At 42.9% G+C, this 144,179-nt stretch overlaps 2 protein-coding genes and 1 non-coding gene across 6 annotated transcripts in view; all 3 read right to left on the bottom strand.

Annotated features, from left to right (window-relative positions):
* Positions 1 to 24,842: 24,842 nt before the first annotated feature.
* Cep192 (centrosomal protein 192) lies at positions 24,843 to 119,387 on the bottom strand. Its single transcript, XM_047526411.1, has 46 exons — positions 119,298 to 119,387; positions 118,634 to 118,804; positions 115,794 to 115,961; positions 114,152 to 114,277; positions 107,754 to 107,923; positions 104,557 to 104,612; positions 103,658 to 103,778; positions 101,724 to 101,872; positions 100,521 to 100,665; positions 99,816 to 99,943; positions 93,941 to 94,286; positions 93,234 to 93,377; positions 89,467 to 89,531; positions 88,374 to 88,583; positions 85,690 to 85,816; positions 84,641 to 84,771; positions 76,079 to 76,898; positions 75,875 to 75,998; positions 70,258 to 70,426; positions 67,637 to 68,519; positions 66,668 to 66,816; positions 64,173 to 64,403; positions 62,801 to 62,926; positions 62,500 to 62,643; positions 62,351 to 62,414; positions 61,824 to 61,963; positions 61,644 to 61,736; positions 61,034 to 61,152; positions 59,974 to 60,150; positions 56,954 to 57,044; positions 56,633 to 56,809; positions 52,407 to 52,667; positions 52,048 to 52,163; positions 50,450 to 50,559; positions 47,831 to 47,981; positions 43,926 to 44,104; positions 43,212 to 43,335; positions 41,568 to 41,673; positions 40,944 to 41,151; positions 38,940 to 39,019; positions 38,108 to 38,203; positions 33,430 to 33,549; positions 32,899 to 33,020; positions 31,602 to 31,728; positions 31,096 to 31,154; positions 24,843 to 25,291 (listed from the first exon to the last, which is right to left on the bottom strand). Exons 2-46 carry the CDS (start codon positions 118,741 to 118,743, stop codon positions 25,153 to 25,155), a joined length of 7,701 nt encoding a protein of 2,566 aa, XP_047382367.1. The 5' UTR covers positions 118,744 to 118,804; positions 119,298 to 119,387; the 3' UTR covers positions 24,843 to 25,152.
* Positions 119,388 to 122,435: 3,048 nt separating this feature from the next.
* Seh1l (SEH1 like nucleoporin) overlaps positions 122,436 to 144,179 on the bottom strand; it is a 26,846-nt gene continuing 5,102 nt past the window's right edge. The window contains exons 2-10 of one of the 4 annotated variants that reach the window (XM_047526683.1): positions 143,842 to 143,892; positions 139,015 to 139,161; positions 134,538 to 134,749; positions 132,354 to 132,452; positions 128,480 to 128,620; positions 127,255 to 127,412; positions 125,888 to 126,038; positions 124,895 to 124,936; positions 122,436 to 123,095 (exon numbers count right to left, since the gene is read on the bottom strand). In XM_047526683.1, coding sequence (XP_047382639.1) covers positions 122,894 to 123,095; positions 124,895 to 124,936; positions 125,888 to 126,038; positions 127,255 to 127,412; positions 128,480 to 128,620; positions 132,354 to 132,452; positions 134,538 to 134,749; positions 139,015 to 139,161; positions 143,842 to 143,892 — 1,203 coding nt within the window. In that variant the 3' untranslated portion in view covers positions 122,436 to 122,893. Of the gene's footprint in view, positions 123,096 to 123,155; positions 124,715 to 124,894; positions 125,060 to 125,887; positions 126,039 to 127,254; positions 127,413 to 128,479; positions 128,621 to 132,353; positions 132,453 to 134,537; positions 134,750 to 139,014; positions 139,162 to 143,841; positions 143,893 to 144,179 lie in introns of those variants that run through there. The other 3 variants (XM_047526684.1, XM_047526685.1, XM_047526686.1) reach the window with 3 other exon arrangements.
* Positions 132,643 to 132,745, bottom strand: LOC124965886 (U6 spliceosomal RNA). Its single transcript, XR_007105269.1, has one exon. It is a non-coding gene; the product is annotated as a U6 spliceosomal RNA (small nuclear RNA).

Raw genomic sequence — 144,179 nt, 5'->3', positions numbered from 1 at the left:
CTGAAAGCTGCATTCCCCCGCTCTGCCACGGAGCACGGGACCTCCTCCTACCGACAGTGACCGCCCCCTCTCTCAGCCTTCCACTCTCCCTGTCCCTGGCGACCACTGTCCTTACTCTCAATTGGGACGTGAGTTTGTTTTATCTTAGCTAGCCTAGATAATCTGATCTTTCTAAACTTCTGTTGATTTTTTTTTTTAGCAAATAAGCTCATATTACTTTGACGTAAAGTTTTAAATTTCAAACAATGTAAACATCATGTTCAACTAAGTTGAAAAATTCTAACAAATTTTGTTAGACCCACAGTAATCATGCTCTGTGGTGTGTTATCTGACAAGATTTCCAAAGTCCTTAGTGAACTTTAAGATCGTGGGATTTAAAACGAGTCAACGAATGGATGATCCTTGAACAGGTATTGCTGCTTCTGTGTTCTACAGAGGGGCCACCCCCTTCGGCCTTGGTGACAAGTGTGTTCATTCTGACGCACAATATTTACACTCTTCACAAGCTACAGAGGGGGCTGCGTGTGCTCCAGGGGTCCTCGCCAATGTGTCCCTGAATGCCTCTGGTGGGTCCTGCTCAGGGGCAGAGAGGCGCCTGTTCTGAGACCTGCACCAGCTGGGCCACACCTGTCACTGACCCCACCAGTCAGCCACCCTTGACCTTTCCACTATCACCCATGACCTATGACCCCTGTGGGCCTGACATGCAGTGGCTTGCCTGACCCTTCTCCCTCCTGTCTTTCACAAGCATTGAACCTAAAGGTCATTGGCACCCAGCCCCCACCTCCTGATTCTGTCGGGGAGGTGGACGCTGTCGGCTTCGATTGACATTACGATCAACCCTGGGATTAAGACAAAGTGCCAGGTGCAGAGGCACAGTTCTGTAATCCCTGCAACGAGGGAGGCTAAGCCAGGAGGTTCACAAGTTTCAGGTCGGCCTGGGCAATGTAGTGAGACCCAGTCTCAAAATAAAAAATTAAAAGCCTAGGGAATAAAACACGGAATGGAACCACCATTCGACCCAGCTATCCCACTCCTTGGAATATATCCAAAGGACTTAAAATCAGCATACTACAGTGACACAGCAGCTCAGTTCACAATGGCTAAGCTGTGGAACCAACCTAGACGCCCTTCAACAGATGAGTGGATAAAGAAAATGTGGCACATACACATAATGGAATATTATTCAGCCATAAAGAAGAATGAAATGATGGCATTGGCTGGTAAATGGATGGAACTGGAAACTATCATCCTAAATAAAATAAGCCAATCCCAAAAAACCAAAGGCCAAATGTTCTCTGACATAAGGATACTAACACACAGTAAGGTGGAGAGAGAACAGAAATTCACTGGATTAGAAAAAAGGGTAATGAAGGGAAGGGAGGCGGGTGGGGATAGGAAGGCAGGAGAATGAATCCACGTCACTTTCCTGTGTCCGTACATGAACACACGACCAGCGTAACTCCACACCACGTTCAACCACAAGAATGGGAAGTTATACTCCATGTATATATAGTGTGTCAAAATGCACTCTCCTGTCATGTGTAACTAAAAAGAACAAATAAAAACTTTTTTTTAAAAAAGGGCTTGGGATTTGGCTTGGTGGTTAAGCGCCCCTGGGCTCAATCCCCCAGTACAACGACAACAACAACAACAAAAGACTATACTAGGAGCAAAGAAATGTATCAGCATACGGTGGCACATATACAGTGGCAGACATGACAGCATATTCAGTGGGAGGTGCCCTTATCAGGGAAAAGAGAATGATTTTTCCTAAAGAAAAGTGTTGGTTTTCTCTCGAATGAAAGAGTGTAAGAAAGACAAGGTGAATGAAAATAGGAAGTAGTGAATGGTTTAAATAAACTTTATTTTTCTTTGCTCCAAATATCTGCAAATAATGAATCTGCAAATAAAGAAGCAATAAAATGTGTTAAAATTTTGGCAAAATTTGTTCGGCCTTATTGGGTTTGTGCATAAGAAAAAAACTCAAGTGTATGAATCCTTCACTGCCAAATATTACACTAATGCAACACTAGAATTAGGTCCTGTCTTTGTTAAAAGGGCAAAGTGGTCCTGGGGTACGTAGTCTGCTATTCAAAAAGTGATGCATCACCATGCATGGATCACCAAAAACACTGGGCAAAAAATCTGAGTGTCAGATTTGTAATTTCAAAGTCACAGAAAACTGAACAACATGTGTGTGTGTGTGTGTTGTGTATGTGTTGTGCGTGTGTGTTGTGTGTGTGTTGTATGTGTGTGTTGTGTGTGATGTGTGTTGTGTTTGTGTGTGTGTGTTGTGTGTGTGTGTTGTATGTATGTTGTGTGTGTTGTGTATGTGTGTGTGTGTTTTGTGTGTGTATGTGTTGTGTGTGTTGTGTGTTGTGTTTGTGTGTGTGTGTTGTGTGTGTGTGTGTGTTGTGTGTGTTGTGTGTGTTGTGTATGTATTTGTTGTGTGTATGTTGTGTTGTGTGTTGTGTATGTGTGTGTGTGTTTTGTGTGTATGTGTTGTGTGTGATGTGTGTTGTGTTTGTGTGTGTGTATTGTGTGTGTGTGTTTTGTGTGTGTGTGTGTGTTGTGTGTTTTGCGTATGTGTGTGTGTTTTGTGTGTGTATGTGTTGTGTGTGTTGTGTGTTGTGTTTGTGTGTGGTGTGTGTATGTGTGTGTGTGTGTGTATTGTGTGTGTGCATGTGTTTTGTGTGTGTGTGTGTGTGTGTGAGATGTACTTGGCTCGAGAGTTCAGGAACCGGGTTCCTAAATGACAGAAGAGCAGAGGCAGGGATGGTTTGCGCCCAGAAGACTGCGGGTCTGGGGGCCAGCAGATTCCCAGCTGGGGAGAGAGACGCTCAGGTCTGTCAAGGGGTCAGGCCGCTCAGGTGCCAGGGGGACGTGAGGTGCCGTGGACAGGCAAGCCGCGGCTGCGGCCTCTGGGCCTGGGATGGCCCTGGCCATCGTCAGCAGCATCCTGGAGGAAGTAAAGGACACGCTGGCATCTCCGTGTCTGTCCTCACTGCCTGGACCCGGGGGCCTGCCCAGGGTGATGGCTGTCACCTGGCTTCCCCAGGTGGGCTTCTCAGGGCGGGAACTCTGGGACGCGGGTCCTGCCGAGCCGGCTGCACAAACCAGGAGCGAACGTGCATCCTGAACAGGGGGACGCCTCTGGGCCTCCTGGAAAGGATGCCTCCCAGCAGGGCGGCCCAGGGAGGCTCAGAGCGCTCCGGGCGCAGGTTTCAAGCTGACGCTGTTCAGACGCTGCCCGACGGAACCCGGGCACCGAGTCAGGATCCAGTGCTCTGCAGTCCAGGAGGTGAAAAGCTGGATGCAGGAGCCTGTGAGAGGGAGTCAGGAGGCCGGGTGGAGGTCGAGGCCGCCTCGCGACGGAACGGCAGCCCCTTGCCAGCCTGTGGGAGGAGGCTTGTCTCCTTCTCCCTTGCAGCGGTTTCCAAGATGAGACATTCTTCAGTGTCTTGTTCTTTTTTTTTTTTTTTTAGATTTTTTTAGCTGTCAATGGATTTTTTATTTTATTCATTTATACGTGATGCTGAATATTGAACCCAGGGCCTTACACGTGCCAGGCAAGCGCTGTACCACGGAGCCACAGCTCCAGCCCAGTATCTCATTCTTTTTTAAAAAGTTTTTTACTTGTAGATGCACACAGTACCTTTTATTTATTTGTTTATCTATTTTTATGTGGCACTGAGGATCAAACCCAGGGCCTTGCACATGCTAAGCAAGCGTCCACCACTGAGCCCCAGTCCCAGCCCAGTATCTTACTCTTAATTATCCCTCAGGATTCATAAACAAATATTAAGTTCCTTTGCTTCCATTGGCATTATTTGCACAGATCAATAAGAGCCTGACCTCCTTTTCATAGGTTTTAATTGGACGCATTGATCATGCGCCCAGATCGCCTGGCCTGTCAGTGAGTTAAGCTGGAGAAGACTCTTCCTTGATCAGCGCTCGGGGCCCGTCCTGGAGCAGCTCAGGCTGAGCTTGGGAGTGGCACTCGGGGCCTCTGCACTGAGGGCCAGCAGCCCACGGCCCACGTGGAGGACCGCTGGGGACACTGGGGATATTCTGCCTTAGCAGAGAAGGCGAGGGCAGGGTGACAACGCCTCCAAGGTCCAGGGCGGGAAGGCCTCTTTCCAGTGGGGCCAGCAACCCTGGCTTCGTTCCTGGCGTCTCCAAAGCCATCCCGAGGACACATCTGCAGACAGCTTCGCGGAGGAGCTCAGCCCCGGCCCAGGAGCCGCCCGTCTCCAGAGCTGCCCAGATCTATTCTGGGGGCACTTTCCCAGCGTGGTGCCTTCTAGCCAGCAGGCAGCTTGGGCTTGTGCCTTCCTGGGCACCACAGGCCGACTGGCACGCCGATCCAGGGCCCCAGCTTCACTGCCGGAGGATGGGGCAAGGGACAGTATCTCCCAACAAATGGGATTCGCATAAACGTGAAATCCGAGCCTCCTCCCGACACGCTGACCACGTTCTCGTAGCTGGCTAGAGTGGAAGTGGGGCTGCCCAAGGACAAGATGTCCAGCTCCAGTGGCTCAGAGTCCAGTCGTCGCTGTCACCTGCTGCTAATGAGCGCTGGCACCGTGATCTTCCTGGGAGGTAACTGTGCACAGAGACTTGGAGGGAGACCATGGGAGGAGGGGGCGCCCAGAGGCCTGCAGGAGACAGGAAGGCTCCCCCTCAATGCCCGACGTGCAGACGGAGCAGGTCCTGTTTTGATTATGCAAATCAAATTATTGCTTTAACCACACCACAAGCAATGCTTCCTTCTTCATGGCTTCATGACCTGCTCATTAGCCCTCCTGCTTTTTTTCTCTGAAAGGACTTCAGTCCTTTCGCCACTGAAATAACCAGCACTGGATTATCCTTCCCAAATTAAAATCGCTTCTTGCTCAAAAACACTCCCCCGTTGACAGTACTAAACTTGACACTTTAGAAGGGCTAAAGCAGTGAATTCTACGTGTGTACTTACCCCCGACACCCCCCACACAGAGCCCTCCTCGCAGCGTGGATGTTGTTCACTGTATCCCCAGGACACTGATGTCTGTCCTCAATTGCTGCCCTGACAAGTCAACACGGCGACCTCAGCAACATGGTGGAATGGGAAGCCCCAATGTCATTCCCCAACGCAGACAATGACTTAACCGTGATGGATGGTCAAAGAAACCTTATGGAAAGTCCAGAAACCACTTGAGAAGTTGTGGTAACCCAGGCAAGCTCAGAGCCCAGGACACCCACATTGGAACAGGTAAGAGAAGCCATTTCCTTCTGACCCCACAAAGTCGCTCCCCAAAACAGCATGAAGGGGAGCAATCACCCCATTCACAGCTTCTCTCTCAAGGGGGAGGCAGGTGTCCAGCAATCTGACTTTCCAGGGGCTGCTCGAAGACCAGCTTGTGTCTTGCTTGGTTGGGGCACGAAGCACCTGTCAGACAGCTGCTCCTTGATGTATAGAGGAGACATTCTGGAAAGCCCATCTCAGCTGAAGATACCACGATTAAAAATGCATTCGATGCCCCTGACCTACTACACATCACAACTTGGCAACACAGCGCACTGTGGAGTACTGGTTGTAGCATGCTGGGTGCTTCTATGGTGACACGGCTTGCTGCCACTGGCTGGCATCACCAGAGAGAATCAGACGGCATATCACTAGACCAGGAAAGGACCAAACTTCAAACTTTAAAAGTATGGTCTTTACTGGGTATCATTTTCACACCACCATGAGGTTGAAAAACTTTAAGTAGAACCACTGTAAATTGAGATGGTCTTCACTGTGGATGCCTCAGGGCCAGAGAACAAAAGAAACCCAGTGGCTTGCAGCACTGTCAGAGGATCTGCAGTAACACATGCAGACACAAGGGGGAGCAAGAGATTGCAGCGCCTGAGAGAAACCAGCAAGTCCCTGGGACAGGAAAATGACATGCACAAAGCCAGGGGAGATTTAAGAGCCCCTCCCCCGCCCCATTTCTGGTCAGCATGATTAGTGAAGGTCGTCCCTTATGAAGCTTGTCTCTAAGGACTGCGAGAGGTGGCTGGTTTTTCAAAGGATAAATCAAAGCAAAAACAAAAAGACATGATGAAACAGGAAAGCACAGTGGAATCACAGGAACAAAGAAACCTCCAGAAACAGAGAGCTATTAAATATCTGCAAATAGTTTAAAACATTTGCCTTAAAGAAGCTCAACATGCTAGAACACAGGGAAACAACTAAAGGAAATCAGGACACCGTTGCATGAACGACATGAGATTACAACAGAGAGAGATCACAACAGAAGAGACTAAATTCTAGAGCTGATGAATACAATAACTAAATTTAAAAATTTTCCAGAAGGATTCAATAGGAGAATGATCAAGTAAAAGAAAGAATTAGAAAACTCAAATACAGGTTATTTTAAATTAAGGAAAAAGAATGAAGAAAAGTAAAGAAATCCTAAAAGAATTTTAGAAAACTATCAAGCAGACAAATATATGCATTATGGAAGTCCCAGAGAGAGAGAGAGAGAGAGAGAGAGAGAGAGAAAGGCAGAGATTAATTGAAAAAACAATGGTTGAAAACTTCTCAAATCTGGAGAGAAAACAGATATCCAAGTTCAAGAAGTACAAAGAATTTCAACTAGAATGAACTCAGAGGCCTACCTCAAGACACGTTAAAATCAAACTCAAGAATCAAAGATAAAGAAAGCAGCTTGAAAGCATGAAGAGAAAGTAACTTGTTGTATACAAGGAATGTCATGAGACTATTCAAAAAATTTTCAGCAGAAACATTAAAGACTAGAAGGGAGTAGGATGATATATTCTAAGAAGTGGAAGGAAAAGATAAACTCTGCCAACCAAAAATACTAATATTCAGTAAAAATGTCTTTGGATAATGAAGGTGAAAGAAAGACCTTAACAGATAAACAGAAGCTGAGGGAGTTAATCATCCCTCAACCTGACTTACAAAATCGCTAAAGGGAGTCCTTCAAGTTGAAATGAAAGGATGCTAGAAAGCAACACAAAAGCACAAAAATATAAAGCTCTCTGCTAACAGTAAATGTGGAGACAGGTAGAGATTCTTGTAACACTGTCATGATGGTACGCACATTGCTTTTAATTCTGGCACAGAACTTAAAAAATGAAAGTGCAAAAATAACTGATAAAACTGTATTAACGGATACAAAACATAGAAAGATGTCGTTTGTGATGCTGATAGCATAAAGGGGAGAGATTTGAAGCAGAAGAGTTTTTGTATGTGATTGAAATTAAGCTGGTACCAGTTTAAAACAGATCACTATGATGACATGATCCTTATGGTATGATGTAATCCCTGGGGTGACCACGAAGAAAACACTTAGAGAAAATGCAAGAAGAAAATGAGAAAGGAATAATATATGTTAATATATTAAAAAAAATCAACAAAACACAAATGAAGGCAGGAAGGAGGGAAAGGAGGACAAAATAACTACAAGACACACAGAAAACACAGTGGCAGCAGCAAGTCCGTCTCTGTCAATGTTACTTGGAAAAAAATTTTAACCGAAAGGTGAAATGGATCAAAAACCAAGATTCAGTAATATGCTGTCTGAAAGACACTCTAGAGATAAAGATCCAGGGGCTGAAAGTAAAAGGATGGAAAGAAATCTTGTGCAAAGCAACCAAAGGAGGTCAGGGATGGCTGACTTCAGGCAAAATAGACATAAGTCAAACTCCGATGTGAGAGAGAGGGGAGGACTCTGCAGAGCCCCGGGAGGAGCAGGTCACCAGGCAGCCTGACCTTGACAGGTGTCCGTGCCTCCAACATCACAGCACCCACGGGGAGGAAGCCACACGGCAGAACGGAAGGGAGAAGCAGTCACAATGTCAGCAGCCGATTTCAGCATCCGACTTCCAAAACTAGAGGAAGCAGACGGAACGTCAGTCTGTCACAGGCCACGACCAAAGCCACCTTCAGCCGGACAGCACTGTGGACAACTGGACCTAAGGAGCACCACCAATCACAGGAAGATAGATATTTTTCTCAAGAGCACACAGAACGGTCTCCAGGAGAGATCACATGTGAGGCTGCAAAAAAAGCTTTACATGTTTAAGAAAACTGAAGTCATACCACATATCTTCTCCAAGCATGATGAAAAGTAACCAGAAACGAAGAGCAGAAGGAAAATTGGAAAATTCACCAGTGTGTGGAAACTAGGCAACACTCTCCTCAGCTGCCCGTGTACCAGAGTAGAACTCACAAGGGAAATTACAAAGACTCCAGAAAAATAAAAACCCATGGTGTGTAACAAAAGCAGTACCAAGAGGAAAGCTTATAAGGCTAAACACTTACGTTAAGAAGAAAGGTCTCCATCAGCAACCTAACCGTACACTTCAAGGGGCTGGAAAAAAAAAACCAAACTAAACCAAACTCAGCAGAAGGAAGAAATTGTTAAAGGTTAGAGCGGAAATGAATGAAAGATTCAAGTAACAAAACTCAGAAAGGAAAGAGAAGATGTTTTAGTCATCCTTTTTGTTGCTGTGGCTAAAAGACCCCACCAGAACAACTGTAGAGGAGGAAACGTTTATTTAAGGGCTCACAGTTTTAGAGGCGTCAGTCCATATACAGCTGCCTCTATTCCTTGGGGCTCCAGGTGAGGCTGAACATCATGGCGCAGTGTGTGGCAGAGGGAAGCAGCTCACACCATGATCAGAGAGCAGAGAGACTCCACTGCCCAGATACAAAGCCACACCCCCAATAAACCACCTCCTCCAGGCACACCTCACCTGCCTCCAGTTACCACTCTGTTAATCCCTCAATTTTTTTTTTTTTTTTTTTTTTTTTTGGTGCTGGGGATCGAACCCAGGGCCTTGTGCTTACAAGGCAAGCACTCTACCAACTGAGCTATCTCCCCAGCCCCCACTCTGTTAATCCCATCAGGGATCAATTTGCTGATTAGGTTAAGGCTATGACCCAATCATTTCTTCTCCAAACCTTCTTGCACTGTCTCACGTAAGCTTTTGGGGGACACCACATCTAAACCATAATAAGACATTACAATCAATGCCACAGGAATGAAAAAGATCATGTGAGAATACAATGAGCAATTATATATAAAAAACTGGATAATGTAGAAGAAATAGACAAATTCCTAGAAACATACAACCAACTATGACTGAATCATAAATCAGTAAATAAATAAACAGATAATTAAAAATGGAACAGATCTACAACTAGAAAGGAGATTGAATCAGAAATCAGAAGCCTCCCAACAAAGAAAAACTCAGGACCAGATGGCTTCACGAAGCAAATTCTACAAAACATTTAAATAATAATTAACACCAAATCTTTTTGAACTCTTTGAAAAAATTGAAGAGGAAAGAACACTTCCAATGCCATTTTATGTGGTCAGTATTATTCTAATACCAAAATCAAATAGATACTACAAGAAAAAGAAAACTACACATCAATATTCTGATAAACGTGGATGCAAAAATATCAACCATGTATTAGCAAACTAAATTCAACAACATAGTAAAAAGATTATAAACCATGAACAAATGGGATTTATTCTCAGAATGCAATAATGTAGGGGCTGGGGAGATAGCTCAGCTGGTAGAGTGCTTGCCTTGCAAGCACAAGGCCCTGAGTTCGATCCCCAGTACCGCAAAAAAAAAAAAATTTAAAAAAGTTGACAAGAATGCAATAATGTTTCAATATATAATGCAAGACACCAAATTAACAGAGTGAATGACAGACAACATGATCATCTCATTGATGCAGGAACAAAACACAATAAAATTCCGTATCTTTTCATGATAAAACAATCCCAAAAAACTAGGAGCAGAAAGAAATTCACTCAAAATAGTAAAGTTCGTAGATGAAAAGTCCACAGTGAACATCATATTCAATGATAAACAAGGTTTCCTTTAAGATTGGGAGCACGGGGAGAGGGGCTGGGGCTCAGTGGTAGAGCGCTTGCCTAGCATCTGTGAGGCACTGGGTTCGATTCTCAGCACCGCATATAAATAAATAAAATAAAGGTCCATCAACAACTAAAAAAAAAATTAAAAAAAAAAAAAGATTGGGAGCAAGGCAATGACGATTTCTCTTGCCACTTCAATTCAACATAGTACTCAGAGTGATAGAGCAATTAGATAAGAAAAATAAATAAAAGGTGCCAAAATTGGAAAGAAAAAAAGGAACTCTTCATAGAAGATATAATAATATATGTAAAAACCCCTGAAGACCACCCCAACACACACCTGTTAGAACTAATTGCTGAATTTGGCAAATTTCCAGGACACAAAATCGGCATACAAAAATCACTTACATTTCTGTACACTAACAACAAACAATTCAAAAATCAAAAGAAAACAATTATATTTACAATAACAGCAGAAAGAATAAAGTATTTACAAATAAATTTAACCAAGGAGATAAAAACCCACTGGAAATTACAAGGCATTGCTGGAATAAACAAGAAACAGATAAACAAAAAGACATTCCTAATAATTGTAATCCTTCAATTCCAAGGTTCTTTTCCAAGTTTGATTGGCTATTCTATTGCTTTTACCATTGACTTCCATCCCCAGCCCTGTCTATCTGTCAATCTATTTTATTTGCTGGTAACTGGGGATTTAACCCAGGGGTGTTTTACCACGGAGCTACATACCCAGACCTTTTTATTTTTTTGAGACAGGGTTTTACTTAGTTGCTTAGACTGATTTGAACTTGTAATTCTCACTAAGTTGTTAAGGCTGGCTTTGAACTTGCAATCCTCCTGCGTCAGCCTCCCCAGTGGCTGGGATGACAGGCATGTGCCACTGCCCCTGACTGAAGCCCTGTATTTTAAGGGTGAACAGGCTTCTGGGGTTGGAGGAATTTCAAATGGTAAACAAAGAAATGCCAGCAGGAAATGAGCCCAAACCCCAGTCCAACATCCCACCCTTACTTTGGCCCTCACAGCTGCAGGTCCATGGAATCACTGGGGCTGGTCAGTCACTCTGCACAAACCCAGAGCTGGAATTTGGAGGCAGTTGGAGCCAGGCGTACACCAAACTCCCCGCACTGTGTCCCTGGTGGCTCCTCGGCTCAGGGGGCCTCTTTCCTGGGGTGGAATCAATAAGCTCCATCATTCCAGATCTTATTTATATCATTTAAATTATCGTCGTAGAATTTTAAAAACATAAAAGTCCAGTGCCAAATAATTATTACGGAAGTCCCCAGGATGCCCCTGACTGCTGGCCTGGCACCTGTTACAGGCCCTGCCCTCGCTCTACTCAAGAAGAGGAAACGCACGCTCCGTTCGGGTAGGCGACTTGGCTTCTTCATTCCATGGCGCAGCTTAGGCGTGTGTCACAGGCAGGCCCGTCGAGCCCCTGCTCTCGCCCGTGGGCCTTGGGTCTGGTGCACGAACCCGCCACCTGGCCACCTACAGCCCTGGGCGCCGCGCAGCCCCTTCTGTGGACGCCGGGGCGCCGAGGGCAGTAGTGCTCCTGGGGCCGCCGACGGCCGGGATGGACGGCGGGAGCCTCGGTTCCAGACACAGGGCCCGCCGTGGGCTGCGACGCCACCCACGGCTCTACCTGCCGAGGCTCATGGACCGGAGCAGGGAACCCTTAGGCCAGAGGGGTCAGCGGAGGGCGGAGAGCGGTGCGGAGCGAGGGGCCCCGTGGCTTGGCTCAGTCGGGGTCCAGACGGGTCTGCACACTCCCTCCGGTTGCGTCCTCCGTCCTCGGGACCTGGACTCACTCTGCCGTTGGCCTTTCCGCCCGCAGCACCTGCGTGCCCAGCATCTGTCCGCGCCGCCTCCCGGGGCTCCTGAGATGAGGTCCTGCCACCGCGCGCACCTGTCCTCAAAGACTGGACACCACATCTGTGGCGGGCGGCCAGACGGAGGGCGAACCAGGGGCACACGGCCGGCAGAGCGCGCAGCCGGCAGGGGCCTCCGGGGCCGGGTTTCCTCGGCCGCCTCGGGCTGCTCGTGAGCAAAGCCCAGAGAGCACAGCGCTGTGCAGGCGCGATCCCGGCCAGGGCTGCTCAGCAGGGCTCCAGCGGTGGGAGGACACCCGGCCATGGCCGCCCTTTCTAGAACCCCCGCGCGTACCAGCTCATGCCGTCTGGGCGCACCTGGGAGCTCAGCGCAGTGATAGACCCTATTTTTAGATGAGGACACTGAGGCACAGGGTGTCGGGTACCAAGGTGCGTGGGACAGGCACTGGACCCAGGCAGCCACCTCCGTCCTCATGATGCCCCTGTCCTGCAGACCCGGCTCAGTGGCTCAGGTGGGTTAGTGCCTGGACTAGCTCCCTGGGGAAACTAGGGAGAAAAGGGGGCTGGGGAGCAGGGAAAGGAAGGAGAGGCAGGGGAGGGGAGAGGCTGTGGTGAGTGCAGGGGATGAGCCAGGTGTGGGAGTCCCAGGGCCAGGCACCTGGAGCCCACATGAAGGACCAGCTCCTCCATCGCCCCTCCGTGGTGTCCGTCTGTCAGGAATGTGCTCCATGCTGAGCCTCCACCTCGGACTCCCCACCACCCCGCTGAAAGTTAGTGGTGGGTGAGCTCTGAACACAGAGCTGCAGGTCCTTGAAAAGCCCCACGACTCCAGCTGTGGCCGTGGCCAGACTTTCACCCTGGTGACCCCTGGACCCGCATGGCCTCTGCAGATCGAATGTCCTGCTTTTAGGTCAAAACATGATGTAAACAAGAGTGATATCTTCTTGTCCCCTCTTTCTCAATTCAAGGTGTGTCAGGCACAGTGGCGTATGCCAGTAATCCCAGAGGCTCGGGAGGCTGAGGCAGGAGGTCACGAACTCAAAGCTGGCCTCGGCAAAATCGAGGCCCTAAGTAACTCAGTGAGACTCTGTTTCTATATAAAAAACAAAATAGGGCTGGGGATGTGACTCAGTGGTTGAGTGCCCCTGAGTTCAATCCCTGGTACCCCCACCTCCACCAAAATTTCAAAGTGTACCTGGGGGCAGAAGGGAGGGTGTGCCTGTCAGTTTCCAAGTCTGGAAGTGGAGACCACTCATCATTCATAGAACCCACACAGACCACGAAGCCCCCTCCCCGCCACCTGCCCTTCCACCTCATGGGGAACCTCTATTCCCTCCTCTCGCCCCTCATGGGAATCACGACCCCTGACCACTCCAGCTGCCCGCTCCAGGACCTCCCTTCCTCTGGCCTGTCTTCCCTCCCTGCCCCTGACTCTGAAGCCACTCGGAGCCTGGGGGAGGCCGGACCTCCCACACGTGCTGGGCCTCCTGTGGCAGAACCCCTGCAGCGGGCCGGCACCCACTCTGCTCTCTTCTCTGTGCCGGGCAGTTTGCAGAAGCAGGTGGGCAGTGGGGTGCTGATCTGGAGGCAAGAGCCCAACAGCCCAGGTCAGGGCACTGCTGTGGGCTCCGCTGCAGAGCTTCTGCAGGCACCGAGGCAGAAGGACACACAGGGACATACTTAGTCATTTGTGATGAGACTCAAGACACTTGGTGGCAAGGTCGGGGCATCCTCAACTGCAGTGAGGCATCCTGGGAGACGGGACAGCCTCCGGCCCGGCGGCTCCTCGGGGCATTTTCCACCCCCAAGAGTGGAAAGCAAGTGGGATCGCTTTAATGGGCTCAGAAGAGGGCACTTTAGCTAGAAAAGCCGCCCCTCTGATTTGAGCACTGCTAGAAGACTCTAAATGGGACCCCTGTCGTTTTTTGTCTGTAAAACCTGCAGTGCATAAAAGCTTGAGAAACTCACAGGGGTTCTGCAGCCGGTTCACAGGCTCAGCCAGTCTGTGTGTGGTTTTGACGCTCGCCTGGTTCTAGTCCCTGGAACTTTAGAGATGCCAGCTCCAAAGTAAAAAAAGGAAGAAAGAAACTTTGAGGGACTGATAAAGGACTGTGATGAAAATGTGAGAAACTGAATTTGTCAGCTGTCAATGTGTCCAAAGGCTCAATTTAGGATGTTCAGAGAGGAAAAAAAAGAACACAAAAACAAGAAAGCAGCGTCTGGTGAATGGTCCTCGGCCTGGGAGTCTGGTCAGGTTTTCTCCTTCGCCACAGTGAGCAGCTCCACACAGGAAGGGCCCCGTGGCCTCAGCAGGAGTCACCTGCAGCCAGGCGCACCCCTGCCAGCCCGATGTCACAGCTGAAAAGGCGACAAGTGCATCATCTCTTAGTGAGACCCAGGAAGTTCGGGCACCTCACCTAGTGCTGGAAAGTGGGCTAATGGCTTCCCCGGGACCGACTGCAGCCTGCTTTTGTGTTGTTCTCCTTCTTCCCTCTCATTTCCCGGACTCTGGAGTGGGAACAATTCCTTTGCAGGGGCGAGGGGTGCTCACACTGCAAGCTGCACCTGTCCCCTCCCAGGAAGCTCAGGCATGCCTGAACAGGGCCTGGGGTGCCTGTGCGGTCACCCACGGTGACTCAGGTGGCACCCTGGCCCCCAGGCCTCCCTGGGCTCTGTGGTCAGCTCCTTCTGATGCATGGACGGGGCCGGAATGTCTCAAAGTGGCCAATGCAAGTGGCTCCACTGGAAACGGTCATCTGGTATTCACGACACAAAGTGAGCATTTGAATATTTATTGTGAGCATGCGGCATTTTTCTGAGAACATACAAAGATCTCTTGCCACAATTATCTTGTTCCAGCTTTAAAATATGAGCTGTCACTTCTTTCATGGGTCTGTGAGAAAGGAGAGTCTGTCTTTCTTCTAACGCTCTTTTCCCTCGATCGCAATTACCACCGCATTCATGGCTCTTTGTGGCCACCTAATCGCACCGATTGTGCCGGTGACATGGCCACAAAGCGGCATGACTGACACACCTGACAGCTCTGGCTGGTGACAGGGCGGCCACAATGCGGGTCGGCTTTTGTGGGATGAGCCCCACTGCCCGCCAGCCTCACAGGGAGACAGGACAGGAAGGTGTGAGCAGGAGGGCACAGGCGTGCCCAGGGCGCAAGGAGCAAGGACACCTGGCACACCCGCCTCCCCTCCCTGCTGCCCATCACTGAGCCCACTGCTGTGTGCAGCAGGGAGGTGCAGAACGGGTCCCAGGCCTGACTGCCAGCCCCCCAAGGGGCACGGCCAGGTGTGCGACCCCACGACCCCGTCCAGCACCCTGCACACACCACAGGCTGGTGCACGCGCGTGCAGGCAAGCCACAGGCAGGCACACTGTGTGCAGACATGCTATACACAGACACTCCTGTGCAGGCACACTGTGTGCAGACACAGACATGCAGGCACATGTGGGGCAGACACCCCTGTGTGGACACACTGTGTGCAGACACACTGTGTGCAGACATGCTATATGCAGACTCCCCTGTGTGGACACACTGTGTGCAGACACAGACATGCAGGCACATGTGGAGCAGACAACCCTGTGTGGACACACTGTGTGCAGGCACCCTGTGTGCAGACATGCTATATGCAGACACCCCTGTGCAGGCACACTGTGTGCAGACACAGACGTGGAGGCACATGTGGGGCGGACACCTCTGTGTGGACACACTGTGTGCAGACACAGACGTACAGGCACATGTGGGGCGGACACCCCTGTGTGGACACACTGTGTGCAGGCACACAGGTGCACTGAGGCCTCAGAGTCCCAGTGCTGCCAATCGGACTGCAACCCGCCCCTATGCGTCAGAGGTAGCCCTGGGGTTAGGCGCATGTGGCTTCCTCCGCCTCGGTGCTCTGGCTGCTGATATTCTCTTGACTTTTCTTTTCAGGCCACAGGAAGAAAAATATTGATCATCCAAAAGCCAGTGTGAGAAGGGCTGGGGATATAGCTCAGTTGGTAGAGTGCTTGCCTTGCAAGCACAAGGCCCTGGGTTCGATCCCCAGCACCACAAAAAAAAAAAAAAAAAAAAAAAAACCACACACACACAGCAAAAGCCAGTGTGACAGAAGTGTGTCGGTGGCCGTTCCTGCCAACCCTTCCCTCCCCGAGGTGACCTGCTTGCAGCCACCTGCCCGGGTCTCGGCCCTCTTGACCGGCTTTAGGAGGCAGCAGGGCTTAGGCTCAGGGAGGAGTCCGGCCCGGTGCCCTCCCCTTCGGCACCAGGAAGACGATGGCTTTCTGAATGGTCTGGAGATTTAAATCTCTAGACACTTCTAGAAGCTCTTAGGTCACTTTAAGATTGATACTAAAATCGAACGAGGGGGGAAACCAAACTTCTGTGCAACCGAGCAACGCCTCGGAGGCCAGGATGGCGCGGGCCCGTCAGCCGCCCCGCAGGGCAGGCGCTGGAGCAGGGTGCTCTCGGGTGGCCCTGAAGGCCACCAGGCCCTGAGCGTGCTCAGCCCTCCTGGCAGTGCCACGGAAGAATCCCAGGTGAGCAAAGCCAGAGTCCCAGCCAGAAGCCACCTGGCCAAGTCTGCGGACGGAGAAGTCACCTGCTGCACTGGAGGGAGACGTCATCTGGAGCTCAGCAGGGACACCTGAGACCGTCTAGGCATCCCAAACTCCGGGAAAAATCAACCCAGAACTTTACCCGGGGGTGTGACTTCAAAAGCCCTCTGAGAAACCACCAGCAGCAGGCAGTCGGGCCCAAACGCCTTGGTTAACCCCAGCGATGTTCTTGGTGCCTACTGAGTAGCCGCGGTGACGCTCAGATCTTAAAACCTCAGTGAAGCGATCGTATTCATGTTCACCTTTAAAGATCATCATTAGAGAGAGTGACTCCTGACCGTGGCCGTCCTCCTGCCCTGCAGGTCTGCCTGGAGGCCCCCAAGGACCAGCAACTGCCCTGATGGTGGCTCCTCAGGTCCACTGGCCACTGTCCCACAGTCTGCCTTTGTCCTGTGACTGCCTCCGCGTGTGGCCGACAGCCCTGTCCCACGTGGGGCTGTGTGATACCGGCCAGCGGCCTGTGGGTGGAAGTGATGCCGCTGATTCCAGGCCAAAGCCCCACGGGTCAGGGCCTGAGTCTCTTCTTCCTCCTGCATCCACAGGGGGTCCAGGACCTAAACGCCTTCTGCCCAAGAGCGAGGAACACAGGAGCCCCGGGGCCCGCCTGCAGCCCACAACCAGGCAGCCAAGCACAAGCCTGTTGTTAAATGTCCCCCCGAAGTTCATCTGCCAGACTCGGCTGCCAGTCTGTGGCCCTGTGGGAAGCAGGACCCAGCGGGAGGAAGGTCAGTGGGGCTGGCCTTAGAGGTGCGCTGAGCCCTGAGCCTTTCGCTGCTTCCCTGCCCCTGTGAACAGGGGCCTCCTACGCCATGTGCTCCCACGTAGCGCCACCTCAGGATCTCAATCTGGCCAAGTGACTGTGGACGGACACTTTTGAAGCCACAGCAAAATACACCTTTCCTCTTTGTAAGTTGACGTTCTCATTTATTTTGTTCCAGCTGACACACTTGCTGAGATTGAGGTTGCTTGGAAGTTATTGTGCATTTTTTCGTGTGTGTGGTGCTGGGGATTGAACCCAGGGCCTTGTGCATGCCAGGCAGGCGCTCCGCACGATACCAGCTGAGCTCTATCCCCAGCCTAATGCGCATGTTTTTAAATCAAAGTAGTTATCTGCATTTCCTTCCTATTAGTTGTCTGCCCATGTGTTCTGCCTATTTCTCTGATGGAAGCTGGGTTTTTCTTATTAGTAGCTAAAGTCCTTTTACTTTACTGTTACGAATATCCTTCCCAGTTTGTCATCTGTTTTTGGACTACGGTTGTTTTTCTTTAACCAGAAAGATTTTCACTTCCATGACTGAGTTTATCAGTCTTTCTTCCGTGACTTCATTTCTCTTTCCAGTTGGAAAGCAGTGAAGGAAATTGCGTTCCCCAGCAACTCCTGAGCTTCACTGTTGGGGGCGATTCATCGGGAAGACACTTTGGGACAACCTGCCTCTCTCCCACTGAAATGCCACGTTTCCCGCGTTCTGGATCCGTGAGCCTTGCTGGATTCCACTTGCTTTGTGGATCTTTTCACAAGCCAGCCTCACCCAGGCCACTGGAATCACTGTGGTCCTGATGGGAAGTGGCCGGCGAGCCCCCGCCCCGCTCCAGCAGTGCCCACGGATGGGGAGAAGACGCCGGCGCTGAGGTGCAGCCTGCCGTCTCCGTCGCCTCTGGTGCTTCCTCTCCTGACTCAAACTCAGCCACCAGCAGGAGTGGAGAGGTGGGACTCCTGAGGCCTGATCTCTCCCAGAGGCCCAGCTGGAGCTGGGGCCAGGCAGGGAGGCGCTGCCCACCTCCCCTGGGAGGGAGTGCAAGTCCTCCCGCCTCAACACCCTCGCCAGCGGGGGCAGCTGAAGCCTGCGGCTGCAGGGGCTGGAGAAGGGCCTGGCCCTACCCGTCAGCCCCGCCTGGCGTTCCCTCCCGGCACGGCCCCTTCCGCTTCAGAACCACTCTTCTCCCTGGATCCGCTCCATGTGGGTGTTTTCATTGAAGAGGCATCACCTGCAGAGCTGGGTGCGGGGAGACTGGCCGCTTCCGCTTCTAGCAGAGGGCAGGATAGGCCTTCCTGTCACTCTCGAGATCCCACGCCGACGCCTGGCTGCTGGGAAAGCGGAGTGTGGGGCCTGAGTCCTCTGTGACCAAAGCACTAGTGACCCCGAGGCCAGTCCTCGAAACTTCTGGCACAGCTACAGCAAGGCCTGAAGAACCCAAGTGCGGACGCAGGAGAAATGTAGGCTCTTTCCTCCAGAACAGAGGCCAGCTTGATGGGAGGGGCCCCAGCAAGCTGCAGGTGGACGGGGCGGGCCGCGTTTCCGCTCCTGACAGCACTGCGAGGTCAGAGCACAGGGCCGGGCAGCTCAGGGCAGAGCCCCTGCTTGCTATGCGGCCTGATGGCTCAGCAGCTGACTCAGCTGAGCAAGATGCCTCACCCAGGAGGCACCTCGCCCTTCCTCTGGGCTCGCCCTGCGACCCCCACGGGTTTCCAAGTTTCTTTATGGAAATTTCCCACATTTCTTTGTGAGCTTGTTCCTGGGTCTGTCACATTGTCTTCCATTATGCTTTCTGACTGTCCGTTATTATTTTCTTATCTGAGGGAAAACTTGATTTTTTTTTATTGTAAACAAATGGGATACATGTTGTTTCTCTGTACATGGAGTCAAGGCGTACCATTTGTGTAATCATACGTTTACATAGGGCAATGATGTTTGATTCATTCTGTTATTTTTTCCCTTCCCCCCACCCCCTCTTTTCCCTCTACACAGTCCTTCCTTCCTCCATTCTTACCACCCTCCTTAACCCTAACCCTAAACCTAACCCTAACCCTAACGCTAACCCCGAAACTTGATTTTTGAAGGTCAGTTGGTGCCTGGTCACATTACTGGGTACGACGTCTTACAGTTTACAGTATCCAGAGGAAATTCTCTTGGAGTTGCCTATCAACAACCAAACCACGCCTAGACAAAGATACCAGCAGCTGCCTTTCAGCTCTTGTGCACCTGTCTCTTCCCGTGTACCCTGGGGCCAGGCAGCAGCACCAGGTGCACCAGCGAACAGCACCTGGTCTGCCCTGGGTGTCGATGCTCCCAGCGTCTCTGCGTGGGCACTGTTGACTTTGGCTGGAGACCTAAATGGCACTAGGCTAAGTACTTGTCCATCTACTCTTGACATTCCCCTGTCCACTGACGAAGACCCAGGAACTGTCCCACATGCTGCGGGGCTCAGCGGGGAACGGCAACCTGGTCCCTGCCCTGGCTTAAGTGCTTCTGGCTTAAGGAGCAAGGCAGACACTCAGCAGAAAATCATTCAACAGTGGCCCGCGTGGGTGCATCGTCTTCCCAAAGGACCTGCCCTGCTGGGGGAAAGTGTGCCAGTGAGAGAAGGAGGGCCAAGGGGCCCCTAGGCACGGAGAGGGACAGGAAGGAGGCCGAGGGAGTGGGGAAGCGAGGCTTGGAGAGAGGCAGGAGGAGAAGCCAGCTCCCGTGGGGCAGACAGGCCTCTCTGGACGTCTTAATAAAGACACTTCCAAAGAAGCTGCTCGGGAATCAACTCCAAGTCTGAAAACACCAGGGTCACACTGAGACGGAGGCAGCCTCTGCACGGCCGTGACGTGGCCATCTGGCCCAGGTGCCCTCCCCTCTGGACGCGGCTGGAGGACGCCTGTGGTGCTTCACGCCCTGCCTCAAGCTCAGGGTCGGCCTGACTCTCCTGGACAGTAAGCAGTGCCCGCATCACCCCACGCTGATTCCACAGAAGGGTCACTTGTGGGTCAGCTGAAACGGAAGGAATCTGGCTGAACCAAGTGGGGATCGGGGAGTCCCGCCCCATCTGAAAGCACACCAAGAAGCCGGCTGTCTCCTCTGGCTGTGCGTCCGCCTGCTCGGGGACCAAAACCCACAATCACCTACACGTGCTTACACGTCCCTCCAGGGTTGGGCACTGCATGCAGAAGAATCAAAAGTTCTAAAATTCAAAGTTTCAGTTGTAGTTTGCCTACTTAGCGCCTCCTCCGCCTCAGGGCCTGAAGGCTTGACAACCCCACCAAAACTCAGGGTGAAATTTAATCCCCACTGTGACACACTAAGAAGTGGGACCAGGTGGGACCTTTGAGGGGTGAGTCGGTCCTGAGGGCTCTGCTCCCAGGAGTGGATACATCCAATCATGGACCGATGGTTATCCAGAGCAGGTCTCTAACAAAAGTCAATTTGACTCTCTCTTGCCATGCAATGACCTACCCTTGGGTCTCCCAGAGTTTCCACAAGCAGGAAGGCCACCAGATGTGGCTTGTGACCTTGGTCTTCTCAGCTTCCAAAACTGTAAAAAATAAACCCCTTTCCTTCCTAAGTTACCTAGTCTCAGGTATTCTGTTATAGAAAGGGAAGCACTTAGCGCCACCATATTCAAGGCCCAGGGCTACACAGCCTTTGACGTGTAGAGTGGAAACAGGATTCCTTGAGCGAGCAGCCTGCTAGCGGGCTGTCCACACAGCTCAAGGGCCGGAAGACAGGTGACAGGTTTCAGTCCTGCCATCTCCCTCAGAGTTCAGCAACCTCTGACAATGCTTACAACCCTTTAAACCAGGACGTACTTAAAAACACACAGGAATTCGTCTCAGTAGGCCTAGCTTTTTACCTAGGCATCAAATTAAAAATGTAGACGATGGGAGTATGGGTGTGTCCATTTTTATTGAGGGTTAAAAGAGGATTTGGGTTTTGTTTGTGCTGGGGATTGAATCCAGGGCCGTGGGCACACGAAGCACATGCTCTACTGCTAAGCTACAGTTACAGCCCCCAGACGTCAGGGGTCGCTGGATCTCCTTTCTATGCCACTGTTACCAAGGCGGCCAGCTCTGAGTTTGTTAAATCTGCAGAGTGGGGCATTTTTAAACAAGCTCCACTGTGTTGGTTGTCTAATGCTGCACAGCAAATTACCATCGGCTTCACGGCTTAAAACAACAAGCAGTTAGTATTTCACTTCTGCAAATGGGGATCCGGACGTGGCTTAGCTGAGTCCTCTGCTCTGGGTTTCTCACAAGCCTGCAAATCATGGTGTCGCCTGGGACTGGGTCTCACCTGAAGGACCGACGAGGGAGGTTTGAGGACACGCTGGTGGGCAAGATTCACTTCCTTCTGGACCCCTCGGCTGAGGGCCTCAGTTGGCAGCTGGCTGCTGGTCAGGGGCTCCCCTCAGTCCTGTGCCACATGGCTTTCCCAGGATGGCAACCTGCTTGGTGACAGTCTGCCACACGGCAGTCGGAATCCTCTGTGATCTAAACAGGAAAGTGCCATTTCCATCGATGCTGAGGCATTCTCCTGGTAAGAAACAGGTTAAGAGAGGGGCTGTGGGAGGGCGCGGACACTTCGCGGAGGGGACCCAGCGCCATCTGTGAAGCTGCCTGCCACATCCACCATGCCCTTTAATGATACGCACACAGCAACTAGTTTTAGAATATCAGAGTGCTAAACGTTTTAAAGTTACTTGCTCACTCTTCTACCCAGACTAGGGTAAGACAGGAAATGTTATATGGACAAAACAAGCAAATTAACTGATCCATCTTTAAGAAAAATAAATTTAATACTTGAACTGTTTAGTTCACTATTTTAATGTGTTGCTGGCCTCTTAATAATGACAGAGGAAGCTGTGATAAAAACAATTTCTCCAAACACGGTCCTGTGGCATGTGGATTTAGGAAAAGGTTTGGGGACAAGGAGTGCCATGTTTGTAAGAAAGAATGACCACATGGTCAACTGGCCAGAAACAGGACCTAGGGTTGGGGAATTCATAAAGGGACATCTGAAATTCAATAAGTCAACTAGAAAACCTAAAAAGGTACAGTTCATAAAATTTAGAGATTTAAACTATCGGACAGCAGAGGAGTTTGCTGCTAGTTTGTGAACCAACACAAAGCCCGTACGTCCTATCCAATCTGGGCAGCCAAAATGTGCAGTGACCAAGAAACTGCATCTTTTTGAGAACTGGCATGTTAGTTTTCATTAAAAGGAAAAGATACTTTTCTAGGATATGATTAACTAGAAAGACAATCTCATCTGGGAAGAGGTTGGGCAAACAGCTTTGGACTTCAGAACAAAGTTTTCATCCAACCTCTATAAAATAATCTACCATTTGAAGCATCAAGTTTAAAAATCAATACTGAGTAGAAAAGGGAGTACAGCCTCTTAAGGAACAGAGCAAAGCCAAGTTCACGGTCCCGAGAAACTGCCCGTTTTAATTTTACGCAGAGCCACGCCCCAAAGAGCATAAGTGCTGCGTATCATAGAAAGTCATCCAGTTTAGCTGAAGACTGAAAACAGACGCGCCCTTACTCCCTCTCATTTCTGGACAAATTAAACCAGCTAATGGTGCACATGCATCCCCACCAAGCTAACTGAAGTTGCAGGTCCTGCCTGCAGGGCATCCCACCTGGAGGTCCTTGGAGACACCTGCCTACAGGGTGTCCCACCTGGAGGACCAGGGAGACACCTGCCTACAGGGTGTCCCTCCTGGAGGACCTTGGAGACACCTGCCTACAGGGTGTCCCACCTGGAGGACCTTGGAGACACCTGCCTACAGGGTGTCCCACCTGGAGGACCTTGAAGACATGCAAGTCCTGCCTGCATGGCATCCCACCTGGTGGACCAGGGAGACATGCAGGTCCTGCCTGCAGGGCATCCCATCTGGAGGACCTTGGAGACACTTGCCTGCAGGGCGTCCCACCTGGAGGATCTTGGAGACACTTGCCTGCAGGGCATCCCACCTGGAGGATCTTGGAGACACCTGCCTACAGGGTGTCCCACCTGGAGGACCTTGAAGACATGCAAGTCCTACCTGCATGGCATCCCACCTGGTGGACCAGGGAGACACGCAGGACCTGCCTGCAGGGCCTCCCACCTGGTGGACGAGCCTCCCTAGTGTGGACTCGAGCTCAACTGGCAAGACACGTTCACCAGCAATCTTAAGGCTGTTTCATGATCACAGAGAATCAAGACTTTTAAAGTGGCTCCTCGATGATGCTTTTTCTTTAATTATGTTGGGAGTAGTCTACTATGTGCAACTGGACACCCAAGTCAGGAAAACCAAGGCCTGAACCCCAGTTCAAACTCTTTCAGCTGTGATTTTTAGTGAATGACATCACCTCTCCAAGCTTAGTTTTTTTCATTTTTAAAGTATGTTTCAACCTCACAGGCCAGACCAGGTTCACCTCTTACCCCTATAAATCCATCTGTCCAAGAGGCTGCTGCCATATTTGGAGGTTGCAGCAGGAAGGGCTCTGTCCCAGCCTCCCTGCCATAAAAGGCCCAAGCCTATCCAGAGAGCTAAGTATGAGTGGCCGAGGGTACTCCTGGCACATGGCACGTACTCAGTGATCCATCGCGTCTTACTATCAGGAAGTGTGTCTGGGGGACACTTTTAAGAAGCCAGGTAAGAAACACTTGGCGACTTGGGGGAGGGTGGAGGCCCTCCTAAGAAGAGGAAGCTCGCTGGGAATGGGGAGAAGCAGCAGCTGGGCACCTGCATCAGGATGGTGAACAGAGAACCTTCTAGAATGCGGGAGGCACAGTGAATGTGGCTGCATGCCAGCAGCCAGCCACAAGAGCCATGCTGTGCAGAGAGCCAGGTCTTCTTCTCCCGGGGCTCACACCCTACAAGAGGCAGACAATTAACTAGTAAACAAGCCAGCAGGAAAGGCTTCAGGCAGAGACCAGGGTCTGTGCACAGATGGAGCTGAGCCACGTGGCGGGGAAGGAAGATACCACCTTGCAGACGGTGGTCAGGGGAAGCCTCAGGGGTGAGCAGCAGTCAGGCAAAGCTCCAGAGAAAAGCTTGGCTCTGCTGGGAAAGCAGAAGGCTGGCACAGCAGGGACGGTGGGCAGGGCCTCCGGGGCGGGGGCCTGCTGGCCACAAGAACCTCATGTGCACTGGGCTCTGGCTTGGTGAAGATGCACCTCTGCCTGCTACGGAGAGTGTTCTAGGGCCACGCGGAGTTGGAGACGAGGCTGCTCAGACTGCTGTGGCGAACGTGCAGAGGGGCTCCAGGGGCCTTGCTCAGGGGGCCGACGTGAGGGACAGGGCACGACACTGGCCAGGGCTTGGATGGAGACCCCAGACAAGGCGAGATGTGCATTCGAGGCAGGGCCTCTCGGATCTGAGAGGCCTCCAGGATGATAAGGTGGCAGGCGGGTGGAGTGGAGATCCATCCAGGTGGGGAGGGCACACCACTGCCTCCAGGTGGAGAGGACACCACATTGCCCCTGCGGCCAGGCCGCCACACCTTCCTGCCCCTGCTCTGCAGAAAAGCGCCTTCTCTGAAGGCAGTCTGTGCTTTCTGCCCTGGGCACTGAGCCAGAAGGCAGCAGGCACCACGATGAGACTTCTCAGGGAAGGGAAAGTCCAACAGGAGAAAGTCACACAGCAGACTACCAGTTTGGAAATCATTAGCAGAATAACACAATACTCTCATTTCTATTTGACATAACACAGAAAGACAGGCTCAGTGGAAAATTAAGTTTATTTCTGGATATGCCACATTAAAATATATAACGTATTTATTAGGAATATCATCATTAATGCAAAAATAAAACTCTATTCTCCCTGAAAAAGTTAATACAATATTGTTGGCTAGATACATGATATTTTAGTCAGCTTTTCAGGATGAGCTTCTCAAAACAAAACAAAACAAAACAAAATCTACAGTTGTACACATCCAATTTATGATACAAAATATATACAATAGCATAACTGTAGTGTAGAAAAAAGGAAGTTGTGAAAATATAACATAAGTAATTTACTTTACAAAAAAATGTGTTCTAGTTAATCTTTTTCAAAGGCTTCACCAATGAGTCGAACAGCAACACTCTTGCCTTCGTCTGTCTGAATAACGAGCAAAGCTTGGAATTTGCCGGCTGCCTTCGGCTTGAAGTGCACAGGGATGTGGATGTAATGCCGGGCTCTGCAGAGGAAGGAAATGGCAGCAGTGAGGACAGAGACCAGCCGTCTGCGAGGCACGAGCTGGCACCTGCTGGGTGAGAATCACGTCTCTCTCAGCAGAAATCTGTTTACTTCTTTGATTTACTACTTGATAAGAAACTGGCACAAAGAGAGAAGAGTCTAAAATTGGTGTAGCTGGGCTACTGAGTGCTTGGCTAGTACGACAGGCCCCTGGGTTCAATCCTTGCATCCGCGAAGATGATAAGATAAAAATCTACACTCCTGGCTATTCCGTAGAAGGAGGGAAACAAGAGGTCTGACCTGTTACACACTGTCCACTGAGCAAGGGTGACGAGAACCCAAGGCCCAGCAAGCTGTCCTCGACGCCGGGAGCCTGCCGCATGGGCAGAACAGCGTGTCCGCTCCGGGCACGCCCAGCACCGGGCAGTCCTGCTCTAAACCCACACCAGACTGAGTCAGAACCCTCGAAGCTGACTTTGTGTAGTCAACGAGCGCCGCCTTTAAAAGGGGTATTGGGGGGAGGTTTACATGCAGAAAACTGCCCCCAAAATACGCCTTCCTGGCTGTGATGAACGGGCTGCCGTGCGTCAGGCACAGCCTGAGTGACACCACCACCTGTATCTTAAGTGGCTCCAAGAGCTGTCAGACTGCTCCTCACAGAACGCCACCTCACCCCTCAGTGTCCTCTCAGATCACGCCTCTTCAAGGGTGGTGACCAGTGACACATGCTCATTTGATGTCCTTCCTGACAAAGCCCAGTGTTGTGCTGGCTTCTCAACTGGGCACATGCTGGGCTAGAGATTTAGAGGACTGTCTGCGTTCCACAGCGCTTCTGGGTGACCATCTTCACCATCCACAGCAGTCGCAGTCAACCCTGTCCCTGGGACCCGACCCAGACGCTCCAGCTCCTGCTGTAACACAGTAGTTTCCACCTGTGATCTGAGAGCATCCACCACTGAGTCATCTCCAGACACAACGTAAATCACACACACAGTCCTCACGCCGTTTTGTTCAGGGGACATGAGGACAGAGGCCTGTACGTGATCAGCAGCACTTCTCTGCACACTCTGAATTTACGGTGTGGAGCATGGACACAGAGACCGACTGTGTACGTGTATCCACATGCACACACAGCAGACACGTGTGTGTATCTCTGTGACTACCTGTGTGTTTTCACTTATTTATTTGTGGCGCTGGGGATTGACCCCAAGGCCTGTGCAAGTAAAGCAAGCGCTGTCCCCTGCTGCAGCCCCAATCCCTGTATTTTTACTTAAAGTCTGGGTTATTTTCTCCCAACGCATTATACTTCACCATATCAAAGCACATGTGCTTTTTTAAAAATGAAATCTAGTCCACAGCATTAACTACGACTCTCTCTTTCACGTTAGCATGTTTTTAACACTCAGAATTTGCCAACTTAAGAGGCTCTGTCACTTATGATTCTAATGAAGTATGCCAAAATAAATCTCTGAAAGAGACCATGATTAATAAATTCTAATACAGGACATAGTAGCATTCTATGTTCAACTAAGAAAATTCTCTAAAAGTGCACTGTGAGGGCTGAGGTTGTGGCACAGAGGTAGAGCACTCACCTAGCATGTGTGAGGCACTGGGTTCGACTCTCAGTACCACATAAAAATAAATAAATAAAAATAAAGGTTCGTCCACAACCAAAAAGTATATATATATATAAAAAAAAAAAATACGTCTTTAAAAAATGCACTGCGATAAAATTTGTCACCTGCTTTAGGTACTTGATACCTAAACTACAAGTACTTGAATTAACCAGAAAGCACTTCAGAAAGAACCATGAGTTTAACATCTCTCGACAACACCACTAGCGGGATGGCCGTAGTTAAGACATACTTTGTACCATTATTAACTGTTTCATCCGCCTCGTCACATGTGTGAAACAAGGAACGTCTGCAGGCTCACGGGGGCCAGTCAGCCCTCTTGCTAGCTCATGACCAACGGGACAGCAAAGGCACATGGAGACCAGGCACGAAGGGCGCCACACACACCACCCCCACCATTAGCCCGGCCCTGCTCCACGGAAAGCCTGGCAGAACCTAAGGATTCTAGCAACCCAAAGCTTTCTCTTTTTTTCTCCCTAATTTAAAAAGAACACTTCTTGTAGGAAAAAGTTAGCATGTCAGTCCACTCAAGGTACCATCATTATCAAAGAAACTGAAAAAAGTACGAGTGATTTGCTCCGGTGCCATCGTAGGGACCACACCGCTCACGGATGGCTTCTGCAGCAGCAGTCCTTCCCTCTGAAGTGTCACAGTGGGGCCTGCCGGCTCAGCCCAGCAGTGCTCCAGGTGGGGATGTGGGCAGCTGAGGTGGGACCATGTGCTCCACACCTCAGCAGGGATCTGAGGGGTTGAGTGACAGATTAAGAGGAGGAGGATCTGGGGATTCAATGGAAGCATGAAGATACAGAGATGACCAGTTAAGCCACCCCCAAAAGAATCCTTATCCAACAATATGTCACCAGTGTTTCTACCATTACCTTATTCACACTGTCACTTTATGGAGGCAAAATATCCCCCACGCATCCCCTCTGCACTGGGCACGACTTCTGGACCTTCCGGGGGACTCGCCTGCCTCTACAAGCTGCAGTCAGCGGTCGGCCCAAGGGGCACACCACCTGCTCCCATGAGTGTTGGAACTGGCACAACAAGCCGAGCAGGCCCCAGGGCCACGCAAGGGCGTCCTCTGCACCCACAGACGGCAGGCCACCTATGTTTGGGAGTGTGCACTTGGGGTTGTCACTGAGCAGAACAAGGATTGTTGCACTTGCCAAAGTGAGCTGACTGTCGCTTTTAACCACATCACTTTCATGAGTACCTCTGTCCAAAGTGTCTGGTATTTGGGACGAACACAAAAGCACTCGATTCCATAGTAAGAATGGGTCCCACTACTTCAGTTTTGTGATCACTCTCAAGTGGGGTCAGCGCAGCAGTCGGCTCCTCCCCTCTCCACCCTGCTCCACAGTCTGGTGTGTCGGAGAGAAGTGCTCCTGCCCTGGAGTTCACGCCGCCAGGTCACAGACCACAGAGGTGCTCACACTGCGAGCAGGCTATGCTTGCCTGGGTGGACCCCGCAACACTGCGACCTATCCCCCTGGTACCTGACAACAGTGCCTGCTGACGAATGCTTTGGGAAACCCCTGATCTGAATGACCCGAGTGCCTGGCCACTAATGAAGTACAATACTGCCTGTCTGAAGACAAATTTAAATGTGTCCGAAGTGTATACACAAAACGTATATTGTGATGCTATTTTGGAAGCTAGCCCATCACTTCCTGTCATGTCTGTAACGGAGCAATCAGAATCTACGTGAAAAGCAGAAAACTACCATGATATCCAGGTAGCTTCACACAGAAGAAAGGAGCCTGCTTAACAATTTAGAAGAAAAATCAGATGGCCAGTGTGAAAATAATTTGGTACTTTGTCAGAATTATATTTCAATTTAGATACTATGTTCTATAAACATGAAGCCTCAAATGACAGCCAGCTGCAATTGCAGTATGTGCTCTTGAGTGAATGTGTGTTTAAGAATTTCAACAAACTCTTATGTTGAAATCCTTAGGTCTCAGATCAGTGCCCATGGGCAGCCCCAGGGAGAGACAGCCACTGTGAACCAGGAAGAGGGCCTCATCAGACACCAAACCTGCTGCTGCTTTGACCCTGGCCTTCTGTTCTGATGATCCATTAGTGATGGTACTGTTACAGCAGAGCAGGCTGCCACAGAAGCATCCCCACCCAGACCCAGCTTCTAGCCCTCTGCCTGCCTGGTCCAGCTCCCACCCTCCACTGCAACTCTACTGCAATGGTCCAAGATCAGCTCTTCTGCAGAGGCCAAGGAAGTAGCTGATTTGGCTTACAGATTTTATCTGAAATGCATTTTAAAAACATCTGTAGGGGCTGGGGCTGGCGCTCAGTGGTAGAGCAGTTGCCTAGCATGTGTGAGGCACAGGGTTATATCCTCAGCACCACATTTAAAAAAAAAAATGAATAAATAAAATAAAGGTATTGTGAAAAAAAATCTGTGGAAAAAAATTAAACAAAAGATATATGGCATTTAAGGAGAATTTGAAACCACAATGTGTTCACTGACAGACGTTGCAAAGTGTCCTTTTAATTCCTAGTAGGTTCTGACCTCCTCATCCTCTAACCTTGAAGTAGAAAGCAGTGACACAAAGCTGAACAATTTAACCAGCTATTTAAACATGGATTCTTTACCAAAACTGTAGATGAGGTGTATGTAAATACTGTTTTTGAAAAAGTTGATACTAAACTTGAGAACTTTTTTAAAAAATGAAACTTTTAAATGGAACTATTTAAAAATGGAACTTTAAAAAATGGAACTATTTACCCACCCAACCCCCCAGACACTCCTCTCTCAACTCCATGCTGTCAGGAGAAGTGGCATCTCCACTTTGCAAATAGAAGAAATTGAGGCTGAGAGAGATGAAGTCCATAATAATTTTCTACATGCACTGGCTGCCGAGTTTGCCAAACTGAAATCCAGAGTTTGTGACTTGATGTCGGTCTCCTGGGAAGGAAAGGAAGTGTTGGCCCATCAGCAGAGAAACATGTCTGACAGTACAAATCGTGGAAAGGGTGGAGGGGGAGAGTGAACGGAAGGGAAAAGGCGCCGCGAGCAGCCCCACCCACGCCATGGTCCAGGACCATTAAGAATGAGCTGGTCTTAATAAGTCGAAGGCAGTCCTGGAGGGTCTGCGGAGTGGTCCGTGTTTCACAGAACAGGCCATGTTTCTGGCTTAGTCCCCTAACTCTAAAATGAGAGAGCTCCTTCAGTACTGAGCCCAGCGGAACCCTACTGTCAAATTCTAGAAAACAGTGATAATTGCTTGAGATTTCAACTTAAATGTACATTAAACGGAAAAAGAATTAGCAAGCATGATAAGGAAAAAAAGCTGTGTGGGAAGAGATGCGGGAAGCTAATCAGTGAACAGCAGCAGCCTCAGCCGACCTCCTCTCCACCAGGGCCGCGCACTGTGTCCACACAAACTTCCCAGACTTTCGCCGGAGCCATCCAGAAGCAGCAGTCATTTCTCCCGTGGACACCTCCTATCCCAGAGCTCTGCCACTTTCTGGATCCTGCCTCTCATCTGCAACCACACAGGTTCAGGGTATGCAGTGGTTTTCTTCCCCCAGAGTTGATAAAAACACTCTAGGCTCTAGGATGGTGGACATTTTCCAACTGTTATCCAGCCTTGCTGCTGGTGGTTCGTAAAACTTGTCCTAGACCTGGTCCTTTTTCTGGTTAACAACTGTAATAGCTCAATAAACCCATTTATTTCAGAGGTCAGGGCAGGAGAGACAAGAAATAAGGCCCTGGTTTAAGAATAATAAAGGGTATTTGAAGAATGATGAATGAAAAATATATAATAAAAGCTTTCCCAATTAATCAGGGAGGGTTTTGTTCCAATTAGTGAAAATTTAAGTCTTTGCTCCTCAGTATACCAACAGTGAACATAACACTTGAAGCATGGATTCTACAAGTTAAGCATGAGATAATTAAGCTAATGATGAAGTAGGAAAATCCTCAGCAAGAGGAACTGCATGCTGCCCCCACTGCCAGGCCGCCACTGCCCCGTGCCGACCGCCGGACATGCCCTGCAGGCGCCTTCTCTTCTGCTACTCCTGCAGATCTGTGGTCACCACTCCTGGCCACTGGTACTGACAAGAGGGGCGAGGACAGGAGGCTCGCGCCACCCCTCCCAGGACACCAGCCCGGTACCACGGAGAGCACTAGGATTTCTGACACACTCACCTCAGAGAGTACTTGGAATGTTTGATGTAGAAAGGTTCTTGGGGACTCAAAAACTTCAGCTGGAATTCAACAGGAAACACTTCATGAAGTCGTGCAAATTAGGTATCTTAGCATCTATCAAACATACTCTGTATTGCTTTAACTGAAGATGTATTGTACAGAGTGAAGATTTAAAAAGTCAAAAACTAGGGCTGGGGTTGTGGCTCAGTGGCAGAGCACTTGCCTAGCATGTGAGAGGCAGTGGGCTTGATTCTCAGCACTGCATAGAAATAAAATAAAGGTCCACTGACAATTAAAATTTTTTTTAAATTAGTCAAAAATTAAAATATGAAAACAAAATTTTGATTTTCAATGAATTTCTTTCCAAATATGGTATTAGGGCATTTAAAAAATTAACTAATTACAACTTAAATATACTCTCTAGAATACTTTTAATCATCAGGAAGATGTTTATCAAACAGCTGAATCCATCTTTCCCCAAACCCACTGTAATACTTCCAACTTACGGTGTGTGTAATGAAAGAATTATTTCGCAGATTGACTTTCAGTGTCCTTGATTCTCCAACTCTGGTTGGCAGAAACATGTACACATCTTCTGGGGCGTACACTCCACGGTGATTCAGGTCCACCAGCCTGTTTTGGGGACAGGGTTGAAAGGTAACTATGTAAAACCTACAGTAACAAACTCTTTTACCTATTAAACTGTGTGGGGCTGCCTTGCGTTTCCTCTGACAACCTACTTTAGCCCCCTGTCCACGGTTTGCAATCAAATGTGCTGTGGCCCCTCCTCAGAAGGAGCCCACTGAGGTGGGGCCGGGCAATCCCACCGATGCCCTGTCCCCAGCCCCACCATGCAGCAAGCACTCAGGAAGGAGGTGGCGGAGGACGGAGGGTGCCAGCAGGACTGCTCCAGGTGGAGGCTCCTAACTTCTCCACAGTGCCTGACGGTCCTACTAGAGGGTAAATGACCAAGTTCATAGTAAATTCAGCACGTAATTCACATATATTTTTCTTCCAAGCGTATTTTTCCAAAACTAAATTAAGACTAATTATTAATTAGATCAATAGAAAATTTTCATGAGGTAGGACTGTTAAATATATCATTAAAGCTGTGTAAATTTTCAAGTTTTTAAGAATCTGCTTTTGTATGCCACTTGTGTGGAAGTAAATGGCAGTCACTGTGGGAAAACCTGGCAGTTTATTTTAGACTTAAATACCCACTGAGCAGTGACCCAGCAATTCTGAGTAAGATCACATTATGTTTACACCAAATAAAAACATACATCCACAAAAATGAACGTGTAATAATGTTCATACGCCGTAACTCACATAGGTCCAAATTATGAGACCCCCAAGTGTCAGCAGGAAAATGAATAAATTGTGCTATGTTCATCTAAAGGAATATTAAATAATTTTTAAAAACTACAGGTATATTTGATAGGAGGAATGTATCTCAGAAAACTTCCTGTCGAAAAGACACAGAGTGTACATGAATGTGATGTTCAAACAAAACTAATCCACGAGGACAGCAACTGCAGCAGAACAAACCTTGACTGTCAAAGGACACACTGAGAACTTTCTGGGGTGCGGCTGGGCTGAGGGCGTAGTATGAGGGGCCTGGGTTCAACCCCTAGGACCCAAAAACAAAAACGACAAAGAACTTTCTGGGGTGAGAGGAATACCCCACATCTCGACTGGCGTGGTTGTGGCCCACGTGAACACACGGGGAACTCGCCGAGCATCTTACTGACTCCAGCTGTCCCCTAACAACCTAAGGGAAACGCTCAGCGACCACCAACACACCCAGGCAGGGGAGCAGAGGTCCTGGAGGTGGCGCGTCTCCGAGGAGTGAGTGCGCTGTCCACCTTGATGAGGGCATTCGTGGAAGGGCGTGCGTTTTCAGGCTTGTTTTCATCTCTGACACTCTGTGTGGAAAAATCACAAGGTAGAGGAGGAGAAATGAACACTAGAAAATACAGACATTTACCTACAGCAATTCTACCATTTCCTTTAAAATTTTTTAAAAGACATGACTTTTAAATCCTCTGAACTACTAGCCCTATTACCTATTTTGTCTAGTCTCTCTCTCCCTTTTTTGCATATGCACACACGCACAGTGTCATACAATGAAGTCAAACATCAGTTTCATGCACTGTATGAACAAGAGAGCCAAACCCTGACCTCAAATGTACCAATTAATAAAGACAGACGAGAAAATTAAGAATTAGTGAAACTGAAATGATATCAGGAAAATATTTGCATCTTTAGGAGTTTTTCACATCAGTTCACTTTGATATACACGAACAATTTGCTTAAATCCAGAGTAATACTCACCTGTCCAGAGAACTGGACTCTCAGCGTGTGCTTCCTGTGAGGTTCTTTAACAGGGTGACATTCAACATCCCAAAACTGCGCATAATCCCCTCTATCTCTGGGCAAAAATGTGATGGAGACCTACAAGACACCCAAAGGAGACGTTCAGACCCTGCAAATCACACACGTGCAGTCACATTAGCAACCCAAAAAAAATTTTTTTTACTTTATGTATTTTTATTTAATACATGTAAATTTTATATTATTATTATTATATTTATTTAGCTTTTAATTTTTTACAGACTGCATTTTGATTCATTGTACACAAATGGGGTACATCATTTCGTTTCTATGGTTGTACATAATGTGGATTCATACTATTCGTGTAATCATACATGTACCTAGGGTAATGATGTCTGTCTCATTCCACCATTTTTCATACCCCCTCCCTCTCATTTCCTTCTACATATTCTAAAGTTCCCCCATTATTCTCTCATTCTGCACCCCCGACCCCCATTACATATCATTCTCCACTTATCAGGTTAAACATTCAGCCTTTAGTTTTTTGGGCTTGGCTTATTTCACTTAGCATGACAGTCTTTAATTCCATCCATTTATTTGCAAATGCCATAATATTATTCTTCTTTATGGCTGAACAGTATACCATTGTGTATATATACCAGAGTTTCTTTATTCATTCATCTATTGAAAGGCATCTAGGTTGGTTCCACAATCTAGCTGTTGTGAACTGGGCTGCTATAAACACTAAAGTGGCTGTGTTACTGTAGTTTGCTGCTTTTAGGTCCTTTGGGTATAAACTGAGGAGTGGGATAACTGGGTCAAAAGGTGGGTCCATTCCAAGTTTTCTGAGGATTCTCCATACTGCTTTCCAGAGCGGCTGCACCAATTTGCAACTCCACCAGCAATGTAAAAGTGTGCCTTTTCCCCCACATCCACGCAAACATCTATTATTGTTTGTGTTCTTGATAATAACCATTCTAATTGGAGTAAGATGAAATCTTAGAGTTGTTTTAATTTGCATTTCTCTAATTACTAGGGATGTTGAACACTTTTTCATATATTTATTAATTGCCTGTGTGTCTTCTGTAAAGTGTCTGTCCAGTTCCTTGGCCCATTTATTGATTAGGTTCTTTGTATTTTTGTTGTAAAGTTTTGTAAGTTCTTTATAAATTTTGGAGGTAAGTGCTCTATCTGAAGTGCATATGGAAAAGATTTTCTCCCACTCTGTAGGCTCTCTCTTCACATTCTTGATTGTATCCTTTCCTGAGAAAAGTTTTTTAGTTTGAGTCCATCCCATTTATTGATTCTTGCTTTGATTTCTTGTGCTTTGGGAGTCTTATTGAGGAAGTCTGATCCTAAGCAAACATGATGAAGATTTGGGTCTACTTTGTCTTCTATTAGGTGCAGGGTCTCTGGTCTAATTCCTATGTCTTTGATCCATTCTGAGTTGAGTTTTGTGCAGGGTGAGAGAAAGAAGTTTAATTTCATTTTACTGCATATGGATTTCCAGTTTTGCCAGCACCATTTGTTGAAGAGGCTATCTCTTCTCCATTGTATGTTTTTGGCTCCTCTGTCTAGTATGAGGTGATTATATTTATGTGGTTTTCTCTCTGTGTCTTCTATTCTGTACCACTGGTCTGCCTATTTTGGTGCCAATACCATGCTGTTTTGTTACTACTGCTCTGTAGTATAGTTTAATGTCTGGTATTGTGATAACTCCTATTTCACTTTTTCTATTCAGGATTGTTTTGGCTATTTGAGGTGCATTTCTATTCATAAGTGATGAATCCTATGAAAGAGAAATTCAGAAAACCACTCCATTCAGAGTAGCCTCAAAAAAAATAAAATACTTGGGAATTAATCTAACAAAAGAGGTAAAAGACCTCCACAATGAAAAGTACAGAACATTAAAGGAAGAAATTGAAGAAAACCTTAGACGATGGAAAGATCTCCCATGTTCTTGGATAGGCAGAATTAACATTGTCAAAATGGCCATACTACCAGAGGCACTATACAGATTCAATGCATTTTCAATTAAAATCTCAATGACATTCCTCATAGAAATAGAGAAAGCAATCATGAACTTCATCTAGAAGAACAACAGACCTCGAAAAGTCAAAAATTTGATATGAAAAAAACTACTGGGCTCAGTATCTATACCAGATTCAAAATATACTTTTGTTTAAGGCTTTATATAACACATTCCTCAAAATTCATAGCACACATTTTTGGAGGAAAAAGTTTTCTAAGTACTAGAGTGGTCAAGCACAAGACCCCGGAGTGAGGAAAGTTCATCAGAGAACAATCTGGCTTTTGACCAACATGCTTGTGGCCCCCTCTGCCGGCCAGTGCACAAGGATGAAGTTGCAGAGACGGGGCAGGAGGCTACCAAAAGGAGCAAGGCAAGAGCTGGGACTCGGTGACCACGGCTACTCTTAGAACTAACTTCCGAGCACCAGCAGGGCCAGCTGTCCTGCTAACACAGCTCAAGGGAACGCACACAAACCTGCCCGTGTACAACCTGTGAAAAGCTCAATCACACACACACACACACACAAACACACACACACACACACACACACAGTACTGGGGACTGAACCCAAGAGTCCTATACCACTGAGCTATAATCCCACATTCCCAGTCCTTTTTGTGAGACAGTGTTTTAATAATTGCTGAGGCTGGCCTTGAACTTTCAAACCTCCTGTCTCTGCCTCCCAAATCACAGGGATTACAGGTGTGTGCTACCACACCCAGCAAGAAAGCTGTAATATTTTGAAGTAGTTTTTTTATAACATTTACCAGTGTTAAGAGCCTCAGTTTATCAAAGATTTCAGTGTTGATAATACTGAGCACCAGTTAGATTAACGATGAGTCAGAATCTGTGTTTGGACTTACAAAATGTGAAACATTTAAGTGACCTCATTTCTATCCCTGCAGAACACAAGAAACCACCCAACAACTGGAGGTGAAAGCTTCCAGCAGCTGGGAGGAAAGGCAAGCCTGGTCAGGTGACTGCAGCCCAACGAGCGGCTGACCTTTAAAGAGGGCCTAAACTAAGGAAGCAGCCAAGGGTGGAAACAACCCCTGGGGACTCCTGACCACAGTCACACCCATTCAGCACCAAATACAAAGCAAGACAAAGAGGAAAGAAAAAACTAGTCGTAGTGTGCGTAATATGAGGCAACACTGAGAACGCTGATGCTTGTCATCTCATTTAGTCCTCATATCACATGACCAATGTTTCAAAAAATTACTATGCCTGCTACTTTAAGAACTGGCTCGTACTACCTTTTTTCCCCTGCTGGGTCACTATTACATACATCAGTGATTGTGCTGATATACTTTCCTAAATGGACTCTGAATAATGTGCTTTGCTAATCGTAATACAAATTAAGTAACGAGGCTTAGAAGCCATCTGACAAATTTACTATCTGCAAAGTGATAATTAGTTCAGTTCAGGGCGCACATGCCAAACACAATAAAAATCAAAGCCCTCACAGAGTGTGTGTTGCTGTTCTATATTTTATGAAAGGATAAACTCTTGGGACACAATCTAGCTCACACCTTTTCTGAGGCGCAATTCACATACCATATTATTTACATAGCAATCAATCAATCAATACATATGTGCGCGCGTGTGTGTTATGTCTTGCCACCTTAAAAACCACCTTTGGCTGGGCTGCCAAGTTCTTAGAGATGGCCAGGGCTGGGGCAGGGGGCATCCCTTAGATGTGCAAACTCACCCACACAGAGCCCATTCCAGGAAGCAAGGTTTCTGTTGATCAGCTGGCACTTTGCCAAAATTACTCAAACTAGCCAATCCTAAACTGTTCACCTGTCCTGCCTTGTTTTCCCATGGGAATCTCAAGAGCAGTTGTGGTATAAGCTTCCCCTGGTCCCCATCTTCTGCCATCTGACCACCCTGCTGACCCCCCCCCCATTCCAGCAGGGTATGGGGTGGTCTGAGACTGGTGAATACAATAAACCTTTATCTTCTTGTGCCGCCCCTGTGACCCCTTTAGTGGCACCTGACTGAAAAATCACAGGAAAAAAAAAAAAGAACACCCTATGGGTTACCCATCCCAAACGTAGCCAGTGGTCTTCACTTCATTTACACAACTGTGCAGCCTCGACCATAACCTAGTCTTAGGATATGTCCGACAATCCAAAAGGCAGTCCTGCACCCTGAGCAGTCGCTCCCCAAGCTCGCGTGGCTTGAATGAGTTTCAGCCCTTAGAAAGAAGAAGTGCACTGCTGAGGCCCAGGGGCTATCAAGCACCAAAAGGGCGGCATCTGAAGGGCTCCGTCACCCCTGAAGATACACTGGGGACTCTGCCACAGAGCTCCTCTGAGCAGCAGCAGGTGTCCCTGGCTCTGACTGGTGGACACAACTGTCATGAAGGCTAGTGATGTGTGCTGGAGGCACTGCAGCTGAGGCTTGCCCTGAGCATGGTGCGCGTTCAGCCGCCAGCTTCCTCTTAGCGAGACTTCCTGCCACAGCAGTGGGAGGTGCTGACTGCGGCGAGGAGGCCTCTTTCCCTGCTTCCCTGCAGCCAGGCGAGCTCTGAGGCCAGCACTGGCACACGGAAAGAAACGTATGTGGTGGCTAGATCAAACGAGGCAGCCTGGCCCGTTAAGATTCGTTCTTGCCAACTAGCTTCGAGCACTTCCAACTCACCTTTTGGATTCCACTGCTTTTTAGTACACCAGAAATAGGAGAGCACAGGAAGGCTGCATAGGTAGCTCTAAAAACATCTCCACTTTCATCGACTCCCTGCGAAGGAGTAATTGAAACAATCAAAAACTGCAAGAATGACTGGATCACTCCCAGAGACGCGATCACCTTTACGGTTATCAAGGACACGCCACGCCCAGGCTGCAGCGGATGAGGAGGGTGCCAAGCATTCCCAGAAGAGGGAGCGCTCTTTGGCTGGGTGCAGCATGGCCACCGGGCTGGCTGTACCACCACATGGAAGGCCAGGAGTGGCAAGCTTTAGGACCTGCTTGGCCAGAGACCCCTCGAAATGTTGTTTACAGAGTCAAATGACCGTGTTCCTCAAAGGCCAGACCTGCTGGGCGTGTACTTTAAAGTCCCACACAATTCCAGTTCACCATTCCTCCACAGTAGGTTTGGTGACTGTCTTTTGCACACATTTTATTTAGTTTATGTCTCAAAACTGAAATTTTCACAAAAAATACACATCAGAGAAGCTGCAGTATGGTAGATAACACGGAGGACAAGCCCACTCACTCCAGGCAGTGCCCACAGGCAGGTGCCCGGCCCAGCTCCTGCTCCACAGCCACGCTCAGCAGGTGAGGAAGCCAGTGTGCATGCACAATCACATAGAGCATGTATTTTCACCAGCCCGTCAAAAACTACTGGGAAAACCAAGTAAATGAACTGGTGGGACAAACAACCCTAATGTCAGCCTCGGCTCGTACTCAGCGTTTCCAACAGCCCACGTGAAACTGCAGCAGTACGACGAACACTCGAGACAGCTGTGACTGACCTTGACGTACGGTGGAGCGAAAGACGACAAGTGCCACCTGGCGTCCACAGGGCCGTGGTTCTCCAGCTCCAGGCAGTTCTCTAGAAGGGACACAGGGCCAGTGAGGAGTAGCCCAAGTGCAGGCCCACAGGAGCTGTGGGTGTTCTAGAAAGTCAGGTGTCTGGGTATCCTACTGAACTTAGTCTAAGGCCGAGACAAAGACGCTGAAGGGCCGCGGCCAGGGAACATGAGATGACAATGAAACAGGAAGACAGCGAGCCACGCCTGACCCGGCAGACTGCGAGAGGAGCAGCCTGCCTTGCTCGGATGCGGGGTGCTCAGGCACAGGGCCACGCAGGTGCTGGCAGGTGCTGAGTGCGTTCTCCTGAGCACGAGCGGTCACCAGGGTCAGGGAGAACACAGAGGGTGGCACACGTTGGGTCAGTGTCCAAGCGTGTCAAGCTTCGGAAGTTGGGACTAAAGTTCACAAAGAAATCAGACAGGGTGCAAGCGAAGCTGGAAAACCAGAAGCATCAGCATTAAAGAGACCTTGAGAGGTGTTCCAAGGAGGAAGGTGAGGCTGCAGCCCGCAGGAACCCTGGGCTGGGCGAAATGAGCTCTACTGTGACCTCAACAGGAGCAGGAGCAGTTTCAGGGCAGTTTCAGGACATGGTGGTGACAGCAGGAGGGATGTGGGAAGGGCAGCTACAGGGAAGGGCAGCAGCCCAGGGGTACACCTCTTAGCCCCTGGGCTGGTGGGAATGGAAGAACTCGCAGCTGGGAAGGAAGAAGGGCTGGGGAAAGTCCTGGAGCAGGCCGGAAGAGATGGGCTGGAGTCCCAGCAGAGCTGTGCCCAGGAGAGAGAGAAAGCCTTCCATTCCACTTCACAGCTTCTCTATTCCCGTGTGAGGCAAGCCAAGAGCTGGAAAGTGAGGGAAGGAGCAGAAGAGACAGGGCTACTGGGAGGTGAGGGGGCACTTAGGAGGCTGCAGGGGCAGCTGGGATCTGTGATCATGGACCCATCGGTGATGGCCATGCAGTTTCTGTCCAGCAATGTTCATGCTGGGGACAAGGAAGAGACAGGTGGGTTCAACCTGGGTCAGAAAGCAGAAGGAGAGGGGCGCAAGGCAGCTCAGGAAGGATGAGATAGTGACCATGACAGACTCAGGAGCCTAAGACAGGAGGGATCTGAGCAGAGTGGTAGGGAGTGCCGAGGTCATAGGGCCTCAGCTGGAGGCCCCAGCAAGGTCGGAGGACTGCTGCGATCCCAGAGCAAGCAGCCGGAGAGGGGGAGTAACCCAAGGTGAGCAACGGGTGAAGGGCAAGGTTAGGAGAGGCCCAAGGAGGAAGGAAACTGAGGCGGAAGGACAGACAAAATCACTGAGAGGCAAGGAGCCAGGGGCCCAGTGAGAGGTGGCCTGAGCCAGTAGAGACGGGGAGAGGCAGGGTAAAGAAGCCATGACGAGGACGTCTGAGGAGTGTGAGCGAGACACCGCACCCGCTCGGCGATGAGCACTGCCCGCAGGGGAGGTGACGGTTCCACGGCTGTTTCACACGTGCGGGGCTGAGCAGTCTAGCTGGCTCTCTAGTGTGTGAGCCTGGTCACGCCTGCTTCCCCCCACCTACTTGCTCACTATTTCTGGTGAGTGACTGGGTCACAGTTGGAGAGGAATGGTTCTCATCATCCACTAAAATCCAAGACTCTTGGAATACACAGAGTGACTGGACACCTAGACCACAAATTTTAAGGTCACATTTCCAAATCCAGCCCATCACTAGAATGACTGTCAGTGACCACTAGATTTTCTCCTGAAGCTGGGGAGAAATCTACACTTGTTGCTGCATTAGGGTCAACTCAGAAGACAGCATTAGGGGCTGGGGGCGTGGCTCAGTGGGAGAGTGGCCGCCTCCATGTGTGAGGCCCAGGGTTCAATGCCCAGCATCGCAAAAACAAACTAGTTCACTAAAAAGTAAGGAAGAATTAAGCACAAGCCTCAATGCACAGTAGATATCTGACCCACATACCTGAGGTTTTACCAGGTTCTGTTGTGGGAAAAGTGACAGTCTTGCTTCTTATCTCAACTTTCGTGGAAGGTGGCTTTGTCACTGGCTTCACCAAATGACTAACGGAAGGCTCAGGCGCGGGCATCAGAACGCCAGACAGACCAGAGGCCAAGTGAGGCAGAAGTTCTCTTTGAGTCAAATCTTCTCGAATTTGAACTTTCACAGTTTTCTGGAATGAGCCAGATAAAAGGATAAAAAGACAATAAAACTAACATAAAAGAGACAATCCAATTTTATATTTATGGTAGAAAAAAAGAAATGCCAAATGAATGAAACACTGAATTAGAAATTAAAGTTTATTCAGATCTCAAAGTAAATCTTTGAGTGTATCTCCTTCCCCCAACTCCCTTTTTCTTTAAGCAAAATTTTATAAATTAGTGATGGCTTCCAGGTCCCACTCTCCACCCCGAGAGAATTGCTCAGATCACTAAGGGCCAATGCTGTACTACATGCTCTAGCTAAATATACCTCGCTTGGCTGGAAGAACCAGTATCTTCCCATGACTTCTGAAATGTAAGGGCTAATACGGATTATGGAACTGCAGTTACAAAATAAATGTTGTTCAGAAAAACATTTTACAAGTACCTTCCGTCCATGGTCACAGTGTACGTAGATCAAACCACTCCATGGGAACATTGACTGCTTTGTGGATAAGGAGGAATTAGGACTCACAAGAATTTGTAGTTTACTCCTTTAAAAAATAATTTCATAATAAAAACAATGAATATCCCGTACTTGCAGAGCAGTACTGACAGTACTGATAAACTGTTCTAGAAATGACCAACTACTTCCTACATCTGGGAGAGAGCAAAGAATGATGCCAGCTCCCCACATTCCCGAGCACCACCCAATGGCTGACAGGTGACTTACACACCCACCAGCCCATGCAAAATACAGGTGGAAACCACCCTGCCACAGAAACACCATCTCAAAAGCAATTAGATCTAGAACAAAAGGACCCACTTAAGAAAAGCTCTGGGCCTCTTGATAAGAGGGAGTGACAGTCTCGGGATGAAGAGAACTAACAGCTGGGGAGGAGACTGGAAGAAAAGGCGTGAGGAGGTGAAGGAGAGAAGTGGAGAGAGATCAGTTTCTTCATCTCCCCGTCACTGATCCTTCCTTTGCACAAAGTTCTCTTTAAAACCCACTAGTGCCAAAAAGGAGTTTAAACATAGATCATGTGATCAGATTTGTGACTAAACGAAAGCACTAGTTACACATGCCAAAAATGGTAGGGTGGGATTATTTTCCACTGCAATTAGTTACAGACGGGGCTATGGAGAAGGCAAATCATGAGGAATGCGTTCCGCCATCTACCTTTCCACCACTGGCTGGAAAGGGCCTGCTGCACACAGCACACAGTGAGAAGCCCCTGGTGCATGCTGAGGTGACACTCAGGCCCCAGCAATGTGTCTCTGGAGTGTTCCTGTCCCTACCTTTGTTCAGTCTCAGTCAAGTAAACTCTAAAACGCACACTCATCACTTGGGCAAAAGTAAATAAACTTCAAGTTGTTGTTTTGCAACACGGCTTATCTCCAGTATGAAGCAACTTCCAGATGGGAGAGCTCAGTGCTGGCCCAGGTAAAGTCCCCGAGAAGCCTCAGAGCTGTGGTTTTACCTCCTGTCGACAACTAGCTTCACACAGAGGGCAGCTGTGCATGAACTGCCAGCCCCCAAAGGCTTCTCAGGAAATTCTATGTAGACAGTGATAAGCTAGGTTATGGCTTAGTTATCCTACGAAGCAGGAAGCTCTGAGGAAAAAAAGTCCTTCCTAAAAAAGAGAAGACTATACAATCCAAACCGAGGAGATGGAAGGCAGAACCATCTTGTTTTAAGACCCCACCATCCCTAGGCCCCAGGCCCTACTGGGGCGGATTCTGGGGCGGAGCGCTGCTGCATCAGGGAACACTCTTCAGACTTCCATTCCGGGGACACTGTTCCACCTGAAAACCGCCCCCTCTGCCACTTCAGGCCACGAGTCCTGAGGTGTGTGATCTCACTCCACCAGCAGCACGGGTCTTGAACTCACTGATGCCCCCAGGACCCCTACGCCCTGGAGGCAGAACAGTGCCAAGTGCCACTGAACACAGACATACGCTACTTGTTTCTGCAGCCCTCATGCAGTAGGCACTGAGACACACCCCAGTCCCTGAACAAATGTAAGTAACCTATTATCTGACCCTTGAAAGGTCACCATGATAGCACTTGGAGAGCATAAGGACTACTTACTCAGGGGCAATAAAGCCATGCTGTGGTGTGACTGTCAGGCAATGGGCTGGCCAGTACAGCTCAAATTTCAGTAATCTGATGGAATTATTTACAATCTGGAAACATCCTGTTTTTGCCATGTCATCTGTTATCAAGAGATAAATGTTACTTATATGTGACCTACTACACTAGATAAATGTTACACTTTGCAACAATGAAAAGACATATTAATAATAAAAATGATTCCTAAATAAATACAATATAATGGTTTATTTTGCTCTTCTCAACTGTTCACTTGAATTTCAAAATCCTGCTAAAATAAATCTACCTGATAAATCTTGAAAACTATAAAGACAGTGGCAATACTGAACAATGTCAGGAGAAAATGGAGATCTGCAAACTGTTCCCAGCTGGTGTTAGCTCTGGCACGGGTATGTTCCCAGTTTGCTCCTACTGTACCAATGACATCGGTGTCGCAGTGAGAAGCGGAGGGCCCAGGGGGCTCCTGGGGCGCAATGTGACTCTGCTGAGCAACATCACTCTGAGGCCGCCTCAGGGTGAGGACCACGCTCCCGCCAAGTCTGAGCCAGGTCTCCCTGGCAGGAGCTGGCCCTGAACAGGCCATCAGTCCACAGCACACGAAGCCATGTGCACATCCCAGTCAAACCACGCGTACTTGAATGCAGCTCTCAACTCCCAAATCTGCTTCTGACATGTTGTCACCTGAATACTCACAAGAAGAAGGTGCTATCAGAACCAAGTGTTCTGGCTGGACAGTCCATGTCTCTTCAGAGGCCGAGTTATCTTGAGGTGGGTGGCCAGTTTGTGAGAGAAAAGGAGAACCTTGAGGACCTTTAACTGGTAAAACATCCAAAGAGACATTGCCACTGTGTTTTCCAGAAGTCCCCAATTCACTAGAAACATTTTTTAAAATTAAAAAGACAGAAGAAAAATGATAAAAAGTCAGATTGTTTTATATAGCTTATATTAATTCTTCATAAATCTAAAAACATTAAGACAAATCTAAAAGGGCGTTTTATGTCATGTATTTTTCAGTGAAAAAAAATCCACTGTATTTTATACACTTAAAAGTAGAGAACAGGTTTGGGGTGCAGCTCAGAGAGCTTGCCCAGCAGGTCTGCATCCAGCATCGCAAAAGGAAAAAAAAAAAAAAAAATCACAAAAGAAAGAAAGAAAAAAAAAAAGCACAAAAAGTCAAGTATGGTGTAAGTGAAGTAGTGATTAAACAGTCATTAGAAAATTAAGTGATTTCCAATGTTTTCCTTGCTGACTTCTGCATCTGAAGTCCCTTAGAAGATCTACTAGAAAATGACTCAACATTAGGAATTGAAGGAAAACCAAACTCTTGCTGTCTTGGTAACTGCACAGTGGTAAGTGGGTCACAAGGGACAGACAGATCCAGGACAGGAGGGGGCAAACGGCCGGGGAAGGAGCACCCACCTGTACCTGGCGAGGGCAGCGTCTGAGGCAGTGGGCTCATGGCGGCCGTATCCGTGTGCTCTTTCCTCCGCATTTTCTAAACTTACACTAACAAGATTTATCAAGTTGTTGGTTCAGGTCGCTCAGAATCATATTAGAGTGCTTACCCTGTGCTCTTGGGTTCTACAGCATTTCTTTTCTTATTGGTACTGGAGACTGAGACAGCGGTGCTTAACCACTGAGCCAGCCTCTGACGCTGCTGGGATTATAGGTATGTGCCACTGCACCTAGCGGTTCTACAGTCTCTCTCTCTCTCTCTCTCTCTCTCTCTCTCTCACACACACACACACACACACACACACACACACACACACACAGAGGCAGGAGTCTTCTGGGCAAAATGCTAGAGGAAGAAATGCTAATACAATTTAGGAAGACTTTATAGTAGGTGTTTTCTAATAAACCTTAGATTATAAATAAATTTAGTTCAAGTGAATTTTGTAATTGTCAAAGCACATGCCATAAATGAACTTTATGCAGGGTCCAAATTCTCCCACCATGCAGCACAGCCTTGTTTACTTCAAGTTGACACTCAGCAAAGAAAAGAATCCCGTCTCTACCTCTTAAGTAGGCCCTCTCCCCCTACTTTTCAAATCAGACTTCTAGCTGGGCACAGTGGCTCTAGCCTACAGTCCCAGCAACTCTGGAGGCTGAGGACAGGAAAATGGCAAGTTTAAGGCCAGCCTGGACAACTCAGGGAGACCCTGTCTCAAAACAAAGAACAAAACCCAAAAATGTGGCATGTAGCTCAGTGGTAGAGCACCCCTGGGTTCAATCCCCAGTATGACAAAAAAACAAAACAAAGAGAACAGACCTCCACAGCCCCAGAAAACAATGCAGCACTGGCCAAAAGGCAGAAGCAATATTTAAACAATAACAATATTTAAAATTCTTGGCCTTTTTGCTTACTTACAATCAGTTCCTCACAAAATAAGTGATTTTCAAGGTAATTTTTAACATATGTAACTATTATCTTTAATTCTTCCTTTGAATGTCTCTGAACACAGGGAAGAGCAGGCTGGTGGCACAGGGAGAGGAGGGTGGCAGGGTGGACAGCGCTGGCCCGCAGGCACCTCAGACAGGACTCGCTGGCACGCTGGGTTCAGGAAGAGGAGATAACAGTTGGGATTGAGGGAAGAGGTAGGTATGCTGAGGATGACAGGGACAGGACCCCTGGGTGCTAGAGGAAAAGGGCACGATGAGGAAGGAGCACTGTGGCCTGAGGGCAGAATGGGGGGAAGGGTAAAACACGGCTTGAACACACTTACACGCAGAACAGGGGAGCTGCATGTGGCCCTGCACGTTAACTCACAGGAGCTCTGCCCACGGTGGCAGAGAACCAGCAGTCGCACCACGACCGGGAGCCTAGCCACCCCACCGCCCTGATTCCCGGTACCATTCTCTGCTGAAGGGAGCTACAACCTCTAAGAGAACTGGCACCCTAGGCCTGGGCAGGGGAGTGGGAGGCACGTCTAGAACATGGGCGGGCCAGTAAGAGAGAGCTCCAAGAAAGACACGAGGCCCCGGACATGCTCAGGGCAGAATTCACACGGAATGCCCGAGTCCATCCTCATGTAAGTGAGTAACGACGTGAGAGCTCCTCAGAGTGCAAAGCCAGCTCATAAATGCATCACAACGGAATTTTAAATATCACCATTTGGTGACTGTGACAGTACCAGTGTGACTCAGGCAACGACTACTGATGGATGTGAAAAATTCAAGCAACGAGAAGCTGAGTATCTCTTGAGTACTGGTGCAGGAGAAGATTCGTAGACGCTATTTCCAATCAAGTGGAACTAGCTCGAGTGACAGGAGAGACCAGCACTGTGCACCACCTGAGAAAACGCACTGAACAAACAGCAGCAGCACTCCACGAGACCTGATCTGTGAACTGAAAGAGGAGCATTTACAAACTGGCCTGGCTGCTACCAAAACATCGAAGTCATTAGTAGGAAAAGGGATGATGATTAGCAGTTAGCCAGGAGCCTGTTTTCTCCTTTTACCAGGGAACACTCAAGAGAAATGAAAGGTGACTTGGACAACTCCGGAAATCCTGCCAGTGACAGGTCTCCCAGCTCGGCTATGGAAGGCTCTGAACAGGATGGACTTGACCATCCAGAACTGGTGTGATAAGGAAACCTGAAATCTATGTGTTCATGGACACAGTCCTTTGAAGAACAATCACGTTACATAACTGTCAAAGTATAAAATAGAACATTCATGCTCCAAACAGCTGCCCTCTTGTGTCATCCAAAGACCACAGGCCCAACTTGGAGAGCTGACGCTGATCCTGAACCAGAGCACAGGATTGAACTGGGGCTGTAAAAAGTGTCCAGAAAGTGCCATCCGAGCCCAGACCTCTCCAGGCCTCCCCTGCAGGTCCCCTGAATCCACGGATCCAACCTGCTGATCCGTCAGCTCACTTGGGAAGGGAAAGGAAGGACGGACAACTCTCTATACTGAGAGACAGTACAGAGGTACCCAGCTCAGATTCAACTCTGAACCAAAGAGGATGAAAAAAGAGGAAGTTTTTGCTTTGTGGTTTGATTTAAATATAGAGAACATTATCCTGACAACTGTAAAATATGTATGGGATCTGTAAATGAAATTACTGTCTTAACTGTTCTGATTCTGCCATGGTTACCATGGTTCTGTAGAGAGTGGTTTGAGCAACTTTAGGGCTTACTGGTCGGCATGCCTATAGCTCCCTCTTAATTGATCCAGGAAAAAGACCTATTAAAATCCAGAATGAAAGGAGTAGGTATGGTGGTGCACAACTGAGATCCCAGTAACTTGGGAGGCTGAGGCCCTAAGCAACTTAGTGAGATCCTGACTCAAAATAAAAAACGAAAAGGGCTGGGGATGTGCTTCAGTGCCCCTGGGTCCAATCCCCAGTCCCTGGGGTGGGAGGGGCAAGATAAGGTCACAGTAAAATGTCAACAAGGGAAAGTGGGGGCAGGCCTCATAGGAGCTCCCTCTACTACTTTTACTTTCCTGTAAGCCTGAAATGACTGCAACTTACACTAAAAGATAAAGGTGAAATAAACATTTTGAGAGAGTATGGGAGAAAAACATCAGTTCTACCATGAACCGAATAACCCTGAAATCTGGTCAGAGCTCTCTTTGTCCATTTGTATTACCTTTTAGATCCCAAGTTCGCTTTAGAAGGCGGCTGAAGAAACTCACAGCTAGAAACGGAATCTCTGAGTTCTCCGATTATTGAGAGGATGATTTTACGCATGTTCCCATAAAAGAGTTGAATATCATTAGGCCACTGTGGAAGATCATACACTGAGAAAGAAATGAGTGTTGGAAATATATGAATCGCCACATAATCACCACACAGAATAAGCAAGAAAATAAATACTAGCCACAGAATATCATTTTCTAAGGTTGGGGGAGGTGACATTCGGACTATTAATTCAACTGACTGGCATGAAATTACAGGCAGTGCAGCATCAGTGGCTGACAGCGCTGGCTCTGAGCCGAATCATAACCACCCTTGCTTCTCATTAGCTCTGTGACTTTGGCAGGTTACTTAGCCTCTCTGAGTTTTAATTTCCTCTATTACAATCTGGAGTAACAATCTCTCTCAGGTGGTACTGTGATCCTTAAAACAAAAATGTTTTTGAACAGGACAACAACGTTTATATAAAGCTTACTGTGGGCCAGGCATTATTCTAGTCCCTTTATATTAACTAAAGTTTCAGAACAACTCTTTGAGGTATTATATCCTCTTCAAAAATGAGGAATCTGAAGTACAAAGGGTTAAGAATGCACAATATATAAATGAAGGTCACACAGACATTCGATACGCAAGTCCAGAAACACTACTAGTATAACTAAATATTTCCAGATTAATAAAATAGTACTCAAGACAAACATCTCCAGATTAGGTCTGCTGAATTTTTATATACATTAAATTTTATATAATATACTCATTTTATGCATAAATAAGATAATTTTTATGAATCATATATTTAAAAGGGAAATGTAAAAAGTGACTATAAATTTAAATATATATTAGTCAAGACATCAGATTATAAGTATCTAAATCAATTGTGAGAATACTTGCTACAAATCAGTTAGCAAAAGTGAGACCACTGTAAATACTTGCATAGTCATACGTGCATCAAGTGTCATCAGAAAGTACCACTGCGGCATCCTCACAGGCAATCTAAGGTACCTGCCAACAGGAAAATGGGGGCCACTGCCTCTGTCCATGTGGACAATACACACACCTGCCAGGAATTCTATGCTGAGTGCGGATGACCCTGCTCTCCCCACCTGGCTGGGCTGCTGGACCACCTGAAGGCACTCCTCTCCAAGTGCAGAACAGGCAGCTGTCCACCTGGCGGCCCCTCCCGCTGTCAAGGCCTCCTCTCCTCAAGTCTACCTCGGTCGCCTCGTTCTCAATGGAAGGCCCCTCCTGGTGTTCTCCCGAATTCTTAAACATACTCCAGCACACTTCAGTCATGTGGTAAGGACTGTGTCCTGTGGACCACATGCTGAAAGGCAAGTGTCCATTCAGCTGGGGAGTGGATGCCCACTTTGGAACCACTCCAACCCTCTACCTGCCGTGTCACTAAGAGTTGATGCTCCATCTCCACAGCACAGTCCTGGTTAGCTCTTATTTGGATCCTTGCAATGAGAAGAGTCGAGGGCAGAACTGGCAGAGATGGTCCTACCTTCAGGTGCCCTGCTCCCTTGGCACACTGAGCACATGTCCACTATAAGTCTTTCTGTCACTTTCATCAGATCTATGCCTGCCTTCCCATGGAACAGATGACCTAGATTCCTAATTTATGGAAAAAAATCAGACTATTCTACATCACTTGTATAAAGGCATAAATGTCCTTTTCTTTTGCTATCTTGTATTTCAGAAACAAGATATATTCCATCATTAAAAAAAACAGGAAATAAAATAGGGGGAAAGCTACCACCTGAAATCCTACCACAACATAATCACTTAATATTCTGTTTGCAGAGCAAACTCCTGCAATTTTACTTGCGTAAATATTTACACGATTTTTTGTCAAAATGAGATCTTATCACACAAAATTTTAAAACTATGCTTTTCTTAATAGATGAAGAGTTTTCTCTCATTTATACATTTATACCACTATTTTAATGACTTCAGAATATTCTGCATAATTAAACCTAAATGCCTAGTCTTACTTCTCACTATTACAAATAATACTAAGTTGAAAATACATACATATATTTTTACAACATTTGCATGTCTGAGTACATTTTTTTTGTATGAGAGTAGACATTATTCAATATTTTAACTGTTTTACTCAAATAGGGCCAACCACCTAGGTGAGAGTCACTTCACACCCTCTATAAATCTTCAGTAGGTATAGGAGCCCAGAAATCTCAGTGACTGTAGGTTCATGATCATTAAGCCTGAAGTAGCAGTTAACCTGAGCTTAACAAGGACTCTGCCTTCGGTTTCCAAGCCCGCCCCAGAACAAGTGTGGTAAGGAATGACTGACGTCCAGAACACTTACAGGACAAAGCTCTTCCACCTGACCCTCAGAACAGCTCTGCACGGATAGAAGCTAGACACTATCTTCCCACTCGACAGAGGGGACTGAGTCTCAGTGATGCCATTTGCTCCAAGTCACGCAGCAGAGCTGCGGCTCACATGCAGCCTGACACCACATCCACACTGACCTCTTCCTTCCTCTGCCACATCATGATGCAGATGACACCACAAAGTGACCAAAAGACTGAAGACGCGTTGAGACTCTTACCTTCATCAACTAGCAGCTCATCTTGAAACACTTCAGTGAAATTCAGGTTGCGCAGCACACTTTGTTCTGGAAGGATCTGCTCCACAATCCCTGGGTTATCCAACAGGGCTCTGCCAGGGAAGAGTTTTATTCAAAAGTGATTTGATATCTAAAATAATCTTTGCTAGATTTTCATTAATGCATTTGGCAAGTCCTACTAACAGCACATCGCATTAGTTATAGATCTCAATTTTAAGTCCTAATGTAAGTACTTTTAAAAGAAAAATCTGTTTTGGAAGCTACCTTGAAAGTACATGTTGGAATAAAATCATTAACTTCTATTAAATATTAACACCAAAACAAGAACTCTCTAAGGTAAGAGTAAAAAGAACAGTAAAATTAGATTCTTTTCAGGTTTTACATTTTTCATTATTTGTGATAATGAAATCTGTCTCAAAAACAGAACATGGATGGGAAAAAGAACATGGTAAAAACCAATAAGACATTAGAGGAAAATACTTAAATTACCATATAACTATGTCTATCTGGGTTCTCCCAGAGAACCTTTGAAGTGAAAACTGAAATTAAATTAGTAAATTACTCTATAAGACTCTCAGATGTTCATAACTCAAGAAAATCTCACTGCTGTAAATTTTTGGCTGTCTGAAATAATACACTGATTTCTATATCCCACAGGACAGAAAGAAAAAAACGAGAAAACTTGGTAATCTGGCTTCTCTATAAGTCAGTTTCTATTTCTACAATAATTAATAAACAGAGCCAGGTTCAAAGGTGAGCTCTTCACACTGGCCTGTTCCAACACCTTATAGCTAGTAATCACTTAACTCCCTGTTTTTAAACATCCCAATAAGCCTGAACAAATTAAAAATGAAACCGCTTCCCAAATTCTGTTTTGAGAAGAAAACAAAGCAGAGTACAAGGGGTAGAAGGAAAGCCTGTGTATTCACCGCATGCCATGCTGGGTAAGAGATGGACATCATGAGTTCCACTATTCCAGAGTTAGGTCCTCCAGTCTAAGAAACTGGATTTTACAATAAGAGATTCCAGAATTTAACACACAAGGATGTAACTTACGTTTAAATCACACCTAGGACTAGATCAATATCCTAAACCCGTCAGTAGTTCAGCATTTTAAACCATGTTTAAATTAGATAAATGTTACAGAAATACATGCTTTAAGCAGCTTGAAGTTAAAACCTCTTACACACTTCTAAAACATGACAATTCTTTCAACTAATTCACAGCATTCCCAGACATATTCCAAATTAGTGTGTTCTGCAATATAATCTCAGTGGTTCTTAAAACCTCTCCTGACACTGATCTACTGTCCCTTGCCATACCCTCAAGGAGTGCTCGAGTTCTGTGGGATGAAGGACAGGAGGCAGGAGGCCCGCAAACAGAGGAAGTGTGTTTCCCACCAGTATTTCTAACTCTCAATATGGCAACTCCTCAGCCATAAATTTTACCCAAATTTTCCTTTACCTACCAGTTCACTAATGAACAGTGAAGTATGTTAAAAATTCCAAATCCCATATCATTTACACCCTTCATTATTTCCACTGACAAATTTCCAACATTGTCTAAAATAAGCAATCTACCTTCGATACTGCTGTCTGGAAATTTCATCTCCACCAAAGAAGTATACAGTTGATAGTTCTGTTGCAGTTTTACAATCGTTTTGTCTGTCTGATGGATTATATATTATAGTAACATCCTAAGGTCAAGAAAAAATCAGGGGTGAATATTAAATAGTATTTTTCTTCATTTCACTCTGATAAACAGTCTTAGAAGCTTAAATGCTCAACAGACACAAGTGCACATGTGTGGCACTTTTAAGAAGACTGGACAAGCACTCCTACATCACTTCCAAATACTGTTTTAGCTTTTGACCATAAAATACATCATTATTAATTTACAAATGAGTTGAATTTTTTAGGGCAGAGACTTTTGTACTTACTTCCTGTGTTCTTTCCTTGAGCACAAATTTATCTGGAAAAATCCTCAATACTTTAGGATCCAGCAAAATTTTTTTCTGAGAATCCTTAAAACCTATTGCTTTGACAAAAGCTGCTCGAGATCCGGTGTTGCGGACAGAAACCACCATTTTACTTTCTTTGCCAGGTATTAAGTCATTCACTGTTACCATGTAGCTATCAGATAATTTTTTAACACCCTCCAAAATAAGATTACTTGTTCCTCCATATCCAGACAAAGGTATCTAAAAGAATATACACATATAAAATTATTTTATGTAAGAAAGCAGATTTAATTAGAGGCAGAAGATGATACGGAATGATTTAACATCATTTAACTTTTTAGTATCTTGTATCCTTGGCTAGAAGTTATCCATTTCCAATCCAGCATTACATAAAGCCCTTATCTATCTTATATTTTGTACTATTTTTAAGTTGTATATGAACACAATACTTTTATTTTTTTTATGTGGCGCTGAGGATCAAACCCAGAGCCTCATACATGCCAGACAAGCACTCTACCACTGAGCCCAACCCCTGAAGACTTTATCTTAAAGGAAAAATAAATCAAAGAGCTGCAAAATTACACACCCTTTAGTATGCTAAAAATAATTATTTTGCTATTATAAAAGCCAAGCTTAGATGACAGAGGAATGATCAAAAGATTTGAGTAGACATGCTTGCTTACTAAGTTTTTAGGGTTAAACATACTGATATTTCTAATTTACTTTGAAATACATAATGATTAGACAAGGGGTAAGAGAATATAAGAAAATATAACTTTAGAATCTAAGTGGCAGGGTATGTGGGTATTAGTGCATAATTCTTTCAACTTCTCAGTAATTCTGCAAATTTTCATAATATAATGTTTTCTGGGAAAAAGTTATTATCACATAATCCTCTTATCATGTGCTCTAGCCAACGCTGAAGAGAAGCATGCAGAAGGGACTGGGGCAAGAACTCAAAAACTCTCAAAGAAAATATTTCCCCTGCTAGAAAAAACAAGCCTCACAAGCACACGTGAGAGAGTTATCGTTCATCCCTATTAAAATAGTTTCCAAAGAATCCTCTGTAAACACGAAACATCACTTATTTTCACTTGTGTTATGTACCTAATCAAAATAACATTATGAAAGTTAAATTTAAGCTCCTCATATTTGCTTGCCTTTTATTTCAAATTAATAGCATTTCAAGGGCTTCAGATCAGAAGCTCCTACAAACCCCAACTTATTCAAAACAACTTTTGGTAGTTTCAATAGTCGAAAATGTTTCTTTTTTTCCCACAAAATTTTATGAAGAAATATTCTGTATGGAACTGAACAGAAGATGAAAACAGGGGAAAAGCAGTTTTAGAAGAACTCAGTAGAAGTACTCTCCCTGTACAAGTGTCTCTCGGTGTACACGGGGGTGGTTCCAGGACAGCCCCTCTCTGGTATATACCAAAATCCACGGACACTCCAAGTCCCTTATGTAAAATGGTGAGCAGTCTGCACATAACCCTCCCGCCTCCTCCCACATACTTAAATCATCTCCAGATGCCGTATCTAACATGATGCAAATGCTAAGTAAGCAGCTGTCACACGGTATCTTTAGGGAAAGATGACAAGGAGAGGGTCTGTATGTTTTCACTACAGACAAGCCTTTTGTCCAAAGATTTTCAAGCGGTGGATGGGCAACTCTGGACACCAAACCTGTGGAAAGCAGGGCTCAATGGATTTTCAAAGCCTAACAAGTTAAAAATTACAACCGAGTAGAAAGGTCAAAGAAAACAACGAATAAACAAATCTGACTAATGGCAACAAATCCAGAGATTAACTGCTTTAGAGGTGGGCCTCTTAACCTCAGTACTACTGAAATTGTGGGCTGGATAATTCACTGGGGTGGGAATGCCCTGGGCATTAGAGGAGTTTGGCAGTATCCCTCGCCTCTACACAGCAGAGGCCGGGAACACCCTTGTCCCAACTTGGTTATTACAAACAAAACTGTATGCAGACATTACCGAAAGTCCCCACAGGTAACACAGCCTCTGGTTGAAAACCACTGATCTAGAGGACGACAAAACAGCTATTGTTAGCACCCTAGAGCCTGCACCAGAGGTCAGGACGGCCCCGTGGGCAGACGGCCTGAAGCAGCGGGCAGACGCAGAGCCGGACCGTGTTTCTCTAAGGGTGGGTTTCCTATGTGTGGGAGGGAAAGGGCACCATTATCTCAAAAGGCTGTTTTGAAAATAAAATGTAAGGATCTATGTAGTTATGAAGGGCAGGGCCTGACATACACTCAACGTGTAGTACATGATACATCTTTATTGTTTTGTTGTTTTCAAAACCTACATCAGGGGCTGGGGCTGAATGGTAGAGCGCTTGCCTATGCGTGAGGCCCTGGGTTTGATCCTCGGCACCACATGAAAATAAAATAAGGGTATCATGTTCACCTACAACTAAAACCTAAACCTAAGTATTTAAAAAAAAAAAAACACAGATCGCCTCATTCATTCCTCAGAACCAAGCTGGGAGATTGGGACAGAAGTGAGAAGTAGCAGCATGTCAGAGAGAGTGAAGGGAATGACCCACGGCGAGTCTAAGTGACAGACAGGGCTCCCTGGACTTCCTAGTCCCTGCATTGAAGTGCTCTCCCACCACTCGACCAGGGGTCAAGAAGAGTACACCCTGTTAATGGTCTCAGTGCTCTTGTCAAATAAAGCCCACAGGTGAGCCCCACTCAGCCCGCCTCTACAGAAAAGACGAGGTAGTCATCGACTTAGGTAGGAATCCCACTAGGATCCTGGTTTATTTTAAGAGTATGTCAAACCAAACATGGGCTCAGTGACTGTCAAATCAAATAGTTCTACCCTAAGTCACCAGTTATTAGTTCTCCAGAGAATCTCCCTCACTAATAACCTCAAATGTTGGCTAGTAAACCTGAAACTATTCAAAATATAATTAGGAGAGCCTCAAAACACAGCCCATTGGTCCTCTCCACAAACCAAATTTTATCTTTACAGGAAACGAGATTATTATAGAGCTATGCACCTGCGTACATAAGTGTTTTGTCACTATGTCCTGAGCTCACACTTAAGGACGCCAGTTTCTAAAATGACCTCTTACATCCTTAAATAATTCTGCCCACCATGGGGCCAATCAAATGGCTCCATAGAGAGGAGGTCAACTCCAATGTCAAAAAGAGCTGCCCTGGCCAATCCTCTCCTTCACCCCATTCCCTCTACGCTGAGCCCTGGCCGGCTCCAGGCACCGTGCAGGCGAAGGTGTGTGCTTTCACGCAGCTGACTATTCTGCTATTCAGTTCTTTCCTTAATGATTTACTCCTTTCATCTCTAGTTGTTCTGAATATATTTATGTAAATAGCCACAAATTCTTTTTAAAAATTATTTTGGGAATAAACGAAATACAAAAACTTGTCTTTGTATCTCTAGTGTTTACAAAAGAGTCTAGCAAATTCTATCAATAGATGTTTGCTATGGTCTGAAGGTCAGTGTCCCCCCAAATTTGGATGTTGAAACTTAATCTCCAAACGATCCTGCTAAGAGGTGGGGTCCTCTTAGAAGTGCCTGCATTAAGTCATGAGGCCGCTGTCCTTGTAAATAGGAACAGTACCCTTACAAAAGAGAATGAAGGAGGGCTGGAGACATAGCTCAGTGGTAGAGAACTTGCCTAGTATACACCAAGCCCTGGGTTCCACCCCTAGTACCTCAAGAAAAATAAAGAAATAAAACAAAAGGGGGTGAAAAGAGTGCCCTTGCCCCTTTTGCCATGTGAGGACAACAGCATGAAGGCCCCGTCTCTGAAGCAGAGAGCAACCCCTCTGCAGACAATCAATCTGCGGGCACCGAAATTTCTAATATTCATAAATTACCTGTTCTATAGCATTTGGTTATGCAGATCAAATAGACAAGCATTTTTGCCTAGTTGAAAAAATAAAATTTACTTGGAAAGTCAGTATCTTAAACAGCACTACCTGGATTTACCCAAAATTGTGTTCCTAAAAAGATAGACTCATTTCAAAATTCTCAAACTGAAATGATACATAAAAACATTAGAAAACAAAATACGAATACTGCATTGGTTGCTTTTGTAACTTGACAATTCTTCCTAATTTGCTTGTCAAAGGTAGATTATATAACTTGCCAACATTAAACCAATAGTTACACCTTGTGAAAAACTGCGTATGAGGAAAAAAGCAATGAAGTTCTTACCATGAACTTAATGCCTGGTTGTGATCGATTTCCAAGCTGTTTGATTTCCAGTTTAGCCAACATACAAGATAACCGAGTAGGTGCAAATAATACAGAGATTACAATGTCTTCTTTTGGTTGAATTCTGATCTCACAGTTACTGGTCAATCGCTCTTCTAAGCCAAAAGTGTTCTGAAGCTATGATTTAAAAATAATCACTACATAAAACACACAATTAACACAAATGTGTTTAAAAAAAAAAAAAAAACCCGCCTGCATATGTGAGTGTCCTGGATAGAGACAAAACATGGGGCAGAACAAGAGGCCATGCACTCTACACACCTGAAAACAGTCCTGGTCCTGTCCTTTGATAAGCAGCCGCAGGTGCTGGTCCGTAGATGTACAGTTACTTCTCAAAGCCAGCTTCTGAAGCCTGGAAACAATTATAAGTTTCAAATGCTCAAAAAACCAGAATGAATAAACACACCATGGAAAAATGCAGACTTGAAACAGGATTCTAAAAATTTGATATTAAATACTACCTTTGGATCATTTTATGCTTGGAAAATACAACTGTAATTTATTAAGTATCATTCCTCTCTGCAATGGAAGCAAAATCCATAATTTAATAACACTGTCCCAGCATTATCATTGATCAATCTGTGCTCCGCACTCTGCTGGTTCTGATCCTGCAGCTCTGCAACCTTTCTCCCAGCAGGGCAGGCGCAGGTGCCCAGCAGCCATGTGATCTGCCAGCCCACTAGCACCGCCTCAGCTGCCTCCTAGGACATTTCATGGTGGGGGAGAACAGGAAGTTTCCTTTCTAAGCAGACCATAGACCTCTTCATCCTGAACTCTGTCGTAAGTCCTCACAGAGGGTAGTGTGTACTGTTTGTGATGGGACCTATTTTTCCATGCGAGACACAAACATGAGGGTGAGGAGGATCACAGAACCCATTTTCCCTAGGTGCAGCACTAAAGGCTTTAGGCACATCAGCTCAATGTCACCTAATGCCCTGGGATGCTGCTTTCAGAAGCCCGACTTTCACCATCACTTTGAGGACCACCGAGTGACCACAGGCAGTGCAGTCTCACAGGACTGGCACACTCCTCCAGGCAGAGCAAAGTCATCTGACCAACTCTTGTGATTGAGGGACACTCCCTACATGCAGCTGCCTGCCCCTGTGGGAGACTTGCTCATGACCTGTCAGATGACAAGAACTCCAAGGACTCTCCACAGGAAGTGGAACCATGAAGTGAAAAGAGACTGAAGGACTTTCACTCAGAAGAAGCCGAGCAGAAAAGACAGCAGTGAGGACAAAAGCAGTGCCAGGTGCTGTCCTGTCTAACCCAAGTGTCTTTACTTAAATGACTCGGCACCACTGACCCTACTTTGGGCTAGCTGAACGCGAGACTTCAGGATGGCGCAGCCTCTGAGGAGTGGCCAGATTTGAAGACCAGTCATCCTTACCATAGTAATCCTCCACTACAACTTTTCTCACAGTGCAGAGACTCTTTCCAGGATCAGTGCAAGGAGGATTATGGCTCTATTCAACCTTCTTCTGCTTTTGACTTCACAGGCAAGATCAGCTATGAGAAAAGCTGTGTATCAAAATGGACACTAAATAAAGCTTTTTAGAGCCACACCTTAATTAGAAAGTACAGTTGTTAGGTAGCTTCCCTTGTCTTGACGTCTGTGCTGTACAGTTAAACCATTTAATTCTTTCCACATAAGCACAGAATTTACTTAAGGACCTCAAACAACTATGTGTACATGTAGTCAGCAGACCACAAATGAATGCTGGGGAAGCCAGGCAAAGTTTCGTCATACAGGCACTGTTCACGCTCAACTGCAGAGCTGGAGGAGCTTTCTAGACAGGCACATGGCCATGTTCAGCCTTACCCTCAATGTAAACTCCAATCCTGACCATCTTAACTGGCTGCAAAAGCCAGGACACACATGATCAACAGCAAAAGAACTGCTGGAGAGGGATCATTACCTCACACCAAATGCCACACAGTATTCTCCAAAAACCTGGCTGAGAGAAATGTTCACAGCAAGGTGCTTAAAAGAAAACAGGCTGCCCATTCTTGAAATGACCTGAATCATCTCAAGTTGCAATTACATGGATCTGGTAAGGCCCAGGTAAGTGCTTCGCTGTGCCATGCCTGGGCACCCCATTACCGGACCACAGAGAAGCAACTAAACAGGAGAGGGGTACCAGGAAATGGTACCTGAATCTGCTGCTTACCTTGGAGATTCACTGCACTGCACAGATCTGTCTTTTAGAGGACCCTGGGGAGATAGAGCTCGTGAACCTGGGGCAGGAAGGGCCATACTTCCCTGTGCTTCACTTGTGCACACTGTAACTGACGGTGCAGGGCAGGACTATCAGTGCAGGCCAGAGCCCACCCGGAGGGGGCACGCGGGGCCTAGGCAGGCCTTGGGCACTCCCTGCTGTGGGGCCACGCCTCTGACCTCCCATAGAAGTCACTCGCTGGTTATACCTCACTCTGTCTTTTTGGAAGCTGCTTTTGTAACATGACAGACTACTAAGCCATGGATGCACTCTGCAAGTGAAGAGGTTCAAATATACCCTTTTAGCACTCACAGAACAAGTTTTTAAAAAGTAATTTCTTTAAACCAGAGAAGAAGTTCAGTCAGGAGTTCCTTATCTCTCAGATACCATGGAAATGTATGTGTAAAATCTTTAAGGAAAAAACATGAAAGTACAAAATATGGAAGAGTAAACAGGTTAGTAATTACTAGGTTGTTAGGAGCATTTGTTTACTGATTTGAGGCTTATAAAAGAAGAGTTGATTAAATTATTAAGTTTATAAAGGGGAAACTATTAATATATTAAATATTACAAATTAATCTTAATTATTATATGCACCAATTCTAATTATATTAATTTATGTATTTCTGGTTATTAAAGAGAGATACCATTCATGTTAAACCATGACAGTATGCATCTGCTCCATTAGAAACCCCCTGCACTCTTTAACACTGTACCAAGTATTCAACACTGAGACTAACAAGTTGACAACATATCTCATTCCTTTTTCCTCCTTTATTTCCACAGAAGGAACCCAAAAGCTCTTAATTGCTTACATTTGGTAATCAGCAGAGAATTCGCTGAAGAGCCTAAGAAAACTCAAACCTACTTCTTTGAGATGCATTTTAAAAAGAGGGAAATTTTTCAATGCAAACATGAAAATGCAGGGTAGGAAGATTAACTGAATGTAAAATAGCGTTATCTCAACTCTAGAAACAATAACACAGTCATAATTACCCCAGGAGGGAAGGACATTAGGTAATCAGCAAACCTCAGCACCCGGGCGGCTATGGGCACACTTACTGTGTTCTGCCAAGAGGGACACCTCCCCAAGCCAGAAACTGCCTGTTGGACAAAATCAATGGAACGTCTGGGCTGCAAGGTCCTGGTGGCAGAGGTTTACTTCCTGAAGAAACAACCTCACCCTTTAACACAACTTCATACTGAGGTCCAAATGGCTGCACAAATATTTTCAAGATCCTAACAAAGAGAAAAATCTAAGTCAAATGTCCTGTATTCATTCTTTTTGGCAACTGTTTCCTAAGCATTTACTTTGTCCAAGAGACAGAGCTGGGTGCCAGGGATACAATGATATTCCTACCACTAGAGCTTACAGTCCAGGGAAGAATACAGACAAAGCAAGGGGACAATCAGGATAACCTCCACATGAGAAGTCAGTGTTAACAGGATACAACTTATGAGGAATTCGGGAGCCAGGGAAGTTTCCAGAAGGGGCTGGCCCAGGGGAGTTTAGGGCAAGTGTTCCTGCACAAGTATTCACACTGGTGCAGCCAGAGTCCTCTCTTTTTCTCCAGGGTCCCAATAGCAGACTGCAACCCAGCAGGGGATAAGCAATGAGTGTCTCAGAGGTGGTATGTGTCAAGCTAGGTTTACAGACTCAAGTTCAAATACAATCAACAATGGTATTCTGACTGTAAGTTGATATTTGCTTATGATTTGGGTCTCCAAAAGCTATAGACCTGGAAAAGGGATTGGAAATAGTACTAAGTAACAAGTGACAAGGTCAACTAAAGGTTTCCTAAGAGAAGGAGAAAAAAAAAAAAATCAATGAGAAACATCGAAATTAATAAACATAAAAATTGACGTTTTCTTATTTACTTTTCTCAGAATATACATGAAAATAGTAATTTCTTAATTTCTATTCAGTTGGCTTAAAACAAGATTTCTAGCAACAAAAAAGAAAACCTGAGGCTTAAAAAAAAGAGGTAAAGCAGAACTATATCATGTATCAGGAGAAGTAAATGAACACTTTTGCATCCAGGTTCCAGGTGGAGCACACCTCAGGGAGGGGCTGTTGTGGGAGATGAGTAAGGACTTAACACTGTCAATAGGTCCGCCTTACCTCTCCTCACAGACTGTGGGATCTTTTGGCATAAATGAAACTGTGACTTCATGTTCTTCTCCAGGCTTAAGGGATAAACTCTCTGGATCCACTGAAAAGTGGCCTCCTGGTCCTGGGACCTGAACAATCACAGCCACGGCTCAGTGCTGACCCACCACGTGCAGCCCGCCCCCAGTCCCACTCGTTCCATGCGCCTCCTCACTGCGACGGGTCACTCGTCCCTCCTCCTTTGTCCCTCACTGTCCCCACTTACTCCTCCTCCTGCAGAGCATGTTTTGTTCTCCTTCCATCCCCATAACAAGCCTGTCTTCCGGCTGCGCCAGCTCCCGGTCATGCTACCTCTCACTCACTCCCGGGTCTCAACCAACATCCACCCATGGGCTCTCTTCTCATTCTACTTGCCACAGGGCGACAGATTTCTTCAGGCGCTAGTCAGAACCCGGTTCTGAAGTTCAGAACGTCAGGCCTCAACACGAGCGCACCGTGGCACAACGCCAGCTCTCAGCACGCGCGGCCATTCTCTAGTTCACCCTCGCGTGCTCTGCCAGGTTAGGAAGCAGAAGTGAGATTCTCACGGTTGGAGGACAGACTGAATGAAAGAAACTCTTACCTTGATATTTAAGAAAACTTCAATATTGCCAGCATTTTTCAAAGGCAGGTACTGCTTCGTTGAGGAATTCACAGCAGCCAGCAAGTGCACAGTCTAAAGGATGGAACAAAACACGCTTACAACATGTTCCTGAGCAGTGAATCGGCCGCACACAGGACAGGACAGCAGGAGCTGAGGTACCTGCAGGTCCCGAGGAGCGTGGATCCGAGCCACTCCAGCTCTCGCCTGCAGACCCACACTGCTAAGAACCGGTGTAGGGTTTGGGCTGTCAAGCTCTATATCCACTCTGGCAGAGAACTCTTCTGCAGGGTCTAGGATTGCTACAAAGTTCATTCTTTTAGTTCAGGAACCAGAGTTATTTCATCCTAATGCCCTCAGTAGCCCAACATAATGCCCGTAGGGGACACAAGAAGATTTAGGCCAGGAGTTTTTTAAAGAATTAAAGGAGAAAGAGAGAGAGAGAGAGAGAGAGAGAGAGAGAGAGAGAGAGAGAGAGAGAGAGAAACCACCCCCACAGGTTTCTGTGGCACTTGGTTGGGTTACCCATACCTACACAGGTTTGACCTAAAATATCATGCCATCTGCCCATTTTCTAAATGTAAAATTCTTAAAAAGTCAATATATTCACATTTCATGAGAGAAAATAAGCTTGAAATTTACAGTCTATTTAGATGTAAAGTAACTCCAACAAAGTACAAATGTGATACCTGAAGAAGCAATTTCTTTCTTTGGACTATGAAAAAGAACCCAAATTATCAGAAATTCTGGATCCTACAAAATGAAAACAAAAAATTTTTTGTAATCAGAATAAAGTCTTAATGAGAGAAGAGCCAGTTCTTCAACCTGCCTAGCCTACCTGTCCCTCCAGACTGGCAGGCATCACGTGGCTGACCACAGAGGGGGCTGCCAGCTGAGCAATCACATCAGTATACAGAGCAGCTTTCAGAGAAGCGTGGGCAGGTTCCTTGGAAAAGGAGAAGCAGCGCCAGACTAAGGCGTTCTGTTCAGAAAAAGAAGAACCAAGTTCAGTAAAGCCACAGTGTTAACTTGGGCAACAGAATACTTGACTTTCACAAGAAAAATTAGTCAAGAATATTAGTAGTCTACAATTCCTAAACAATGTACACTGTAATGTTTCTTACTCTGCCGGTACTTACAGCATTGATAATCAGTCTGACGGGTACAATGGCATGTGTCCTGTTTATCAGTTTTAGTGGGAGGGACTTCCAGCCTCCATAAATCAAGTCACCAAAATCAAGAACACCTTTCTTTTCTGTTTCTACCTAAGTTTGAGAAAAAGGACTGATTTATAAAAAGCCCACATGAATAAATAGCATAGCTTATGTACATATCGCTGTTTCTTCTGCCCACAGTTAAGAGTCAACATTAAAAGTAAATTTAGACAAGGTTATCCTAAGTTATTGTATAATTGTTTATTTTCAACAAAACTAAATGTTATATTCTTTTTAGGTCCCCGTGTTCATGAGATAGTTAACACACTTTCTGTAAAAGTCTTGAACTATGCCTTAGGTTCCCTGCTCAAATCCTGCTGGTTCCTCAGGGCCCACTGCCATCCTCTAAAAAAGGTCTGGTTGACGCCAGATGATCTGTACTCCAATGGTTCCCAAATCTGTTTGTCTACTAGACTCAAAGTTCAGACACAGACATCAGTATTTTTGAAGTTCATCGGGTGATCCCAATGCGCAGCCCAGTTTAGGAGCAACGCCTAATGCTACCTAATATAACTGCTTTTAGCCAGGTCGTGGGTATGGTTTTGCTGAACAAAACGATAAATCACCTTTAGTGGGAGCTCAGTAACACCTGTGGGTTAAGTAAACATGTTAGGTTCTATTAAACTTTTAGGAATCAGCTCACTTTTAATGAGCATGAAGCTCTGCTTTCCTGTTCCGTGCCCTCCCCCATTCCTTCATCTGGTGCCGTTAGTTCTAATCTCACTAGCACTTAAGAGGAGGTACTTCTCGTAAAGTACCTCCACTGTAGCTCAGGCTGTGCTGCGTAATCACCCTGACTTGGCAGGTCTCAGGGAGACTCGGGGATTGGAGTGCACCTGAAAGCCCCTAGTGTCTCCAACACGCAGCTAGGGCAGGGAGCCACTGTCTTCAACAGGCATGTAATCCAGTGAGCACTGCGCATCCAACTTGGCTAGACTGATTTGCTTTCACTTTCAGAAAAATGGATGACTGTAGAAGAGAAAGGCTTGCAACTAGCAAGGAATCTTCAGGCACAGAGAAAGGAGAACCTGGTGCTCTCCCAAGTATATGTCTAATAGACAATGGAATCAGAGGGAACAATGGGTTTAAAACTCTGCTTTACAAAATCTTAGTAAATGCATTTATGTTTCTGTAATAAACAAAAATAATTTCAAATTCTGAAATACAAGATAATAAGAACTAAGGTTTAACTTTAAATTCACCTGTGGCACACTGGCCCATGTTCATTTTTCCCAAATGTGCTATCTAGGGTTAAACAGCCTTTATTAGAACACCAGGAATGACAAGACTCGTTTACCTCAATGACAGGGCTCTCAGCAATGGCAGTGAGAATAACTCTGCTTGCCAAAGCTTCTGCTTGCACTATCGTCTCAGAATCTGCCGAAAATGGCCAAGAAGCAACACTAAATATGCATCGGAAAATTCCAGGATTGGATGGTATGAAAAGTACTTTTATCTCTTCTGTGGCATGAGGTCTTATGATGACTTTATTCTTGAAAACTAAACAAGGATATGTTGAAAGATCCACCTTTAAAAAAGAGTCACATGATTTGTTAAGAAATGATTTGGGTGTTGAAAACCAAGGAGAATATCCAAGTTTAAGATTCCTTTTTACAGTTACTTGAGCTACCAAATCTAGACACTTATTACCTCTTCAAAAATATCCACATCTAACAACTTATTATCTGTCAAGTGTAATCAGTCAACATGCTCCCCGCTCGCCAGTTGGAACTGCCGTTGCTGAAAGAAACAATCAATAATTTGAAGAGAGCCTACAGAATGGGAAAAAATCTTTACCACATGCACCTCAGCACTGATTTCCAGGATATATAAAGAACTAAAAAAAAAAACCAAAAAAACCCACAAATAACCCAATCAATAAATGGGCTAAGGAACTGAAGAGGCATGTGGCAATCAACCAATACATGAAAAAATGTCCAAAATCTCTAGCAATTAGAGAAATGCAAATCAAAACAGCTCTAAGATTTTATCTCATTCCAGTCAGAATGGCAATTATCAAAAATACAAGCAATAATAAGTATTCATGAGGATGTGGGGGAAAAGGTACACTCATACATTGTTGGTGGGACTGCAGATTGATGCAACCACTTTGGAAAGCAGTATGGAGATTCCTAAGAAAACTTGGAATGGAACCACCATTTGACCCAGCTATCCGTCTCCTTGGCATATATCCAAAGAACTTAAACTCAGCATACTACAGTGACACAGCCACATCAATATTTACAGCAGCTCAATTCACAATAGCAAAACTATGGAACCAACCTAGATGCCCTTCAACAGATGAATGGATAAACTGTGAAATACACAATGAAATACACAAAGTATGATACACAAAATGAAATATTACTCAGCCTTAAAGAAGAATGAAATTATGGCATTTGCAGATAAATGGATGGAACTGGAGATTATCATGCTAAGTGAAATAAGCCAGTCCCAAAGAACCAAAGGTAAAATGTTTTCTCTGATAAGCAGATACTGATCCATAGTGGGAGGTAGGTAGAGAAGAATGAAGGAACTTTGGATTGTACAGGAAGGGAGTGAGGGGAGGGGTGGGGTGGAGTGGGGAAGGGTGGGGTGGGTGGGGATGGGAAGGATGGTAGATTGAGACAGACATTATTACCCTATATACATGTATGAAAAATTTTTTTTAAAAATATCACTATCAAAAAAAGATGAGAAAATAAATAAAAGTAAAAAGAAAAAAAAAAAGAGGAAAAAAATGAATTGCCCTTGCTGCATCAAGAATGGGTCCCCCTAGTCTATTTTAAAGCAAATGCATTCACCTATACTCTCATTCTTCTTAAGAAGGGCACTACGAGTGGAAGCACTCAGCCCTGTTAAGCTCTCTTGGATGTGACTTCTGCATCTGCATGATGTGGTGGGCAGGGAGTGAGGCTCATCTCTCAGGACCTCAACAAGACACCAGTCACCAATTCCTCCGCACTGCAAATGGGGATCTTCCTCCCACTCCCACATCCACTGACAAGACTATGCAGACTCCAGGTGTCCCTAATCCAAGCTCACCTTCCACCCTCAGTCCTTTCCTCTAAGCACCTGCTTTTCATGACCCAAGGATCTGAAAGCAGGAGGAAAGGAAGTGGCAGGGTAGAGACAGTCTCACTTTAGCAGGAGGAAAAAGGGAGAAGCAAGCTCATCTCTGCCAACAATGGCTTGCAAGGAGCACGGCAGCCAGGACATATCAGAAGGCAGCTGTGGACACTATTCTCCCTTCCTGTCACTCTGCTCAAAGGAGTCTACACCTGGAATTAAAGCAGCTACAACTGACATGTGGGAGACCCGGGTCACACAAGTTAATGTTAACTTGTCAAAACTATTTCCAGGTATTTCAAAAAATCAGGTAAGAAAATGATCAGATCAACTAGTCAAAAAGACTACTCTTACTCAACGAAGACATAACCCCAAGAGTGACTTCTTTCTTTCTTTCCTTTTTTTTGGATATATAATAGTAACTTATGTCCAATCCCATTTCACAAAACCAACAAGACCAGAAACTCAAAGCATTCAGTGATTTAACAGCACTAAAAGCAGACTGACATACTTTTACAAAATAATGGTGAAACATAACGATTAATAATAGCCAGTGGAAATACAAAACACATCTGTCACTTCTTCCACCTGCAAGTAGTACAACAAAAGGGCACAGGAGGAGGAGCCCATCCCAGTGCCTGTGTGCGCGGCCAGCAGATCCAGAGGGCGCCAGGGGCTTCCCCACATGCAGCTGCGAAGCCATATCTGATGCAGAAAGCTCACCTTCTCACCATTAAGGCTGATGCTGAGAACCCCGACGCTGACTTGGAGCCAGCGGCCAGTTGGATTGAGCACGCTGAGGTGGGTCTGCGAGGCGAGGCCGACACAGCAAGCATGGGGGAACTTCAATTCCTCAGGCACTCTGACAGTCTCTGCGTGAGAACACATCAACACCAGCCTCAGATCTAGCACCTGACTAAAAGCACTACAGGTCAAATGGAACTTATGATGTAAGACTCTGCTTTATCCAAGAGTCACAGCATAATGTCCCGGATGTGCAGGAGTCCTGGACAGTGCACAAGCCTCAGTGGAGGCCTGCTCACAAATTTCATTCCTCTTCCAGCCCAGGCGGAGAAAAAGATATATATAGTTTATCAGACTCACAATGTATAGCCAATTAACTATCTCATGTCATTATCAGTTGGTGATCTGTCCTTTTTCTCTCCCAAATTATAAGCCACTGCCTGAACTAGAAAGAAACCACGGAGGCTCTGATCTTCAGAGGTGCCATCCTTCCCCCATCTTTTCCATCCTCATGCAAATAGCCCGGAGGGCAGGGAAGACAGCACTGCAGTGGATGTGTACAGTGACCACTCCTGCTGAGCAGACCCCCATCGGGGAGAGACAGATCCTCATGGCTGAGAGCAGGAGTGCTGCCCACCACCACATCACCCCTCTGAACTCCTAAGGCATGTCAAGGACTCCTGGAGTGGTCACTTCCTGGTTGAAAGAACAAAAATCCACGCACAGAGCAGAATGATGAGGAAGTCAGGACTTCCCACCTGCTAAGTTTAGTGTCCTCAGCCAACTTCAGGGACCCTGCACAGAAACGGTGTCTCCAAACAGAAACCTCGCAAGAAAGTAAGGTCAACCAGATCTCCCTGAAACCTGGTTTGACAATCCCATTTGAAAAAATTCAGCCTTTAAATAGTAAAAGCAAGAGTAGAGAAAGAGAGACAAGAAGCAGCTTACCAAACCCTGACATGGTTCCTGAGTCCCAGGACTGCACAGTACAAGATGGCACTGAGCTGGGCAAGTTCTGGTGGAAGGCATTAGAGCACGGGTGAAAGAGCGAAGTGGGGCCCATCAGGCCAGGGGTGAGATCAGGCCCCAGATAGATCCCCATGGCCATGGAGCTCTGAACACGCTCTCCTGCGTCAGCAGGGTAAGGACAGCATCCCGAGAACCTGCAGGCGGAGGTGCTGCCGGCGTGGCACTGAGGCAAGGTGACATTTCCTGTTGAAGAGAGGGCACCCACATACTGCTGGGTCAAGGGAGCTGTGCTGAGAGAGTGTGCCGTCCAGAGTGTGGGGTGCACAGCAGGCACATTCTGCCCCTCAGCACCAGAGCTGTGAGCCGTGACTCGGCAGACAGGGCCACGCAGGCTTCCAGAGGTGATCCCATTAGGAATCTGGCCACCGAACTCACTGCTGGTGCTTGATGTGTCTTTAGAAATTACTCTCTGACCTCCTTCCATGGGCTTCGGGCACAGCACAGTGGGCTGTGGTGAGGCCGACCGAGCCTGACGGCTCAGACCTGGCTTGCTCAGGAGAGCCAGACTGACTGCATCCAGCTCACTGGGGTTTGATGTCAAATGCACCTCCTTGGTTTCTGATGGCTCTCCAGTTTTGAAGGAAGGATCTTGACTTGATTCTCCATCCTCAAGTCTGCTACTCAGAGAAGAACTTTCAGTCACACTTTTCAAATCAGCCTTGTTCTGAGTAAGAGATGATAAAGCTCCTTTTCCTCTATTCTGAAATGGAACCTTTTCTTGCAGATTTTCCATAGCACGTTCCTCTGATGAAGCTGGGCTTGCCTGAATAATCGTGGCGCTCAACTCACTGGTGATATCACTCTTGAGTGTGACAAAAAAAAGTTTTGAAATTACCCACAGATAAACTGAATATAACAAATTCAAACCGCACTATTATAATCTCAAGCAAAATCATAAAGGGATCTAGATGGCATCATCCCTGTGAAAAGGAGCTGGTTTACACAAAGAAAGTAGCCCGGCAGCTGTGAAAAGCAGGCTTGCATAAAATTATAATCACTGTTATAAAAAGAAGTATAATATGAGGGAAATAAATAGGTGGCATACACCAGTTACACCTGAAAAATTAACACAAAGGACCAGAGTCAAGTGATTTTGTTTTTAACTAAGGGACTTATTTATGTAAACTTTGTAATAAAAATCTAAATAGATGAGTAACCAAGGAGTGGGGAGCAAGCTGTCAAGTGAGGGGACACGAGGTTGCCCCCCACACCCATGCTACACTCTCTTGAAGATGTGAAGACACTGATTTTTGTGCCTAAGCTTGTGTGGTTCTACTTTCGTAAGTATGAAGAACAGCCCAGTTAACGCTTCTATACTCATTTCTTTGTGATGCATGACCTGAGGGTGACATGCCCACCTCTGCAAGATGGACCAGCTGGACTTTACACACAAGATCATATTTAATCCTCACTGGCTGTTACTCATACTCGGTATGGAAATCTCTCCTGGACCAAAGCTTTAAAAACAAAGATACTGATAAAGACAAGATGATTTGTTGGTTAGTAACAATAAAAAAAGTAGGTATTTGGGGGTCAAATACTAGGAGACAAGCACTGCCCTCACACAGTATTCCTTCTCATGAGTGAAGAAACATGTTGGGAGACTTAGTCTCGTCTGAGAAAGCACAGAGGACAAGTTATCTGCTGCCATCACTCAGTTCTTAACCACTATGCTGAGAACACACACCACCTGAAAGAGCATCCTACGAAATGGATGTAATACTCCACACAACACTGAACCCTCTATGTAATGGATCGGTGGAAGAGGTCTACACTGCAGGCCCACAAGAGTCACATTCAGCTCCTTCAGAAACTGACTTCTGTCACACTGACAACACACACACACTACAATGCCACCTCAAGACAGGCTCAACCTGTCTCCTGCCTGAACGACTACAAGAGCCTCACACCAAACCCGATCCTAATCTTGTTCTGCCTGACCCTCCACCACACAGCTGCTGGAATGAGCTTTTAAAACAGGCCATGCTAGCGTCAGTCAGAAGCCTTCGCACCAAGTCACACAGCCGAGATTCTCCAGTCTTGGTCCCGCCTTCTTCCGCCCTTCTCCCCTTCCCAGTCTGAGATTCGCTGCAGCTGCTCCGTGCCCTTGGAAGACCTCTGCTGCAGTGCACAGCTCACAACGCCACGTCTCCCTCCATCTGTTCCTTGGTGTCCCCTGCTAACTCCAAGGAGCTCTGAAAAATCAGGCTCCAATAAACTCCCTCTCAAAAACCTGCTGGACCCCCCACCCTGCGGTGAGCCGCAGCCCAGAGCCCGTGGGCGCCATGGTGCTCTCCACCCCAGTGCACACTGACAGAGCTTCGGGGGCAGGCTCTGCAGTGTCTGCACCTCTAGTGCCCACCCAGCACGCACAGCTGTTCCCTCGCCTGCACACACACACACACACACACACACACACACACACACTGATTCACTCTGAAGGTCAATCAGCTGCACAAAGCTCAGAGGCCTGCACCTCAGTCTGAGTCGAAGAGCAAGCGCATATGGCCTTCCTAAAGCAGCAGTGCCAGCACACCCACCTTGCAGTCCTCTCGGCCACTGTCGGCAGTCGTGGGAGGACAGGTGCTCTGTTCAGAGACGTAAGTCAGCCTGCTCATATCAGTATGGGAACACACCAACCGAGACAGCTCGCTCTCAGAAGGGGACTTCTGGTGACAAGCTGTGGAGTCAAGAGACTCCAAAGCACACCTGAAAAAGAAATGAGTACCAAGATGGAACCATCCACCCCTTTGCTGCAGCCTGCCTATAAACTTGGAAGTAATTCAACCACAGGTTCAATATTTACATTTAATTATCTAAAACTGTAAATTATTAAAAACAAACAAAATTGTAAATTATATATTCCTACTGAATGACCTATCTGATAAGTTACTGTAAAATAAAAATGTGGCATTTTCAGTACTAAACATCACATGCAGACAAAACAATATTAGCTATTTATTAAATAAAAATGTTTTATTTACCTGATATAAAACAATTAACAAAAGCACTAAAAATTCCTGCCCTCAAAGAGCAAAGCACACATCTATAATCCAGCAATTTGAGAGGCTCGGGCAGGAGGACTGCCAAGTTCAAAGCCAGCCTCATCTACTTAGCAAGGTCTTGAGCAACTTAGCAAAACTTGTCCCAAAATTTTAAAAAAGGGCTGGAATTGAGGCTCAGTGGTTATGTGCTCCTTTATGTATGTATATATGTACATTTGTATGAAAGGAAGGAAGGAGGGGAGGAGGGGAGAGGGGAGAGGGAGAGAGAAGAGGGGGAGAGGAAGAGAGAGGGGAAGGAGAAGAGAAGGGAAGGGAAGGAGGGAGGACCAACCAGAGGAGGGTTGGAAGCATAGCTCAGTCAGTCGAAGTGCCCAAGGCTAAGCCTGTGTGAGGCCCTGGTTCTGATTCCCAGCAGCAAAAGCCAAAAGGAAACACAGGAAATACTATAGGATTTTGTCAGAAAGGAGTTCAGAGAGCCTGGCATGGTGGTACATGCCTATCATCCCAGTGAATTGGGAGAATGAGACAAAGGATCACAAGTTCACAAGTTCAAGGCTAGCCTCAGCAACTTAGTGAGACCCATCTCAAAATAAAAAATAAAAAGGGCTGGGGATGTGGCTCAGTGGTAAAGCATCCCTGGGTTCAATCCCTGGAACCAAAACAAAAACAAAAAGAAATACGTAGATGAGGGCAAATAAATGCCCCTATCAAGTAGGACAACTGAGTGATTAAGTGACATGTTTCAAAAACTGAACTCTGTGACTGTGTCCTAAGGAAAAACTAATGATAAAGAGACCAAAGGATATGTCATCACATTGTTGTTGATAACAAAGTAGGCAATCTTAAATGTCACAGAGGAGGAAGCAGACTAGGGAAATTATGGCAAAAACATACAATAAGACACTGCAACCATTAGAAAAACATGCTACTATGGCTGGGAGCTAATTCAGCGGTACAGCATTTGCTTGGCCTGTGTGAGGTCCTCAGTTTGATCCCCTGGACTGCAAAAATATAATGAAAACAAAAAAGCCAATAACATGCAGTTGAATACTATCATTTGGCTCACAAAGACTTTCATGACATATTTAGTTTAAAAAAAGAATTAGTGATAAATGTGAGACCCCGCGTGCATTTAACACTGACAAGACAATTTACACATGGAGGCATCACTTCTACCTCACTCTGTTCTTCACCCACCAGAGTGCCCAGCCCAGACACGAGGAGGGGACAGCTCACTGCAGCCACAGTGCGAGAGCACAGGGGAGGGAAAGCGCACCAAGCTGACTGCGGTTTCCACACCGACTGAGCGCTCTGCCACTCACTTCAGGTCAGTCCTGGACTTGAGAGCATTTTTATCCCTCGCTTTTTTTTTTTTTTTTTTTGCACAATGTTCAGAATACCCAGCTAGGCAATGAACACACAAAGATGATATTTAAATTTTAAACATTTTTTAAAAGTCCCAAATTAAGATAATATTTTCAAAACACTTGTTAATATGTTTTTTTGTTTTTGGTACCAGGGATTGAACCCAGGGGAACTTAACCACTAAGCCACATCCCCAGTCCTTTTTATGTTTTACTTTGAGATAGAGTCTCGATAAGTTCTTCAGGGCCTCACTAAGTTGCTGAGGCTGGCTTTGAACTCACAATCCTCCTGTCTCAGTCTCCCAAACTACTGGGATTACAGGCATGTGTCACCATGCCCAGCACTTGTTAGTAAGTTTTTAACCAATGGAGAAAAAATATTAACCAAACTGCTTCAGGCCTCCTTTAGCTCCTGCATGACGTGCGCCTATATGGGTCCCCATATGAACACGTGCAGCTAAGTGCACCCCCCATGATAAGCAGGATAAAAGTTCTGGGTCACCCGAGCTTGGCCCCACTAATTGACAGGAACAAATGCATTTAAGTCAAACTTCCTCAAGGAATGAGAAGTGAACTACAAGAACACACGTAGGGTGGGAGGAAAGAGAAATTTCAGTAGAGAAGCCAAACATCAAATGAATCTAAAAGCTGCCATGTAGGCGGCCACCCTGAGACTCAAAGGCAGTTCTGAGATTAGTAGCTCTAGATTAGCTCTACTGAGTGCTGGAAACTAGCTAGAAGCCAGAAGCCCGTCTAGCAGGAATGACAAGCAAGAACACTTACCGGATAAAGTATATTCACCAGGGAATGCTACCACTGAAAAGATGAAAAATCCTGATCAACATTTTGCCAGAAATATAAAAGCCTGGTGAAGCAATCACCTCTGAGAATAATGATCACAAAGCAGAAATATAAACGATAAGGAAGAGATAGATGAAGGAACTGGGGACAAGAAGGAAAATCAGGAGGAAATGGAATACAGCCAGCAAGAATAGGAAAAAGGGTAGAAATATCATACCCGTCTCATCACAGTTAAACAAACGTATAAGAAGGCTTGCAATAATAATAAATAGAAAATTAAAGTGCACAACTAGTGGCAATAAAAAGTATATTTGATACCATAAAAAATCAGTGGTAGAAAGGATAAATACTTGAACAAACATTCCTTTAGAGGCAAGGTAGACAAAAATGAGCAGAGAAAAGGGAATGTGGTAGATCAGCAAAGGGAACATTAACTAATGGTGCATTTCAATGGAAGTGAGAGTAAACAGAACACAAGAAAAACCAATGAGAGAAAATGAAACTTCCCTTAGATGATAGAACCGTACATGCAGTAGTCACTGGATCCCAGCAAAATCAACTGAAAGAGACTGACACATTCATTTGAAGTTCATGAGAGAAGTCAATGGTAGGAATATAAAAACAAGCTACAATTTAGGTTTACACAAAAATGCAAATTATGTAACAGAAGAACCGGTTAACAGAAGGTGGCATATCAGTGCACTGGAGCGCTGTCCAGCAATAAACACGTGGCACTACTACTACACACAACAGGGACAAGTTGTAAACTGTTCAACGGAAGGCGCCAGACACAAGAACACACTGTCTGGCTCCACTTGTTTAAAACCAAGAATAGACAAAACCACAGAGACACAAGAGAGTGGGTTCCAGGGTAACAGGAGGAGGAGCAGAACTGACTGTAAAGAGCAACAGCTGGTTAAGGGGTGGCAGCATTTCTCCATTCTTTTTAGGGGCAGGTGTTTAGTGTAAATATGTGTCAAAAACTCACTGAAATTCCAACAGCTGTGCATTTTATTGTATGTCAATTATACTTCAGTAATAATATGACAAAAGCGCACCCTGGGAAATCATAAAATTGGGTCAGCAGTGAGCCAAAACTTGACTGTAAGCTTCCCTGCCCTTGATAACTGAGGTTAATCTACACGCAGACACTGCCCAAAAGATCTCAACCAGCATTTGCTCTAGTGACTGTGGCAACAAAAAAAGGTGCCAACCAAGCTGGCCCTCCTCCGCGGCTCCAGTTCAGAGCACACTCACTGTCCTACACTGACACCTTCCTAAGTCCCATGGTTCTGCCCAAGGCTGAGAGGTAGGGTGCCATTGCTTGGCTAGCGTGCCACGTGGAGTGAGCTGACCAATTTCACTGTCATCTCAGAAAGGTAAACATGATGTCATCCTTCAAAGCATGCGACCACACTCCAAGTGCCTGAGAAAGGTCACTATTCCTCAAGTTATGTCACCTACTTTAATAAGATTTTCTTAAAAGTACAATTTGAAGGAGAAATTCATAATAAAATGTGTTTAGTTTTTATTAAATGCCTCTGAAAGTCAAAAGCAAAGAAATCAAGATGAAACTGTAAAGTCCACCAGGGGAAAGAGACTGCAGAAAACACTGTCAAGAGCCAAGAGATCAAAACTGTGAAATGTGAACAAAGTGAAAGAGAAATGGAGAAAGAGCCAGTGCTGGCACAGCGTTCAGCTGCTCTGACTGTGAGGGCTGACGAGAATCCACACCTGTGACGAACAGCACTGGCCTCTACCCACAAGGGCACCCATGTCAAGATCCTGGTTGTGACACTGCCCTGTGATTCTGCAGAAGGTTATGATGGGGGAACGGGATCATGGATTCTCAGGCCCTCTCTGTACCATTTTTGAAACTTCCTGTGAATCAACAAATATTTCAAAATCAAAAGGTTTTTCAAAAATTGGGAGAAAATAAACACAGAAGTCAAATAAAACAGATCCCTCATATGCATCACCAGAGTTGCTGGGTCTGGAGGGAACGCAGCAGGACAATGCCCTAATCCACACGGGGAAGAGCACACTGTGAAATAGGCAAAGCAGCGATGGGAGTCGACAAAAAGATGCAGGTTATAAAGAGGACTAGACTTGAAAAACAAATCTTTGGCCAACTCTTGCAAAAAGACCTAGTCAATTCAAAAGCGGTGAAGCGTTGGTCGAGCATATTAGTCCCCCATCCTGGAAAAACAAAACCAAAAAGACACTGCTTAGGGGAAGAAAGTGTGAGCCAAAGATTTAAAACACGCCAGCATGTGTCACAGGCAGGTGATCAGACCTGCTGGGTCAGATGACTTCTAATGTCCTTTAAAATCAACTGTAAATAAGTAGACGTGCACATGAAAGTGCTTCAAAATAAGGCACCCACAGTAGTCACTGAAATGAGGACCCAAGCTCTCCATTGCTATTTAACTCTAGCCAACCCATAACATATTTCAGATGAATATGCAAAACTTCATTGAAAACTTAGGAAATAGTTATTAGATGACTTTGAAATCCAGTATTTTGAAATAAATCAAAATTATATTTAATATTTTGATAATTTCACTAGTTAGGCAAAATTTTTCATTTATTAATCTTTTGAGAGAAACATGAAAGATCTCTTATAAAGCCACTAAAGAAAACATACATAATATTAAAATTTTGAGAAAAATTATTCATCAATGTCATTTAAATAGCAATTCACAGTAAGATACAAAGTATATTCACCAGAAGTATTAAACAGACCATGAAAGACCCACTATGCGGTCTGCAAACTACTTTTCTTTAAAATTCAGAAAACAATTGTAAGTGAAAAAGCACAGTACAAAAGCTGAAAGAGAAAAAAAGAAATCCACAAAGTATTTACAATGGTTACCTTTGAAAAATGAACCTATAAATGGCAAATGTTTCTTCTTTATACCTTTTTCTAATTTTCCTATACATAGCACATAGTTATTTTTAAAAAGAAAGAAAAAGTCGGCACCTACCCTGATAAACTGGTTCCAGAAATTTCACTGGGAGAAGAATGACTGAGTGGTGATGTGGAGGGTCTGAGGCTCTCCTGGTCCTCTGAGCCTGGTCCGCCGTGCTCGGCAGAGGCATGTCTGCAATCTGTCAGAAAGGTGCGGTTTCCAGTGAGAACAAAACAAGACTCCAGTTCTGTGGAAGGGGTCAGTTACTCAGGCACTTACCCACATTTGTAGATGAGACTCTGCAATGCTTTTCAAAAGTCACATGTCTGTCACTGCTGCTTGTTTCGCTGACATTCTCTCGTGGCCTCTGATTTTCCCTACTAGCTTGCATTTCTTCACATTCTTCTAAGAAGCACAGAGGTGTCACTCTGGGGCTCCTTCCTGATGAATAACTATGAGATGTTGAAGTGGAAACCGGGGCAGCTTTCTCATTGCTACCAATGTCTGATAATTTGTGGCCAGTGGAACATGGCTTCATATCAACTACTGCACTCTCCTTCTCTCTTCTGTTTGTAAGAACTGAATTTGAAGAGTTTACTGCTGTAGACGATTCCTGACTCTCACCATTTTCAACATAAAACAGAGCTGCTGGATTTTCTTTTGGTTCCCTTACACTTATATTAGTAGTACATGAATCAACTGTATGGATGTCTTGAATAGTCTGTTCTTTTGGCAATGACAAATCCCAAATATCAGACATGCCAGCTCTTGAAACATTTTCCAATCCACCTTCATGTCTACTAATTTCTGTTTTTGTTAGATATTTCTCCATATCAAATGCACTGGATCCATTACTTTTTTCTGAATCGTTAGGTACAAAATGAGACACCGTGGAACAGTCCTCTTCGTCATCTTCTTGCAAAGTTTTGTCCTTTGCTTTATTTTTAAGTGCTTTCATCATGGCAACAAGCTGGGAAGGATCCGTACTAACCGAAGCATCTGCGATGGCTGAAGCAATGGTGCTTATCCTGAGTATAGAATCACCACTATCATGTAGCTTGTCTTTGCATATTGGGAGTTTATTTTTCTGGCATGTGTCCTAGAAATGAGAAAAGTTACATCACCGAGATGGACCTGACTTCCATGGACTTGTACATTCTAGTCGAATCTTTATTTACAGCATCCCCTTAACCATGGGGTATATTTCAAAACTGTCATTAGATGGCTGAAATCATACTGTGATGAACCCTAAGCACTGTGTTTTCTCCTACACCCACACACGCACAGACACACACACACACACACATATGATAAAGTTTAACTTACAAATAAGGCACGGCAAAAGATCACTAGAGAAACAGGGAGACATACATAATGTTAGGGGAAAAGATTTGATTTCCAGAGACTATAGTCTCTAAAAAGTTTCAAGCAAACATAGATAAACCCACAATGAATAACAGACAAATATGCTATCTTAGCAGGAAATGTTAAAACTGAACTCAAAGAATAGCACAGTAGTTTTAAGAATGCAAGCAACCTGAACATCCTGATCTAATAAATCTCTTCTACGTGAAACACAGAAGAGAGTCAACAGTCACTGTGACAGGCAGTCTCTTCAAGTGCACAAAAATGAGCAAATGCTGAGCCATCCATCACATCAAATTTCAAAGAATTAGAACCAAAACCCCCTGATCACAGTATAAATGGCCTAAAATTTTTCAAAAATGGCAAAATCTCCTAAATGCTTGGAAACTAAACAATAAACTTTTTAAAAACTCATGGGCCTAAGAAATTAGAAAATATATTGAACAAAACAATAATGATAATATGACATCAGAAGATATGGAATGAAAGAAAAAATATATATGAATCCAACCAAAGCTCTGTTTTCAGGGAAATTTATATTCTTAGAGGCATATGTTAGGAAAGTAAGGCAAAAAATCAATGAGTTACACACTCCTCTCAAGAAGTCAGAAAAACAATAAATTCTATCCACAGAAAGTAGAAGACCAGAAAGTACGAAACAGAAAAACACAGACTAGAGAATAAATCAAACTGATAATTTTAAAAAACTGAGTACTATCTGGTGAGACTGACCAAGAAAAAGAGAAAGAGGCAAATAATCAGTATTATAAATTAAAAAGGAGACAAAGTTTAAGAACCAAAGATAATAAATGATCACAAGAGAATATTATGGTATTAGAGCAGTAAATTTTCAAGTTTATATGAAAGATTACAATCCCCAGAAAATTACAATTTAATAAATATGACAAGAAAAATTTAAATATCAGCTATTCGGAGGAAGGCTGTAATTCCAGCTGCTCCATGGTTTGGGGTCAAGCAGCAGGAAAGCTGCTTCTTAGAAACATAAGACACATACCACCCAACAAACTCCCAAAGCCCTGATTAGAGAGCTGAGCCCCTACCCCTGGAATTCCCCTCGTATAAGTCTGCAGCAGCCCTACCCTAGGAGTGCGCTGATCTGGTTTGTCCAGACAAAATTTCAATGGAGAGTACTTCCCATTCCATCCTACCTTACACTGGTGAGAAGGGAAGCAGAGAGGTATTTTGATGAATTTCAATTTTAGGTCACTCCAGTTAGCCATTCAGTGCTGGGAATCTACTCACACACTACGAGTTCCCAGGGCACAGATCCGTGCTGCTGAACTAAACGCAGTCGAGATGGTCAACTTGCTCCAAACACAAATTAACCATATGCAAACGTCAGTGATACTAAAATATAAAGAGAAGAGACAAAACCCCCAACCTAACAACCAGACCACAAGTAGGAAGAGCTGGTGGTGGGGGGTAGTGGGGATGGAAGAGGTTCAAGTCCCACTCAGACATCCTCAGCAAAAACAAGAGAGAATTAACACAAAGCCTATGGACACACCTTCAAGGGGTCTCAATCTGGATCACTCTAGGACAGGGTGGAAAGAGAAGGCTGTGCCCAAAAAAAGCCAACACTTAAGAGTGAAAGAGAAATTCATCCAAAATGATGCATAAAACCCAACATAGGAATACAAGGCATATGAAAAAAACAAGACAACATGATGCCTGCTGAAGTTCATAATTCACCAGCAAATGACTTCCAAGATCCCAAAGTGAATGAAATACCAGATAAAGAATTTGAAAGAATGATTATAAACTTGACCAAGAATTCTAACAGAACAGAGAAAAATAGATAAATAAATTAAGGAAGTCAGTTCAGGATAAGAATGAGAAATTCAATAAGGAGATAAGAGATATTGAAAAAGTACCAAACAAATCTTAGAAATAAAAGATACCACACAGGACCTCAGAGCTGGAAAACAGTGTGACTGGATTTGAATATCCAGGCAGTATTAAAGAAATACTATACTAATTTCATTAAGAATATAAGCACCCACGTCCAGAATATACAAGAACTGTGGAACAACACTGAGAGACCAAATTTAAGAATCATTGGAATTGGAGAGGGTTGTGAAATACAGGTTAATGGAATGGATAACCTCCTTCAGGAAAATAACAGAAAAATTTCTACCCTTGATAATGAGATGAATATCCAAATAGAGGATGCATTCAGAACCCCAAAAGAGAAAAAAAGAAACTTTCCACAACAGGTTATGATTAAAATGTCCAACATACAGAACAAAGAATTTTAAGTCTCAAGAGAGGAGTTTGGATTGTAGCTCAGTGGTAGAGGGCTTGCCTAGCACGTGTGGGGCACAGGGTTCAGTCCTCAGCACCACAAAAAAATAAATAAATAGGTATTTTTTTAAAAGGCCTCTAGAGAAAAATGTCAGGTCACATTTAGAGGCAAGCCAATTAGAACTACTTGAAATTTCCTAGTGTAAAATTCTAAAATCCAGAAGAGATTGGAATGATGCATTCCAAGTCCTGAAAGAAAATAACTTTCAACTAAGAGTGCTATATCCTGCAAAACTATCCTTTGGAATCAAATTAAAAAATTAAAAACTTCCAAGATAAGCAGAAACTAAAAGAAAGTCATGACTACTAAGTTGGCACTACAGAAAATACTTAAATACTTCGCAGAAGAAATGAAAAATAAATCCCAGAGCTCATAAATAGACAAATCGCATTTGAAGAGTAGCTAAGGAAATGAGAAATAGGAACAAATTAAACATTAGAAATAAATCAAAACTGTAGGAATTAATGAACATCTCTATATAATAACACTGAACAGAAGTGGTCTCAACTCTCCAATTAAATGACAAAAGCTGGCAAAATGGCTTAATAAACAAGACCCAATTATATGTTGTTAGCAAGAGACTCAACTTACAGGCAAGACAGCCAAATGCTGAGAGTGAAAGGATGGAAATTGATATACCATGCAAATGGAGCCTGAAAACAAGTAGGAGAAGCTGCTCTCATATCTGACAAAGCAGACATTCAACCCAAAATCAGCAGAGACAAAGAAGGTGACTTCATACTGCTAAAGGGAACAATCCGACAGGAAGACAATGATAGCAAATATATATGCCCCAAACATCAGTGTACCTAATTACATAAAACAGATATTGCATGAATTAAAGACTCGGCCAGACCCCATTACAATAATACTGGGTGATTTTGACACACCTCTCTCAACAAAAGATAGATTATCCAGATGTAAACTCAGTATAGACTCTTTAGATGTAAAATATATTATAAATCAAATAGACTTAATAGACATCTATAGAATATTTCATCCAACAACACTTTCTTCTCAACTGTTCATGTAAACTTCTCCAAAACAGACCATATTTTAGGCCACAAAAGCAACTCTTAGAAAATAGGAGGAAAAAAAAAAGATATAATTCTTTGCATCTTAGTTGATCATAATGGAATACAATTAGAAATCAACACCAAAAAACCCTACAGAAACTATGTAAACACAGGGAGATTAAACAATACACTACTGAATGATGAATGGGTGATAAAAGAAATGAAGGGAGAAATTTAAAAATTCTTAGAATCAAATAAGAGTGATACCCCATACCAGAACCTTTGGGACACTATGAAGGTGGTTCTAAGAGGAAAGTTTATAGGTATGAGTGCCTACATAATAAAATCAGAAATATCCCAAATAAACAACCTAATGATAAATCTCAAGGCCCTTGGAAAACAAGAGTAAACCAATTCCAAAATCAGTAGAAGGAAGGAAATAATTAAGATCAGAACCAATATCAGTGAAAGTGAGAATAAAAAAATACAAAGGATCCAATGGAATGAAGTTGGTTCTTTGAAAAGATAAACAAGCTGGATAAGCCCTTAAACAAACCAAAAGAAAAAGAAAGAAGACCCAAATTAATAAAATTAGAGATGAAAAGGAGAAATCACCACAGACATCACAAAAATCCAGATGATCATTAGGGAGTATTGTGAAAACTTATAGTCCAATAACCTGGAAAACCTAGAAAAAAATATACATTTCTAAACACAAGTGACCTGCCAAAATTGAATCCAAAGGGCACAGAAAACCTAAAGAGACCAACCAATAACTAGCAATGAGATGGAAGAATTAATAAAAAGCCTTCCAAAAAAGAAAAGCCTAGAACCAAATGGATTTTCCGTTGAATTCTACCAGACCTTTAAAGAACTAATGCCAATGCTCCTCAGATTATTCCATGAAACAGGGATAGGACACTTCCAAATTCATTCTGAGAAACCGATATCAACCTCATTTAAAAAAAAAAAAAGATATGGACCCATTAAGAAAACTTTAAACCAATATTCCTGACAAACTCATATGCAAATATTCTTAATAAAATATTAACAAATTGAATTCAAATAAATATTAATAAGATTGTACATCATTACCAAGTTGTTTTTATCCCAGGGATACAAGGATCCAAAAGGAAAGTTACAAACAAATTCAGCAAAGTACTAGGTTCAAAAGCAACATATAAAATCAATAGCTGGAAAGGAAAAATACTAGAAAGAGACAAACATCATTACCTTATGAACATGTATGATTACACAAATGGTGTGACTCTACTTCATGTACAACCACATAAAAAGTAAATATTAAAATAAAGATACTGTGTTCATCTACAACTATAAAATGTATTTAAAACAATGGATCAAAGATCTAGGAATGAGACCAGAATCTATGCAACTCCTAGAAAATGTAGAGTCAACACTCTCATAGACACATGCGAAGACTTTCTCAGCAGGATCCCTAAAGCTCAGAATGCCAAGAATATTTAATAAATAGGATGGTATCCAATTCAAAACTTTCTGCACAGCAAAGGATACAATTAAGAAAGTGAAAAGAGAACACACAGAATGGGAGAAAATCACTGCTATCTACTCTTCTGTCAGAGGATTAATATCCAGGATATATAAAGAGCTCAAAAACTTAGCACCAAAAAAACAAAAAAATAAAAACCAACCCAATTAACAATAACAAAAGAGCAAATGAACTAAACAGACCCTTCTCAAAAGAAGAAATATGAATGGCCAACAATATATTTTAAAAATGTTCAATATCATCAGTAATCAGGGAAATACAAATCAAAACTACACCCAGATTTCCTCACTCCAGTCAGAATGGTACCCATCAAGAATACAAATAATAATGCTGGAGAGAATTTGAAGAAAAAGGAAAACTTTTACACTGTTGGTAGGATTGTAAATTAGTACAATCACTATGGAAATCACTATGGAGGCTTCTTAAAAGACTAGGCATGGAACTACCATACGACCTAGCTATACCACCCCTCCTAAAGAATCAAAGTCAGCGTGCTATAGTGATACATGTGTACCCATGTTTACAGCAGCAAAATTCACAGTAGTGAAACTATGGAAGCAGCCTAGGTGTTCATCAATGGATGAAAGGATAAAACATGTGGTATGAATCTCATGAAAACTGAAGGTAGACCAGTAGAGCAATGAAAGGCTCTAGGGAGAGGGAGGAAGGAGGGCAAAGGGGAAAGGCTGGGGAATGACACTGGCCCATTCGCTGGTGCACGTATGAATATGTAACAATGAATTCCACCATTATCTACAACTACTGCACCAATTAAAAACAGGGGGAGTCAATAAGTAAATTTGCTGGATATAATGTGAGTATATTAAAAAAAGAAAACAAGAAACTATATTTTGAATAGTCACAACAAAGTTAAGAAAAATACTAAAATGTTTCAACAATTTAGGAAGAAATCTAACAAGAAATAAAAATATCTGCATGAAGAATTATAAAATATAGACAGATTAAAACAAATAAATTGTGCTGGGGTTGTGGCTCAGTGATAGAATGCTTGCCTGGCATGCATGAGGCCCTGGGTTTGATCCTCAGCACAGCACATGAATAAATAAATTAATTAAATATAGGTCCATCAACAACTAAAAATTTTAATAAAATAAATTTAAGACTCTATCCACTTTATGGGTTAGAAGATTCAGTATTATAAAGATGTCAATTTTACTTTTCTATAGATTAAATGTAATCCCAACAACAGTTCAACAGGGTTGCTGGTGGATTAGTTAGCTGGTGTGTGTGGAAGCTGACAATCTGATATTAAAATCATGTATGAAAATGTAAAGGATTTAGTCTATAGATACCAAAATTCATTATAAAGCAACAATTTTTTCCAACGTCATCACAACACCAGGTGGACAAGGAGGCCAAAGAAACAACAGAGAATGTAGACACAGGTCCACAACTTCATGGATATCTGATTTATGATCAGATAAAAGCATGATCTCATCAATAAATAAAGATAACATTAAATGAAAAAGCAAGTCCAGGACAGGGAGGAGATATGTGAAACACTAGCAACTGGCAAAAGGCCAGAACATGTAAAGAATTCCTACATCAACAGGACGAACAATCCAGTACAAAAATAATCACAAGACTTGAATGGGGACTTCATCAAAAAAAAAAAAAAAAAAAAAAGCCTGTTTGAAAACAAAAGGCCAGTAAATGCACAGTACTCAACTTCATCAGCCATCAGAGAAACGCACATCTACAAAGTGTTGTAAGGATGTGTGAAAACAGGAAACATCAAACACTACTGGAAGAAATCTACACTGGTACAAGCATTCCAGAAAAAAATGAAGGAACACAAACCCTACAAGCTATCAGTCCCACTCAGTGAACACCTCACAAGTGTGCACACTGCCAGCAAGACACAGGCACCAGGCTGTTCACAGAGCATTATCTTATGATTGCCCAACACAGAAAATACAGTGAATGAATGTCCACTGCAGGATAGATATGTACACTGCAAGTATTCATAAAACAGAATATAAGGGCTTCGCTACCTGATGAGCATGAGATGAAGTGAACACACTCCATGGCTTCTTTCATATACAGTTCAAAGCAAGCAAAGATAATGCAGCACCAGAGTCAGGGCAGTGAAGAGCACAGTGTTCAAGACAGGCAAGATGTTTTCTGGGCTTTCAGCAATGATCTCCTTCGTTCTTTTTACTTTATTATTATTTTAAGTTAGAAATAAAAGCTTATTTTGGCTCCTGGTTCCAAATGTGGAAGGTCAGGGGACTGCACCTGGTAAGGGCCTTCTTGCTGGTACAGTCCTGAGGTGACACAGGACATCACGTGGCAAGACACAGGGAGTGTGTGTGTATGTGTCTCTCAATGTTTTCTTCTTGACCTGGGGTGTATGCGGTGTACCAGTTGTGATTGTTAATTCACTGTATATTTGCTTTATAAAGTTTTTCACATGTATATTATAAATTAATGGAAAAAATTAAAATAAAAGGACGCTTGTTATAAAACTGAAGCCAGGAAAATAAAAACACAGGTAATATTGCTTATGTTTTTCTCAGGTAACCTTATCTGAGACCTGTAACAAGATAAGCTTAGCTTTCTTCAGGAAGGGTATGAGCTACTACCTCTGTTTTTCCTTTGTTGGTCGTTAATGTCACATCATGTTCATCCACTAGAGAAATGCCCTCCAGTGCTTCAACCTGAAGGGTAACTGATCCTTCACTTGGCTGTGTCTGGGACTGTTCATCTAAATCTCCTGCAGGAAACAAATGTTACTTGACTTACAATATGCATTATCTCACAGAACAGTCTGGGATACGAATTAGTCAAAATGATTAATTGTCAAGGAATAAACTTCATACCCCTAACACAAGTTCTCCTTACTAAAACAGCAACTGTATAGCCACCTGGACAAAGAACAAACTTTGAAGAAGACTGGATTTTAATTTCTCCCTTGCAAACACTCATTTAATTTGTGTGTGGTGCTCAACACTCTCAGTTGTATGCTACATGTCCAGTCAATATATTTTTAATAAATTAATGAAACAAAAACATTTATTTAATATTTTTTAACTTTAAACATTTCACACTGATTCAAAAGCAAGTACTTCTTAAGAGTAATAGGAAATGAATCAACTATACACACACAGGCCTCTTAACCAAACACACCTATAGGAATACAGGCTCTTTAAGGGATGGAGCAGATCTCATACAATGTCATATAATATGTAGCAAAATATATTGTATGGGGAAAAAGGAGTGACTCAGTAACTGTAAGTTCACCAAGAAAATCTGATTTAAAATATTTATCACAGATACTTTTCAGAGACAGTTGTCATATTTAGACTACCACAGTCTCAACTTCAAAACACCATTAAAAGTTCACTGAAATAACATAATATCTTTTATTCATTAACATTGTAAGTTTATAGGTGAAAGTAAACCCATCCATTTAAAATTATTTCATTTAATGTGTTTTTTTTTTTTCAAAAGGATTTGGGTGAATTTGGGCTAACTTGTGTCTACTTTAGATTGAGTAGGAAATATGGGGCTAGATATGAATCAACTACAATCAATAATGAAAAATTATGAAGCAGTAACCATGTTTTCACTCATAAAAACACCACACAATTACTAAGTTGCAAGTTAAAGTCTTTTGTTCACTTCATCCCACCTGAAGAAAGACTGGGGTTAGGATGAGCCACTCCTTTCTCCAGATCCCTTCTTGCCACATCGGATTGCCTTATTAAAGCAACAGGCTCTCTCTTCTCCGGGGAGCTAATAAAATAACCAAATGACGGCTACAAAATAATTAGACATGAATTAATTTTCCTTATTTTTCAACTGCTTGGATAAATTCTGAACTATTTTATTTAATATTGGTAACACAGTTAAATGACTGACTTTCTTCCCTCTTAATCTCAAATAATTAGAGATAAACTTTAAAAGTCCAGATAAAGCCTTTTACTTCCTTCATACCAGTTAGCATTTAGACATTAGCACAAATATAAGCTAATCTTACTAAAAAATCCAGATTAAAACAACACAGAAATGAAACTATTCCTTCAATAATCATCGTCAGCAGTCACTATGTGTCAGGCGCTATTCCAATCATCAGAGACAGATCAAAGACGGAAGAAAGATCAAAATTCCTGCCTCCTACAACTTACAGTATGGGGCATTTTATTTTATACAATAAATACACCCTCAAAAATATGCATGAAGATGCATGAATAGGTATATTCCTGCTGACTTGCATGAGAGCTTCAGAAAGATCTACATTCAAAGAGCTGGTTCAAGGCCGCAGAATTCCCACTTGTCTCTCCTATGCTATTTTCGCATGATAGACCTAAAATGAGAATTCATTAAGTACACTCGGTTTCTGATTGGTCTTCACTTAGGAATTTCTTCCCTTGATCCAGTAACTTAAGTGCACATAAAATTTCATAACTAATAAAAATTCTGAAAAATAGATATATATTTTCCATAATCCAGTGCTTTTTCTGTTTAAGAAGAAATTCAGTTCTTCGTCAACTTCTCCCATAAGCTCAAAAATCCCAATCAATCCAGGCAGAAAAATCTACCTCTTACATATTATTTTCCTTCAAAACTCACTGCACAGACAAGATAGGACTGTGGTACAATTTCAAATTTGAGTTCTGTTAACTGTGATTTCTAGCACTACATCCATTATTTCTAAATCATACTCAGTCATGGTTTGGGTTTGGAAAGTCCCTCGCAGGTCGAGGCATTAAAGGTTTAGTCACCAGCCTTTAGGAGGCAGAGCCAGTGGAAGGAAGTCAGGTCACTGGGACAAGCCCTTAACAGAGACACTGGGATCCTGACCACGCCTGATTTCTTTGCTTCTGGACTGCCCTGAGGGGAGCAGTTTCCCCTGCCCTGACACACTGTGACACCACAGGGCCCCAAGCAACAGGGCCAAACCACCATGGGCTGAAACCGCTGAAACCATGAGCCAAAAATAAAACTTTGCTTCTAAATAAGCTGGTTATCTCAAGTTCTGTCACAGTGACAGAAAGCGAATACATACTCTTCATGAAATTCAATTTTAACACGAACACTCTCCAATTATCCTAATTCCCTATATGGAGTTTATGAACAAGTCCTTTGACTTCACCCTCGGAACAAATCTTGAGTCCTTACACTTTTCAGGTTTCTGTACATCATCCTATCCCCAGTCTTCATCACCTTTCTTCCCGCTTACTAAGCCTCTGCCTGCTTCTGTCCTCTGTGCTCCTCTGACTTTCCCCACCCAGGGCCCTGAAAAAGATGGTGGCATCTTGTTGCATCTGGAGACGGGTCCAGGCACCATGACAGAGTTGCTCCCTGCCTCCCAGCACTTCCTGCTAGTTAGTGCGAGACACAGCCCACTCCTCCAGGGCTGCTGGGCCTCATACCTGACCATCACCTGGCCTGCCTGCCAGCACTGGCCCCTCACAGGAGCTCGGCTGCCTTCACTATTCCACTCCTGTTCCCACCTCGGGCCCCACGTCACTGGTCTCCCTTTGTTGGGAACACTGGGTCTCCAGGTCTCTAAGCAGCTGCCTCTTTCACATCCTCTGGATGCCAGCTCACTGTCGTCCCCTCAGACGCCTCCTGAGCAGCACAGGTGACAGGCCGCCTTCTCCCCACTTACTCTTTGCAGCAATAATCACTTATGTTTAAAATTGTTTATATGTATTCCTTTTTATTAAATCAAAATACTTCTGCATTTGAAGGATCTTTTTAGACAGGTTTAAGAGTGGATCTTAAACGTCTTCCTGCCTGTTAACCACAAAGTGGTGGTGTCAAATACCAAGCATGGTGCTAAATGCTTTACATGCACGGCAAGCAACTTACATCTGTAAAGCACAGTCAGACTTTACAACTGCAGTCGGCTCTGAATGACTAAAAAGCTGTTTTCACCACCACTCTACCACACGCCTATTCTGCCTCAGCTTTAAAGTCACCATCCTAACACTCAAACTACAAAATATGGTTTGTCCCCACCAAACACATGTTCAGGCATCGTTGCAACGTAGGGGCTTTGAGGTGGTGGGGTCTCTCAGAGGCCTCTGGCTAGTGAGGGGTCTGCCCTCAGGAGGAACTAATGTAGCTCCTACAGAGTAGGCAGCCGCTGCAAAGGGAGTTTGACGCCCCTTTCCGATGGTCTGCTTTTCCACCATAAGCTGCTGCTGCACCAAGCCTTCACCAGAGGCTAACCAGCTGGAACCTCCCAGATGTGGACTTCCCAGACTCCAGAACTGTGAGCAAAGCACAGTTTTCCTTACACTTCATCCAGGCTTAGGTGATGTGATAAAGTGACACTGGGCTGCTCGCAGCATGTTTTGTACTTACTCTTTTCACACTATTTCCACCACCAAGGCAACCCAGAGCTTCAGATCTCTGAGCAAAGAACTCTCCTAATGACAGACGTATATAGCTGGCATCATCTCTGCCCAGATCTGAGGTGCTAAGTGATTTCCTCAACAGATTAAGACTAACTGTAGCAGCCCAGGATGTGTCCGCCAGTGCAGCTGATATATTCTGAGCATCTATGTTCTCTTCCTAGGAAGAAAGAAATTGTTTTCATTCTATTCCCCAGCAAGCCTTCTTTTTGTTCTTTTAATATGTGAAACTAAATAAAAACAACAAAAAATTAACTATGAAAACTTAAAAATAAATTTTTTAAAAAATTAGGGAAAAAAATTAAATTCAAGTATAAACAGTTACTAAAGTTAATGAAGTCCAAAAATAAGAGAAACTCTTTTTTGGGGGGCAGCGGTGTGGTATCAGGGATTGAACTCAGGTGCACTCAATCTCTGAGTCATATCCCTAGTCCTATTTATATTTTGTTTAGAGATAGGGTCTCACTGAGTTACCCAGTGCTTCACTGTTGCTGAGGCTGGCTTTGAACTTGCCATCCTCCTGACTCAGCCTCCTGATTCACTGGGATTACAGGTGTGTGCCACCTCACCCAGTGAGAAACTAATTTTTTAATGCTCCAGTTAAAATGTGCATTGCCTTAATATATTGCTTAATCAAACACTAATCATAACGAGTAAAAATTTTTAAAAAGCATACACCTTCACTAAAAAAACAAACAAAAAAAGAACAAGATTAAAAAGTACAGAAATATCCATGAAGGCATTTAAAGCAATAAGTGAATTAAAGGCATATTTTATTTATTAATCTTGTTCTGGTACTGGGGATTGAACACAGCGCCTCATGAATGCAAGGTACACACTGTACCACTAGGCTGCACTCCTGGGTCAAAGATTTATTTTGGTATGTCAGAGTTCTTCAATTAATAATTTAGAAGGAAAAAGCAGAAGCTGTCCTCACATAAGAAAAATAAATAATTCTATACTAATCTTTCAATAAATGAACATTTTGCCTATATAAATGCAAGAAAAAATTTAAACTTTAGTTTTCATAAGTAATTACAAACCTGTATAAATTGATGCTCTTTATTAAATTCTTCCTCATCTTGCGCAATCAAATTCAAGGCTTCAGCTTAAAAAAAGAAGTTTATATAATTACAAGTTTATATAATTACATTATGCTAGCAGAACAGTAAAACTAGCTGGTTAGGAAAAATAAAGTACTGAAGAAACACAATTTTTACAAGTATGTGAAAGTTTCCGTTCACAAAAGTTATGCATTTGTATCTATAAGTATGTAAATCTGTGGTTGTCAAACTTTGGCTAATGAACACAACACTACTATGATTATTCACTTACTAATTAGATCTGATTTGCTCAAAGGGACTTTACAATGCAATTTTTAAAAGATTCCAATTAAGCCAGGCATGATGGTACACTCCTACAGTCCCAGCTACTTGGAGATTGAGACAGGAGGAATGCTTGAGCCCAGGAGTTTGTGGCCAACCTGGGCAACATCCTACCCACAAAAAAGAGTTTACACATGCCTGTAATCCCAATGGCTCAGGAGGCTGAGGCAGAAGGATCACAAATACGAAGCTGGTCTCATCAACTCTGCAAGACCCTGTCTCAAAATAAAAAATAGAAAGGGCTCGGGATGTGGCTCAATGGTTAAGTGCCCTGTGTTCAATTCCTGATGCCAAAACAAAACAAAACCAAAAAAACCCCCAGAAAGTTTACAATTAATTTTAGTTTTGAAGAATTTAGCACACCTGAGTTTAGGTACTCACTACTCGTGAATATACACAGAATTTCATCTACTACCATCAGACTGACAAACCTCTCTATAAACTAGTCACAAAGATATCCAGGTAGGGTGTCAAAGCACTTGTGTGCCAAGGAACACACCAGTTTTATGAAGTCCTACATCCCAGGAAACCTCAGGGACAGGTGGACCCCTAATGTCCACCCTCAAAGTTCCCAAAGAGCACCTCTGCTCCATGGTAAAATGAATGTCAGCCCACTCACATAGGTGATCTCCACACCAAAAGTTACCAACTCAAATGCCTCAGAAACTGGGGGCCAATGAGCAAAGAAGGCCGGGAAGTATGTAATCCTGCTTAACACACATGACCCAGAAACCATTTTAAACACGCCACCAACTCAGCGCGGGTCAGGCTCTAGGCTCCTGTCTACAGTCCACTCTGGACCTCTGCCTGGCACTGCAGAGTTGTGCAGAAAGGAGCAGACTGGTCCAGGAAGCTGACATTCATAGACAGCATCAACTGGACTTCCACGGGGTCCAATTGCACCTGTCCCAGTCGCTAGTACTGGGAAGGCGGAAGGAGCGTGTGAGGCTGGGGTATTCATTTCCTTAGCTCTTTCACTGTTAGGCCCTGTGCCTGGCCACTCCACCCAAGAATACCTTCTACAGAAACTCTACAAGGCTCTCGTAACTGCTCTCTCCCTTTGCCTTCAGAGGCCTAGAGATGGTAATAGCTTCCGGCTGCTATAATCCCGGGACTTCACTTCCTGTGTTGGATTTGATTAACACTGACCATTCCTTAATAAGTAATGTCTTTGTTGAAGTCTCTCCTATTTCCAAGTTTCTACTGGCCTTAAATAATATATTTTCCTATGTAAGATATGAAAAAAATACACAACAGTGAATCTCACCATCTACAAGACTGGGATCCTAATTAAAATAAGATATATTCCATACTTGTATAAATATATCAAAATAGATTCTACTGTCATGTATAACTAAAAATAACCAATTAAAAAAACAATATTCCCCGTAAACCAGAGGGAAATCATGTTTTCCAAAGTACTAGTCTTACCCTTAGCAAACAGACGGGAATTCTACTCTGGGGGTCTCAAACCTGGGAGGAGACGATGCACCTGTACAGACAGATTCCCATGAGAGGAATAATATCCTACACAATTACCATGATTTTTTAAAATGGATATATGTACCTTAGTGAGCCACAAAATAAAATGAGATTTGGAAACATCATGAAGTTCATTAATTAAAAAAAAAAAAAAAAAGGACGAAAAGAAGGGGCACAGTGAAGTCACAAGAACAGTCCACTCATGGCCTCAGAGAGCGCCTCCACTCCCCGGTGGTCATCAGGGACTAACTGGATGCACACTGCCCTTCTGGGAACCTGGACCATATTAGGAGTCTATGCCTCCAGTTGGGAAAAGCAGAGTGCCAAATGACACAGGGTCCCCACTGAAGGAACAGTGCCCTGCCACAGCAGCCTGGGCACAGCCACTGCTCACACAAACGCATTCTTCACCCAAGGGCATTCAACCCAGGACAAAAGCCGCCAAAATCACATGCAAAACAGCACGATCCACATAAAAATGTCCCGTGAGAGTCCTATGGACCTAAGACTCAAATAATCTAAACCCATGGTCATTCAAGTCAGAGTTGAGCCACCCAACTCCAGCAGCCAGGATGGGGAGGAGGAAACAGTCCCTGAAGGTGACCCAGAAGAAAGTTCATTTACTTAAGGGCCACATGGTTTTTCCACCACTGGACAGACAGCTCAAAGACTTTTTATTCTTTGAACTGGAAGGGACTGTTCAGTGAAACCTCTGTGAGACCATTCTGTTACTTTAGTGCTCATCATCAGTCGCAGGTGTTAAGGAAGCAGAGCTTCATTTTCTTACAAGAATCCATGCCCACTCTTTGCCCTCTCGTTAGCCACCTGAAGCCTTCACTGGCTAGACTTTAAAGCAGCCCCTGTGCTTCCCCCAAAGGCAGCAGTAATGTAGAAAATCGAGGCCATGAGAGAAAGGGAAGGCAGATGGGGGGTGGGAGGCTCCTCTCTCTTGGGTAAATCCTCTGAAGAGAATCCATAAGTTAGCACATTTTATGAAGCTGAGCCCTGGATCCAACCTTTCTTGTTGAATATCGCCTTCTTTTACATTTAAGAAATGTCCCCCTCTTCCCAACTTGTCCCAACTCTACCACAAAATGATCTCTATGAAATCCTTTTGCTTACCCACTCATGCAAGCTATTCCTCCTCCAAACTTCAAAAGCATCTGGTTTGTGTGTGTTATGCTGCTGTGTTTTATATTTTAAATTGCCCTTCCTGGCTGACAGTTTCTCAAGGGCTGACAATGTACTATTTAACTGTATTGCTGCATCACTGGACATTTAGAAGCTTGGTATAAGCAGTAGTTAGAATAACTTGCTCCTCTGGTGCCTTCTGAGACCAAACTACCGAAAACAAGTCAGCTGTAGAGGCCACTGAGTGGCTATCCTCACATCAGCACTGAGAGCCACCCAGGCACCAGGGGTTGCAGTGGAGTGATGCCTTCACAGGACAAGGCTCGACGAGCACCTGCAGACTAGACCCACATATTTCCACCACTGGAGACGACGCTTCTCTTAATGCTTCCATCCTCGGAGGTTTCATTCATCTTTTCTGTCATTTTCATCACTTCCACTGCATTTCTTAAGTTTTAATCCAAAATGGACTGCCTTCGGTAACTGTGCATTTATCAGAACATTTCTTTTGCTCATAACAGAATTTTAAAAGTGACTGAGTAAGCCTAAAGTCCTTTTTGGCCCTACCACACCACAGGTCCTAAAAACAGAAGTAAGAGTGCTGGCTGGCCACTGTGCTTGCTGGAGAAGGTGGTGGAGACTGGCTAGCTCAAGCCTTTATTCCCATAAAAGTCAGTGAAGTGCTTCCACAGTACTGCTGTGTTTCAGAAGGGGTCTAATGTGATATGGCTAACCAGCATACAGAGTGATCTCAGGACACCCCCAGAAACAACGACACTGGCACCATAAAAGGGGATGTCAAATATACTTACCGCCAGATCTGAAGTCTTCATTCATCTCATCAGTTAGAGCAATGTTTACATCCTGTTCGTTATTAAAAGATGTGTAATAGGCAAGGTCAGTGACCCACCTGCCCTCCTCATTTTGATAGATCACACTCTGTAGGAGATCCGGTTCTAAAAAACAAATTCCACACAGCACGTGCAGCAACTGCAATGGTGACTCCATCTCGAGTAAGGCACCCAGCTGACGACTGTAGTCACAGGGTGCTGATGTCTGCCCGACTGTCAGAAAGAGAACGCCCACCGCCCTCACAGGGCAGCCAGCCTCACTCACAAGGGTCCACAGTGGAAAGTGAGGGTAAAGGAAAAGGCGATTAGGACCTCTACAGGCACACCTGCAGAAGAGTTCTGCTCCCAGATATTAATTCTGAGAAAAATCCTCTAATATTAGCATATTTAAACACCTTTAAAATCCATCAAACATTTAAATACTTCATATGAAAGACTGGCAAGTGCCACAAAGAAACTTAACCTATTAAAAATGTGTAGGGTTGGGGTTGTGCTCAGTGGTAGAGCGCTTGCCTGACACATGTTTGGGTTTGATCCTTAGCACCACATAAAAACAAATAAATAAAATAAAGGTATTGTGTCCATCTACAACTAAAAAAAAATTTTTTTAAATGTGTAAACATCTTACATGTTTAATTCTATTTAAAAAGATAAAGGAGTCCACTTACGTTCTTCATTCTTTTCAACTGACTCGTAACATTCACAGGTTCTCCTGTCACAAGTTGGTGACCAAAGAATATCAGTGGAACTAATTCCGTTGTCACTCATGGGCTTCAAAGAGGCTATGCAAACATCTGTCTGAACAGACACAGTAGCAGTCTCTGTGTCTGAGCATCCATCCGTGTGCAACCCTGCTTCTGAATCTGATGCCTCCTGCTTATCTTGATGAGGAGCCTCTGTCCGCTGTGCCACAGAGTCAGTCAGATCAGAACCACTGTTACCAGCATCCGTGTCAGGAAAACAAACAGGGATAGTGCTGACAGTCTTCACCAGAACATCCTCCCTTGCACTTTCCTTCAAAAATCAGGGACAGAACAAAGTTTTACAGAACTAATTTTAATATATTATAGGAAAAATTATATCTTAGATATAAACTGTGTTATATGAAAGAACAGGTTATACAGTATTCACTATATTCTAGACTATATATGAACCACTGTTAAGCAATTTACCAAACCTAACTTTAAAAAGCAGCCATGAGCAACAACAGGTGTTGGCGAGGATGTGGGGAGAAAGGTACACTCATACATTGCTGGTGGGGCTGCAAATAAGTGAAGCCACTCTGGAAAGCAGTGTGGAGATTCCTTAGAAAACTTGGAATGGAACCACCATTTGACCCAGCTATCCCACTCCTCGGCCTATACCCAAAGGACTTAAAATCAGCATACTACAGAGATACAGCCACATCAATGTTCATAGCTGCTCAGTTCACAATAGCCAGATTGTGGAACCAACCTAGATGCCCTTCAATTGATGAATGGATATATATACAATGGAATATTACTCACCCATAAAGCATAATAAAATTATGGCATTTGCAGGCAAATGGATAAAATTGGAGAATATCATGCTAAGTGAGATAAGCCAATCTCAAAAAACCAAAGGACGAATGATATCGCTAATAAGTGGATGATGACACATAATGGGGGGTGGGAGGGGTTAGTGTTAGGGTTAGTTAGGGTTAGGGAGGGGGGCAAGAATGGAGGAAGGAAGGACTGTATAGAGGGAAAAGAGGGGTGGGAGGGGTGGGGGCAAAGGGAAAAAATAACAGAATGAATCAAACAACATTACCCTATGTAAATTAATGATTACACAAATGATATGCCTTTACGCCATGTACAAACAGAGAAACAACATGTATCCCATTTGTTTACAATAAAAAAAATAAATAAATAAATAAAAAGCAGCCATGGCGAAATAAACATCAACAGATTTAGAAGCCAAAAGTGGATACTTTTTGTTACATTATAAGACAATAAAACTGTAAATTTAACTTTCATAGTTACCAATAAGTCTCGACAAGAGTGGTTAAGTCCTATATGACTGATTTCATAAAATTAATATAAATAAAAGCCAATAAAAATACATGTTAATATCTTTTAATAGGACCAAAACATCAGATAACTATAAATGCCCCTGAGGAACCCAATAATAACTGTATCAGATATGGAAAATTAAGCCAGTGACTTAAAGTTATGCTCCCTGACACACTTTCCCCAGATGGCATTTATTCTTCTCTATAGTTACAATCATTGAAAAGAGGCTCAACTGTCTGCAATACTATTTTTAAATAGTCAGTTACCACCATGATCTCGAGTGCCAATCAAACTTGTAACAATAGTTCTTACTGTTATAACATGAGGTACAATAACAAAAACAGCCTAATCAGCAAAGTTACACATTAAAACAATAAAAATGGTAAAAAAAATTAATAATAAAAAATAAAACATGTTGAGTCTAGAATAAGACAGGTTCAAATCTTAGTGCTACCATTTATTAATTCAGTGAATTTACAACATTATTATACAAAATAAAGTTACATCTCTACCCTACATCAAAACAAATTCCAGATGACTTAAAGATTTAGATGTAAAAGTACAGGACAAAATACAGATGAACAGTTTTCTATTCACTCGTAGACAGCACTTTCTGACATAACATTCTAGTATCTTGAACGGTGTTTCCCTTAAAGATATATCCCAGAACCTGTAAGTCCTGACCTTATTTTGAAAAAAGGTCCCTGCAATGTAATTAACCTAAGGATGTTGAGAGGAGACCCCCCCCCGAATTTATCATAGGCCCTAAGTACAAAGACAAATGTTCTGATCAGAGAAATTAGAAGAAAACCTCAGATTCACAGAAGGCCAAGCAGACACAGGAAGAGTGAGGATGCTGTTCTAGGACAAGGAATGCCAAGAGCCACGGAGGGGCCAGGAGGACTCTGCTAGGCCCTCTGAAGGGAGCACTTCCCTGGTAACACCTTCATTTCAGACTTCTGGTCTCCAGAACTTTGAGGGGACACATTTCCACTGTTTGACAGCAAAATTCACAACCCTTGGGAACTAATACAAATATTAAAGCCTAAAATGTATAAATATCACTGTTTTTCCATATCACAGGGCCCTTATAAAATCAAGAAAATATGAATTCCCTGGGAAGGAAAAAACAACAATGACAAGGAAATGCCACTTAAAACTAGGTAACTATTTTTCATATATGACAACAGCAAAGTTTTTTTTTAAATATGGAAAACTAGCTTTCTCACCCATGAAACAAAATAATCCTGACTAGGTAATACAGTTGTGATTTCCAGTTTCTGGATCTGTAAGTAAGGAAAACAGAAGTCACCAGCAAAATGACAAACAAGAGTTTGTATTAGTACAACACTAACAAGACAGTATGGTACTGGATCTGCAAGAGAGGTGAGACCACAGACAAGACTGCTGCCTCCAAAACTGGAGAACCTGACAGGCAGACAGAAATACACACTGCAGCATCAAGTCTGAGCAAAAGCCCCCCAGCAATGAAGAGCTGGGCAGGACACCTGAACTGCAGCTGAACTCTGCAGGCTCAATATGGACAAGCCTCGGAGGTTGTAAAAACTCCAAGGGGACCCTGTCACAGGCGGATCCCCACATTTTCAGAGTTTTACCTCTAGCAGCTCAACTAGGTTCTCATGGCAAATACTGGAGAAAAATCCCTCAGGCTTCCAGCAAGAAATGAAGAGGAATCATTTCTGTTTTGTTTTCTTTTTCTCTTTCTTTTTTTAATATGCCAGAGCACTCTTCCTATTAACACAGTTGGCCCTCGGGAAAACCAGTTAATCAGAACCTAACCTGCTACAGTTTAATCAGAGCCTAACTAACCTTGGAGAAGGGAAACACCCAATTCTACCTCCCTCTAGTCATCTTGTTCAGAATGAGGCAGAGGAAGATAATTGAGCATCACCTGTGAAATCCACAGCCCAAAGGTATAGGCTCTCTAAAACACAAGACCTTATCTAGAATTATGGAACACTCCTGTCCCCAACACCTACAAACAGCAGCTCTTTTTGATACATCATGCCCAGCTACCAAGAAAAAAAACCTAAAAGGCAAGAAACACAGTTTGAAGGGAAAGAAAACCAGAAGCAGACAAAACAGGATGATGGAATTACCACCAAAAATTTAAACAATTATGATTAATGTGCCAAGGGCTGCCATGGATAAAGTGGAGAGAATTTCCAAGTTGATCTCTACCTTCGGTGTAATCCCAATTTGGGGATGACAAGATGATTCTAACATTCACATGGAAAAGCAAAAAGAACCAGAATGGTCAACACAGTATTAAGGATAAGAATAAAATGTGAAGACTGACACTACCAACTTCAGGACTCACTATAAAACCACGATAATAAAAGAGTGGTACAGGTCGAAGATCAGATCACACATCAATTCAACAGACCAGAGGGCCCAGAAGGAGACCCACGAGATATCACCAACTGACCTCTAACAAGTGAGCACAGACAATACAATGGAGCAAAATGCCTTTTCAACCTAAGTGTTCATCAAAAGATGAACAGATTTTTTTAAATATGCATATATTCCAAATGCAATACTACTCAGCCTTTAAAACAGGAAATTCTTTCATTTATGAAAACATGGATAAAACTGGGAGACAGTATGCTAAGTGAAGCCAGACACAGAAAAAAAACACTGCATGATCTCACTTACATGTGAACTCTAACAAGCTCAAACTTTAAGAGCAAACAGTAGAGTGATGTGTACCAGGGGCAGGGGAACATGGCAGAAGGAGATGGTGTGGAGCCATTGGTCCAAGGTGCAAGCTTTCAGTTAGACAAGAAGAATAAATTGTGAGATCTTGTATACAACAGAATAACTATGTTCAATAATATGTATGTTATTACTAACAATATTATATTGGTAAAAAGCTAATATAACCTACATTTCAAAATAACCAAAAAAGTAAACTTCAAATGTTTCATCACAAAAAGGAAAAATGAGGTAATGGATATATTAACTAACTTAATTTCATCATTCCATATTATATACAGATATGAAGCTAGACACAATGGCACAAGCCAGTAATCCCAACTGCTAGAGAGACTGAGACAGGAGGATCAAGTTCAAAGACAGCCTCAGCAACTTAGGCAAGACCCTGTTTCAGAGTAAAAATTTAAAAGAGCTGAGAGAGTAGCTCAATGCTACAGCACCCTTGGATTAATCCCCAGTACTGACAAAGCAAAATAAAACAAAAAAAACCATATATCAAAGCATCAGTGTCCCATAAATGGATACAATTACAAGTTGTCAATTAATATTTTTAGAACTTTTAAAATGAAAGTTTATTTTTAAAAAAATATATACACATGACACATAAGCACATGAAAAGATGCTCCTAAGGAAACGCAAATCAAAACAATGAGATATCATTACAAACTTATAAGAATAGCCAAGCTCCCAAACACTGACACCACAAAATGCTGACGTGTGGAGCAACAGGAACTCTAATTCCCCGCTGGTGGGAGTGCAGCACCCAGAAGAGAGAAAGAGCAGTGGGGCCACATGGCATCGCACCTCCAGGACCATTAGTATGAAACAGACACAGAAGATAGCAGACGCAAGAGACGAAGGTAGCACTCGCGCGGGCTGACAGGCAGGACAGAGCAGCAAAAACAAGAGTGGGCGATAAATCAGACATGGTAATAAATCCTTGATCCTGAAGAGAGTCAAGGGACTACACAGGAAGGAGCAAGGCTGAGACAGGCCAGAGGACACTCTGACGGGGCACAGGTCTTTTGGACTCCACCTCCCTCACAATGACAACCCCATCGCCTGCTGCTTTGATGCACTCTAAGGGTTAACATGAGGAGAAATGACCGCCTCTTTCCATATGTAAGCAAACACACTCCCTCTACAGTAAAAACCACTGCATAATCCTGAGGCACACACGTTACTAAAGAGGAGACAAAGAACAGGCAAGAGTCACAAGTAGAGATCCTGTTCCAAGCACAGAAGAAAAGGGGTGCCACTAACCAACAGGAAAAGCTAAAATAATGAAACAAATATGCTGAGTGAGGTAAAAGATGATCAGTTTGCTCTTTTTTTTTTTTTTTTTTTTTTAGTTGTAGATGGACAGAATGCCTTTATTTGTTTATTTTTATGCAGTGCTGAGGATCAAACCCAGCACCTCCCACATGCCAAGCAAGTGCTCTGCCACTGAGCCCCAGCCCCAGCCACAATCAGTTTGCTTTTTATTTAATGATTACTTATTGGGCTAAGGAACTTTGCAAAGAATCACCTAAAGGCAAGTTAGTAAATGTTTAAATACAAGAATATGTATATAATTGTATATTTACATAATCTTAGTGATACAGATACCTACACACACAACAGATGCCAACATTATCAATAGTGATTCTGATACTTTATCTTTTTCAAAAGTCAACAATAATTGTTTATTTTTAAAAAAACGTAGTATTGCACAAACACAAAAGATTCCTTATTGTTTTCCATATGAATGAAAATAAATATATAAACTTACTCTGCTATGATCTGGAACCATACCCTTGAAACTTTCTGCCCTTTCCTTCTCACTTTTCCAAGAACTAGAGGAAAACAGTAACAAACCATCTACATATCTTCTGCTATCTCCAGTATCTCCACAGTCACCTGAAAGAAAGAAAAAAGATCACAAAGCAATGTCAAAGTTTTAGTACTCTATTATAACTGCTTCTTGCCAGTCCAATTATTTTATGTGAAACTAATACTTAGCATTCATGTGACAAGATTAGCAAACTACAAGCAAGAGAAAATAGGCATTGAAAGGCAATAAACATGACAAGCTGCCATGCAGAGAATCAGTTTCAAATTCTCAAATGTCTCAATATAATCATTCATAACAGTCAATTCAAGACATATGTACTATGGTATTTCTAACAGACCAACTTAACTAAGTATTATTTTTATTACTTCAGTGTCTCTGTAACAAGTAACTATGTCAAAAATAAAATAAGAAAACAATCTCAAATGTAACAACATATAATACAAAATTACTCAGAAGCAAATTTTAACCTAGGAGGTGAATGATCCATTGAGGTATTATAAAAGCTCTTTTGAAAAGTTTTAGACTATCCAATGATTTGAGGGGATAGATAAGTATATGATAAATCAAAACAGAGCAATGAATTTTATTTTAAGGTAGTCAACACAAAATTTAAGAACAAAAGAATCATATTTCAACACTTACTGGTTCCAGGTAAGCAGACAACATGACCTTCCTTGGACTCTCCATGAGTGGTTTCAGAACTTCCTGAAGAGCGTGAGCCACAGGAAATTGGAGAGCTGTTATTTCCAGACTGACACTTGGAGTTGAAGCTACTGTTTTCATTTGCCTGTTGAAAGAATATCTGAGCTATGTGTATTTTTTTTAATTAAAATTAAACATCTTGAGGAGGAAAACATGGAGAGCACAGGAGGTATGCTTTACTGAGGGATGCCAGGTAACAAACGTAGAAGCAATAGAAAAATCACCATCCCGACCAATGTGGCACTTGCTTCTAAGAGGCTTTAGCAGTGGAACTAAACTCAGTTCATCAAGAGCTTCTGGGGACAGGATGTTGACAAGACCTTGAAGTGTCACTCTAGAGATGACTTAATAGCAAAAGGTTAAGGTAACTTCACCAGGAGACATCTGGCCACCATCAGCTTAGCCAAAACTATCAAACAGCAACATCGTTTGGGACAAAAAGACATGTCTCCTCATGTGAAGCAATGAGAAAAAACAGTGTGAGCTGTCACAAAAAATATTCCATCTGAATGCTTATCAAAATGCTTGATCTAATCTACTAAGGAGGGAAAAAGAGGAAGCAAATCTATCATTCTGGAAAAAAAAAAAGGAGCCTAGGAAATGTTCATGAAATAATTTCAAATTAAAAGAGAACAAAGAAAAATGACAACCACAAGCAAATATAATCTCTCAGCGATTCTCAATCAGAACCAATGAAGAATGAGCTGGGGACAACAGGAGCAAATCTGTATAAGGACAGAACACTGATCTACATTTCTATATCAAAATAAGTAATTAAACTGTGTTTATACAGGAAAAACATTCTTATTCACAGGAGATAAATGCTGAAGTATTGGAGTGAAATGTCATAAGGAGAAAGTACTGACGGAGGGAGAAAGAAATGCAAGGGTGACAGATGTCAGCAACTGGTAACACACACAGAGGGAGCACACATGGCCACTCAGCTACCCTCTCATCATTTTCTGTTGGTGAGAGCAAAGGAAGAGGAAGTAGGAAAAAAACAGACACTGCTCATCAATTTGTAACAGGGAAAAAGAAAGAGTTCAAGAAAACCAAAGGCTTAAATTTAATCTTAGTATCCAATGAGACCAAGAGTAATTTTTAATGTCCAATTTCTGAAAAATCATCGAGACCAAAACATACCTGACTAGGATCACTTGAAGGTAACTTAAAATCCTTTTCTGGAGAGTCCTGTCCTCCTAAATCTTCATATATCATTCCCGGAATTGCCAGCTGTTCAAAGTAAGCCTCCAAATGATCATCGTAAAACTCTTCATCATTAATGTCATCATCTATTGATGAAATGGAGCAAAACAGAATGTGCTTTAGAGTAGAAACTGAACTACATGTAACTTTTAACTAAAAAGGTTGATAAAACAAATACATCAGTGGTATGATTTTCTTTTTACATTTGGTGTGAGACAATGTATAATTTCAATCAGTTATTAAGTAATTTACGAATACTTTTTAAAATACAATATTTAACCTCCTTGAAAGGAAAGGATAAAAACAGATCCTGCCATATTATAGAAAAGTTAGGATAAATATGGCATCACAAATCAGTGGGAAAAGAGTAGACTATTCAGAAAACAGTGCAGCAAATGATGAATACTGCCAACACAGGCCGGATAAGCCCACTGCAGAAGTGAAGAGGTAGATGTGAATGCAGGGGTTTTCAGTGACGTGATGTCAGTCTGGCAAAAAGGTTAAGACAGACAGTACCTCTCAGTCATGATACAAGGCGGCACTGCCTCTTCGGTGGATGTTTTGTTTTGTTTTGCAGTACTGGAGTTTGAACTCAGGGGTGCTCTACCTCTGAGCTACATCCCCAGTCACCCCCCTCTTTTTTTGTCTTTTTTGCAGTGCTGGGGATTAAACCCAGGGCCTTGTGCATGCAAGGCAAGTACTCTACCAACTGAGCTACATCCCTAGCCCCCCAGCCCTTTTCACTTTATTTTTTATCTGGAGACAGGGTTGCACCAAGTTGCCCAGGCTGAGTCTCCTGCCTCAGCCTCCCAAGTCGCTGGGATTACAGATGACAGATGTGCATCACCACTCCTGGCTAGAGGTTAATTCTGCAACCAACATGAACACTTATAACTTCTGACTAAGCAATTTCCTCTCTAAGCAGGAAGCCTACTAAAAGAACCAAAGATCTTATAGAGGGAAAAGAGGGGTGGGAGGGGTATGGGGGGAAGGGAAAAAATAACAGAATGAATCAAACAACATTACCCTATGTAAATTTATGATCACACAAATGGTATGCCTTTACGCCATGTACAAACAGAGAAACAACATGTATCCCATTTGTTTACAATAAAAATTAAAAAAAAAAAAAAAAAAAAAAACCAAAGACTGATAAATTCCTATCAGTAAGTCCTTTATTCCCAATTCTACAGCCCAAAACAGTGTGAAAACTCGGTATGCAGTCAACTCTGCCCTGAACTGTGTGATGCACTTATCCCACTCAGCTCATGGGCCTGCCTTTCTATGGGTGCTGTAAACCTGCCACACAAAACCACTGCCTATTCCCTCCCGTGGTTTGTGTGTCCTAGGGCAGAACCTTTGCTAAAGATGCTGCTCCTTCCTGAAACAGACTTTTCCTCCAAAGCCTCACCCGGGCCCATCCTTTTCCAGGGAGCTTCCTCAGTCAGAATTAACTCATCACCCCCTGCGGTTCCCAAGCACATCTTCATACTGTTCAAGCAGACCTCATACAATCTGCAGTTTGGCTGGCTGTGCAACTGTTATTATGAGATCTCTCAGAGAGCAGAGGCTAAATATTTTATTGTTCCCCATTTTCTTAACACTGCGTTCTACAACAAGTGGCACCTTTAGTTAGATACTCTGTACCCTGATGTTGTTAAACTAAGGTATGAGGATAATATCAGGATTGAAATACACAAAATTTTAAAATCCTATCACTTCATGGAAGTGGCCACTGAGTGCCAGTAGGTAGGATAAAAAAGAAAAGAGTTAAATTCCCCCAAATTTGGCATAATAACAATTGCAACAGAGATGTGAAATAAAGTGGTGTGGCAAGGAAAGGACCAGGAAAACAAGTCACTCCAGAGTACCAGAAGAATCTTCCAAGCTTGTCAGTGACATAAGCTTCTCGTTTTCTAGTAAGATGGTATGGCTGAAGTCACTGTTTGGAGTCTTGTATTCAAACTGCTTTCCAGCATCAGGCACAACAATCTAAAAGAAAGAAAATGGTGCGTTAAGAGAGAAGCACATTCATTGCTCTAAAGAGCACAGTACAAGTCTACAACGTGCTCAGTATCTGAAAATCAAAACTTAGTTAAAGAAGAGCAGTTTCACATGTGTTGACAACTTTCCTTTCTGCCCCCACTCCACTCCCCACTCTGAATAAATCCAGAAAGACATTCTTAAAATTTAAGGTATCTACCAAATTGCTTGCACATGCTTAGAGAACCCACTAAGACAGTCGCTACACAAATGCACAACTAAATGTGAGCAACAGAGGCTCGCGATGACAGTGAAGGCCCGGAAAAGCTGGACACAGTAACCCTCACTGAAGCAACTGACCTCTGCACCTCAACAAAAGCACCACATAATCCCGAAGGGCACACAGCAGTTTACTACTCTAGGCCCAGAGCGAAAATTTTACACTCCCCTCTAAGATTCAATTTTATTTCACACTAAAATACATGTTAAAAGACTACCAGTCCAAGAATTAGAATGCAAAATGCATACTATTTTTTATATAAAAACATGGAGTCTTAATGTGATTTCACACTTACAGAGGACAGTACTAATGTAGTCTCATAAACACCTAAGGCACTGTATAGTATTCCTTATTACTTGAGCTAAACTCCCATTTTTGGCTGAAGCTAGACCAACTAGTTCTGCTGTACAATCAGAAGGTTCCTAGCCAATCTTAACTCACACACCTGTGAAACACACCTTTGCTTCCCTGTAACACTCCAGAAACTGAAAACACATAGAAATTTACCTTGTCTTCCTGATTATTCATCATCCATGATCGTAAACAAAAATCAACAGATGAGTCTGTGGAAGAATAAAAAACAAAAACTGAATAAACAAATTATCAACCAAATATCCAATATAGCTAAAAATAGCAATTTAATGAAATTTAATGAACTTGACGTTTTATCTTGAAACAGAAGCACTTTCAAACGACGGCACAGGGATCCACTGCTGGTCAGATTCAAGAAGTCAGGGTGGAGAGTCCCAGAGGCACACACGGGCCACAGAACATGAGTGTGCCTCTCGAGAGTGCAACACTGACTTCTGCTCTGTGGGGAGAGAGGAGAGAAAGAACAAGCCAAGTACACAAGTCCAACCAGGGGGGCAAACTACAGGCGACCAGCACTGCTCACTCCAACACGTACGGACACTGAGCCGAGGGAGCCGAGACGGGACACAGTCGTCTTCCTCACACCCCTGCTCAAGCAAAGCAACAGCCACACTAGAAGATGAGGAAGAACTGTCAGCTGTTACGGCACTGCGGTCACACAAGAAAGTATGCACACTGGAGAGGTACATGCGAAAATATGTAGAAATAAAATGATCTCTGGAATTTTGGAAAAAGGGAGGGAGTTGGAGGTGTATCTCAGAGGTGGAGCACTTGTCTACCATACACGAGGCCTGAACTTGGTCCCTAGCACCAGACGAAAGAGAGATGAAGCAAGCATGAAATTTTATTTCAAATGAAACTAAAGGAGAGGTATATGGGAGGGTTTTTAAAATACATGATCCACATATGTAAAATACGTAAAATATGTAAATATGTAAAATTCACCCTCTTAAGGTCTACAAGTCAGTGGTTTTTGGTATATTCACAAGACTATACAGCCATCATCACTTTAATTTCAGAATATTTTCTTCATTCCAAAAACACTAACCCTATTAGCAATCTCTCTCCATTCCCCTCTCCCAGTTCCTGACAACCATTAATCAATCTATTTTCTGTCTCCATGGATGTGCCTATGGATAAATGGAATCATATATTTTGCAGCCTTTTATGTCTGTCTTTTTTCAATTAGCATAATATTTTCAAGGTTCATCTATGTTATACTATGTATCAGTATTTTCATCTTTTTTATGGATGAGTAATACTCCATCATGTGAACACACTACAATTAGTTTATCCATTTACCACTGATAGATATTTGACTATTTCTGCTTTTAGGTTATTGTGAATAACACCGCTATGAACACTCATACTCAAGTTTTTGCGTAGGCATGTTTTTCCTTCTCTTGAGTATATGTTTAGGAGTGGAAGTGCTGGCTGGGTAATATGGTGTAATGTTTTAAGAAATTACCAAAATGTTTGCCAAAGTGGCTGCACTATCTTCCATTTCCACCAGCAATGTATGAGGACAGCATCTCCACATCTTCACCAATGCCAGCTATTTTCAGTCTTTTTCACATGTGAAGCAGTACTTCAAATCCTTTACCCATTGGTCTTTTATCGTTGAATTATTAAAGTTCTTTAGACATTCTGAAGAGTACTTCCTTTCCACATACTTGATTCACAAATATTTTCTCCCCTTCTTTGGTTGTTTTTTACTTTCTTTTTCTTTTTTAAATATTTTTTCAGTTGTAAATGGACACGATATCTTTGTTTATTCGTTTTTTTAACGTGGTGCTGAGGATGAAACCCAGTGCCTCACACATATGAGGCAAGTGCTCTACCACTGAGCCACAGCCCCAGTCCCATTTCTTTACTTTCTTGATAGTGTCTTTTGAAGCGTTACTTTTAAATTTTGATAAAGTCCAATTAATCTATCTTTCACTACTTGAGTATAAGTTAATTCTATTCCACTTTCACACGTTTGCCATTTTTCATTAAGAAAAACACAAACATCCATTAAGATTTTTTTTACTAAAACATGAATGCACATTCATTCACCAAGCTTATCTGATCAAGCAAGGCGTTTGGGTTTTGAACTACAGTTTAGAATTACATGATATTGCCATATGACCCCAAAGCATGCAGTTTTCAATTTCCAGTTTTGAAAAATGAAGAAGATAATGTAGACTATATAAAAGGAATCAGAAGGGCTGGGGACATAGCTCAGTATTGCAGCACAAGGCCCTGGGCTCAATGGGGGGCGGTGCAGAGCAGAAAAAGACAGTAGTAAAAACCTGTAACTTTTTTGTCCTAACAATTTTCCCCACATTTTTGTAGTTTCCCCCAACATCTAATTTGTTGACATTACCTCACCCCCACCCCAGAACTGGGAATTGAACACAGGGTTACTCTAAACTGAGCTACATCCTCAGCCCTTGATCATTTTTCTCTCGAGATGGGGATGCACTAAGTTGCTGAGGCTGGCCTTGACCTTGTTTTCCTCCTGCCTCACCTTTCCACACTGCTGGATGTGCACTACCATGCCTGGCTGGCAACAATTTTTTATATTTTTTTAATTTTTTAATTAAAAAAATATTTTTATTAGTTGTTGATGAACTTTTACTTATTTATTTGTATATGGTGCCAAGAATTGAACCCAGTTCCTCACACATGCTAGGCAAGTGCTCTACCACTGAGCCATAATCCCAGTCCGACAATTTTTTAAATGATTCACTTTAGAGTCTTTCTGAAGCATTTATCTTGACTTTCTTGGAAACAATTTCTTTTAGAGTTCATATTTCACCAATTACATAAAAATAAGTTTAAGAACAAAAATGACTTGATGAGAACAATTAATAGTTGGGACAAAATGTTAAAGGTGTGGTAAGAGCAGGCTCCTTGTCTTGAACATAAAGCATGTTGTGGTCATCTGACAGCATGTGGCATGTTGTGGTCATCTGACAGTATGGTTTCCAAAGGAAAAGAGGTTTCAGCTTAATCAGTGAAAACAGTTAGGAGAAGATCAGCAGAGAGGACTTTCCCTATGAAAGTGCTATAAACATGAGATGATTAAGCACAAAACAAACCAAAACATTTTTGGTTTATCACACAATAGCATAAGATAAATATACCAGTCCAAAGAAAGGGAAGTGAAAAAGGAAATTAAACTGTATGCACTAAGAAATAACTTCTAGGGGTTGGAGTCATGGCTCAGTGGTAGAGTGTTTGAGGCACTGGGTTCAATCCTTAGCACAACATAAAAATAAGTAAGTAATATCTACAACTAAATAAACATTAAAGAAAAAAAAGAATAACTTCTAATAGTTCAGTACCTTGTTCTTGCTCCAATGGTGAAACCCTGTCCAGAAGATCCTGAGAGGAAGCTAAAACTCTGGCCTCTTCCTCTTCTGCTCTTGGCATACCACTGTGAAAAGCTGACTGTTTCATGAGAGCATTGGACAAATGTGGACTTTCCATGTAGTTCTTTTTCCTGGAGATAGAACTTTTAATAGAGAACAGAATAAAGACAAAATGTTAGTCACTTTGGGTAAATCTATAAAATATGTATTCATCAGTTATGTATTTCAACTTTCAAAGAGAAAAAAATGGATACATAACAATGAAAAGAAACATCCAACTAGAACTGGGTCCAACTAGAACATGGAACTGGTAACATGGTTGTTACTTGACAGACTGAATCAACAGGCTGGGACCAGAAACCAGTCTAACAAAACCAAGGAGGTCCCATACTGCTACTCTGCCTCTCAGTGATAAAATGACATTTTTCTTCTTTCCCACATGAAATATTCCTGAAACTAATATGTTCGGAGTGTACTACAGGAATCAAGCAGAGACAAGCCAACAGAAAGGCCACCTGGGCTGCAACTAACAAGGCTACAGGGGCGGAGCTACACAAAAGTCCTTTGGAGAGAACATCATGATGCCAAGTGCCCCAGATGCTGGATGTGGAGCTATAGGTCTTGTGTGCCCAGCTGGAGTTCAGTCTTGCTTTGATCCTATCCCTTCTTTCTATTCTCCTAATTTTGTGAATGGAAATGTTAACTCTGTACCATTTTATACCGGATACTTGTAAACTGCTTTTAACTTTACAGGAGCTCACAAAGTAAGACTGACTTGAGGTTCAGAGAAGACTTTGATTTGGACTTTGAGCAATCTCAGAACTGTTGAGACTATGTGGAGTTATAGGAATGGACTAAACCTATTTTGCATTGTAAGATGAGTGTGAGCTTTTGGGGGTCAAGGGCAGAATGTTATGGTGTCCCCCAAGAGCTTACCTGTGAGACAATGCAAGGTTCAGAGGAGAAATGATCAGGTTATAACCTTAACCTAATCAGTGAATTAATCCCTAATGGGATTAACTGAATGTTAACTGGAGGTGGGTGGGGTGTGGCTGGAGGAGGTTTCACTGGGGCATGGCTTGGAGTATCTGCAGAGAGGAATCTCTCTCTCTGCTTCCTGATCATCATGTGAGCTGCTTCCCTCCGCCACACTCCTCTGCCATGATATTCAGCCTCACCTTGAGCCCCAAGGAATGGAGACTGTTTCTACAGACTGAGACTTCTGAAACCGTGAGGCCCCAAATAAACCTTTCTTCCTCTACAGTTGTTCTGGTCAGGTCCTTTCATCACAGCAGCCAAAAAACGAACTAAAACACACTCGACCCAGAAGACACCCACAAATCAGAAACAAGGGGAAAAAAAAAAAAGGAGCAGTTCTAGCGATCGAAGAGAACAAACTAAACAAATTACCTGACATAAGGAATAAAATATAGTGTTTTTGAAAATTTTCTAAATAGAATCCTCAGAAATATTCAAGTAGCTACTACATCCACACATAGTGGCTATTAAAAAAATTAAAAGACAAAAAAGAACTATCACAGTTAAAATTATGATTGCCAAATAATTTAATAAAGAGAACGAAAAAAGGGAGGGTCTTTTTTCGCCAAAAACGGAAAAAAAAAAAAAAGGAAAAAAACAACAGAAAAAGATTAACCCAGGAAATTCAAACTTCTCTTCCAGAAAGATACATGGAATATAATTGCCAAAGAAATAACAATTATTAAAATGAAAACACACAAATCTCCAGACTGATGCCAATTAGAATTTAGTGAAGGGGTGGGGGGCGGGGATATCTCCATTTACGAGGAACCCAGAGGATTCTAAGAGTTTCCAGAGGAAAAAAGCTGTTCAGATGCAAAAGCAAGTATTGATATGGCATCAGGTTGGGGATGGTGGCACACGCCTATAATCCCAACAACTTGGGAGACTGAGATAGCAGGATCAAAAGTTCAAGGCTAGCCTGAATAATTTATTGAGGCCACAAACAACTAATGAGACCCTGTCTCAAAATGAGGATGTAGCTCAGTGGTAAAATGATCCTGGGTTAAATCCCCAGAACCCAAAAATAAATAAAATTAAAAAAGAAAAAAAGAAAAATGGCATCAGGCTTCTCTAATATGCCTTCAAATTTTTGTTAAGATTATTATTTTCATATTTAAATGTGATATTCTGTGAAAACACTGAATCCATAGTTAGAATAAAGACATTGTGAAACATAAATCTGCACACCCCCAACCAGAACAAAGAAGATACTCCTCATAAGACCATGCCTCTCCAGCAGTCAGTTCTCCATCAGTGGCCAAAGGAAGCCCTTGCGCCAGGTCTTGCGATCATTCAAGAGTGGAGGGATAGCCCTGAAAGCTCACTGAGAGAGGCCACGCACTACACCCAACACTGCCCTCGCCAAGACTCCTGTCCATCAACAAGGCCAGCAAGACACTCTCTAGACCTCCTGGCTGCTGTCGAGAATCAGAGTAACCCAAGATCCACCCCACCCGCCATGTTCACCATCTCATTACCAACATCAGCAGAGGAGGAATTCTATGCTCCATTTCAGTCCCCACAACAAGCCCTGGACCCTCACTGCCAGCACTCTAGGCCCCACACTGCACACCTCCTCCCCTCCCTCCCCATCACCAGAGCCCTTCCACTGTGCCTTCTGGATCAAGGTCTGTTATTTCTGAGTCCCTTCTCTCAACATTCCTTTTGCTTTACTGCCTTAATATAGGTAGGAACACCCCATGAGAGCAATGCTTCCCCATCAAATGGGGCCGCTGCTGCTCCTGCAGCCCTGGCACCACTGGGCATGGAGATGGAATGCATATGCCCTCCTTCCCCTCATTACCACCTCCAGAGCCTCACAGCTTTGAGTCTCCTGCCTTCTTCAGTCACCTGCCTCTAGCACACAACTCTAATCCCCTGACCCCACCTGGGCCTCCCATCAGTCCCCATGACCCATGTACGTTTCCTCACCCTTCTGGTTTAGACTCCTCCTCCTTAATCTAAATCCCATAGCAATCACACATCCTCAGCCGCCATCATCAAACCACAGTCTGGGTTAAATCCAGCTCTCCACCTACTGCTCACCTGCACCTCTGCAGCTAGATGTGCAATCACACCAGGGTCACAAGAGATTCCTGAGGTGACCCCCAAGGGAACCCTTGAAGTTATCCAACTCTTTTCTTTACTACCACAGGATTATCTTACTTTTTCAAACTACCAACTGCTCTTCCTCCACCCTCACTGACCTGATGACCACATTGCCTACTTCACTGAAGAGGTAATATAGAGAGCTGGACCATCAGGTGCACCGAGTGCATGCAGGAGCTGTCCATGGTCCTGCCATCTGAGGCTACTCCAGTCTATCCTCCTCCTACGCAGACACTGCAGCAGCACTGGTTTACTCTAAGTAACCACTTTTTGCTTTTCCTGGAGATCATTCGTATTATCATGCAAACATGCAATGACTTCTCCTGCCTCAAAAAAGGCCAAATGTCTCCTGACCCATTACATCCAGCAGCCACCACAGACGCATTTCTCTCCTGTCCTTTGCAGCAAGACTCCATGTGCTGTCCTCGGCCTCATGCTCAGCAGGTTTCTGTGCCTTTCCCCTTATCCACAAAAACTGCTTGTAAAGGCTACTGATGACCTAATCTAGGATAATCTTGGTGGTCAAAATTTTTTTCCCCCTTTCTGGTAGTCAATTTTTGATCTCATTTTATTTGATACAGTTGGGTCATTTCTCTTCTTCTCTACATGTTTTGTTTTCAATTGAGTTTTTTTTTTTTTTTTTTTTTTTGGACACGGGTGTTTTACTATCTTGCCCAGGGGCTGGCCTCAAACTGCTGGGCTCAAGGGATCCTCCTACCTCAACTCCTGAGTAGCTACGACTACAGGTGTGTACCACTACACCCACTATATACATGCATGTTTTTGACATAGGTTTCAAGACTGTTTTCTTCCTGCCTCTGATCACTAATTCTTAGTCTTTGTCTCTCCCTCCTGCCATTTTCTCAATGCTGAAGTACCTAAAGGTCATGCCTAGTGCATTTCTCTCTTCATCTCCCTCACTCCTCAAAAAGCCAGCCTCCTTGGTGGTCTTCCTGCTCCCATCTTGCCCCTATAGTCTATGCCCCACACAGTAGCCAGAGAGAGTTTTTTCAAATGTAAGCTGAATGAGACCCCTAATGGTTTCCCATTACACTCAGGGTCAGAATCGGGGTCCTGCTCACCTGCCCTGGCCCCCTGATGCTCTGTGAACACAATGGGTGTGCTCCCACCCTAAAGCCTTTAGAGGGCTGCACCCTCTGCTGGTCCTCTTTACCCTAGTGTCCACAGTGCTAATACTCTCCCTTGAGTTCTGGCTCATATCCTACCTCCTCGAGGAGACCCACACTGACCAGTGTCTTTGGCCTTTCCAAAAACCCTTCTTATCATGATCTATTTTCCTCTAGCACTTTTTCCTTCTAACATACCATGCAATTGGCACATTTTTATGATTTCTGTTAAACATCTATTTTGTTCATTGGTATTTCCTAATGATGGAGTGGTGCATACTGGACAGTCAAAAATACACAGGGAGTGAATGAATGTACAAGGGGTTGATATCTTTAACATAGAAAGTACTTATATAGAAAGCTACCAACAGCAATTCACAGCTGACATTTAATGAATAATGTCACAGACAATGTTCAGTCCTTTAAATACTCAAATATGAATTTGAACACAGAAAATCTTAAGACTGGGTGGGAAGGGGACAAGAATGGAGGAAGGAGGGACTGTACAGAGGGATAAGAGGGATGAGAGGTGTGAGGGGGAAGAAAAAAAATAAAAGAATGAATCAAAAACTATTACCCTAGGTAAATGTATGATTACACTAATGGTATGCCTCTACTTCATGTACAAACAGAGAAACAAGATGTATCCCATTTGTTTACAATAAAAATGAATTAAAAAAAAAGAAAATCCTAAGATTATAATATCACCACCAAGAAGTAACTATCATTTACAGACTTCTTCCACACATATGTGCATATGCATAAATTATTTTTATCTCTAAAATCAAAGATTAAAAATAAAACCACAGAATGTTGGGTAGGGCTCATACAAACAGGCATTCTTATATAAATCCAGTGTGTGTGTGAGTAAACTAGTACAAGCTTTCTCAACAGTAATGTGTTGGTAACGATCCTTACCATGAAAATATTTTTAACTTAGCAATTTAAATCCTAGAAAGTTATTTTTCTTTTCTTTTTCTTTTTTTTTTTTTTTTTTTTTTGTTTTGGTTTTTTATATTTTTTAGTTGTAAGTGGACACAACACTTTTATTTCATTTTTTTAATGTGGTGCTGAGGATTGAAGTCAGTGCCCCACCCATACGAGGTGAGCACTCTACCACCGAAACATAACCCCAGCCCCAAGAAATTTATTTTAATAATTTCCTATGTATAAAAGAATCTGCATAAAGAAGTCCACCACAGGGCTGGGGATATAGAGTGCAAGGCCCTGGGTTCAAACCCCATACTGCCAAAAAGAATCCATTATATTTATAGTAGCAAAACTGCAATACTCTTAAATGCCCACAACAGACTTGAGTAAACAGTCATAAACATAACAGACTTATATTATGACAGAAAGATGAAAATAATATATTAATTTTTAAAAGTCAAAATATGTACAGTTTAGTCTTATTTTGTAAGAAAAATTTATATACAAATACAGAGTAAACAGCCTGGAAGACTATAAATGACAATGTAATCAGTGGCTGTTCTCTAGTTAGTAGGATAACAGATTTTTTTTTTTAATAATGTTATTTTAATTTCACACCTTTATTTATCTATTTATTTTTATGTGGTGCTGAGGATCCTCATGCATGCTAGGAAAACGCTCTATCACTAAGCTACAGCCATAGCTCCCCAGGCTCTTTCTGTCTGACAATTCTCTGTACTTTCTATTTTTTTTTTTTTTTTTTCCCAACGAGCACATATTACTTTTAGAATCAGGGGAAAAAAAAAAACATGTTTTAAAAGGCTAAAAATGTAATTAAAACACGTGGAAAAAAACCTCTTAAAATGCTTGTAATTGATCAGAGACACAATCACACTCACATTTTCTTTTCTTTTTTGGTATGGGGTACTGAACCCAGGTGTGCTTTACCACTGAGCCACATCCCCAGTCCTTTTTATTTTTTTATTTTGAGATGGAGTCTTGCTGCATTGCCCAGGCTGGCCTCAGAGTGGCAATCCTCCTGCCTCAGCCTCCCAAGTAGCTGGGATTACAGGCACTCATTACCATGCCCAGCTACACTTACATTTTCCATAAGACTAAGACCAGCTTCTAAAGTAGTATAAGCCAATGAAGGTATGAACTTACTCATCATCCTGGAAGCTAAGATGTAACCTCTCTCTTGGTGCAGCATCACTCTGGCAACTGGGAGATGATGAAGATGGAACAGAAAACCTCCCGTCTACTAAGTAGGATGCCTGGATATCAGGATACCTACACAAAATTGTTAAGAATTAAACAATTAAATTAAACCTTGTACATTTAAAATTCACAGTGACATAAAGCTACATGACAGTAAAACCAACCAGCAGAGAACAGAAACAGGGCCCTCAGTGTTCAAAAGCTTTACCCTCTGTGAAAAGCACCAGAACCCTGTGGCTCTGCACTGGAATACTATATCAATACTAGTCAGCTCCCCACTCTACAGACAGCCTGTGCTCTCCCTTTCCCTTTAAGTGTGTAATTCTTGCATTGTGACTCAATTAAAAACAAAACCAAAACTACAGTCACAAAAAGCTTAATGCTATATCATGTACAACCACTGAACGGGATCCTAATTAGAAGAAGTTATAGTCCATGTACATATAACAAGTCAAAATACACTGTCACGTATATCTAAAACAACAAACTGGACTATGGGTGTGGCTTGGGGGTGGAGCACTTGCCTAGCATGTGTGAGGCACTAGGTTCAATCCTCAGCACTACCTAAAAATAATAAACAAATAAAATAAAGGTATAAGAAATATTTAGGGGCTGGGGAGATAGCTCAGTCGGTAGAGTGCTTGCATTGCAAGCACAAGTCCCTGGGTTCGATCCCAGCACCGCAAAAAAAAAAAAAAAAAAAAAAAAAAAAAATATTTTAAAAAAACAAATTCAAAAAAAGAATCAGATAAAGAAAAAAGAAATCATAATGCTAAATTTTTAGAGAGTTAATCTAACCCTTTTCGCTAGGTTGAGAGGAGATGAAAGAGTGGTCAGTTATTTAAACATGGGCAAACTTTATATGTTACCAAAGACCCTATATGCAATAATACATAAACTATACACATCACATTTGAACTGACATAAATAGGTACATTTAGCCAAACATCTGGCTATAAAACTAGAACAAGAAAAAGTAAGATAACAAAAGTCTGGCTGAGGATGCAGCTCAGCTGCAGAGCACTTGTCTAACATGCTTGAGCCCTGGGTTCAATCCCCAAAATACTGAAAAATATATAAACACACATAAAAGTTGGTTTAGTTCCTAAGAAAAAGAAACTTGACTTGGGGAACTGAAAGTTACAAGTGAAATGACTTCAGAGGCATACGGCAGACTGAAGGTTGAAGGAAAAGGCATAAGGCACAAACCTGGTTGATTTGAAAAGGGAAACCCTGTCATAGTTCTAAACACACCCGATGACCCCCGACTCACAGCCAGAGGGAGCTGGCTCTGAGATGGACACCTAAGTTACACTGGACCAACAACTCACAAAATGAGTTCACAGGTGGCTTTTCAGATTTGTGTTGCAATATTCTGCAACATGCAATAGGAAAGTAGATAAAACCAGTGAATAGAGGGAAAGAAAAGCAAACAACAGAGTTACACTAGAGAAGAAGGGTGGAATGACAGAAACCCAAGTCTCAGCACTTTCTGGACCCTGACTCATGTCATATTCAGGCAAAATAGTTCTGTTGTGTGGTCATATGTTATAGACCTGAAGAAAATATCGGGTCAGGTAAATCTTACCTGTTATCAGTGCTGGTTCTATCCCGAGCAAGTGTGGAAACAGCAACAGGCAAGCCGAGATTTGAAGAAAGAGTGACATTTTCCAAAATCCCACTATTACCAAGCAGTGAATTTGTTAAAAAGCTTGGAAATGACTCTTCTGCTATACCTCGAAAATCATCCATCTCACTGCAACAACAAAAGCGCTTTTATAAATCAAGTATTACTATAAAACTTTTTCAAATGATGAAGAGTACAAGTCCCATAAATCTTAGAAAACCAATAATCTTAGGAAACAGTAATGTTTTTGCAACATCCCTAAGAGGGAATACTATTCTGAGGTAAAGTAAGTCTCAGAATATCATGCTACTTTATATCTCAGACTATAAACATCAACATTAAATTTATCTTCTTAACAGTAGTGAAATACAACAGTTTTATGTACCCACTGGCTTGGTATGGCTGGGAACATGAATTACCACAAACTTATCCAGTAAAGAAAGCAAAGATCAGGCATAACACAGATGGCATATACAGATGATTGGAGAGTGTGTTTAAAAGTCTGGCAGTGGGCTGAGGCCATAGCTCAGGTGGTAGAGCGCATACGTAGCATGCTTGAGGTCTTGGGTTCTATTCCCAGCACCACAAAGAAAAAGACAAAAAAAGTTTGGCAGTTTCATAGTCATTTTTAGATAGAATAGAAAAATAGAAACAAAACCAAGACTCTATCTAGTTTCAGAAATTATTCTAGGTTTTTGTTTGTGGGCCTTGAGTGTGCTGAGCACACACTACCACTGAGCTACACCCATACTCAAGAGTATACAGCTTAAAAAACAAACCCATTCAAAGACAATTTTTTTAGTTAAATAAAGCAAACTAGAACATGGATATAGCAAAATGGCCAAGAATTGGTAGACAAATGACCAAGTTTGGAAAACACTGGCATAAAATCTATACCATCAATAGAGAATCTACAAGTTTATCTTGGTCCTTGGTTCAACCTGACCCTGATCACAATACACAGGAGATGTTACTCAAATTTTTCTCCCAAATTTCTTCATAGCTAGTATCTTATAGACTTTCACCTCAACTTAAATGTCACCTTCTAAGAAAGGTCCCCCCTTATCATTAAGTCAAATGTAGCCCCACAGTCTATCACATCCATTCTACTTTCTTCCAGCAGTTCCATCACTGATTTTTGTACATCTGTCTTCTTCCACTGAAACCACTGCCATCTAAGAGGAGGGAGGGACTTTGCCTGTCTATCACTATTTCTCAATGCCTAGAACAACACCTAGCAAACAGTAGGTACTCAATAAATATCTGTAAACTGAAAGAGGGACTGAGAACATTCTCAGCATTTGCCTCACTCTGACTTTAACACCTATATAATTTAGAAGGTCCATTTCTTGGGGAAATGTCTATCTTGTTCACATATATTTCCAGTATGTAATATATGAACTGGGAATACAAGCTGAAAGGAACTGTCTATATCCCCTAACTTGCTGATATTCTGTGTCTATTCTATTACCAAGTTATGTGCTTAGTATTTTATACTCTTTTGCTAATCCTTGTGTCAAGTTTGTAAAGTAGCCATTATCCCTACTATCAAGGAAATGAGAGGGAATCAAGATACTTTTCCAGGTCATACAATGCAAGTGAGAGCAGGGGACTCCCACCAAGAAAGCCTGGTCCCGGAGTGTTCTTTCTTCAATATTAATGCCACCTCCCTCAGTTTTAAATCACCTTCAGCCCAGAACTCTATCCTGAGACCTAGACCCTGATTTCCAAGTGGCTCTCTGACAGCTACTTATCCCTGAACATCTCTCAGATAGTTCAAAGCCAATAAACACAAAACCAAACTTGTTACCTTTCCTTCATCAATTCCTCTTGTTATCTTCAGTCTTGATGTCAACCTTATTATTGCCTCTATTACCTGGACACCTAGGACCACTCCGATCTCTCTTGCTCTCAATGAGTTATCAGTTTCTAATAGTCCCAACTTCGAATACATCTCTGGAGCTGAGACCCATTTGCTGCATTCCCAATGCCTGCTACTCCTCACTTCTAATCTAAACTATTGCACAAGTCTCCCAACTAGCCTGCCCAATTCTAGTTTTGTAATTACGACGATATTCATTCATTTCTAAACATATAAACTACATTAAAATATATATTGAACTCTTTCATTGTTATCCCTAAATAGAAGAGGTCAAATGCAAGGAAAATCATGGTTTACTCAAAGATCATTCATGCAACAATCATTATCGAGGGAAAAAAACCCACTCTACTTGGGTTCAGGAATGCAAAAATAAATATGATGGCCTCATCAGTGTGCTGATCCCTATCACAGGATACATAACTAAGTGCTTCAGCAGAGGTTTCTGTGTAAACACAACCCTTTAAGGAGATTCCTCAAGATGTAATCTAGTACCTGTCTCTCTTGTTTCCAGAAAGGATTATACTCTTAGACCATTCATGAACAAACCCACATTCCTAAAGTTTTCCTACAGGGAAAAATTCCCTAACTTCCCTCTGTATTGCACTAACAGTCTTTCCCCACCAGCTAAAGTGAACACATTGTTATCTTTTCCTCTGCAATATTTAAACCAAGTAGCCATCTTCACCATTTCACATATGGGTTTACTAGTATTAAATTAGTTTAATAATATTTCTGGGTACATAAAAGATTATTTTCTGTGGTTCTTAGCTGTAGGTCAATGCATAGGATAAGACGCGTTTAAAAGTGCCCTAAAACCCAAAAATTAGTCAAACTTCCCAACATTCATCCTTTAGTCTTGGCACCTTTAAGATAAAATTCAGATTAGGCAAACATTTAATACGTTACGTTCAAAGCTTACCACAAACTTCGCCTGTAAAATTGAAATTTGGAGAAAAGGTTGATTTTCCAGCAGATAAAACTCCAGTAGAATGACCTCAAAATGGTACAGGCAAATGGAAACACTGTCATATACACAGCTGTCCTCCAAACGACAGCATGGAGAGGGACCTCATGCTTTACTAAACAAAGTCTGAAAATCAGAGCAAAGCAAAAGTGCAGTGAGGTTAAACGCTGTCTCATTTTACTTTGTTCCTAAGAAAATCATAGGCAAGAAATGTAAGGTTTTAGAAACGAAGGTGAACACAGCCTCGCAGAAACCAGAGTGAGTGACGGGGTGACACCAACAGAGCCTCGACACAAGGACGTTACTGCCTGGGTCAGCCTGGACAGGACCCCGGCACCGTGCCCACCAAGGCGGGCACTGCAAGCAGCCCCAGAGAGCGCCCGTCCCTCGGCAGCTACAGTCCCCGAGGGGTGGGGAAACAGGGCGCCGCGCCAGCAGCCTACCGCCTAGCCAGGAGCCCCGCTCACCCGCCCGCCTCGGCCCCGCTGGGCCCGGGCGACCCCGCGGCCGCGGCCCGCCCACCGCCGCCTCCCCGCCGCAGCCGGGAACCCGCCCCTCCGGGTCAACCGTCGCCCCCCGCCTCCCCGCAGGCCCTGGCCGAGACACCTCCCCTACTCACCCTGCCCGCCCCAGGGCTGCGGGAGACAGGGCAGCAAAGACACCCACCGACCAAAGGCGCGTCCGGCGGGACCGCTAGTGCGCGTGCGCCTGCCGCCCGGCCGGTCGTACCGCGCGCCCTCGGGTTTACGTCAGTTCGCGTCAGGAGGCGACAGGCGCGGGTGCAGAGTCGACCTTGGATTGGGCGACGCGGTCGGGACGCTGATTGGCGGGACCTGCGCGCCCTGAGTTTGAAGCTGCGCGGCCGCGCCCGCCGGGTAGCCGAGTGGAGGTGCTGCGGTGTAAGTCCCGGCCGCTGGAAAGCTGTGTCCCCGCGTTCACTGTGGGACCCCAGGGCACCGGCTTTCGCCCTACACGCGAGGAGATGCTCTCGGCGAAGCACATCCTCCTGTCCTTAGCCGCCGCAGACCCTTCCTGCCTTCTCTGGATGAAATGGGGCATGGCTTGCTTTCAGGCACTACGTCATTCCTCGGGGTCTAATTTCGTTATAACTCACTACATCTGATCGCCTTTGTGATGGAAAAAGTTGGTCCCGGTGGGCAAAGCAAAGGACACGTAACCGTCCCCTCGCTCCCTCCTTTCCCCTTCCCCATCGTAAGCCACAAATCGCATCACGGCCGTCCGCTCAGCCAAGCTGACTTAAAAGGTAACTCAACTGCACGCCTTTCATTCAAAATTTATCGGAAAAAAAAAAAAAAATGTTTTTACAGTCCTTTATCTCAGAATTCTTCCATATAGTCTCAAAGGAAAGAGCTCCCTCTTTACCAAAGCTAATTCCTTAATTTCATTCATTCAGCATTTAGTATTTTTAAGATGCACTTGGCAGGTTCACACCGAGCAGAATTTAAACTTGATCCGTTCATTTGATCAATTTGTTTCCTCCAAGACACTGCTCAGCAATTAAGCCTGGTTACCCTCTACTGGTTCCCTCTCTGCCTATGAAACATGCTGCTCCTTTCCCCAGCCACCCCCCCCACACACACACACACACGTAAGTTCCTTCATTCTGCCTTATGGCCTTCGCCTCCACTTTGACATTTTCATTCATTTCATGCTGTCTAGCTTGGTCCTGAGCACTACTTTCACACTTTTACCAAGAAAGGTCTCCTAATTAAACTCAATAACATCTCTACACTTCTCTTGGTCTCTCCTCTTAAAATCCTCCAGACCTAGAATTTTTACCTAGTTCACACTCAATGAGTAAAGTAAAAGAAATCTCGAGACTTTCTGAATCCTAAAAAGATAAACTGAACACTTAGCTGTAGAGCAGAAAGGATGTATGAGTGACATAAGCCACCCTTCTTCACCAGGAACTTTAACCAGTGGCCATACTTTGTAGGTGAACTGCTGGGATGTGCCTGTATGTTCCACACTGTCACACTCACTGTTGTTCCTCCATAAAATTTCCTCAAGTCACCAGAGCTCTTCCACAACCCTCAGGAACCTGATATGACTGTCTAGTGACAGATCTACAGGCAGCAGAGCCAGGCTGCCTACATCTGAATCCTGGCTCTCCTTCATCCCTCATCCTAGCAGTGTACCTAGGAAAAGTAGCAATAAGCTCCATTTCCTCATCTACAAAATGATGTTTAAATGGCTGGCCCCAAAGGCTTGCTGTGAGGATTTAGAGCAGCTAACTCATGTAAAGCATCTAGAAAAGAACTGGTACTCAGAAGTACTCAACAAATATTAGCTATTACCTTACACCTCAATATTTAACCTTACTTGCCAAAGAGGAACAGTTTCCAAATCTTAGACATTTAGTACAGCCAACACAGGCCCCATAGCCAAGGGTGCCTCTCAAGAAATTCAAACATCTCCCATAGCTTCCTTTGCCAAGTGCTGTAAATGGTATGCCTCAGCCACAAATACTCAAGGCCTTCCACAACACGATTCCAGATTAATCTCCCCCTTGCTTCCTAATGTACTCTGCTCTTCCATCAGATTTTTACCTATTTCCTAAGCACAGCCTTACCCTGTTTTCACCTTCCTCCACCTCAACAACTCACCTGTTGAAATCCCACATCCCTTCCAAATCGTGCCAGCACAGGGTAAGTCAATGGCTTTTATGCCAACTATAGTTTCTACCTTTCTAACAAAGCAGAACCCATTTCCTCTCATAAACTGGAAATGCCTTCTCCCACCAGAATATGTGTGCTATTCTATTTCTTACATGTTCTATGGTGTCCAACATAGTACTTTGCACATAGATGCCCAGTACTCACTACATTGGAGAATGGTCTCAACTCATTGTCATTCCAAGTCCAGTTAACTGTCCATGATGACTGAAACCTCAAAGACATGAATTGTTAATTCTGAGCTAGGTCTATCCTTACATTGGATTCTTTGCTTTGATCCTACGTAATCTAAAAGTCCTTTAACAAAAAGAAAACCATCAAGAATTATCTGAAAAGGGTTTGTTTTTACACTAGAATGCTAATTTTACAGACAAAACATTTTAATTAAAAATAAAATTCAAATATTCCTTACACTAGACATAGTACATATCCTATCTATGCTCTATCCTTTGCACATTAAAAAGCTCTGAGGCCAAATGCAGTGGCACATGCCTTATAATCTCAGTAACTCAGGAGACAGAGGCAAGAGGACTGCAAATTCAAGGCCAGCCTCAATCACTTAGTCGAATATGAAATGCTATTCAAAATATATCTCTTTTTAGTCCTGAAGGTTAAACTCTTGACAGATCCTAAGAAATCTGAACCCTTAAGAATATTACTAGCCCATAGTTTTAATCACTTCACCAAATCATCAAGTATATTCTAATCTCTAACTTTAAAATCTTTTGGAAAATAATCTACTCCAATCTTGACTAACCAAGTTAGTGAAAATTACCTGTCTATTCTAGATTTAATTTTCATATTGGCATCCTAATCTCCTTATTTTTTTATGCTTGGGCATTTTTGTTTACATGACATGGTAAAAGGAGAGTAAGTCTTATAACAATTTTAAATAATATACATTCTATTTTTATAAGGCAACAGATTCATATTTTTTAAAATATATTTTATTAAATAACTACTTGGATAATAATTACAAAGGTTTTAAATAGTAATTCCAAGTAGTGAAAGACAATTTCATTTAAAAAAAAAAAAGGACAAAAATATCCATATTGCTTTGCTGCTTTATACACAGGAATGATTTATTTTACACATTAGTCACTTGCAACATTCGCCTGTAAAATTAAAAACATTTAATATGTCTCAAGCGTGAATTCCATAATGATATGTTTGCACATTAACCAGTATGACAAAGTAGAAGAAATTTAAGATTATGATAACAGTTCAAAATAAGTTTACAAAACAGGCACTTGGAAGTCAACTACTGTGTAATTTTCACAGTCAATGTAATTTGTACACATCTCATTTCATCAAAGGTTATCAACTAGTGAAGCCAATGTTCCTTTGATGTAGACTCACAAACAGGTTTAGGTTTCAAACACTGTGTTCTGGTTGTGATACATGCAAGACAGACCCTAAATAAGAAAACTCTTCTGAAAGAAAAAGAAAAACAAAAAGCAGCCAGGAATGAAAGCATTTACAAGCATTTGAATAAGGCCTTTAAATAGAAGTCAGTGTTTTAAACCCCTTCATTCTCAGGTAAGGGATTAAGAGGCCGAGAGAGAGATCGTCTGCGAGGGTGAGGATACTGGAGGTTGGCAGTGTCAGCATCGCAAGAGGGCTCTAGCAGAGGAGGAGGAGGAGGAGGAGGAGGAAGGAGCTGGGCATAACTGGACCATCTCGATCCAGCCCGTGGGGAATCCAGAGGGGGAAAGAAATACCTGAAACAACGGAGACAGGAACAAAACACCAAAACAAAACAAAACAGGGAGAAAAAAAAAAAAAAAAAAAAAAAGAAAAGAAACAAAAACAAAACAGAAGAAAAAGAGAAAAGTAGTAAATACAAAGAGAACCAAAGAGGAGAAAACACATGCTGGAAAAAAAAAGCTTTAGTATATTCATGCCAAAACTAACAGAACATAATAGCACAAATCAAGACCCTTACTCAAATCAAGATTGCTTAAGCAAGTATAGAAACTTGAAGGAAAGAAATACAATCTGTTAAAATATCAAAGAAATTATCAGTGTGAGTGTTACAAAGACATTAATTTTATAAATTTAAAACCTTTTCTAACCCCTCAGAAACATATCTGATGCCACTCTGTAAATTTACAAACCTAATGTGCTTTTTTTACTTCAAGCAATGCTCCATCTGTAGCAGCAGGCACACATTTTTTAGTGCATACATGATACTGAAAACCAATTTGAATACACTTTTACATTTGTATGTCTGGCTATTGCAACATACTTTTGAAGAAATACAATCATTAAACATACTTATTTTTTCTGCAAAAACCTTAAAATAGCTACAGAATTTTGATATGTAAAAGGACTCAAATAATTATTACGCCCTATTATTATTATTGCGCCATTGTATAACTTACCCGTAATACTTATGCATTTTAGCAAATGTAAAGATTTATAGCTAGAGAATATGAACAAACTGAAACAGCAAGCTAAAGAAAATCCTGAGACATGGAATGTGAAGTTAATTTGCATGCACACTTTTAGCAAAATTTTAACTGATATTTCCAAATTGTGTCTTGAAGGAAAACTTTAAGCCATGAAATCACATCACAAAAATATACATGCACATTATCAGAAACATTTAAGTCGTTAGGGAATATGAATTGGAATTTTAAAGGTGTTTCCATTTCCCACCAAATTATGAATGGAACAATACCAAACACTCCACTCGGCTACAAACTGTACAGTCAAATTCCTTTCATCTTACTAAGACTACTTTACTAATTTCCTCTTTAATATTTTTTAAATATTACAAAGGAATGACAGTTGTATGAAATAATATCATTTATAAAGCAATTCTACAAAAGGTAAACAAATTAGCACTCAAAACAATCTTTATGAAAAATATTTATTCAATCTTCAAATTAAAATTATAAAAATTCATCATGTTTAGCTTATTTAGAAAACAAAAGAAATATATCTATATTCTCCAAATGGAATAAAATGGTTTCTTCCCTCCTCCCAACCAGTTACAAGGATGGTAACAATCCTTTTAATTTTTAAATCCAAATTTGTTTCAGGAACATTTCAAAAAATTGTTTTGATGACAATGTCTCAACAAAAAGCCTCTCCAAAGATTTCAAAAGTTTCAAATAGTGTCAATAAACTGACTATACAAAAAAAAAATGATATCCACTGCATTTCTAAAGGCCTTTTGGGCTGCGTTTAGTGGTAAGCAGGCTGCTGGTGTGTCTCGGGAGAGGTCAGAGGGCGCAGGGAAGGGGGAGAGGAGCTGGCGTCCCATTCCTGTGTGCATGCAACAAGCAGCAAGACAGCAAAGTTACTCCAGTTAGCTTGTACTCAGCTGTGCTTTCTGTTAAAGGACATAACACAAATGGAGAAGGGAGAATGCATCACAGATCTAACACAGATGCTCATCGGCACAATAAGAACACAGATCAGAACGTCAAAGCTATGTACGAAAGAAAACAGGCAGTACAGCAGCCTCCTAAAGCCACATTTAAAATATACACTCTACAATAGTATTCTTTACTTCATGAAATCATCTTTATAATCTGCCATCTTCTGTGGTAACCTGAAATTGTTTTAATACATGCAAATACTTAAAATCTCAGAATCAAGTAGCAGAACTTTTCTTTATCCTTTTTTTCTTTCTGCAGTGCTGGGGATCAAACCAGGACCTCATACTCAACACTTCCTTATAAAAATATAACAATGTAAAATTACTTGAAGGAATTTTAAATTCAATTTTCTTCTTTTATTTAGGATTTAGGAAGACAATAGAGAAATCACAAGACAGTTTGTAAAGGTGTAGTTTTGAAGTTTCCTGAACTCCATTTTCAAATTATTCACAAAGGTATATTTAAAATAACTTTCTTACAAAGTCACATATTTGAAGTTTGAATATGAAAACAAAATGATTCTTAGGGTTACATCAAATTTTCTTTTGTTTTTTAAAGCTATTTTTTATGAGGGCAAGAATCTAATAATATGCTAAATATTCTAAAAAAAAAAAATCAAGAACTCAAGTTTTATCATTTCCTTTTATAATCTCCATTAAAGTGTTACACACAAAAGTCAAATCATTTAACTCACTCTTTTACAAAGCCTTAATGTATTTTATTTGAAATTTCAGTTAGACCTGATGCAAAGGCAGAAACTATATGCTATGAGCACTAAAACACTGCTTTTCTAGAACTAAAATCCTCACTATTAAACCATATTTACTCCTCTTCTCACTGCTGCAGAGGCAAGGTAGAGTATGAAAGCTACACACATTTCTCCTGATAAACCATTCAATTTTAGAATATAATTTAGTTTAATGGCCTCCCAATCTACCTGTAAAAATCATGACCAAGTAAGCCAAATTCAGAGCTAACGAAGTCAATTTCTAAGTTCTAACACTGTAATAATTTTTGAATTTTCTCATTCCATTCTAAAATGCATAAAATAGTATGCCGTTAGTGTGACTACCAGAATGGTCTAAAAGGAAGAGCCTTTCCAATTTTCCCACAGAACAGCCTACCTGCCGGCAGAAGATCCATTTAATGAGTTCTGAAGACTTGGAGTGGTTGAACCTAGGGAAGGGTTTGAGTTTCCTTGCTGAGAACTCCCACTGACTGGGCTCCCATTACCTTTCAAAATGCCAGTGCACTTCCAGTTGTCCATATAATTAGCTGAAAGGAAACCAGTCAAAGACATCAACACGAGTGAAACCTATGCACAGTCGCACAAATCCAGATCCCTGTCCTAAAACTGCAATTAAAGAAATGAGACAAACTATGGGCTACCTTTCTTTCCAGGTAAGTATTAAAGACCTTTTATTTTTGAGGTTCTGGAAATGGAACCTAAGGCCTCATGCATGCCAAGCACTGAGCTACACCCCTAGCCCATTTTCTATTTTATTTTTTTACCACATTAGAATGTTAAGAAGTTAATATCAAAAATAAAATCTCTCCTATAATGAATCTGCATCAGGTAATACTGTCTTCTTGGTTCTTCACAGATGGATATGAGCAGCAAAACCTTTCACTGTGCCCTAAAGTCACAGAGTGCAGAAAATTCAAGTAAGGCTGTATGGTCCTGACTAAGGTCCAGAGGAAAAATGACAGCACAGTCCTTTTAAAATCAAATGGCAATGAGAGAAGGACAGTCTGGGCTATGTCTGCCACTTAGCTTAGTCAGTCTGCACCTTTGGGAAGCACTGACCGCTCAGTTGAAGTGACACGATACAGCTATGCTAAGTATAGGACGCCACCCATCATGGTGGTGCATGAACCAGATCATTCTCCCGCTGATAAACAGTCATGGACAAGCGCAGAACCAAGCGGCAGAAGCTGGAGTCTGACAACCCAGCTCCTCCCAGCACACTCCGCGTAAGAAACCAAGAAATCAGAGTCCCAAGAGAGGAAGTGGGGAGGACACTAGATTTAAGGACTGGCTGTCTAAGGTAATTACGGAAAAAGAGACGACTGCAGTCCAATCCCAAGTTTGTAGAGCAGTAAGTGGTACCTGTTTATTGATGATACTACATATTGTTATAATTCGTTTTAAAAGTTGCTGTGTTGTACATAGAAACTTAAAAACAATTCAATTCGTCATTAACTGCTGTGAACTAGGGTAAACTGTTCTTCAAAATTTAAGATATTGATGTGCGAGGCCCTGGGTTCGATACTCAGCACCACACAAATAAAAGATCCACTGACAACTAAAAACGTTTAAAAATTTTATATATATCTATATATATATATATACATATATATATGACATTGATTTAAAGTCACTATAAAATATAATTCTTTTCCAAAATATTTCAGAATTTACATTCCTAAATGAAAATTCTAAAAGCAGAAATACAAAGCAATAATTACCCCTCCATGGAAATCTTCCTACCTTTCCATAATCTTACACAGCCATCATCTCCCGAAGATGCCAACACTGTTCCAGTAATGTTCCAACTCACTCGCCAGACCTGAGAATTATGATTATCAAACTGAGCCACTATATGGATTTCAAATTTTGTTGGCCCACCAGAGGAAGTAAGTTCTTTCCTGTTAATTAGGAGAAAAAAAAATTTCTGAGGAATTGAGGGAAGTTCTTAAGAATAAATAATAAATATATACATATATATGTACTATCCTAAATAAGAAATACAAATGATCCCATGTAATTTACCACATAATTTTATAGTAATCTGCATATCTGTATCCCACCCAAGCCCTTTTGCCGGTCAAGTATGGCCATCTTAATTTTTTGGTACTGGAACTGAATCCATGAACCAAGGGAAGCTTTACCACCTGGTCACTCCCCAGCCCTTGTTATTTCTTATTTTGAGACAGGGGCTCGTTAAGTTGTTTAGGGTCTCACTAAGTTGCTGAAGCTAGCCTCAAACTTTCAAGCATCTTGCCCCCGTCTACGAAGTAACTGGGATTTCAGCCAGGCCACACCACACCAGGCTGCTAGTGCCATTTCAAGTGATTCCCCACCAGGACCCAGAGGGATCCCAGCCCATAAATGATACTCAGCAACAAATAAAGATGTTATTACCCCAAACAAGGATGAGGAATCAAATCCTTGATAATAATTAACTGAAAAAGGAAGAAAAGCAAGAAGAGAAGAATGGAGAGAAAAAAATTAAAACTCAATTCAAAATTAAAGCTAAAGAGACTATTTGCAAAATGTCTCAATCTCAATGCTAACTTAAGTTTTTCCTTAGTACATGGGCATTTCTCATCTTTGGAACATTTTGTACAGTACCAATTATATTTAGGGAACCAATCCATCATTAGTATTGGCCTAAATAAAACAGTTAAGAGAATGTAAGTCTCCTCTCTTTACTCAATTCCGCATCCCAGCGAGGGACATAGTTACATATAAAATGTTCATCAAAGAACCCTTCTTCAGATCACAGTTACTGCTTCTCTCACTTCCAAAGATAATCACAGACAAGAATATTTTCAAGGGCTAGGGCTGTAGCTCAGTGGTAGAGCACTTACCTAGCATATGTGAAGCACTGGGTTCCATCCTCAGCACACATATAAACAAAGTAAAGGTCCGTTGACAACTAAGAAAATATTTAAAGAGTACTTTCAAATGCAGAATTGCTTCTAAAACTCACCTCACAGGCTTTAATGTAAAAATTCTGACATCTTTGGTTGCTATTGCTAGAATATGGAAAGATCTTCCCAAGTTTGGAGCAAATGCAATATCATGTACAGGATCAGTGACTGTCATAAGAGTTTCAGCTTTTGCATATTTCCTAAAAGAAAAACAATTTACATTAAAATTTTTAGAAATAAAATTTGCAAAACTCCACATAAGTGTACCTCAATTTTTTTCATTCTGCTCACATCGAATTGTGTTCACCTCTGTAGTGGGCTGAACAGAGGTCCCCAAAAAGATATATCTAGTCCTAACCCCCCCCAAACCTGTGAACTGGTCTTATTCAGAAAAAGGGTCTATGTAGATTAATTAAAGATCTCAGGATGCGTTCATCCTGGATTTAGGGTGGACCCTGGATTCAGGGTCCTTACGGAAAACAAAAGAGGAGAAACAGATGCAGAGAAGGCTCCAATAACACAGGCAGAAACTGGAGTTAGGCAGCACAAGCCAAAGAACTCCTACAAGAAATTCCAAGAAGCAAGGGTGGATTTCAGAGGAAGCACAGCCCTGCCAACTACTCTATTTCAGATTTCTGGCCTCCAAAACTATAAGCAAACAACTCTGCAGAGTAAAACTACTCAGTTTGGGGTAATTTGTGATGACAGCCCCAGGAAACCAATGTAACCTCCCTTTGATAATTTAACTTAAAAGAGTTTAAAAAAAACTTAACTAGGGCTGGGGGTGTGGCTCAGTGGTAGAGTGCTTGCATGAGGCACTGGGTTCAATCCCCAGCACCACATTAAAAAAAAAAAAAAAAAAAAACTAAACAAAGGTATTGTGTACATCTACACAAAATATATTTTTTTAAAAAATTAACTAGAATTAAGTCTTGATAGTCATTGATACCTTTTTTTTAAAAACAGGCAAGGAATTAACCTACATGCATGAGTGTGAATTTTTAAAAAAGGTAGCAACAGGAATTGAAAAGAGGTGACTACAGGAAACTGCCAGTCTATTTGACCCTTAACAAATCTACGTACAGAGAAAAAGAGGCAGGTCTGAGTTTTCTACATAACCCTGTGTGTCAGCAAGGGGACAGAGCCAACACCCCACCACCACCACCTTCCATCACATTCCTCTGAAATAGCGGTGCTTCCCAGCCTTCTGTACTTAACCTTCTCACCCTGACGTCATTCAGAACACCTACCAAGCTAAAGAGCCTCAAGTTTCTTTCCTGGATCTCCTCTTTCTATATTCATAATCGCCTAGGCAATCTCAACCACATCCTTGCCTTTACTGTGTGGTCCGCAGCCACCAGGAAGCTTCTGAGAGATGCAGACTCAGGCCCCACCACAAACCCATGGAATTAAGAACTTGCATTTTAGCATTATCCACAGATGACCTACCTGGACAGCCAAGTTTCTATGCTCAGTTTTACTACCTATATACCAATTGATTCCTATATATACATATATGGGAATTAATATGTGTGTACATATACACATACACACACATACATACATATGTATCTCACCTCCAATCCAGTCCCTCTGCCAAAGACCAGACAAAAGGAGGATAGAGTTAAAGAGCACACACACTGCAGACACAATGCCCGTGTCTGAATCCTGGCCAGATCAATCATGGCTATACTGTAACCTTTATGGAGAAGTCCTAAGGTGGGAGTGATACCAGCACTGTGGCAGATTCTAAAGGGCCCAGGACCCCACCTCCAGATGTCCTGCTTGTGGAGCCTCCTCTCCGCAAGTGCAGGTAGGACCTGCACATGACCTGTGTTTAACCAAGGGAAGGAATGTTGCAAAATAACAAGATTACACTTGTGTGATTACATACACAAGCTAACAGTGCCCGCCTCTTGAGAAGACTCCCCTTGTTGCCTTGAAGAATCAGCTACCATGCTATGAGCGACTCCATAAGAGGGCCAGGAGGGAGAAACAGGCATGCTATCAACAAGCAAGTGAGCTCCTAAGTGTAGCCTTCCTGGGCTGGGCCAAAGCAACTATGAGCTCATAAACACCACTAAGCTGTGAGATTGCTTTGCAGCAACAGATGACGATCTTAGCTTTCATGCCCATCTATCCTACTTGGATAGTCCCACTTGGATGTCCCAAAGATACCTCAAACTAAGTATTTCCCAAGTGAATGGCTTCTCCCCTCATGCCACTCCTCTTCCCACAGGCCCATCTCAGCAGGTGGCACCACTCTCAGTCACATCAGAAGCAGGACTCACTGGCGCTCAACGGACTCGGCTGTGTCCCTGCATGTCCTTAGGCCCCTCCTCTCCACCCACTGCCTTAGCACACATCCTCATTCTTTACCACAATGGAGCTACTGCATTAATTCCTCAATTTCCCCACTCATGGTCTCTTCCCTACAGCTCCCAAGATCATCTTCCTAAAAGGTAACTACACGTAATTCTTCTGGACCCCTCGGAACACTGACAGGAAAGAGGCCAAGCTTGCCCTGGCCTGCTGGCATGCCTCTCCACCCTGTCCTCCCCGCAGAACGTCTCTCCCTGCAGTGCCATGCTCCCAGTCTTTGCTCCCGCTTCCTCTCTGCCCGCAGATCACCTTCCATCTTTCAAAACCGAGGCTCAAACATCAACTCCTCACACTTTACGTAGCTCTCTCAGGCTGCGGTGACCTTCTTTTCTGCTCTACCTGCCACATGCTACCATCACAGCATCGACAGCACTACGCTATAGTCACCTGTATCCATATGTACAGGATTGTACTGTATTTTCTTTGGCTCTTAGCACAGTCCCTGGTGCTTGTAAAATGTTCTTCCAAATATCTGATTTTTGATGATTTTGTTGTTGGTGTTGTTTAATGGGCCTGAGATAAGCTATATACTTTATTAATGGTTATCTAATACTTTTCTTACCTAAAGGAACTGTCTCAATAGGAGCTGAGTATGAACAAAACAGTAATGAACAAAAAAGGCCTTGTTTCTGGTCTGACTCCTTATATTTGACCTTAGCCTAGTCATTTTACAGTGCTGGTCTCAGTTTCTTCGTTTGCAAAATATGCTAACAGAAAAGGTGCCAACCCTACTCACAGTATTCAAATTTCATAATGCACATTAAAGTGTCCTGTAACCTATATAAATTGCATGACACCTGTCTTCTCTTGACCCCTTCTCCCTTCTCCCTCACTGCCCACATTCAATCAACCACCTGATCCTCTTGATACCACTACTTCTTAAACTAATCTCTCCATCCCCAGGGTCACTACTCTATTCCAAAGCCACCATAATATCTCCCTCCTGGATTACTGAATCCATTCACGTTGCCCTCACCTATTCAGAGTTAAGCTGCACTCTGATGCTGATGCTCCCATTCACATGACCATAAGATTCTGGAAACCTAGACAGCAGGTCCTACAGACCCAAGTCCTGCCTCCTCCTCCTCCTCACTGCCTCCCTTGTACCTTGTGTGATATGCTGGCTCGCTCCTGGCTCCTGGGCCTTCCCACCTGCAGTCTTCTCCATGTGAAAGGCTTCTGCCCTTCTTGTCTGACAGACTATACTTGACCTGCAAGCCTTCCTCTAGGTGACCCTTCCTGGCCCCCAAACTGGATTAGGTTCCCCCAGGTGTAAACTGTTCAACAAGCTAATGCTCTAAGGTCATAAAATTCACACACACACCCCCCTTTTTTTTTTTAGTATTACTTTTGTTTTCCCTGCAAGATGCTAAATGCTGAGAGAACAATTACCTTTTCCTCTTGAATTCCAGATCATCAAAGCCTGGACAGAACTTGGCCTATCACAAGTAAATATGCAATGAATGATGAACAGTTCGGTCAGTGAATAAAGGAAAGATATTGTTAAATATTAAAGGCAATTCTGAACAATAACACCAAAGCAGTACTCACCTGGTGTTTTCGTTGTACTCAAAAATCTGAACCTTGGCCATTGCATTTGGACTGCTGTCGTCGCTGCCTACGGCTATCATGGGGGAATGCGCACGAGAGCTGAAACGAGGAGAGAAAGCATTTCCATCAGCCTCAGGACAGCGGGTTCAAGACCCTGCACCTCAGGCTGCCCCTACTGACCTCCAGCTCCCTGCCACTCCCCTCACGGCTACGTCTTGCAGTGTGTGTGCTGGAGAATGTCACACACAGGAACCATGGGCCAGACACACTTTTTTTTTTTTTTTTTTTTTTAAATATGGAACGCTTCACGAATTTGCGTGTCATCCTTGCACAGGGGCCATACTAATCTTCTCTATATCGTTCCAATTTTAGTATATGTGCTGCCGAAGCAAGCCAGACACACTTTCTATGGCTTAGACAGAAAGCAGCTTTTTCCCCAAAAGAGAAAATTTTAAACATTCAACAGATTAAAAAAGACACCTGAGATGCCTCAGCATTCTGTCCTGACAGACATGCAATGAAGAGGGACCCTACTGTGAGGAGCCTTACGACAAAAAGGTTCCAAGTTTGTACAAAAGGAAAAAACTCAGGAAGGAAAAGGAAGAGTGGGAAAGACCATCTCTGGGAAATCAAGCTCCCATATTAGGCTCCCCTCAAATTTGTGGGTAGGCAATCTCATTTTAAAGCAAGCAGATGAGTGACCAGAATGGCTCTACTGCCGAGAACCGTGACGCTCTTCATGCTTAGGCCAGGTCATCCTGAGGTGTTGCCTTCTGCGCCTCTCAACCACAGTAAGCAGTATCTCAGTAATGCTCTTGCTTAACCTCTGACCTCGCTATTGTGATCTTCTAACTCTTAGCCCAAAAACACAATGTGGTAATAGAGAAAAAAAATTTACTTTTTTATTACTATAGCTTCAGGTAATTAGGTCAAGTCATATAAGAAAATTAGCAGTATACTACAAAGTCATACGGTAGTAAAATAGAGTATTCCTCAGAACCTAACACGAGGTTATTCTGCATAAACAACAAAGTTTTCAAAAAATAGATGACATCTGCTTCTGTAATGAATATATTACATTTGCATCTACAATGAATAGCCACATAACCTAATGAAGAAAATCTGGCTACTACTTAATTTTTCTGGTAGTCCAAGAAAAAATACTTATACATGTATTAAATGTTTACATAATATAAATGTTATGAGTATCATAAGCCTTTTCAGTTATAAGCAATATAATAAAAATTAGGAAATTAAAGGATCAATGTGAAGCAGAAGCAAAATTAACTTCTTTTTTAAGAGTGGAACCAATAATGTATATCTAAAAAGAATAAAAGAGTGAAACCAACATACAACCTAAAACTTTATGTATCAGTAAGTAAATTTAAGATAATAATTACCAAGGTAAGTAAAACAACTACCAATGTTACCACAAATAAAATATCTAATATCTACAAGTCCTCTAGTTGTATCGTGGGAGGTGAAAGGTTTTATGAAGGTGCTAATTCATCTCTCATAAGTCAACATGAATAGTGTTGAAAGATACAGAGCAAGTTGAGTCAGTGGTAGATATAAAGCATTTACAAATGTAATAGTGACCACTGGGATTAAAGTCTAAAACACAGAACTTCACCTGAATTTATTTTTAGAGGCCAAGGGAACTTTTATTTTGTACTCCTCTACATTACTTGAATTTTTTCTTTACCAAGTGATTCTTATCATTTTTTAAGTTATATAAAAAGCAAATACAGCATATTCATAGTCACGCTCTATATACCAGTTAAAAAGAAATGATGTACAAGGGTTAGATAACACTTGCAGATGGGAAAATGCCCGTGATGTAAGAGAAAAAGGAAAGTGACTTATACGATGGCCATGTGGCATGCCTGTCAGTGAATCTGGGTGCCTCTGCACATCTGCATGTTTGTCAATACATCAAATATTTATTTGTATATACTCAGAAAATGCCCAGAAATTTCAGAATATTTAAATGGCTAGCATCCTCTGTGGAATGAAAACACAGGGACAAAAGACAAGGCAAGGAAGAAAGGGGAAATTTTTTACTCAAGATAACACAGTTAAGAAAAGTGTTTTTGAGAAAATAAACAATTAAATTGTTAGCTTAAAAACTGCTAGCCTGTTTTACTAGGATTTTATTACTAGAGATTTGATACAGAAGCTTACCTTGAAGGGTTCCAAGAGATGCAACTACAGCTTAGCTTACAAGAGATTTCGTGCTGCAGAGACCACTGGCTGAGATTCATAACATCTGGTGCCTCGTATATTCTCACTACGCCATCTGCCGAGCAGGTTGCTAACATAAGACCCATGTGTTTGGGAGCAAACTTCACGTCCGTCACGGATGTTCTGCTATCCACGAGAGTTGTCCTCTTCACCTGAAACACAGTTATTACCAACCTAAATTACATGCAAAGAGAAAATATGGAGAGTGCAAAGAATGCAGGCTTTATGATCACATACGATTGCAGTGTACTAGAAATATAAACTTGAATAAGTAAGTAAAAGCTGCCTGGGCCTCAATACAAAGCACTCTGCAAAATACAACACACAAAAATCACTAACAAATTGATGTTTGCCTTAGAAAGACAACTTAGCCAAGGACACTGGTGTGCACCTGTCATCCAAGCTACTCTAGAGGCTGAGGCAGGAGGATCACAAATCAGAGCAAGAGCAGCCTGAGTAAGCAAGATCTATCTCAAAATAAAATTAAAATTACAAGGAGGGTGTAGCTCAACAGCAGAGCACTTGCCTAGCACGTACCAGGCTCTGGGTTAAATCCCCAGTGCAACAAAAAAAAAAAAAAAAAAAAAAAAAAAGAAAGAAAGAAAAAAAAGCCTAATTTTATTATGTAAGCAACTTCTCTTAAGGAAACTGGTCACAAAACCAGAAACTGTTAGAATCTACTGTAGGTCACTTTGTTATGCAAAACATGCTACAAACAGTAATTAAATGAAATAAGATCCTTTAAAAGTAAATAGAAGGCTGCAACTTCTCTGCGCATAAAGGACAGATAACCCCAACTGGACCATTCTCATTCACCTTTAAGTAAAAGTATGTAAGAGACCAAGAGAATGAAGATGGCATCATGATAATTATAGAATTCCAACATCACATTTTAAAAGCTATTTTATGGAACCTAGATTAAACAATACTTACCCAAAACTATCAATAAAATTTAGAAAACAGTTTACTGTCTGTGATTATCAGAATACTTCTTAAGGAATTCCAATACTAAAAATTTCTAAAAATAGTATCACATAAAAATCAAAGATAACCTATTAGCAAAATGTCTACAAATATTACTAAATAATTCATACCAACATAAATGATAAAAAACAAAGTACTAATTGTAGTTACTTTAAATACAAGTAAATACCCTGAAGTTAAACAAAAAATTCTTTATGTACTAAACTCCTAACATTCTTTCTCTTCTCCTTAGTAAGCAGCCATTTGCCTTAGGAAGGCCCTAGTGCAAAAGCAATCAGACCACCCCCTGACCCCATAGGAACAGGTATAAAAAGAAGAGCATTCACACTACAAAGCGACAGTAATTAAAATGGGCTGGTATGAGCATAAGGAGACATACACACCATGAGAGCAGAACACAGTCCAGAAAGAAATCCTCCATTATGGTTAGCAGATTTTCAAGGAGACTGCCAAGACAATTCAAAAGGAAAAAAGGCCAGTCTGTTCCAAAAACAGTGTTAGGGAAACTGAATAACCACATTCAAAAGAATGCATGTGGACCCTTATCTTACACCAACCGGGTGTGGTGGTGAACACACAAGGTTCCAACTACTCAGGAGGCTGAGGTGACAGACTGCTTGAGCACAAAAACTAGAGACCAGCCTCAGCAACAGCAAAACCTTGCCCCAAAAATAATTAACACAAGGCTGGGGTTGCAGCTCAGTGGTAGAGCACTTGCCTAGCATGTGTGATCCACTGGATTAGATTCTCAGCACCACATAAAAAATATAAATAAGATAAAGATAGTGTGTCCATGTACAGCTAAAAAAAATTAAATAATAAAATAATTAACACAAAATGGATCAAAGACCTAAATATAAGTTCTAGAACTTTAAAACTGTTAGAACAAAATATTGGAGAAAGTCTTCATGACAATGATATCTTGCATTTAACAACAAAGCACAGAAAACAGAAGAAAAATTGGACTTCATCAAAATTTTAAAATTTTGTGCATCAAAAAACACTATCAAGAGTGAAAAAGCAACCCACAAAGTGGGAGAAAATATTTACATATCATATATCTGATAGGGGTTAATACCTAGGATATATAAGGAACTACAACTCAGTAACAACAAATTACTCAATTAAAAATGGACAAAGGGGAGCTGGGGAGATAGCTCAGTTGGCAGAGTGCTTGCCTTGTAAGCACAAGGTCCTCAGTTTGATCCCCAGCACCCAAAAAAAAAAAAAAAAAAATGGACAAAGGACTTGACAAACATTTCCCTATATAAGATATACAATTAGCCAATAAGCACATGAAAAGATTATCAACATCATCAATCATCAGGGAAATGCAAAAAAAAAAAAAAAAAAAATGAGATACCACTTCATATTCTCTAAGATAGCTATTAAAAAAATAGAAAATAAGTGTTGGAGGAGACAAGAAGCTGCAACCCCAGGGTACTGCTGGTAGGAATGAATATAAAATGGTGCCACCACTGTGGAAAACAATTTGGCCATTTGTCAAAAAGTCAAAGCAATAAACTACCTACAACAATTCTAATCCTAGGAACACATCCAAAAAATTGAAAGCAGGGTTTCAATCAGATATCTGTGTACCAAAGGTAATAGTAGTATTATTCACAATAGCCAAAAAGTGGAAAGGATCCCAGTGCTCTTCTGCAAATGAATGGATAAACAAAATGTGGTATAATCACACACAGGTTATTCAGCCGAAGAAAGGAATAAACTCAATATGTGCTACAAAATGAATGGACCTTGAAAACATTTTGCTTACTGAAATAAGTCAGTCAAAAAAGAACACTTTATGATTCCACTTATGTGGGATACTGAAAATGGGCAAATTGATAGAAAGTAGGATAAAGGTTATCAAGGGTGAAGGAGGGGGAATAGAGTTTATAACCGGGATTATGAAAAGCTTGGGGTATAGATAACAGCAAAAGGTGCACAGCACTATCAATGCAACTAATCCCACACAACTGTATCACTTATAATAATTAAAATGCTCAATATTATGTCATAAGTATTTTACTACAAAAAAAAGGCATCAAAGAAAAGAAAGAAACAGTATCACCAAGCAAGGTGGCACATGCCCATAATCCCAGTAACTCAGGAGGCTGAGGCAAGAGGATGACAAGCTAGAGGTCAGCCTCAGCAATTTAGTGAGATCCTGTCTCAAAATAAAAAAATTATAAAGGGCTAGGGATGCAGTTCAGTGGGTAAAGTGTCCTTGGGTTCAATCCCCAGTACCAAGAAAACAAAATGGTATCAACAGCATATATGCTTTAGTGGTAGGAATGGAGAAGAGAACACGGCACTGCGTCCTGGAAAAGGAACGGAATACACCTGGAAGGATACCCAAAGAACAGAGTGGCAAGGGAAGAGGATCTCAATGCACACACCCTTTGCATTTCAAACCATTCACATGATTGCCTATTTTGAGACAGAAGAGGGAAAAATAAAAGGCTGAAGATAATAAAATCTTCAGTCAAATGTTGGAAGGATCTTAATCCACTTCACTCTCTAACAGACTGAGGAACTTAAGAAGTATACAGATTATATTCTTGTCCAAAGTCAATCATCCAATGAAGGCAGAGTTAGGATTTAAGTAGATGCACATAAAGGAGAGGACATTCTGTAAAGTGAAAGCAACCACAAAAGAGGGAGGACCTCGGGTGTGGCTAGTGGCAGAGCACACTTATCACAGGGAAGGGCCCTGGGTTCAGCCCCCAGCACACACATCTCTCTCTCTCTCTCTCTCAGTCCCCAGAACACACACATCTCTCTCTCTCTCTCTCTCTCTCAGTCCCCAGAACACACACATCTCTCTCTCTCTCTCTCTCTCAGTCCCCAGAACACACACATCTCTCTCTCTCTCTCTCTGTCCCCAGAACACACACATCTCTCTCTCTCTCTCTCTCTGTCCCCAGAACACACACATCTCTCTCTCTCTCTCTCTGTCCCCAGAACACACACATCTCTCTCTCTCTCTCTCTCTCTCTGTCCCCAGAACACACACATCTCTCTCTCTCTCCCTCTCTCTCTCTCTCTCTCTCTCTCTCTCTCTCTCACACACACACACACACACACACACACGAGATTAAAGAACAGAAAAAATGAATTTTCAAGGATTTTAGAATGTGGATAAAGTTATGTATTAATTACCATATAAAGTACAAAACCAAACATAAACCAAATACTCTGGTTTCATCGCCATAATTACAATTAATGGCAGAAGTGCTCCTAAGTATCATTTCAGGTCCAAGACAAAATTCAACAAGTAGGAGAAAACACAGAAAAAAAGACAGTGGAAATAGTAAATATAGAGAAAAGGGTTAAAGTTTTACCAAGTACCTTAGGAATTCTTAAAAGGACTAAGGCTTCTTGGTGGTCTCATATGCCCCCTCCCCAGGGACACTACCAGGAGTCTTACCCAATGACTCTGTCCTCGCAGTTTGTCATTGGATTCTCCTACTATTTCTTCCCACACAGCAGCTGTTCGATCAAAAGAACAGGAAGCCAAAACCTGTCCAAATTCAGGATGGGCCCACGTCACACGCCACACGGATCCACTGTGTGTCTGGGGCATTTAAAAACAAAAAACAAAACATAGTTTATTCATGTTTCATACAAAAGTTTCACATGCGAAAGCAACAGATATTTTACACTTCAGTAAGAGGAAAAAGCTGGTCTATTTAACACTTTAATGAAAAGTTAAGTTCTAGAATTTTTTAACCTTTAGAGATATTCTCTACTTGGGACTGTGGCCCCTGGAGTTGTTTTCCTAACATTTTACTAATAAAGACAAACCCAGATGGACAAAGTTTACTGTTTCCCATGTCAACGGCTGCAGTCTTGCTTCAGAGGTTGCTCGTGAAGCTTAGAAACAGATCCTACCAGTCTGCCATTTTTTACTTGCCAATTCTTTCTACAGGACACATCAGTCTAACAAATGAAATGGTATTCACCAAAAACATTCGCTACACAATCCACAGAAACAGAAAGTAGGTCAGCAGTTACCAAGGGCTGGGAAAGGGCAAAACAGGAAGCGGCTACTATGCAGGGTTTCTTCTGAGAAGAAGATGGACTGGAATCATCAAGCAGTGATGGGTACAGAACTCTGTGACTACCTCCGGACTGTACACCTGACATGGGCTTTTCTCCTTCTTCTTGGTGGTGCCAAGGATGGAACCCAAGGCCTATTTCACACTGGTCAAGTGCTATTGCCACTGAGCTATTCCCTCAGCCTCCCCAAGTTGTATACTTTTTAAAACGGGTAAATATTACAGCATCACAAATTATAATAAAAAAAGTACTATTCTGCTTTAAAAATAATTATTTGGGGCTGGCTGTGTAGCTTGGTGATAGAGTCCTTGCCTAGCATGTGGCAAGATGCCAGGTTCAATCCCCAGCACAATAATAATAGCAATAATAAATTTGATTCAAAAGCCTAACAGTATAAAGACTGTAGGAACAAAATGCTTTAAAGATTCTCACTGATACCTGGTTAAACAAAGGATTACTCTAGGAAAAGAGGCATTGAGTGAGCAAATAAGAGAAACCGAAATCCTTCTACCCTGAGAAAATACAGATGTTTGCCAACCTGCAAAGGTTCAACTTACAATTTCTGACTTTTCAGTGACAAGGAACCGATACCCCCAACAGTGAATTTTATCTTTTCGAAAACTAACAACACACAATGTCAGCCTCTTGGGACACTGCAGCTCCCAGTCAGCCACATCATCCGGAAAGGAGATAATGGACAGTTTACAGGGCACTGGGGTGCCAAGCTAGGATGTCAGGTTGGCTGGGCATCTACACACACTTTTTACATTCGAAGACAGAAGAGCACATCCCTACCCAGGGGCTGCTACCTGGTACCAGCAATGGTGAACTGCACCCTTCTCCTGTTTGGTCTAGTCCTCAATGCGTCACCTTCAATTCTTACCCAGTTATTATGAAAAAAAAAAAACACTAACACAGAGGGGTTTTATTAAATGTTAGATTCCTAATAAACATCCAACTATAGAATTGAGTGTGTACAAAGATGTTCACACAAAAAAATTAACAGTAAAGCAAAACATGTAATATTTATTGGATGTTTATACAGTCCTAAAAAACATAGGAAAGTATTTTTTAAATATATTGTTAGACTAACATACAAGAGAGAAACATTTCCTTTTGGACAAATAAAAACACTGTGGCACTAGAAAAGATGGTAGTTGTAGAATATTATAATATAAATGACATAAATGCTGCTTAATTGTTTAAAATAATTTCATATGTAAATCTCACTTTAATTTTTTTGTTTGTATGGTACTGGGAATCAAACACAGGGGGGCACTCTGCCACTGAACTATATCCCAGTACTTTTCATTTTCTATTTTAAGACAGGGTCTTGTTAAATTGCTGAAGCTGACCTTCAACTTGAGATTCTCCTGCCTCAGTCCCAAGTCATTGGGATTTCAGGAGTGTACCACTATGTGCTTCACCCTAATTTTGTTTTTTAAAAAAACTGGATAGATTCTTCAACAAAGATATATAAAGGGCAAATAAGCACATGAAAAGATAATTAACAACATTAGGTAGGCAAGGCAAAATCAAATGATATATCCCAGAGACTCAGGAGGTTGAGGCAGGAGGATGATGAATTTAAAATCAGTCTGGACAACTCAGTAAGATCCTGTTTCAAACTAAAATAGGCAAAGGTCTGGGGATGGGATGCAGCTTAGTGGTAGAGCATTTGCCCAGCATGCTCAAGGCCTTGGGTTCAATCCCTAGCACCACATTAATATACATATATATCCAATGAGATAGCACTTCGCACCCACTAAAAAAGCTATAATGATAAAAGACAAGCCAGGTACTATAGTACCTGCCTGTAATCCCAGCTACTTGGGAGGCTAAGGCAGAAGAATTGACAATTTGAGGTCAGCCTAGGCAATTTAGTGAGACTCCATCTCAAAAAATAATATCAAGTGTAGGAAAAATGTAGAAACTAACCCTAATACATCATTTGTGGGAATATAAAAATGATACAGTCACTTTGGAAGAGGGTTTGTCAGCTTATAAAGTTAAACATATACAACCTAGCACTTACTCAAGAGAAACGAACACCTATGTCCACACAAAGACCTGCATGGCACGTTCGTAACAACACTGCTGTAGGTTCTCAAATATCCCCCAAAGCCCATGTACTGGAAGCCCGTCACCCCAGAGGTGCTACTAGGAAGTAGTGGAGTTTGAAAGAGGTAAGCGCATGGTCCTTATGTCACTGAGGTGTGCCCTGGAGGACTCCTCCTTCTCTCTCCATTTGCTCCCTGGCCACAAGGTGAGTGGCTGTGCTCGGCCACATGTCCCTGCCACGACCTACTGCCTCACCACAGGCCCGAAACAATGGGTCAATCAATCAGGGACTAAAACCTCCAACCCTGTGAGCCAGTTACTTTTCTCTTTATAAGTTTATTACCTTAGGTTTTTTGTTGTGTGTTGGAAAGCTAACTAACACAAATTATTCACAAGAGAAAAAAACTAAAAGCAATTCAAACGCTCATCAGATGGTCAACGGATAAACAAATGTAGCTGGACTATTCGACTTTAAAAGGAACAAACTACTTGACACCTGACAACGCAGATGAACTCAACATGCTAAGAAAAGCAGCTACATACAAAGGACTAAGTACTTAAAGGTGCCATGTACACAGAATTTCTAGAAAAGATGAAAACTATAAAGACAAAAAACGGATCAGCAGTTGCTGGGAGCCTGCGATGGGACTAGGGACTGACTGTAAATGGGCAAAGGGAAATTTCTAAGCTCATGAAGTGTTCGAAAGCCGAACTGTGATGCTGGCTGCACAATCATTAACGTTTACTAAAACTCACTGTACATTTGAAACTGATGACTCTTTTAAGTTATGAAAAACTCTGAATAAGGGTGTTTTCATTTTTATTAATTTTGTTTAATAGTACTAGAGATTGGACCCAGGACCTCAAGCATGCTAGACAAGCTAAACCTCAGCCATTTTTAGTTTTTACTTTAAGACAGAGTCTTGCTAAGTTGCCCAGGCTAGCCTCAAATTTGCAATCCTAATGCCTCAGACTCCCAGGCAGCTGCAGTTACAGGGGTGTTCCACCATGCCTGGCTAAAGGTGCTTTTATTGGTGGTGGGGGGGGGGGGGGAACGGGACTTAAATCAAGAAATAAAACTAAGCTGGGTGTAATAGTGCACACCTGTATACTCAGCAGCTCCGGAAACTGAAGCAGAAGGATCACAAGTTTAAGGCCAGCCTCAGGAATTTAGCAAGGCCCTAAGCAATATAGCAAGACCCTGTCTCAAAATAAAAAATAAAAAGGGCTGGGGAAATAGCACAGTGGCAAAGTATTCCTGGGTTCAATTCCCAGTACCAAAAAAAAAAGAAGAAAGAAAGAAAGAAAGAAAACTAGGTATAAAACATCACAACTATTAAAAATATGTCAGGGGCTAGGGATGTACCTCAGGACAGAGAGCTTGCCTAGCACCTGTGAGGCACTGGGTTTGACCCTCAGCACCACATAAAAATAAATAAAATAAAGGCATTGTGACCATTTACAACTAAAAAAAATTTTTGAAAAAAGAAATGTCAGGGAGAAAGGTAAAGAAATGCTGAAATGCTAATACTAGTCATGTGAGAATGATTCAGAATCACAGATTTTCTTACTCTCATTCTCTGAGGGCTGGGCTATAAAAAAATTCTCTGTAACATTTCTATTACTTTAATAGTGAAATATATATATATTTCTTTCCAAGAAAATAACCACATATAAATTTTATGATTTTCTCAAGGTTGAACAGCAAGTCATTGATACAACCAAATAATAAATTTTTTTTTTTTTTTTTTTTTTTTGGTACCAGAGATTGGACCCAGGGGCACTTAACCACTGAGCCACATCCCCAGCCCTTCTTTGCATCTTTCTAGAGATACAGTTTCCAAGTTGTTTAGGGTCTCCCTAAGTTGCTGAGACTGGCTTTGAACTCACAATTCTCCTACCTAAGCCTCCCAAATCACTGGGATTACAGGTGTGCACCACAACACCCAGCTATTTCACTCTTTAATTTTCTTTTTTTTTTTTTAGGTAGGCAGTCACAATACCTTTATTTTTATGTGGTGCCAAGGATCCAACCCAGGGCCTCACACACACAAGCACTCTACCGCTAAGCCACAACCCCAGCCCCTCTTTCATTTTTTTAATTTCTATATTTTCACAGTAATTAAATACTTACCTTCCAGCTAGCAGTACAATGCCAATCTCCACTTTCACTTTTGTCCCAGACCTATGAGAAAAAAGGAAGATATTTTATGCAAAAAATTTCCACAAATTGATACAAAATAAGCTGTTAGACTGATACAAAATAAGCTACAAGACTGATTCAGTGTCTAGGCAAAGAGGGGAAAATAAATTTCACAAAAGAATACAACCAGCCAGGCCCGGTATGTGGCTCAAGTGGTAGAGCGCTTGCCTGGCATGTATGAGGCACTGGGTTCAATCCTCAGCACCACATAAAAATGAATAAAATAAAGGTATTATGTCCATCGACAACTTTAAAAAAAAAAACAAACA

Source organism: Sciurus carolinensis, chromosome 15, assembly GCF_902686445.1.
Source record: "Sciurus carolinensis chromosome 15, mSciCar1.2, whole genome shotgun sequence".
Taxonomy (NCBI): Eukaryota; Metazoa; Chordata; class Mammalia; order Rodentia; family Sciuridae; genus Sciurus; species Sciurus carolinensis.
The sequence above is the reverse complement of the archived record's forward strand: the minus strand, read 5'-3'. Positions and strand labels throughout refer to the sequence as shown.

Excerpts from the sequence above, each read along its gene's own strand:
- Cep192 (XM_047526411.1), bottom strand. The coding sequence starts at position 118,743 with ATGACAGTGTTTCCATTTGCCTGTACCATTTTGAGGTCATTCTACTGG. Across the intron at positions 61,964-62,350 it reads GAAAGAAATTGCTTCTTCAG|CAATCCTAGACCCTGCAGAA; the intron begins GTATCACATTTG and ends TGAACTTTGTAG. Across the intron at positions 57,045-59,973 it reads GTCCCTCTTGGCAGAACACA|GCTTCAGAAGCTGGCTTTGA; the intron begins GTAAGTGTGCCC and ends AATTGTTTCCAG.